The sequence below is a fragment of the Anguilla rostrata genome, chromosome 1 (genome assembly GCF_018555375.3).
Source record: "Anguilla rostrata isolate EN2019 chromosome 1, ASM1855537v3, whole genome shotgun sequence".
NCBI lineage: Eukaryota > Metazoa > Chordata > Actinopteri > Anguilliformes > Anguillidae > Anguilla > Anguilla rostrata.
The window spans coordinates 40,476,689-40,600,741 of record NC_057933.1 but is presented as its reverse complement, the minus strand read 5'-3'; the positions used below and the strand labels follow the sequence as shown (position 1 = coordinate 40,600,741).

The 124,053-nt window shown below is 40.7% G+C and overlaps 3 protein-coding genes across 3 annotated transcripts; 1 reads left to right on the top strand and 2 right to left on the bottom strand.

The window, feature by feature from the left end:
• Positions 1 to 15,702: 15,702 nt before the first annotated feature.
• Positions 15,703 to 35,940, bottom strand: ivd (isovaleryl-CoA dehydrogenase). The gene is made up of 12 exons (XM_064336987.1): positions 35,673 to 35,940; positions 32,779 to 32,868; positions 31,859 to 31,910; positions 29,203 to 29,372; positions 27,412 to 27,505; positions 25,869 to 25,999; positions 24,694 to 24,790; positions 23,143 to 23,236; positions 18,815 to 18,896; positions 17,908 to 18,012; positions 17,595 to 17,667; positions 15,703 to 16,698 (listed from the first exon to the last, which is right to left on the bottom strand). Exons 1-12 carry the CDS (start codon positions 35,799 to 35,801, stop codon positions 16,565 to 16,567), a joined length of 1,251 nt encoding a protein of 416 aa, XP_064193057.1. The 5' UTR covers positions 35,802 to 35,940; the 3' UTR covers positions 15,703 to 16,564.
• Positions 35,941 to 45,963: 10,023 nt separating this feature from the next.
• Positions 45,964 to 73,837, top strand: itpka (inositol-trisphosphate 3-kinase A). Its single transcript, XM_064336974.1, has 7 exons — positions 45,964 to 46,870; positions 65,306 to 65,402; positions 66,309 to 66,522; positions 69,016 to 69,220; positions 69,957 to 70,058; positions 70,782 to 70,853; positions 73,288 to 73,837. The coding sequence occupies exons 1-7, from the start codon at positions 46,169 to 46,171 to the stop codon at positions 73,489 to 73,491; spliced, it is 1,596 nt and encodes a 531-aa protein (XP_064193044.1). The 5' UTR covers positions 45,964 to 46,168; the 3' UTR covers positions 73,492 to 73,837.
• A 1,887-nt stretch (positions 73,838 to 75,724) lies between these two features.
• ltk (leukocyte receptor tyrosine kinase) lies at positions 75,725 to 123,387 on the bottom strand. The gene is made up of 28 exons (XM_064332111.1): positions 123,375 to 123,387; positions 122,330 to 122,476; positions 120,327 to 120,552; positions 118,881 to 119,020; positions 117,497 to 117,646; positions 115,972 to 116,072; positions 115,386 to 115,543; positions 114,521 to 114,615; positions 113,685 to 113,783; positions 112,373 to 112,547; positions 110,795 to 110,945; positions 110,048 to 110,167; positions 109,480 to 109,636; positions 107,195 to 107,377; positions 106,154 to 106,252; positions 104,686 to 104,838; positions 103,920 to 104,030; positions 95,773 to 95,959; positions 94,002 to 94,092; positions 93,369 to 93,433; positions 92,240 to 92,369; positions 91,766 to 91,863; positions 84,534 to 84,626; positions 83,074 to 83,175; positions 82,346 to 82,480; positions 81,499 to 81,589; positions 79,132 to 80,882; positions 75,725 to 79,089 (listed from the first exon to the last, which is right to left on the bottom strand). The coding sequence occupies exons 1-27, from the start codon at positions 123,385 to 123,387 to the stop codon at positions 79,938 to 79,940; spliced, it is 4,215 nt and encodes a 1,404-aa protein (XP_064188181.1). The 3' UTR covers positions 75,725 to 79,089; positions 79,132 to 79,937.
• Positions 123,388 to 124,053: the final 666 nt, after the last annotated feature.

The following is a 124,053-nucleotide window of genomic DNA, read 5'->3' as shown; positions in this document are numbered from 1 at the left end:
CTGTCTTGTGCAGGCCCCATGTCAACTAGAGTTGTTGGCATGGATGTTGATGCAGAAGAGGCAGTAGTTCTTGGCCTTTTATTCTGTCCTTGTCCATGATTTTGGGTTAGAGGGGAGGGTACCACTGGTGAAAAAGCCTGACCTTCTGTGGAAAACCTGGGTGGTAAACTCTGATGTCTGGGTTCTGGTTCTTCATTCAGTGTGTGTGTATCACTGTCACAGGAAGGGGTTAAGCAACGCTGTCCTGTGTATGCACTAGTTCACTGCAGTCTCCACTGCTGTGTTCATTGAAATTCAAGTTGCCTTCTGAACTACAAATGGGAAAAAATCATGTATTGTGTTATACATTATAACATGTTATCATCCAAGATTGAAGTTGAAAGTGTCAAACACATATTTGTATGAACAAAGTATAATAATAACCAATAGCTTATGGCTGAGTTTGTAGATGAGGCACCACAAATGCTATAATCTTTTCATATTTCCACTCCTGTCTAGTTGCGCCTGAGCCACCAGGGAGACAGCTGATTCATTTTTTCATTTTTTTTTTGGTCTTGCTGAATTGGTCCCTCAGTGATTTCCTTCTCTCTTTGCAGTCAACACCTGTTGATTGAAATATAATATAGATTAGATGTTCATTAATGTTCATACTCAAAAATACTAATGGTATCCAATCTTTGCACACAGGTTCCTTGCAACTGGCAAAAGCTTCACGAGCCTAGCTTTCAGCTACTGCCTGGGAAGGAAGACAGAGTTGTCTACATGATCTGTGATGCCATAATTCAACTAATGATAGAGACACAGATGCCTGCTCCAATCGAGGATGTTTAGAAAGACACTGCCGACCATTTTTGGAGCAAATAGCATTTTCCAAGGTGTAACTTGGCAGGGTGGCATACCTGCCATCCCAATCTGTACGCAGCAAGCCACAACTATACAAACCACCGTCAGAGAGGAGTGAAAACGAATGCAGATAGCAACTACTGTGGACTATATTTTAGCCAGCTAACTACTGCTATACTGCAGGAAATATAGCTAGGTTTGACACTATTTGGATTTCAGGTGCAATATATCTCTTTAGAGCTGACTGGTTAAACTTCACTTTTTCATATGTCTTTTTCAAATTTGCTAATTTATAATTTAATAGGCTATTTCATGACACAAGTAAATACCCTACATCAGAAATGAATCAACATGTCATTAATTATTATAATGCACTACTATGTGAGTGGACGGAGTAGATGCATGCGTTCACCATCAAGAATTGAAGCTTGTCGATTTTTTAAATGGACAACACAGCCATCAGACGCAACACAATGCTGACACGACATGGGCTGTGGAACATTTTTCATGGATTGCAAAGGCTGGTCTCCCTGGCTGATGGCAACGCTCAACGCATCTGTCATTAAACGCAACTTTAAACACAATTTTTTTTTGGGGGGGGGGGGGTAGCTTAGAAAGGGCAAAAATGACTGTGTTTTTTGATTCATGGCTGCAGTTACCTTCATTGTCATATGTGTCATGCAACCAAACACAATGAATTGTGTTTGACAACTACAGGAAATCCATTTGCATTTCCACAGTAAGTGTACACATCAAATGGTTACTGCTGCCTTTTGCCCACACACTGACAAACATGAAATAATTTCATTAATTATCAATTTTTCTCAGTATAGCTACTGCTATACTCCACTGTAGTCTGCAATTACATTGAATCTACTGTGCATGTTTGTGAAGAGGATTCAAGTAAGTTAATCTTTAAATTTAAATTCTTAAACTGGTTTTAAAATTTAAACAGAATTTAGAACAACTTTAAACTTGAAGGATGGGCAGAGACAGGTTAATGTATCATGGCTTGATGTCCAATGATGCTTGAAATGTTTTCTATATACATTAAGTGAATGTGGACTCTTAATCTGCTCAGTTCTGGATAAGGAATCTGTTGAGCTATCGATCAACATTCAGGTGCCTTCTTCACTGCACTGGCTGCACTGGCTGCACTGGCACAAGAGATGGAGACTCGGCTTCAGGTGTTCAGAATGTCACTTGGCACCACTAGAGGCTAGGGCTGACTGGTAGATGGGAAGTCACATCATATCAGTACTCAGATGATCAGTCTTTTTTTCCCCCGCTGTGAAGCATGGTCCTCCAGGAAAATGTTTCTCCATTAGACATGACATCACTCTGATTTTTCAAAATGGTTATTATACTGCCCAGTGCCCATTACAGGATTATTTTGGATAGCAAAGGTTTTTCCCCCACTGATCAGTGGGCTGGCTAACTGTACTCTGAAATATTTATACTGGACTCATATAAACTCTATTAGAACATTTTAATGTATAGAATATTACATTAGCTATCTGATTTTATAATACAGTATTATTATTGAATTACAAATCAGTAACATTTTACTGAATATTATAGAGAACAATTGTCCTCTTGCCCCGCATGTTTTCATATTTACTTTGTTTTTAAATTCAGACTTGTCCTAAATACTGTCCAGAATACTAAATCATTTTATTTTGTGTATTGTATTTACAATAAATTAAAAAATTATATAATAATTATTTTGTTTTTTCTTTCAAATTATGTACAATACAATAGGATGTAGTATAAATAAAGTCTGTTTATTGTAATTTTGTGAACACTATTTTTATATGACAGCATGTATATTATCTTGTAACAGAGAAGATGCTGTAACAGAGAAGATACTGTGGTGCATGAAAGTGAGTGATAGTGGAAGGTCAGAATATTCTGCACCACCATCTATGCTCCTTCCGAACTGAAAGTGCAACTTTTTAATTGAACTCGTGTGATGATTATTATCACTTATCAGAGGAAAGTAAAATAATGGCACAGAAATGCAGGAAGTGTGGGAGTAGGTATTGCCTCAGTGTTTAGTTGTGTGGTTATAAAAAATTTGGCTTTAATTACGGCTGGCTGCCAAAGTCAAAGCCAACCAATCATCTGCGTGTGTACTTCTTCTTGTCTTTGACCATTGCCTGCCTCTGTAGTATCCATTTGTTTAGACCATACTGTTTGTTGCTTGTAAGCTTCTAATCTGCCTGCATAATAGTTGGGGAGTGCCTTCAGGTTAGTTAGGTTCAGTTGGCTAGCCAGGCTTTCTAGTTTTTTCTTTTGTTTAGATTGGTTTCTTGCTTTGCAATTTTGCATATCACTATTTTCAAAATAAAAGTCCAGTGCCTACACCATTGAAACCAGGATTCCTGTTTACTACTTTTATTTTAGTGTTAGAACATTTTTTAAAAATGGAATCCTTGCTGCAATAGCAGAAGAAAATATCTCAAAAACAGCTGCACATGAAGTAGGCCCTTTTTCATCAGCAATACTTAAGAACTGAACAATGCCCTTACTTCAAAACAGGTTGATAATTATACCAAGGTGAGAAAAGAGCTCCTGGACAGACATGGCTGTAACCATCAAGCTAGAGCCCAAAAGTTCCAGAACTGGAGTTTCAAGCCCCAAGAATCTTCTTGAACCCAAAGGATTGAGCTTCTGCACATCATCAAGGCAGAGCTACTGCTGGAAGAACTAGAGCCAACAATCCTAGAGAGGGTTGTCTTGGAAGTGGAATGGCATGAAATGAACACCACAGTCATGACAAAAAAGGCTGTTCTGGAGGCAAAAGAGGGTCCTACCCGGTACTAGATAGATGTGCCTAAAATAAAATGGCCATTGAGCATATAACAGGTTATCACACCAATAAGTTTTTTACTGTCATATGCTTATCATTCAAAATAGTGGCTTGTCAGCATTCACCAAAGACTGTGCAAGATGGCATATTATTTCTATTCATCCCATTCACAAGACCACGAAGATGACTATGTGGTGTAGCAGGACTGTATTAGAGGAGAAGAACATTTTGACCAGTAAGAGGCATAATTATGACCAATGTGAGAAGCTCAGGCCCACCTCCATAAAAGGGGACATTTAATATTTTCTGATTAGTATGTCCTGACATCCACAAATGTCAACAAACCCCCAACATTGGTAGTAGCAAGTCCCAAGTGGGCTGGTCTTTTTAGAATTCACAGCAACAGTAACAGCACAGTAAAAATGGGGCACAATAATTGTACCTACTGTATAAAAGTGGGAGTGGGAGTCCCCAATGGAACTGGGGAAATGGGACCACAGAACAAATGAATTATCCAAAAAAAAAGCACTAGTGACTGGGAGAATGGACACCTGGAATGGAAGCTATTGTGCGTGCCTGTCCATACAGTACCTACCAACTAATTAGGAGGGCACTTGCTCCCTAGCCTATGTAATGCCAGCAGGTTGCACCCTGAGCAATCTCCCAACTGCTTAACACTTAAGATTTAGGCATGCCCTAAATGAAGGTGAACATTGTGCTACAGTCTTGTTCCCTGTGTATGCCGTAGGCCGAACTATAAAGGAAATCTGCCGGTTGTGCTCAGTCATAGAGAAAATAGAGAGTAATATTGCCAATGCAGCCTGCTGAGCCTGGTGAACGCTGAAATTGCAGCCATTAGGAAGGTGGTCATACAAAACCGCAATGTCTTAGACTTCCCGTTAGCAGCTCAGGGAGGCACATGGACAATACTTGGTAAGGAATGTTTCACCCTTATACCTGATCATTCCTTTGGCATAAATGACCTGCAGATAAAATCCTTGAGAAAGTAGGAAAGGCTTGGCAGCCCCCTCCAAGTGAGGTTGCATTTGGCCCGTTTGGGTGGACCAAGAATTATGTTCAGAAAAGGACTTGGCTCCTTTGTAGCACAAGGCATATTCATGATAATGTTACTGCATGCATCCTTATGTGCTTGCCTGTATGGAAGAATTGTGTATGAAAACAGTTCAGACTTTGTGTGACGGTACGGGTGCTGGGACCCAGGCGCAGAGTGGGGGAAAAAAAACACGAAACTCAAAAAGGGAAAATTAACAAAGATTTTACTCACACAAAAAAAAAAGGCAAACACAACCAGGGAACAGGCAAGGCCACAAAGGGCAAAACAACAAACTCAAAACATTAAGAACAAAACACAGAACAGAACACAGGCAGGCAGGCAGGGTACAGGCAGGTGGAACACACAGGCAAACACATAAAAGAAACACCAGAAAATACATACGGGTCAGGAACAAACACAAGTCAGAAGCAAACACAGGTAGGAAACAAACAAGTCAGGAACAAAACACAAACGGGTAAAAAAACGCAGGCAGGTACAATGGGTCTGAAAATTCATAGGCAACAAACACAAGGAAGAACAAACGCAAGGAACCAGCACCCGAGTCAAGGGAACAGAGAACTTAAATAGACAAGGGGTAACAAGACACAGGTGAACTCAAAAAACAATCAAACCAGAAGGAGGGGATAACAAGACACAGGTGGGAACAATGATGGGATAACGGGACATACAATAATACAATTAACAGGGGGGGAGCAGGACACAAAACAGAAGTGCCGCCATCTGGCGGCCCAACAGGGGAAACACAGACAGGAAAACAGGACCATGACAGTACCCCCCCCCCCAAGGGACGGCTCCTGACGTCCCAGGAGGCCGACCCGGGGAGGGAGTCAACAGAGGGTGGGGGCTAGAGACAGGACAAGACTCAGGGCTGGACTGGACAGGACAGGAACAAGACGAGAACAAGACTCGGGGCTGGACTGGGCAGGACAGGAACAAAACAAGAACAAGACTCGGGGCTGGAGGGGAACTCGGGGCTGGACGGGAACTCGGGGCTGGAAACAGGACTGGACAGGAACAGGACTGGACAGGAACAGGACTGGACACAGGACTCAGGGCAGAACCAGGACTGGACAGGAACAGGACGGGACTAGGGACTGGACTAGGACGGGGGAACAGGAGGACGGGGGAAAACAGAACAGGAAAACTTGGGACAAAACTCAGGAACTAGGAAACAGGAGACACAGGGCTGGGCAGCACCCGGGCGACGAAGACACAGGGCTGGACAGGACCTGGGCGACACGGGGAGACTCAGGGCTGGGCAGGACCCGGGCGACACGGGGAGACTCAGGGCTGGGCAGGACCCGGGCGAAACTCAGGGCCCGCACTCGGGCGACACGGGGGAAACTCAGGGCCCGCACTCGGGCGACTCGGGGGAAACTCAGGGCCCGCACATCGGGCGACTCGGGGGAAACTCAGGGCCCGCACATCGGGCGACTCGGGGAAACTCAGGAAACCAGGGGGACTCAGGAAACCAGGGGGGACTAGGACAGGGGCAAGGCAGACATACAGGACTGGACTGGGGCGAGGTGGACAACACTGGACTGGGTAGGGCAAGACTGAGAGGGAAAGACTGACAGACACTGGCACAATAGGGAGACCTACAAAGACAGACACAGGGACAAGCAGGCGGGGAGGCACACGGCGACACCGATGGACACACAAAGGGACAGGCAGACAGGGAAGGCGAGGGGGGAACCCAACAACTGACATAGGGACTGACACACAGGCAAACAAGACAAAACACACGCGGACTGGCACACAGACAGACAGGCAGACAGGCGGGCAAACACGTTGGCCGATGGGCTGACGGCCTGGGGGCAGACAAACAGGCCAACAAACTGGCTGACACACATACGGGTAGACTAACAGACAAACAGGCGGGCAGACAATTAGACAGGGGGGCCGGGGAACACACGGACACACGGTTGGGAGGACAGACACCAAAGGGAGAATGGACACCAGGGGGAGCGACGAGACCGGGGGAGGGACGACCACTGGGGGAGCGACGAGACCGGGGGAGGGACGACCACTGGGGGAAGGACGGACACCGGGGGAGGGACGACCACTGGGGGAGCGACGAAACCAGGGGAAGCACGAACGCCAGGGGAAGCACGAACGCCAGGGGAAGCACGAACGCCAGGGGCAAGGTGTGGACACTAGGGGAGCGAGAACACTAGGGAAAGAACGGACACTGGGGGGCGCGAGAACACTAGGGGAGCATGAACGCCAGGGGGAGCACGAACGCCAGGGGGCAAGGTGTGGACACTAGGGGGAGCGAGAACACTAGGGAAAGAACGGACACTGGGGGGCGCGAGAACACTAGGGGAGCACGAACGCCAGGGGGAGCACGAACGCCAGGGGCAAGGTGTGGACACTAGGGAGAGCAAGAACACTAGGGGAAGAACGGACACTGGGGGGCGCGAGAACACTAGGGAAAGAACGGACACTGGGGGCGTGAGAACACTAGGGGAGCACGAACGCCAGGGGGAGCACGAACGCCAGGGGGCAAGGTGTGGACACTAGGGAGAGCAAGAACACTAGGGGAAGAACGGACACTGGGGGGCGCGAGAACACTAGGGGGAGCACGAACGCTAGGGGGAGAACGAATGCCAGGGGGAGCACAAACGCCAGGGGGAGCACGAACGCCAGGGGGAGCACGAACGCTAGGGGGCAAGGCAGGTGGCTTAGCCTGCGGGGCGGCCAGAGCAGTCTGCGGCGGCCCCTGCGGGACAACAGAAGGGACCGTTGTCCTCTCCGGGGCTCTGGACGGCTCCGGAAGCCTCTCCGGAGCTCTGGACGGCTCCGGAAGCCTCTCCGGAGCTCTGGACGGCTCCGGAAGCCTCTCCGGAGCTCTGGACGGCTCTGGAGGCCCCCCCGGGACTCGAGGCAGCTGCGGAGGCCCCCCTGGGGCTTGAGGCGGCTCCGGAGGCCCCCCGGGGCTCGAGGCACAAGTAAAGCCCGAAACTTGGGTGTAGCAGGCGGCCTCCGCGGAAGGGTCAGAGCAGGCGGGACCTCCGGGGCTGGAGGCGGCTCTGGGGGCCTCTCCGGGGCTGGAGGCGGCTCTGGGGGCCTCTCCGGGGCTGGAGGCGGCTCTGGGGGCCTCTCCGGGGCTGGAGGCGGCTCTGGGGGCCTCTCCGGGGCTGGAGGCGGCTCTGGGGGCCTCTCCGGAGCTCGAGGCGGCTCTGGGGGCCTCTCCGGAGCTCGAGGCGGCTCTGGGGGCCTCTCCGGAGCTCGAGGCGGATCTGGGAGCCTCTCCGGGGCTCGAGGCGGATCTGGGAGCCTCTCCGGGGCTCGAGGCGGATCTGGGAGCCTCTCCGGGGCTCGAGGCGGATCTGGGAGCCTCTCCGGGGCTCGAGGCGGATCTGGGAGCCTCTCCGGGGCTCGAGGCGGATCTGGGAGCCTCTCCGGGGCTCGAGGCGGATCTGGGAGCCTCTCCGGGGCTCGAGGCGGATCTGGGAGCCTCTCCGGGGCTCCAGTGGCTCTGGGGCCGCTCCGGGACTTGAGGCAGAGCAGGCCGCGAAGGCCGCTCCGGGACTTGAGGCAGAGCAGGCCGTGAAGGCCGCTCCGGGACTTGAGGCAGAGCAGGCCGTGAAGGCCGCTCCGGGACTTGAGGCAGAGCAGGCCGTGAAGGCCGCTCCGGGACTTGAGGCAGAGCAGGCCGTGAAGGCCCTTCCTGGACTTGGGGTGGAGCAGGGCGAGGGCCCTGCCGTCTGGGCTGGGCAGGGGACAGGAACACAGACCACAGCTGTAGGGAACCCGGCTGGGCAGCCGGACGGGACCGGCGGGACCCCCGCGGGCCGGACCCTGGGAAGATCGCCAGTCGAGACCCTTCAAATGATGCAGGGCCGGGAACCGCTGGCTGGGCAGCTGGAGGTCTGGCCAACCGGGAGGCAGCCCGCCCACGGCGCCTCCGTGACCGTCCGCCCCGGGCGCTGGGAAGCTCAAGGGCGAGGGACTCCCAATCGCTGGGTGGCGAGTCCTCCGGGTCACTCCACCACCCCGGTGGCATGATAAACAAAAAAAAAAAAAAAAAAAATTAAAAATTAAAAAAAAAAACTCTGCTGGGTCCCAAACTGGCTGGTTCCTTCTGTGACGGTACGGGTGCTGGGACCCAGGCGCAGAGTGGGGGAAAAAAAACACGAAACTCAAAAAGGGAAAATTAACAAAGATTTTACTCACACAAAAAAAAAGGCAAACACAACCAGGGAACAGGCAAGGCCACAAAGGGCAAAACAACAAACTCAAAACATTAAGAACAAAACACAGAACAGAACACAGGCAGGCAGGCAGGGTACAGGCAGGTGGAACACACAGGCAAACACTTAAAAGAAACACCAGAAAATACATACGGGTCAGGAACAAACACAAGTCAGAAGCAAACACAGGTAGGAAACAAACAAGTCAGGAACAAAACACAAACGGGTAAAAAAACGCAGGCAGGTACAATGGGTCTGAAAATTCATAGGCAACAAACACAAGGAAGAACAAACGCAAGGAACCAGCACCCGAGTCAAGGGAACAGAGAACTTAAATAGACAAGGGGTAACAAGACACAGGTGAACTCAAAAAACAATCAAACCAGAAGGAGGGGATAACAAGACACAGGTGGGAACAATGATGGGATAACGGGACATACAATAATACAATTAACAGGGGGGGAGCAGGACACAAAACAGAAGTGCCGCCATCTGGCGGCCCAACAGGGGAAACACAGACAGGAAAACAGGACCATGACACTTTGACTCAAATGGCAATGATTATCCAAGGACAATGCCAAGGCCCCACATATCCTCTGGCCCCATAGTATGAGTGTGAACTCCTCTCATGCAATGGGCAGAAAGTATGAGTAGAAAAGGAGTTCTACAGGTAGGTTGGAATAGATATTTAAAACCACTTTCCTCCAGGTGAAGGTTCAGAGTTCAGGGGTGAAATGGTTAGTACAATTGAATAGCAAATAAGGGAGATGGGTTGTATTTTGAAGCACTTTACATGAACAAAAGCCTTCTTGAGATTTCATCCTGCATTAGTGCACATTTTAATATCAATTTATGTCTCATTGGCAGCTCATAACATCATTTTGCACTGGAGACAGGCTATGTAATAATTTCACATGTTCCCCTTTCACAAGATGTACATAATGGTTGTGGAAATTTTCATCAAAACCAGAGGAATATAATTGTTTACATGAACAAACTAACATGAATATATTTTTAAATCCCCCTTTATTCCGAATCATATTCATGATCAGTGTTCTTTGCCGCAACCTCCGCTATGAATTTTCCATTATAAAGCATGTAATGTCAGCTGCTGCTTCGTACCGTATCATAATGTAGTCAACAAGTTGGGCTTGCACAGACAGGAGTCAGAGGAAGACAATTCATGTGCAGCTTGACAGGTGGACTGCAGACATGATCAAGCAGCAGGGGTCATTGGCACACAATGACACTCTGACCTAGGCTAACCCCTTCCTTTTCTGAGTAAGGTTCCTGCCGGTAATGCAGGGCTCTGCAGGGCTGCCCGCCAGTTGGCCCATTGATTCACCAGAACAGTGCCTTAGCAGGACGAGCAAGCTAGCAGTCCACCTGCATGCATATTGACTGAAACTGGGGGGTTGTGCTAAGATAGGGTTATTATACAGTTATGCACTTATTATACACTTATTATACACTTAGGATCGCCAGGATCCGATTCAAAGCCCTGACCCTTGCCTACACTGCCGCCAACAGGACAGCCCCTATCTACTTGCAGGACATGACTCAATTCTATGTGCCTGCTCGACCACTCCGCTCTGCGGCAGCAGGGCGTCTTGCAACCCCTCCCACCCGCCCAAAGGGATCACAGAGCTTCTCCACCCTAGCTCCCCAGTGGTGGAACGAACTCCCCGTCCCTCTCCGAACCTCCCCCTCACTATCCATCTTCCGCCGTGGCCTGAAGACTCATCTCTTCAGACTATACCTAGAATAACCACCACCACGCTGTGTATATATATATATATATATATATATATTAAAAAAAAAAAAAAAAAAAAAAAAACCCTTTTTCCTGTCACTTGTTACATGTTGCCCCATCCCTGCACTTCTTGGTAAATTGTATTTGTCCTAATACTCTAGCTTATTCTTCTGCCTAGTTTGGCTTTGCAGATGTTAGACCAGGATAGTGTTCTTTGTTCTCGGCTAGAAATAGCTTTACAAAATAAGTAATTGTACCTTACTGAACCCGTGCTCAGCAGTTGTCTACGATCATGAAAATGCACTTTTGTACGTCGCTTTGGATAAAAGCGTCTGCTAAATGAATGTAATGTAATGTAATGTAACTTATGTCTCTCAGAACACTCAGGAACTGGAATCCAATTTTGTTTTAAAGAAAATACACACATGGAACATGCAGCAAAACATTTTTTTAAAATCAGATATTATATGAATGACCATCATGCAAAATGATCATATAAAATTATGTATACAGTTACCCCATTTAGATTTTATACATGTGGTTAAGAATCTTTTGCCAAGTTAAATTTATGCATGTTATCCAAGCAGGTATTCAGACGTCCCTTTGCAATCTATGATATTAGTAGGCACTTACTTTCGCAGAGATTAAACAAACACTCACAGGTGGACAAAATATTGGTACTGGATTTCTACTTATACAACAATGAAGACAGCTATTTCTTCACTGTAAATCTAACTGGCAACCAGCCGCGCATTTTATTTATGAGAAAAAGATGGATGAGCTCCTGGCTCAGGAGCATTGTTGGAGGTGGTAACCCCAGTATCTCATGTCTCTAACAGACATAAACACAACATGGCTGAGGAACTGTAAAATATATTTGGAATGACATTCAGTAAATTAATTTTTTTGAGGAAAAAGCTACTTTAAAAAGTAAACTACTTTTACTCTGCATCTTCCTGCGCACTCTGTGGATTTTATTTAATTTATTATTTGTCTATATCTAACATTTAAAATGTTAGATATAGCACCTTTAATAAATAAATATTTTTTATTATTGTGAAAAAATAGAAACCCAAACCTTGCCTCCTGTCCTGCGTGACACTGGTCAGTTACATCCCAGACTGCAGGACTGTCATTAGCAGTGGGCACTTGCACGGTCATGATTTGATTCCAGACCATTGAGGTACACTATTATGCTGGAATACAGTGTCTTTGCAGAATAAACCCAGCTGCCCCAATCAGCATTAGGAAAGTATTAGAAATTGTACATGTATCTATACACATGTGCTGCCATCTATCTGCAGTTTCTATTCTTATCAAAAACATGTTCTCAATGTAAAAATGATTCTCATACAAAAAGCATATTCTATATATCAGTAAAACCACAATTGTTAAAATCTGATGCAAAGTGAAAACGAAACTCATCTGTGTTTCAGAAAAAATGAAACTAGCCATATTCCAAAGCAGCATGACCCATGTTTTCCTATATTGATTGACAGACCTTGGCCCTGTTGTTATAGACTGGGATGGTTGTTCTGAAGTGTATTGATGTCAGTGCTGACAAACCCTCAGCCAAGCAGCTGGCTCTACCTTGCTGATGGCTGGTCTGTATAATGAACTAAATGCAGATTTCAGACAGCATGTTACCTTCTTCCCTCCCTGCAGCAACCTTCGCCGATTGGCAGGGCAACCGGTTGGATCAACCTTTAAATGTACTATCAAATGTACTACTCAAAGCCAGATTAAAATGAAGAAATGTATTAAGTTACAACAAATATTTATGCCTGATCAAAAGACGAGGTTCAACTACCTTAAAAAATAAATAATATTACATACAAGTTGCAATCACAAATAAAAAAAGAAAAAAGAAAGAAAATACCAAACCACAACTTGTTTCTTCCCAAATATAATCCCAGAAAACCAAAATCAAAGTCAAAAAACCAAAAGACAGTTGAATATTCCAAAAGCCAGGGATCAAAATGTAAAAATGCCAGGTGAGCTGTGAGACAAAAATGTTAGATCTGGCACAACAGCAGGCTCAGGTGCAAAGTTCAGAATTCTCTGAATGGCACCCAGAGATTTTCCACCCCAGAATGTGCACTGAGACAGAAGCACCCAAGAGCTACTTTCTTCCTCTTGACTCCTACTCTAACTCCAATTCCCACTCTAACTCTAACTCAAACTAACTCTTGCTTTAACTCCAACTTCAAAACAAACTGTATAGATAAAGAAAGGTCTCAATTTTTAACCAGATGTACAACGGAGGGGGGGGTCAACCTGGCTGTGCTGATTCAGTGAGGAGTGTAGAGGTATGGTTGCAGACAGGAACTAAATGAGCAAGTTTACAAAGTTGAAAGTGGCCTTATGTTTTGGAAGCAGGGCTATGCACCATATTATTATCAAAAGATTCTTGGTTTTAACCGCTTTATGAAAAGATCAAGAACGACTACGGTTGGAGGTCGTCCAGCTCAGCTACCAAAGAAGCATGGACATTTTTCCAACTACTCCTGACAAGAGATGTATTTTCGTAGTCAAATAATTGTTAAACTTCGCCAGCTGCAATCTCCACCTGCAGATAAAATATTTTCCATGTAACAAAACCAAATCGTACCACATTGGTTTCCACTTTTAATGTAAACTAAGTCAAAAAAATCATAAGTCAACAACCATAATCTATACAGTCATTAAGATTTCCAAACAATGATTTAGCTCTTCTGGAGGGTAGTAAACTCACAAAACTTTCAAAGGAGAGGAAACTCTGCAGGACACTGCAGGTTTATTTACATTTAAACAACCTCCAGCGTGGCCCTAATTGCCCCTTTGGCATTTGTAACGGGGTGGGGGAGGACAGATGGACAGCGAGGAAACAGATAACATTACTGTAGTCACACAGAGAAAGGTTGCCAGATCAATTTACAACGTCACGACAGTAATCTAAAAACTAGATATCCAACATCATGTTTCATATTTTGTTGCATAGCCTTTATGCAATGACTGCTTGAAGTCTGTGACGCATAGACCAGGTGCTGAGTATCTTATCTGGTGATGCTCTGCCAGGCCTGTACTGTAGCCATCTTCAGCTCCTACTTCTCTTTAGCTATATCCCAAAGTTTTCTCTTTAGCATATGAAACGCATATTCATTTGCATTCACATCAGGAGAATGACTTGGCCAGTCAAGAATTTTCCTGTTTTTGGGTTTGAAAAACTACTTTGTTGCTTTACCAGTATGTCTTGTGGTAAAATGAAGCACTATCCAATGAGTTTCCATAAACTATAGAGTTCATTCTGATGCTGCTATCAGCAGTCACATAACCAATGAAGACAACTGAGCCAGGACCTTTGGCAGTCTTCCATGCCCAAACCAGAACACCTCCACCACGTTTCAGAGAGGTGGTATGCTTTGGATCTTGGACAGCTCATTTTGCCCTCCACACTTTGCTCTTGCCATCACACTGACACAAGTGAATCTTGGTCTCATTTGTCCACAAGACCTTTTTCCAGAACTCTGCAGGCTCTTTTAGAAAACTCTCTTATACCTTGCACTAAAGAAGCAACTGAACACATTGGACTAATCAGAAACAGCTGCAAAGCCATTTGTCCCAAACATTATGGTATCCTGAAATGGTGCGATATATAAAAAAGTCTAATTTCTACATGGTGAAACTAAAATGTATAAACATACCCTTTAATAAATGTTGCAAATAAGTACTTTTTAAAAATATATTTTTTGGGCTTTTTCAGCTTTATTTGATAGAACAGTGTAGAGAGACAGGAAGAACTAGGAGAGACATGCAACAAAGGTTGGCGGTTGGATTTGAACCGCCGACATCGCTGCTCGCATTGAGCATATGGACAGCACTCTATGGGCTGCGCCATTAGAATCAGTACTTTAACCAAATGTCAATTGTTTGATTACAAACCTGAAATTGTAGCATACAGGGCTGAATCAAGAAAAAAAGGTATTTGTCCCAAACATTATGGAGGGTACTGTATTTAGCTTTGTACTGTGTTACTATGTGGCCTACCTGCCTATGTATCATGCTAAAATAGGAGATGACCTGTCAAGAGTTTTTTGTAATATTTTGCCATTGGAAAATTGCATGGTACTGCATAATGAGAAGCTTCAGCTGGTTTTGTTGACTGATTTTAGACAAAATTCTCAACGATGTAGGTTTGTGTGATTTTTTTTACACTGCCTAGCTGTGATCATTGCTGTAAGGTAGAGAACGTTGCTGCATTCACTTTTAAAGTCACAAGCTCATGAGTACAACAGTTGGCCTGTCTCTTTTTAAACTCACAAGCCAGTCTTAGCTGTTCCCTGTAAGCCTGGTGAAAGCAGAATCTTCAATATAATCAGAGTAAAGTACTGTCGACATTTTGAGGATGTAACCCAGATTTTTTAACAAAGACCCTCATCTCAGAGGGGGTTGTCATTCCAACCAGAAAGGTAAGGTGGTTGTGTAAACAGGGTTGCATTGCTTTAATTTAGCTTTCAGGGAAAGCACCATCAAATCCAGTCCCATATGTAAGTGTGTGGAATTATTAAAAAGAGAGAAAAACAACTGGCTACAAGATAAACATTTATCTGTAAAACCAAAATTTATAAATTTAGCTAGAGCTGTTACAAGAGGACACAAGCCAAGGGTTTTTTGTAATGTGCATCACAATCTTCTCAAACAGTATCCCTGATCCAAAAGAATGTTGCTCAGGTAACAAACTCAGCCAAAGGGAAATGGTTGAATAGAAAGAGAAGCTGCAGGTTTAACATTGCTGCAAACTGCCCCCTGCGAATCTGACCAATCAACTCCAATCAAGTGCTCAAATAAGAACATAGCTGTAAAAAAAATCTATGGATTTATTTATTTCTAGCTTATCCATATTAAATGTTGGCCTTTCACAGATTCAATTTTTCTTTATAATGAAAAATGCACCAAAGCTGCTTGTACACTTGGTGCAGTTGTTTATGGTCTTAAAACAATGTCAACTTTGTCCGAATGTCAATGAAGAAGTTGGTCCAGAGGCTTTATTTTTGTTATTTATTCTATTCAAACTTGGATGCAGAAATTACAACAGAAACTTTCAATTGTGTGATTAAAAGCAACCCCTCCACATGGGTTTATAACACTAATTTTCACAGCATAGCAGAATCATGTTCTATCGAAGTACCAACTTACAAATAACCGCACCAACAATAAAAGATCTTTTAAAATTTTTACACAACACAGTATTCTTTTTCCAAACATTCATTTGAGTATGCGTTTTCAAGGGCTGGTCAATAAAACTGAGTTTGACAATACATAACAGACACACAAGTATCCCCCAGGGCAGGATGTTTTACAAGAGCTAATATTCAAATAGGCTTTTGAAAAATGATATTAATTCAACCAAAATTATCTTTTGCAAGCTAGTAGTCTCTAGGTATGTGAATACAGACAGAAAGGATATATGCTCAAAGACTTCACATCATGAACATACTTGTTTTATGATTGGAGGAGTGCCCTTAATGGAAGATATTTCTCTAAAAATATTCTTCAACAAGTAGTGTTGGTTCAACACACTTATATAGATACGATTCCCTCTACCAATGCGATTTCCTGCCTTTGGGTATTGGTATAATCATAATAATCCACCCATCCTGTGAACTGCTTCAGTACTAGTTCTGTCCTGGCCTTGCGTATGATCATTATGAGGTCAGTTACAGTTTGAGACCTTGGACAGGGTAGTTATAGATCTACAGAAACTAACCAATCATTTTCTTCACGTTAGCTAGTTATTTTCCTGTTTGTGAAATGTGTTTCACAAGCAGTTGATTTTGAAAGGCCTCTTGGCTGGGAGCCTCGGCACGTTGGCGTTGGAAGCTTGGCCGAAGCCCATCTGTGCTGCTTTACTTGTACATGGCATTGAAGCCACGGCCGATGATCATCCTCCGCACCTCGCTGGTGCCTGCCCCAATCTCATAAAGCTTGGCATCCCGCAAGTATCGACCCATGGGGTAGTCGTTGATGTATCCATTGCCCCCTGCAGGCAGAGAGAGACGAGGTAAAGAAGTGGCCCACTTCACTGCCAAAATGCTCCCTGCCTCAGGGTCCTTCCCCTTAAGACAGAAGGACAGCCAAACTGCCGACACACAGCCAGATTAAATCCACATACTGCGAGTAAAGCTAGCCAAAACTTACGAAGAACCACGACTACTGTACTTCAACTTTCAACTCTGTGAATTATGATTTTGCTAAATCTGGACATGAATAAGCTCTGGGGGAAAAATAATACATTTCAATTACAATAATACATATATTACAAAATATTACTAGGACTACCTTTTTGTTCTGCCTTATGGTTTTACCATAAATCAGAAATGTGCAGTATGCACAGTCTATTTCAATGAACACCATTTTTGAATATACATTTTTCACAGAGAGTGTGTGCTAGCCCATTACCTATATTCATAAAGATTTTCCCAAAACTATTCAATTTAAAGAGCGGGTGATGCTTATTTTCACAACTTATTTTCTGAAATAAGCACATAAGAACAGTTTAAACTTTTTTAAACAATCCAGCAATATACCAGAATCAAAGTATTTGCTAAGGTTAATTGCCAAAGTTTAAGATTAAATTTTTAAAAATCTCAAAAAAAAAGCATGTTCTCTGCTACAAAACACGACATTAGCCACAGCTGCTTTTCATTCCACACTCCACCCATCAAGCGCACACAGAGATTGGAGCTGGAGGAAAAGTCATGTGCAGCTTGTACAGGTAGGCTGTGAGAACCCCCCAACTGATCTGGTGCTTTGATGAGGGACAGAAGCACCGTCAACTGAGACTGTCCAAGCCTATATAGAATAGCGTTTTGAGGAACAGTCAATATGGGGTCTTTGGAATTTTGAATATGCAGTGCACAGAAGTTAGGCACTCACCAAGACATTGAATTCCATCCAGTGCAACCTGAGTGGCATTTTCTGCGCAATATAGGATGACTCCAGCACAGTCCTACAATAAGACGACAAATCAATTCTGAACAGCCTAATAACATTAACATTTCATTGCTGCAAACAACCTCCTAACAGGGGTTCAAATCACAGCAAAAATAGTTATGTTGTGTTCCCACTCAAAGCTGCATCATCTTAGTAAAAGAATTTCCTAGGCTTGGGGACAAAGTGTAGTCATACTGGAAAATTATATATACTGGCATATAATTTCACAAAAGTTAGTGTTGTCGCAGGGTCTCACCATGGCGTTGAAGTGGCCCTTATCGCAGGCGCGAGCTACATTGTACACATACTGCCGGCATGAACTCAACCGTGTGTACATATCCGCCATCTTGCCTTGTAGAAGCTGGATAGGAAGGAGGTACATTCAAACAAGTTCACAAGTGATCAGAGAAACAGGTGTCCGAAGGCGACACAGCATACTAGGGTACTTGCATTAAGGCACTCTAGTTAGCATTCTAGCAATTTTCACAGCTGAGAGTCACCCATTTTCCAGGTCCACTTAGGCAGCACAGTTTCTTCCATCTGCTGCTGTTAGAGTTGCATAATCAAGACTGGTAGTGGTCATTATTGTTCAGTAAGTAGTAATTGCAGGAAATGTAGGAAAAAGGTGATGTAATTATTGTAGTCCACTGCTCTTCCACCCTACTTCCCCACTTCACACTCAGTGCTCAGATGCAGACATCAAATTGCAGCCACTGTATTAGCCAACGGCAGTTCAATAGTAGTGGCTCCACATCACTTGACCTCTTTATTTGTTCCTTGGCTAGGATATAGCTGGGCTTTAACTGTAACTGCAAGCCTTTTGTTATCTGCAGGGCTATAAGCCTGCAGAGACAACTCCTTAGGGATGAGCATGTGGTACTGTGTGCTAAATACTCACCCAAATGCACATTGGGATGAGAGTGTGGGGTCAAATGAGTTTTAATAATCTTTTCATAATTTCTTATAATTATAATATGTAAAATGAACTGTTTAAAACAGAATAAACAATACACGGTTGTGTCACTTGTTAAAAAATACTCTAAAAATGAATATTACTAGCAATTCTATCAACTTGGCATACAAATTTGAATGAATACTAAATGCGAATTATCCAAATGACATTTATCATCTGAGCTTTGCCCGGTTCTGGCTGCTTGTCCAACCTGGAAGTGGCCAATCTTCTGTCCAAATGCTTCTCGGATGTGCATGTAAGGGATTGCATGATCCAATACAGACTGCATGATGCTGGAGGACATAAAAAAGGGAAAAAAGATTGACCATTGGCCTTGAGGTTCTCTTAACAGCCACAGAACCAAACTGATTTAACAATACCATATACTATATAACATGTTGAAGCAGCAATTGCACCTCCTTGAAAGGGGTTGTTCCATCTCAGATCAGACAAATGAGCACTGTGTTTGTGAGAATTATACTTCGGTGTCAGTTTCTCCAACATTTTTCACATAGTCATATAGTCAAATCGTGTAAACAAATAAAACGTTTTTTGCAGTATTCTTGGCAGATTTTTATATATAGGAGCCCAGTAAGATCCAAAATGGCCACAGTTGGGATCCCAAAAGAACAAGAGCTTTTATAATGTCCTTCATGCAAGCTTTGGCAAGGCAATTTACATGAGTTTAACATCAATGTCTACACTAATATCATTAAATACACAGGAACTGCCTTGACTCTTAAAGGGGTGATAAACACTAACCCCGCGTTCACACAGCAAGCAACGCGATAGACCTGTTGCCGGAAGTCAATTCATTCTCTTTAGCTGAGTGACGGCCAACAACCCGAGTTGGATCAGTTGGATCATTTGTCTTCTCCGTAACCGTATAAGAACACTCAAGTCCTATTCAGTTTATTTTGCTAAAAATGCCTTTGCTGGTCTTAGCAAAATTACAAATCAAAGTAATTTGCTGACATAAAACAGCAATTAATGCCAGCTTGATCGGAGGTGGGTCCCTGTTCAGAACAGTGACAAACACTGGATTTTTTGACAGGCTTGATTATTTTCCCCCTCACTGGCTCCGCCTACGTGCCTATGATGCATTGCCAACAGGTTATATTACCCCTCCCTCCTCCCCCCTTCCCTTTGTGCTCTCATTCTCAACCCCAAATCACATCTTTTAACTTTGTGAAGTGGGCAGACAGGCCAAAAACTGGTGTTGCTGTACACTTTAAAACCCCTGTTCCAGACACGCTGTGAGCGAGCGAATGCCTGACGATATCGCTTTGGAAAGTATCCTGCCAGGATACTAGTGTCGTAGAGTCACAAAATGGGAAGCACTCATCTTACAGAGTGGACGTTCACTTTATTTTGCGCTCTTTCCCCTGCCCTTTCCCATTCTTTTCAGGATAAAATTGAGTGAGTAGTACCTAAATCGTATTACAGAAAATAATTAGCCTAATTTTTAAAAATACTGTCGTAGTCAGATCAGTTCTGATAACAGTACCCACTTACTTGGTGACATAGACCAAACAATCCCGAGCCATGCAGTTTCTAATTAGTTTGGGTCCTTGTATAAATTATCTGGTGAAAACGTGGTCATTCAAACTTTGTATCACAACAAAGTGTCAAATAACAAAATTTGAATTAATGGCATATAGACAGTGCTTAGTATATGTGAGTAACTTGGGATGAGAGTGTGGGGTCAAATGAGTTTTAATAGTCGTTTTATAATTCTGTTTTTTTATAAAATGTGTTTTTCATTAGATCTCATTTCTTTTTGTACTGTGTTTGTTAGGAGTAAGTGATAATAGTAATTCATATATAAATGGGTTTTGACATACATGCATATACATAAATTCATGCAAACACACATAGCCTACATTCTTAAAGAAATACATGGATTCAATTATTTTTCCTTTACCATGAATGACAAATAAATGAAAGTGTATGTCATATTTTTAAATGGAAGTGTTTTAAATGGGTTATTGTACACGACAGAACTACTAATTGTTTGTATGTCGGTAGAGGATCTATAGGCCTTGGTTAAAAATGTGGTGTTGCAGGGTAGCTACAGTAACCTAGATAAAAAGTAGTTACCAGTACAGGTGCAGCGGTGAATGTGAACCCTTTTGACTTAAAGAAAGTCGATATACCTGGCCTGAAGAAGTCATTATATTGTGCCAGTTTCTATACAACCGGCAAAGATACCTACCAAACCAAATCGCAACAGAGATTTTGGAGCTTAATTTCGGAGGCGTCTGCATTAACATTATACACTCTGACCGTCGTCTCTTTAACAAGGTAGCTAAATTTAAACTCAATTAAAATGCCGAAAGTGGAACTATTTGGATTTCAGAAATATGAGTTTCTCGCAATGATTTTTCAGATACAAAAACAGTCGTTTAAATGTTTTATTTTTAGTCAGCCAGCAAACCCGTGCAATGAGTTAGAGGTTTGCTTCAGTCTGAGGGGGGATTTAAACCCGGGTCTGTCACTCATCCAAAAAGTTCCTTAGGCAAACACGCTACCCAGTGAGCTATGAGGGGAGTGAATGTTGGGGCTGCAAAGTTTTGTTCGTTTAAATGTGTGACTTGTAGATATGTCCATTTTGTGTGTGTATCCAATGTTTTTATTGGCTGATGTCCAATGGGGCAATGCATTCTTTGTTGGCCTGGAACATTTGTGATAATGTAATTGGGTAGGAGGAGGAGGAGTAGCCATTACATTACAGGCATTTAGCAGACACTCTGATCCAGAGTGCCTTGCATAACTTTTACATAGCATTTACATTGCATCCATTTATACAGCTGGATATATACTGAAGCAATGCAGGTTAAGTACCTTGCTCAAAAGTACGTGTTCTACCTGCGAATCAAACCCTTGACCTTCAGGTTGCAAGACCACTTCCTTACCAATTATAATACACTGTCGCCCACATAATGTCACTTGAGCATAGCAACACTTTTGAGACGGAGTACACCCGCAAAATGTTGCTGAAATAGAGACAAAGCGAGCGATGAAACCAAACTGAACCACATCGCACTGTATGTTAGTTGTCCCAATTCAAAATAAAATGCATAGCACTGCACACAATTACAGTCTTGATTTTAATGATTTCATTAACTGAATACACAGAGAGTTTGCAATATTTTATTATCGAAGAAACATTTTATTCATAATGTTTTATCGCAGTTAAAAATGTATGGTCATAACACACATTCAAAAAGTGCAAGCCACAGCACAGAATCACAGAGCCACACACTGAGAGAGACAGAGTGCTTGGGAACGTTGGCTCTTTTCGAGTGTTATCACAGCGAGACCCGAGGCACTCTGCCTGGACCTGAACCAAACATGAATGGAGAGTTCAAACGGACTGAAACCTGGTCGGGTCTTGGGATTTGGGTTTCTGCAGAACTCACAAAGGCCTCTGCTTTCGAGCACAAAAGTTGTTCCCAACCTCTAATGAATATTTACAAAGCAGACCTGCAAAGTCCCCCCCACTACCATGTCACTGATTTCTGTTTCTGAATTTTAAAAAAGCGATTTTAAAAAAAGAGTCGAAATTTGAATATCTTTATTTGAAAGTTCTGATATTTCAATACATATGACTTTTCCTTGTAAAAAGGAAAAAACCCAGTTCTGCTCATCCCTATCCTCTATCATGTAAAATATGTCCTATGCATATACTTAGTTTGACTATGCAGCTATTTGTATCATCACTATTCCCTTAAATAATTATACCTGAATTTACTGGCCCAAAGGACCCCAGCCAAACTACTTGGGAGTACACAAGCCAAGCTTAAGATTCATTCAGATGGATGGACAAAGAACATGTAAAAAATATATTTTGATTACAAAATGCATCTCAATGAGTGCTGTCTGATTTGAGATGGAATGACCCAAATAGAGTGAACGGCCTACACGCATTCACAGTATAAAATTGAATTTATCGATTTGGCAAATTCTCTCCTCCAGATTGAATTACAAGCCTATTATTACGGAATAAAGACAACAGACATTAAATGCATAATCAAATTAAATAAAATATACAGGACCATACTACGGATATGAACAATTTATCGATTCATCGACAGTCAGTCGCAAGCATGCATGTCAAATGTTAAATTAAATCATCGAAAACATTACATCTTAAAAGAAATGTATTCTCAAACTGTTCAAACTAAAAGATCACCACATCAAATACAATCATTCCGCAAAAAATATATCAATGCCCATTTCTTCATTTTAAAAATGTTTTGATCTCGTGATCTGCACTGATTCAAGTGGCATGATATTAGCGGTATCCTACATCTAACAGTTAAAAAAGTGTTTGACGGTAATTGCCCATTTCAGACAGCAACTAGTCAAAGGTCAGAAATGTGTGTTATTCACATTCCTAGACCACACAACAACAGCAAACGAGCATCAAGCTGAATAATGGTATAGAACAAAGGGTACACCAACCACAGTGCCCAAAAATGATCAAGAGGAATTTGCCTCATACTAACATCACTCATTTTATCTTCATATACTCACCCCAAAGGGCCAGCTGAAAGCACCAGTCTTTCCAGATCCAGGCCACTCATCAGGACATACACGCCTTTGTTGAGTGGGCCCAGGACGTTCTCCCCTGAGAAACACAGTTTTGTTTCAATAAGTACCTGCCTACAACCTAAGAAAGCCAAGGGAGTGGGGACCCAGCTGGTTAAACAGCAACACGGGTGGCAACACTACATCATAGGGGGCGAGTGTCTCAGTATTCCCATTAAGGGAAGAAATTCCAGCAAAATGAATGGACATTTGTTGGCGGGGTGTAGTTGCATGAAATATGCATAATATGGTACTGCAGATGGGCACAAGAACAATGAAAGCAATTTTTGCTGCGAGACAAAAAATGCTATGAAGAGCGAGGTCAAACCTGAAGACAAAATCCCCAATCGGAAGACAAACAAGACAGAGAGGGGAAGTATAAAGCCTGACAATCAGAGAGGAGAAATGCTTCTGTCCTGAACCTGCTCTGAAGCCTGCATATCATCCCCATACCTATCAGTGTAATTCTAGGGACAATCGTCTCTTTGTTTATTGGGATGAAGTGTGAGAGATGGAGGGGAAGTGGAAACAGAATGCAAATGAAGCCAGTGTTAAAAGAGAATAAATATCAGAAGCAATAAAATCGTCTTTATCTGCACATCCTCGCAATTACAAGGGAAACAGTTTTGGTTAGCATCTGAACACGCCAACGTTAAAGCTGGTCTCCACAGTGCGCCAGCCAGGAGCCTTGATAATGACAGGGGGGAAGCAAGTGGCAACAACAGCTTTCTGGGTCAAGAGGTGCCGGCTTGGCTGGAGGCCAGGCGTGGCCCAAAAAGATGTGGAAGACTGAGGAAGGATGGCTCCACTGCTACACTCTGCCAGCACCGGAGTTTTAATGAGATATCTTTCGTCTGCGCTGGCAAGTCCTTTTTAGACGAAGGGCTGCTCTACAACAGAGCGCAGTTGTTCAGCAGATTAAAAATGTATGGCATGAGGGATGATGCAGCTGTCGGCATGGTAACATGATCAGCGCGCCTGCCTTTCAGTTTGCCTGTTCAGTGGATACCATCATCTAACAAGAATCAAAAATGAAAATACATTTTTTTAAAGAATAAGCCTGACCTCCCAGTGAACATGATTTGTGACTCCAGAGAAAAGGAGGAAAAAAAGGCTTCTCTAAAGGTGAAAACCCCTCCACATTTCACTTCATATAAGCACTCATGATGCACAAAAGAACATACAACCCACTTCTTACCAACTAGAAATAGTTGGTTAGGTACGCTAGCTTTCAGCTAGTTGGTGCTATCATTGCAAATAAGTTTCTAGCAGGCTTCCAATAGTAAGATGATCTCTAAAATCTCTTTTTTGTGGCGTCAAAAGGCCAATAGCTGTATCACAGCACATATAAAAATATAACTAAAATGAAGTGTTCAAAACAACCCCAACCAAATTAGTTTACACAATCCCAAACAACCCCAGGTGTGTGCAAAAGAGAACTGAAACTGGTCTAGTGTGAATTCCCATGAGGATTGAGTAATTTACACAGGAACACACCTGGAACTATGCAGTCCTCGAAGATGAGCTCACAGGTGTTGGATCCTCGCATCCCAAGCTTGTCTAGCTTCTGGGCAGTGCTGAACCCAGGCATGCCCTGGAAAAAGGGAGGGAGAGAATAGTGGGAATGGAGACAGGGGAGCAAGTGCCAAAGGCACTGAGGTTGCAACAACAGGCTGCATATTTATTATGTCCAATTTTGGCCCTGTCATCACTTTATTTGTTTTCCAACCGAAATACCCTCATTGGTGTTGTTTTCTTTGTCAGCAGGGGAAGAGCAATGGAGAATGTTCATTCTCAGCCATATCTAAAGTTTGACATTTTAAAAAAATGTTATTAACGGTATCATCATAGAGAATTTAAGAGAGTAGCCATCCTGGATTATGCCACACTTGATTTTGCGGTGTGATTTTTGCCAGATTTGGCACTGATTGTTGCTAAACTGGCCTCATGGTGGCACTCTAAATACTTTTCTTGCCCAGCTTTTAAATGTTCATAACAAATGACATTGCAACACAGAGGTCTGGGTTCCTTGTCCAAGTCTAAATTAATTGCAACGTCAAATCAAATTTCTTTGGCAAGCACTTTTTACAGAGAACTGCCAGAGTAACTATTGAGAATTGGGCAAAACCCAGTCCTGAATCCCTAAAAGGTAAACAGTGAGGTAAATAAAAACTCCCCAGTCAGAAGAAATCTCGGAAGGAACCCAGTTATACAGGCTACAGCTACTGTGGAGGTAGAATGGATGAACAGGAAAAGGAAAGGAAAGGTTGCTATATCAATAGATGGCTGAAAGAGCCTGAATAGGATATGATAAAGTGAATCGGGCACCCCATTTGGAAGACTATACTTATTAAGGGCTAAAACCAGTATGCCTGTTTTGAGAGTCAGTCATGGTAATAATAAATAATCTATATAACCAAATTAATGCATAACCATTAATGAAAGTAAAATAAAATTTTATTCTCCAGCAAAAAAGAGGTGCTTATTGTGCATACTTGTAAGTATATGAACAGACATACATGCACTGTACATGCAAAGTGACATATTTATATAATTGGAGAATTACATGTCAGTGCATGTGTATATGGAACAGGGGTTATGCTGATTTCAGGTCAGGGATTCAGCGAGCTACATGGGTAGGGGTTAGAGTCAGTAGGTAGGTAATTTCTCACCTTCTCCACGATGAAGGCAGTGATGCCACGAGCCACAGCTTCAGGTTCAGTCTTTGCATATACAACTAACACATCAGCGTCTGGCCCATTGGTGATCCAGAACTTATTTCCGTTGAGAACATAGTGGTCGCCTAGGGAACAAAAAAAAAAAAAAAAACCCCAGAGCTGAGCATTTCCTGTGACTGAAACCAGAAATGTACAGAGACCTTGTGTTGGTTTGTAATATTCAGCCATTTGACAATGCTACATTAATCCAGTGTTTACTGTGGATTACTGTGGTGGATGGATTTGGGGGAAGATACAACACGCTTATTTCCTCTGCAGGCCACTCTATTTACTGCATATGCATATTTTAATACTGAATGACTTGTGGTTTCAAGGAGTCTACACATATTAGTAAATATATAAAGATCCTAATCCAGTGATTAGCACCTTTGCCATTCAGAATGCCTTACAATTACATATTTTGGGTCCGATACCATTTCTAATGTCTGTGACCGCAACCTCACATCTCTTATGCTGGAAATTATTTGTGATGACTGTAAATAAGAGTAGAAAATGCAAAAAAAAAAAAAAATTTGAAAATAGAAATTTTTTATTTATTGAAAAAGGAGAGCAGACTTCCTTTTTTTATTTTTTTTTTGCCTTACTTAGACATAAGCAGATAGAGGAGAGATCACGGCTCAGAAGATGCCACATAGCAGGGGAGAAAAACGCCCACCCGCGAGCGGCACTTGCATAAGGCTCAAAATTCTGCTGCCCGACGGACTGCGCCACACATCTCGCCGAATAAACTTTAACAAGCAGAATGAAAACGCTTGCAGAGAAGAACTTTCATTAACCCCTTTGTTCAAGCCCTCTAAAGGCCGGGATGTCGGCATCCTGAGATTGCTCAACTCAGACATTCATTGCTCCTGTATCCATTCTATGATTGGAAACAACATGTTCTAGTTTTATTAGTAAATGATACACTACAACACCAAATACAGAGTTTCTAAGTGCAACCATTGTTGCGTAGTTTGTCCATTTAACAAACACCCCCTGCTGGAATCATCTGCAACTATACTGACAAACCGGACAAAAGTGTATATCAAGGAATTCATACAAATATTCTTTCAAGACCAAAAAATTGTATTCCATCATAGCAATACAATAAAGCCAACAATAGAATTGAACAATCTTATAATGCTGGCATCATGGCCAGTAGGTGTTTGCACGAACAAGTTAATGACTCACCTGTGTAGCTGATGTTGTAATTGTGATTTTGTTGCTACAAAGTTAGACTTTTTACATGTGTAATGTACACTTTACCCCCTGCATGCATTTTTGTGTTTGTGGGTGCATGTGTCTACATCCAAACTCACAAAGTTCAATACTGGCCCAGCTGACAGGCCAGGCCAATGTCAACCTCTACTTAATACACTGACATTTTTTGAAAAGCATATTCAATGATAATTTTGAGTCAAATTACTCATGACCAAAATGGGTTATAGCTTGAGGCTAAAAAATATGGTTGCTTGATTGAGGGTAGACTGTGGCTCACCTTCCTTCCTGGCCTTCAACTTCATGGAAACCACATCAGAGCCAGCATTGGGCTCACTCATAGCCAGGGCCCCAATATGCTCCCCTGTCATCAGCTGTAAGAGAAATGCATCAGTCGGTGCAGCTCCAATAAAAGAAATAACTTGACTTTGATGAATGTTATGCTTAATGTACTAATGGGAATTCTGCATCATGTAATAAATTATCCAAAATGGACATTGCCTGAAACAGGACGTATATCACATGAGTCATAAGCAGTAAAATATTATAGCTATACTTTTATATCCAGATTTGTCTACATGTGTGTACACCCATTTGTCAGCCTGCCTAACTGCACATTAGATCATTCGTGCTTCCATCTGTCTGCAAGTCTACATGTACACTACATTTCCAAAAATAAGCGGACACCTGAACATCACATCCATCTGTACTCGTTGAACATCTCATTCCAAAACCACATTAATATGCAGTTAGACCCCCCATTGCTGCTGTAATAGCCTCCACTCTTCTGGGAAGGCTTTCCAGTAGATTCTGGAATATGGCTGTGGGGATTTGCTTCCATTCAGCCACAAGAGCATTAGTGAGGTTGGGCGTAAGGCCTAGCTCACAGTCGGCAATCAAATTCATTGCAAAGGTGTTTGATGGGGTAGAGGGGTCAGGACTCTGTGCAGGCCAGGCAAGTTCTTCACCAAACTCAGCAAACCATTTCCTTATTGACCTTGCTTTGCGCATGGGGGCATTGTCATGCTGAAACAGGAAAACTGTTGCCACAAAGTTGGAAGCACACAATTCAGTAGAATATCTGTGTGTGCTGTAGTGACACTCTCTTCACTGAAACTAAAAGGCCTAGCCCAAACCATAAAAGCCCCAGCCCCCGTCCATTATTCCTCCTCCACCAAACTTTACAGTTGGCACTATCTAGGCCAGTCGTTGGCACTATGCATTCTGCCAAACCCCAATTCGTCTGCCAGATAGTGAAGCGTGATTATTCACTCCAGAGAACGCATTTCCACTGAGTCCAATGGCTGGGTGCTTTACACCACCCCAACCAATGCTTGGCAATGCGCATGGTGATCTTGTGTTTGGCTGCTCGGCCATGTAAACACATTTTATGAAGCTCTTGATGAACAATTCTTGTGCTGAAGTTGTTTCGAGAGGTAGTCTGGAATTCTGTTGTGAGTGTTGCATCCAAGGAACGATTTTTATGAGCTACAAGTTTCAGCGTTCAGAGGTCACATTCTGTGGTCTTGTGCAGCCTAACGCTTATCGCCTGAGCTGTTGTTGCATCCTATACTTTTCCACTTCACAATAACAACACTTACAGTTGACTGGGGCTGCTCTAGCAGGGTATAAATTTGACAAACTGACTTGTTGGAAAGGTGACATCCTATAACATAGCCAAAGTCACTGAGCTCTTCAGTACGACCCATTCTACTGCCAATGTTTGTCAATGGAGATTGCATGGCTGTATGCTTGATTTTATGCACCAATTAGCAATGAGTGTGGCTGAAATAGCCAAAACCACTAATTAGAAAGGGTGTCCACATACTTTTGGAAATGTAGTGTATTTGTGTGTACATCTACTTTCTTGTACAATAATACATATCAACATACATGTCTGTGTGCACCTGCCAGTGTTCTCGTATGCACCTCCACACATATGTGGGATTGTGTCATGGTCTTATCCTAGTGTGCACAGATTTGTCAAATCTGAGCCTTTATATGGGTTTGTGTGATGGGCTGGTTGAACTTTGGGCGTGTACGTTGATTTGCAATGGCGGGCTAGTCGAACCTTGGGCAAATATTTTTCTTTTTGTGCTTCATTGCCATGGCGCACCAACTGGTTGACGCAGAGATTGGAGTGCGCCCCATAGCTAAGTGCGACAGCAGCTGATACTCTCGTCATCTCCTCCATCACAATCACGTGATCCAGATAGCCCAAACCCGAGCCACCCAGCTCCACTGCCAACAGAGGACAAGAAAATAGACCTCCATCCAGTGAAAGACCATCATTATGCATGCATGTCGTCAGAAGGCCCAGGTTCTCAATTTATTCCACTCATTGAACTTTTGTCATGATCTAATGAGCTGTTCATGAAAATGCAATTACAGCCTTGTGTGGGCAGACCAAAGTTGTACACAGGCAATGACTGAACATCACTCCATAACCTCTGCTTCCACCATACCGCACAGAATGCTTCACATTTGAGAATTTCTAGTTACAAAGACAAATAATAAAGGATGAGATGAAAGGATACCATGAGAGAACTACAAAGATGACTACAAGAAATTAACTGGAGGCAAAAAAGAGGCTCATCTGTGTTTAAAGTGTTTGAGTCCAAAGCCAAATGAGAGGGTGTAGAGTGCCCTGAAGCTGGGGTGGATCGAGTTTCCCACTGCTCTTTCTTTTTGAACTTCCTTTTAAGATAAGGTTACAGGTAATGGCGGTGTAAAACCAGGTTCTGTATAATAGGATTTACTTTTGTATTCAATTCCAATTGTTTATTTGTTTGGTTAACTTTACCACACATATTGATTATTATTATACATAAATTCAGTGGGCTCCTGGAGACATCATGTTTTTGTGTTCCAAAGACTAACATAGATGTTCTCAACTTTGTTGCACACTCTTTATCACTTGCTGATTGCAATGTAATGAATGTAATGACATACCTGATAGATACATGCAATACAAATATCATGGACTTCAAATCATGGGGATCATGACTTCAAAAAAATATTGTTATTTTTGACAATGACACCATTTTTGTTGTTTTGGCTCTGCACTCCATAATATTGGATTTGAAATTAAACAATGAATATGAGGTTAAAGTGCAGATTGTCAAATTTTAATACCCCCCCCCCCCGCAGCGAAGCAAAAGCAATGGGACAAATTAACAATCTGAAATTGTTGAAGTAATTGTATTTAGTACTGGATTGCAAATCTGTTGTATTTAATGACTGCCTGAAGTCTGCAGTCCAAAGATATCACCAGATGCTAGATATATTCCCTCGGGATGCTCTGTTAGGCCTGTAACTGCAGCCATCTTCAGTTCCAGTTTCTTTCTGGGGCATTCTGCCTTCAGTCTTGTCTTCAGCAAGTGAAGTGCATATTCAGTTGGATTCAGGATGTGTGCTTGATTTGGCCAGTCAATAACATTTTACTTTTTGGTCCTGAAAAACTCCTTGGTTGTTTTAGCCGTATGTTTGCAGTCATTGTCCTACAGCAAGGTGAAGCACTGTTCAATGTGTTTTGAGGCATTAGGTTTCATCTGAGCAGGTTAAATGTTTCTGTAAACTTAAGAATTCATCTTTCTGCCGCCATCAGCAATCACATCATCAGTGAAGACAAGTGATCTAGTTCCAGTGATAGCCATACAAGCCCTAGCCATGTTTCACAGATGAGGGGATGCTTTGGATTATGAGCAGTTCATTTCTTTCTCCACACTTTCCTCTTTCAATCACTTTGGTAGAGTTTAATACTCATCACATCTGCCCAGAAGACTTTGTTCTAGAACTCAAGAAAAAAAAAACTGTACTTTTTAGCAAATTCTAACCTGGCTGCTCTGTTCTTGAGGCTTACCAGTGGTTTGCATCTTGTGGTGAAGCATCCAAGTTTATGCTGGTGTAGTCATCTCTCTTGATGGTAGCCTTTGACACATCTATGCCTACATCCTCGGGAGTATCCGACAGTTGAAAATGGGTGTTTCTTCACAATTTATGGAATTCTTTGGTCATCCACTCCAAATGCAAACTGCACATCTATAATCAACTCTAGACCTTTTGTTCGCTTCTTGTGCATGAACTTATTAATGATGCAAAGACACACCACTGGCCAAGAAACACCTGAGCATCCAACTGTCCCATTACTTTAGCTCCCCTAAAATGAAGGGGCTATGCACATAAAGGGCTGTAATTCCTGCACGGATCACCAGATATTGTTGTAAATACATTGAAATTAAAGCCGACATGCACTTTAACCTCATCTTCATAATTTTATTTAAAATCCAATGTGCTGGAGTACAGAACCAGAACAACCAAAATTGTGATGCTGTCCCAATGCATTTGCATTTGACTATACACACACACACACTAGTACACATCATCAGTGGATATTAGCTTAGACAAAATGCTGCCTAGAGAAATGCATGGTTACTCAGATAAAATCATCATGGTCACATTTGTGCTACCAGCATATAGCCTATCTTTCGGTTATACAGCAAAACTAGCTGATAGCATGTGTGATAAACTAATGGAGCCAAGAGGGCAACAGGACAGGGTGCAATTGGCCAAAGCCGCCTTGTCACGGGAGGGATTATTTCTGTCAGTTTCCCTTCAAATTTATGTTGTTTAATTATCTGATACGTACCAGTACAAACAGCCAATATAGTGACACCTAAATGATATTGATCTTATCACTGCCCTGGATGAACAGATCTAGTTCTCACCTGGAGCAGTGATCCCAAGGACTCCAAGATCACCCAACTGTCTCCAGAAATCCTACATCAAGACAAGAACAATAGATTGACTGTGCCTCCTTCCTTAATATAAAATATTGCTTATGTGTTGGTTAGTTATGCAAAATAGTTCCACACCAAAATAGCATAATTCATGTCGTTGCCCATCTCATTCTACAGGATTCCAGCAGTATTCTTCCGGAAAAATCAAACGTGTTTGAAATCATCGGATCCTCCTTGACGTTTCAACAACCACATCCGGAGGCACCCGACTGAGTTGTTGACTTGCTCACACTATAAGATTATCTGTTCCAACCAAACGACCCATTCACTTTCGACAAGCAATTTTCTGCCCAATCGTAAAAAAAAAAGATTGGCAATGGCTAAATCAGGCTTAAAATTGTGTAGTGTGAGCCCGGCTTTAAAAGCATACTATGCAGGATTTTTACCTTGAAAATATTATACAATTACAGTGCTAAGGCATATCTATGCTGCACTGGCAATCTCTGTCTTTAAGCAGTACTGACACATTTTTGCACCTATAAATGTAATTGTTATTCTAAAATAACAATTACATGTATGTTTGTTTGTTTGCTAGATACAGCCCAGATGCAGGCTGTACTTATTTAAAGTATAAAGTACAAGTTTCCATTCAAACAAATTGATTTCTCTCAAGCACCACACAGGCATTCAAGACAAAGCAAGCAGATAAATCAAGTGAATTATATTAGCAAGCTGTTCCTGTCTGCAATCGCTTTTTACAACCAGGCATATTTCTTGAGGTTGAAAAATCACATAAAAGCACACAAGTCAGGTATTAGCACAAAAAATTATAATTTAAAACCAGAACGGTTTAAAAGGTCATTTTCTTTTCTTGTTTTCATGTGATACCACTGGTTCTTTCAGCTTACCCGCATCCCTTTGAACTCATTGCTCTTGTCGATCTCATCTGCGCTAGGGGCCAATTGCTCCTGAAAGAACCTGCGAACTGTTTGCCTGAGCTGCAGAGAGGACACAGTGGAAAAACAGACAGTCTTTTAATACCAAAAATGTGCTCTTCCATTAAGCAAAACAATACTGCCCCCTCTCCCAATAACTGCAAAAATTCCAGGATTTTATCTTATGAACAGCACTTAGGCTGTTAACGTGATGACACCTTAATCTTCTATTATTCTTCACGGCATTGTCTCCAAATCGGAGGACATGGTAAACCAGTTCAAATATTACATTATATTGGTTAGCAAATATTACAGAGCAGCATGTTACACATATACTTTCAAAATCTATGCACTTGTGTCATGTCAGATCTTTAATTATTGTCAGCTCAAGCTAGTTAGATTCATGTGGTAAATAGTTAGCAAGCAGTTTCCCAAAAACTCACAAGGTAGTTATACTAATGCTAATGAACCGTTATAAAGTCCACTAGGGTGCTAGCAGCTATTGCTATTGTTATCACTGTGAATAACAAAATGGAATAAAATGCATAAGATGCATTCACGTCTATAATGTTTTTGGGGAGAGACAACACAACTCCAGCCTGTGCAATCTATACCTCTGGCAGTTTGATAACTTGGCTATCTAGCTAAATTAGCCTGAGCCATTATCAGCAAATCAAGGACTAGATAAGCAAGGTAGTTAATTTGCATTAGCGTATCTAGGCAGCTACCTTGATTCTGCAGTGAAAGCAACTCAACCAAATTAGGCAATAACTCAAAACACTTTCCCTTATTTGAAAAAGCAAGTTCCTTTCCAGTTCTTATGCATTTCTGTGGGTACAACTACCACAGGACTAAATAAGAGTTATAAAGTAAAGGTTAACGAGATGTAATATGTAATTACCATATAATTACATAGGAAGTGTGGTTTAGTGTTTTCTACTGTAGCTTATGAAATTACCTTAATGTAAAATGTTCTGAAACATGAAAAAGCACCTCCTGCCCATTCGCACCATACATTTACTATATTGAAGTTTCAATACAATTAGTTTCATAATACATTCATTGGACACAGCGATACTGTTCCATTGCATTTGAGCACAAATTATCTTCGTAAATATTATATTCAATGTCTACTCTGAAACCAAAATTATTATTTTCTATTCTGCAATTGTATTCATAATTCTTTGTAAAATTATAATTCAAAAGTATTTTAACACTGAATGACATTACAGGTGTAAAAAGTGACCATAATTTACATGTGCACCCAGTGTCTCCAGATGCGTCTGTGTGTACGGCCCTGTAGAGATCTTTAGAGAGTCTGGAGCTCAAAGTGAGAAAATGGCACACCAACCAAGAAAAACTGTTGTACAAATCCCAGTTACAGTACAGAATTGATATTACCCAAATGAATGAATGAATGAAAATAAATGACAGCAACAATAATAATACAAATATTTTGTAAAATGTAATCAAAACAAAAGGGTACATAAGGCAATTGGGGCAAAGGGGCCAGGTGCTATTAGCTATTCAAGATTTAAATTAAGTCGTGAGTATGATTCATCTCGCGCGCACGAATTAAAAAAAATAAATAAATAAAATAAATAAATAAAAATCCATATCAGCCACCGGCCTCCGTAAGAACAGTTACGTGGGGAGAAACACTCTGAAATATGTGACGTAATAGACGCTTTCAACCAATCCTGGAGAGGCGTGGATAGCCACCCCAACATCTTGTTACGGCATCTTGCTTACTGCTTTGTAGTATTTTACTTTGCAGTACTATTGAATAACAATTCAATATACATCTACAATTATGTTGTGATACACTATTTAAAACCATTTTAATACCTTACCATACCTTAGCTTGAAGGTTAGCCAACTAACGTTAGTAGAACTTTCTGAAATATAGTATATCATATACTATGGAGAAGAAATTATCTAGCTTTCCAGAAATGTTGTATTTTTCTTCAACAAAGTTATTGCTGTAACCTCATCTTTCTTGTTAACGTTAGTTCTTGAGGCCTTATAGCCAACTGGCTAATTATAGTTATGGCTAGCAAATGCATCTGCTGATAAACCCACCACCTATTAAAAACCAGGCTAAAGTTCATCTGAACTTTGATCGGAGCTGCTGACGTCCCTAATTGAACTATACAGTTTCAACATAGCTATAGTCTAAGCAGATACGGTTAGCCGTGGACCACAGGAAGACTAGCAGTCGTTCCGGCGACAGCTAATGGGGATCCAAAATAAACAATACCAACACAATCACGAGAACAAACGTACTTTGTGTACAAGGCCCCTGGATCAGATGGAAGTTGTTTATAGATGAAACGCTCTTTGCATATTCAAATCAGGGAAGGCTACGAGGACTCTCTCAAGCAAGCAGCGATTGCAGTTTTGGGCGAGAAAAAGGCTCATGTTATAAAGTGCTGGTTATCAAGTTAGTAAGTAAACATCGATGAGCTTGAACGCACTCTTAGCTTGAAGGTTAGCCAACTAACGTAGAACTTTCCAAAATATATATAACAGTATATGGAGAGGAAAACATCTAGCTTTCCATAAATGTTGTATTTTTCTTCAACAAAGTTATTGCTGTAACCTCATCTTTCTTGTTAACGTTAGTTCTTGAGGCCTTATAGCCAACTGGCTAATTATAGTTATGGCTAGCAAATACATCTGCTGATAAAGGCATGATCTAATGCATGCCATCTAGTAAAAACCTGAAGTTCATCTGAACTTTGATTGGAGCTGCTGACGTCCCTAGTTCACCTATAACGTTGCAACATAGCTATAGTATAACTAAGCAGATACGGTTAGCCAGTTTCATTGGCTAGGTAACTTTGCTTGCATGCATTTCAAGCTACCTGGATCTGCTCGTCCGTCAACCCGTTCACAACATCATCAATCGGGACAGCAGAACCAGCGCAGCCACGTCTTGACACAGCCGAAGATATCCTCAGACCGAACTGCAGCGCTCTCTTCACCGCCAACATCGTGAATCTTAAAAAACTGAAGCACCGACACCAGGGGTCAATGGATACTCTGGAAGGTCGGAAAATAACTAAATCGCAGAATATGGGTTAGCTAGTGCGCCATATTGAGAAGGGAAATTCTGTGACCTGGGGTCGGTCGGTTGGAAGATTTTCATAGGTCGTGTAATCTGCGTCAGATGACGAGCAGCGTGCATTGCAGCGAGCCTTGCCAAAGATAGTGAACGAATGAACAAGATGCGCATGTTATAACGGAAGTATGGAGGACGAACCTCAATTAGACCGGAGGACAGGGAACAAGAAAGTCCGGATTAACTAGTAAACAAAGCACGGCAGCTGACTAAATCTTTAAACGTGAATATGCAAAATAAATTAATTCAACTAACGGCTTTGAAAAAGCTTCGCCAATTTATGACAACGATATTTGACAACGATTGATTTAAATGGTTACAAGATTAAATATTGTTTTTATTTATGAAAATTGCAATAACATGACTGTTGGGGGACAATAAATAAACAAATTTGTGGCCAGTTGGTGCCAAGAGTCACCAAGAGTGCTAATGTGGACAGTCTGTTTTATGTAACTTGAAGGAAAACAATGCAGGGTTTTTTACTTTAAAGTATTATAAAATAACCATGCTAAGGCATCTATGATGAACTGGCAATCTCTGTCTTTATGCACTTTTGCCAAATTTATGCACCTTTAGCTGTATTTGTTATTCTAAAATGTATTCCGGACATTTCTGGGCATGGCGCTCTTTTCTGTATGGGTAATGGTGGGTGTGGTTTACAGAGCCAGTGGTTTGGGATCAGATGTGTTTGTTGCTATAGCTAGCTAGCAACTGTAATGGCCCAGATACAGCAAAGCAAAAACACAATCTGACGGGGCTCATTCAAGAATTGGAGTTACTTTGACCTTGGAATTGCTTTTCCTCTGTGGCATCAGCTGAGGTTTGCCAAGGGGATGAAAAGCGACACAGTGCTCGCTTGTTTTCTGTTGGACCTGTGGGTTACGTTTCCCCTAGTTATGCAGCTAGGGCATCGAGATATATAAGAACTGGAGACAGCTTCCTCTTACCAGTTTCATGAGAGCTGGTTGGTGCATGAAGCCAATTCATGGAGGCTGCCATGTTTGCCTATGGGGCTTTTTGGCACCAAAGCATGTGCACTGGGTACCTAAACGTGAAGGATCCCGGTAAACCGATAAACACGGAGCAATGACAGGGGGACGCACTCCGAGAGAGTTGTATGACAAACTATGACATTGCATCTAATAGCTGGCTAGCTACAGGATTTCATGGAAGGAAACTAATGACTAATTGAGATAAGAACATATCTAATGTGGTACCTAACATTTCTGCAAGTTGTGGTCTGCTAGCCAGCTAAATAACTACTGTGTTCGACAAGCAAGTTATTGAGCTTTCTAACTGGCTAGCTGCACCTAGCCAGCTAACTGACAGTAGAACAGTTGTCGCACTGTTGCCTCACAGCAAGAAGGTCTTGGGTTCAAATCCCGGCCTGGGCCTTTCTGTGTGGAGTCTGCATGTTCTCCCCATGTTGGCATGGGTTTACCCCAAATACTCTGGTTTCCTCACACAGTCCAAAGACATGCAGGTTGACTAACTGGAGACTCTAAATTGCCCATAAGTATGTGTGTCCTGTGATAGATTGGTGACCTGTCCAGGGTGTATTCCTGACTCTTATCCAATGCACGCTGGGATAGGTATTGATAATGGATGAATGGAATAACAGTAGGATATTAGTAGCAATATCAAAAATACTAATGTAGTCAAAAAAGTATGAAGTTAATTTTGGAGCAAAAACATACCGAACTGCAAATAAAGAGACAAAGTTCACTTTCTGATGCTTTTTGATAGAATTTTAGTTTCAGAGTATGATTTCAAGGGGCTCATACAGATCTTGTGTGCAATTAAGTATATTTTAAATATGTACAGAATTTGTCTTTACATGGCTGGCATTGGGGCATTTGGGAGTTTATGGTCTAGGCTAGAGCAAGAAAGTACACTGCTTATACTCCAAAGCAGCTTGTACACTCATGTTATGGTTCCAGAGGTTGTATGTGTATATACCACCTGATTATTCTTCCAAGAAAATACACTTGATCCAAAAAATATCTGGTTGGGAATATTTCCAATGACCAAGCAACCATTAGTCAAGATGACACTTGTGGCATGGCTTTCTATATAACATTAATTAAATTCAATTTTATTTGTATAATGCTTTTTATAGAGAACTGCCACACAGACGCTTTACAGAGTAGCAAGGCAGGAAACATAGAAAAAAGCAAACAGAGCAAACACCAGACCTGAACCCCCAAATAGCAAGTACATAAGGTAAAAACTCCTAGTGAGGAAAACCCTATAATGGTGGCGAGAAAAAACTCCCCAATGGGAAGAAATCTCGAGAGGAACCCGGCTATTGGAGCCCATCCTCCACTGGCCAGCCTGGTGTAAAGTAGCAGTAGAATGGAATATGGCAGAAATTCTACAAGGGATCTATCACAGCAAATAGAATGGGTTAAGCAGGTTACAGCTGAGGTGAAAACTAACAGGAATAATAGAGAAGATCAAATGGTATAGTTCAGTATAGTGTATTTTTGAGGACCTGGGTGACAGATCTGAAACTCCAGGCTGTGTCAAGGGATGGGCAGGGAGAATTTATTGATTGGACATATGTCATTAAAGTAGAAAGAAATCTAATTCACTGAAGACACTTAAATATCAATCAGGTAACATAAAATTCAAGATACATATAAATGAATTAATTATGTAATTAATTATGCAGTGACAGCAGAAAACTTGAATAGTCAAGATTGGAATTATCATCACCAAAATACTGCCCTTCTCTCCTGGTCCCCCTACCCCTGTCCCCTCGCCCCTGCTCTCTTCTATCCTACTCCTTGTTCCCTTCCCCTCTCCTCTCCTGCTCCCTCTACCCCTATTTCCTCCCCCTCCCCTCCCTATTATTTTTTCTCTTACTTTCCCTACCCCTGTCCCCACCCCTCTCCTCTTGTCTTCTCTCCCTAACACACTCTCTAGCCTGCCCACTGTCATTTAGGCTTAATGAAACATCATCCTATTCAAGCTGGTTAGTTTGGCACGGGCAGTGGACTCTGGCTCTGAAATTCCCACAATGCTTTGCCAAGAGTAGATGTGGCCTGGCTTTTCTGGCCACTGGAAGTAATTCTTTTACCTATTTGTACCATGGGTTTTACCGCAATCTCATCTCCAATAATGTTGATAATGTGGCCCATGTATGGGTGTAACAAGTGTTGCAGTCCTTCTCCCCACAAACCACACAATCCCCTATTCTCAAACGCACGCAAGTTTTATTGCACTTGGTTTCAGGCCGTACATACACAAACAAAACTAAAACAAACCAAACCAAAACACACACAATAAGGAAATTACTCGGTGTCGCTCTTGCGTGTGTCTCATTCCAGCACCCCGGTCTCAGTGCAGGCAGAGCATATAAACAATTAGCAATTAATTGAGATTGCACACACCTGGGGTTGTAGCGCCAGCAAAACCGCTCTCTCTCAGCCCGCAGATGGCGCCCTAACCACACCACCCCTCCACAATGATATTAATAACTTTATTTGTATAGCACTTTTATAGCACTTTAGCACAATGGGTTATCATTACATTTCATTATTACAAATCTTCCCATTTTGCAATGATCCTGTTCATCATGTGAATCTTTTGAGTCAATAGAGGTGGAAAATCCAGGTTCAGAAAGTAAAAGTCCTCCCCAGTATTTTGTTCCAATCACTTGGATTTGCTAATTAGCACCGTTCGTCAGCCAGGAGGTAAAACTAATTTGGGAAATCAACTGGCTAAGTTCATGTAAGAAACACACTGCAGGACTTTTATTTGGACATTGCATGACCCCTGGACATTGCACCTCAGGGAGTTTAAAATGATTGGGATTTGAGGTCATTGGTATCTCATCATCTCCAAAGACATCTTTTCTTACTTTGAAGCAGCCGCAGATTCTTGGACATTGACAATAGTAACTGACCTCTGTGGAGGATTACTCTTGCTTGTAAAAACCTGCCACATACTCAGCATTCTACTGACTGCACGGATGGAGGGAGAAATTAAGAAAATTTTCCCATGTCTGACTCTAATCCGATTGATTTTAATGTTCGGCAGATCACAGAAAGTCATACAGATCTTTTGGAGACTGCAAATCTTTGCCACTTTGGTCAGATTTGCTACAAACTGATCTGCCATCCACTTTATGCAGCCACCACCAACCCTATTTGGTGCACCTTTTCCACATCCTAGTAGTACCAAGTGATATTTTGAAATTCTTATGTAAATTGGACTGTATGATGTATCATGAGTTAATGATTGGTTTTTAGTGACTGGGTCATCACTGATTACATGAAATATATTGCATTGTGTGCCATGTCTCTGTTTCATATCCCCTCCCCCAGTTTGATATGAGGCCACACTGCAAGCTCATCATGCCTTGAGTTGGAAATGGCAGCATAGCGATGAGAGCCATTTTACTTGTCAATACTTGTCTGCTGCCTGTTTCTTTGAACTGATTTTTCAGGCATAGGTCTCAGAAAAATCTATATGTTGGATTCTCTTGCAGTTTACCCTTTATCTTCCTATCTCTCTTCCTTGAGGAAGCCACTTACATTGATGGCATGCTATTATTTCCAGTTAATGGTGAAATATTTTTGCCAGTTGTCCCACACTTCTGTTCATCACCCTCTTCTCCCACTTTTTATAGACCTTGTCTCATACATTCATCTCCTCCTTCTGCCACAGTTCCCACTTTACAGACTCACCTGGATAACGTGCATGAAGCCACACTTTATCAAAGCAATATGTCGTACATCATGCAGATTTAGTCAAGCTTCTGTGCTGTATATTATATCTCATAAAAACACATTTTCAACATACAAAAATGCCAAATTACTCACACATACAAGACATACACTGTCAATAACTCATTCATTCAAACTGGCAAAATCTACGCCTGCCATTAAAAGCACTGACATCAAAATGACGCTAAGTTACTGTACTACAAACAATACAGGCTATCTTGCCTCACCGAAATTAAATAAGCTGTATTCCAAAGCATTGCTACCCAATGTTTCCTCAATTGTTTCAAGTCACACTATCGGCAGATCTTTTGCAGTCTCCTTCTATGTATAACTGTTAGAACAGAGGAAAGGTTAGAACATTATTTTGGTGTCAGATACTCAAGATATCATTAAATGAATCCAGTTCCATACCACCAGGTGAGACTACATGCATTCCTTAGCCTCTCAGATACTTCTGCTGTTTGGGGTATCTTAGGGCTGTAAATGGTTACTGTAGGCTTAATTCGAATCAGCAAAAAATAAAATATGATTCCTACAGCAACTTCATGAAATTCTAAAAGAAATTTAGTGTAAAATTCAAAATATTTTACCCCACAAAAAACATTTGTGCTCAGTTTGAATTTGGGCCAATTGTCTGTGCCTACTATTCAGCAGGGGCTATTTATTTCACAGCATATATGACTTATGAATACATGATTAATGGAGTACATTGATGTTCCATAATGGGATGATTGTGGTTTTGAAACAGACTATAGTGACCTCATAGCACTGCGAGGCAGAAACTAGTTTTTGTAATTTAAGTAATTCAGGAATTTATTCTGACTCTACTCTTCAATTTTATAGTTTTGTGGCTACCACCTGACTTTCAAACGAATACATAAATAACTAAATAAATGAATAGATAAATAAATACGTACCAATCATGATTGCGTCTGCTAAATAAATGTAACGTGATGTAATGTAATGGAGATAATTTATGTTGGCCACTAGAGAGCACTATGATCATTAACTAGAGCAAAGATAATGCTTTCAGCTCTACATAGTCCATGATAGAGAGAAATTTTACTTAAATATGGGAAATTTGGTTTAGTTAAACAGAAGATCATATGATGCGTGAAATATGAATAGAACCCCAACATGCTTTGTACTTAGCATCAAACAAAAGACCTTGGAATACAACAAGTAAAGCAGTCTGTTCAGTGGGCAGACTGTCTCAGCAAACTGGCCTTACCAGTAGCTTCAGCTAATCAGTTGTCTGATTGAGGATGTCCTTTTCAGGCCCAAAGAAGAGGTGTAAATCAGACCCCCCCTTTTATTAAAAGTAAGGGGATATTCATAAACTTTACATTTCAGTTTTCCACTTTACTTTAGCTTGTTCACACAGTTGTGTCTTTTTCATATTTTCATGTAACTTTAACCACCAGAGCCCTTGACAGCCTCCAAACAAAATGTTCCACTAGAAACAAGAGAACAGCCACATACATTTTTTTTTTCAGCTAAGTGTAAATAGATTAAATAAATAAATAGATAAAATGAATGAAAATAATTTATTTTGGCATTGAAAAACTGATATCAAATAACGGTATGTAAATAGGACCTGCCCATAGGAATGCCAGGAAGGTGTTTTTTTTGTTATTTTTTAACAAAATGGGCTTGTGACTCAGGGGAGATTGAAACTGTGATATGGCAATTATAGGCCTGGAGAAAATGTTTCATAAGTAAGTAACACTGCCATAATTTGGGCTCATAATTCTTTCAAGCCTTATCTGCAACTGACTCATTCTACATGAGGTATTATATAAGAATGTATATATGATTTTAGGGAGCAGCAGGAAAAACAAACGTGAGCAGGATGGAGGAAATTGATTACTCACTGAAGCCTTACGGCAAACTTCTGAAGCCTTTAAAATATTTCCCCTATGTTGCATACATGAATGGGCTGTGCCCTGTATAGAAATGGCTGTAATTCCAACATGGATCACTGGATATTGATGGAAATTCCCTTAATCTAAAGCTGTCAGTCTGCACTTTAACCTCATATTATTTGTTTCATTTCAAATCCAGTGTGCAGGAGTACAGTACTAGCCAAATACTTACAGACTGCACTACATATGTGCAATGACCAACCCTATTCATGAATGGGCCCATACAATTCCAAGTTAACAGTGTATAAATGTGGTAACAAGTTTTTCTTTCTGCTTTTAAAATAGTCTGACACACTGTGACATACTGTGTAGCCACAAATAAGCACTGAAGAGTCTGAAAGTATGAAAGTATTTTGGCATAGTTTGACTGGCTGCACATCCAACTAGTTTAAAGGATTCAACAGTGGAGAGTACTCAACATTATTCAGTATAACCGCTGAATTTCTTAATTTCTGAGCTCACATTGTGTGCCATATCAACACTCTTTTATGTAAATATAGCTTGTACTTTGAAGAGCTAACTCTTGTTTTGTGAGTGAAAAATACAGCCTGTATGCCATTACTGAGGCCAAATGAAAAGGGGGTTGTGCTATGGTGAATTAGACCACTCATCTGACATTTAAAGTATTTTTTAAAAAATGTATAAGTACATAACGTTGAGTTATCCCATTGTTTAATTTAAAAAAATCTGTCACATTTCTTGTCTTATTTGATCAATCAATGTCCAGGGACTGTTATAAATTAGCTTTACCACTGGGGAATTGTTGATAAAGTATGTGTTTGAGTATGGTTGTGGATTCCATAGTGTAACCTGGTATCCAACCTATTCATTACAGGTCAACATGGGGGCATGAACACAGCTAAAATGCAAACAGATATTTGTTAAAATGCCTTAATGGTTAAGAGACACAGGCAGTCAGTGTGTACGTCACAGGCATATTAGACTTGAACATGCTTGCAGGCATACATGCAGACCACTGGTCATGGCAGGCAATACTATGCGTAGTGAAGACAAAGACCTGTTTGATTAAATTGTATGTGTACATTTCCTTGAACCTAGGGGAGAGTGTCTGTCTATAAAGCAAAACCTGCAAGTCATTATCATCACTTCTTCCAGATTAGGTCAGCAAGTCCATGTTGTATTAAAGGTCCTGATAAAATACTGTATGCACTATTGTTTTAATTATCACTTTGCTCAGAACTGATGTTTTAATAGGTCACATAAACATATATATGTTCCACATATTAACTGCCACAAAGAAATGCTGATGTCTTATAATATGTAGAACTCAATTGATTATACCAGTCCACAGTTATAGATGGTGTGCACTATATATAATGTATTTAACAAAGGCAACTGGATATATAATGGATTTTCACAGCGGATGCTTTAGGAGAATATGCTGGCCAAGCAATATCTCTGCCAAACATACAAGGTGACTGGAAACCAGAGCAGCATCACAGAAATTAAACACCAAAGACCGCAATGACTTTGGCATTTACTCAGAATGGAGCAGGATCACATCCCAAAATTTCTCTCAGATAGACATCACCGGACAAAGGGAGGCTAGCTGCCATGTACAGAACCATCACTTATGAGCCAGTCATAATGAATCTCTCTTTGGGGAAACACATTTCACTCGGAACATTGGAAAAAACTTATTGCAGCCTCGGGGCTTAAATGATACATTAAATAAGCTACTGGTAATTGGGTGTTTGCTGCACATCTCATTAAATACAGTATCCAATGTTTTGTTTGATTGTTTTATGGTTTAGATAAATTTGGCTTTAGTCCCACAGCAATTAATTTGTGGAAAAAATTGTTCTAAAGAATACTTTAAATGGTCTACTGTGTAAGCGCAGCTGATGGGTCAGGGTTTAGGAGTGTGCTGAAGCCACCCACCCAAGTTAAATGTCAGAGACATGGTAACCTCGCATATCATCCACACACCTGCACGATAGCAAACCCAGGCCTGCTTCACTTCCTGTCAATGATTGAACATGAATTCAGATGCACTCTGGGATTTTCAGGGGCAGCTGGTGCTCACGCCCTTGTGTTCCAGCCCTCCCTATGTCATTAACACCATGTTGACAAAGCTCCAGGGCTGTATCTGAGGGTTAAGCTGCAATGGAAAATACGTCTTTCCCCACACAATGCAAACACTCCAGGCTTATCTTGTTACCCAGCCCTCTGAAACGTGGCTAAGCTCACAACATTTTCATTTCAGTCTTAGTGACAAGAGGAATATGTTTTCATATAGCCTTCAATGTAATGTTCTTTGTAAAGCTAAGCATATTACTTTCACACATTATTTGGATCAGGCTACAGTAACATTTCCAAAATGATCATGTGGAAAGATACATTTGCATTAACAAGAACAACCAGTACAACCTCATTAAAAAGATAGCTGTGCAACAAACCATTAACTTTAAATGAAATCTGTTTAATGGTATGTTATTGCTCTGGACTTCCAATCATTGCCATGCCCCAAACAGGAGAAAGGAGTATGGATTCACAAGCTTTCACATATAAAAAGAAGGGGATGTAACAAACAACAACAGAAAGATACTTGCTGTATTAAGCTGAACAAGAGATGAGATCTAATCAAAAATAATCATTCACAGAGTATATATAAAACAGTGATTATGTATTTGTGCCTACAGTAGCTTCTGTGTGGAACTGCACCCCTTAATGGAACCACTCAATATGAATTACTACATATGTTTGTATAAAATGTAGTGGGAGTTAACATTGCAGAAACACACCAAACAAATAGTGTGCTATACTATGAATAGAATAGGTACTAATGATGGCATCATTATGAAATCAACAAGTTAGCCTACATTAACAGTTGTATCAGGCAAATGATGCCCTTTTTGAAATAAGTTCATGTGTATTTTCAGAATAGAAAATGCAGTATTACTGGCTACATGGAAGAGCAATTTTCCCCAATAATTCACTCTAATCTAATGTTATAATAATAATAAGATAAATTAAGTCATTAGCAGTCATGTTTAATGGCAATCATTTCACAATAGCTCACTTGGCGAGTGCCATTTTGTGGTGAAGGTTTTTAAAAAAAAAAAATTTAATTACAGATAAGAAATTGTATCAATATGTTTGTTCTTTTTAAAAATGGGAAATCTGTATCATGTCTTGAAAGGGTAGAACAGAGTACAAGTTTATTTGCTGTAACCTGTTTTTGGAAAGGAAATTAAAGTAATAACATCTACAATAATAAACAACTGCCAGTGAACGTTCTGGTGTCCTTTACATACTTGTACAGCATTTAAATGTCAGCCAAAGTAGGTGTTACTGCCCTCTTGCAAATTCTGAGTAGAACTGAGTCAGAGACGATTTAACATGCTGTTTACACAATCCTGGTGATTACTTCGAGATGGGTATCAGCGCCGGTCAGTCCAAAAGAGCAGTGTTAGATTGGAGAAGGGAGCAGACGAAAACAAAGCACCTCTTAGCTGACGTTCTCGGAGTAACAACTCAAATCGAAAGAAACTTGGTAAGATAGAAAAAAGGAAAGCGTAAAACACGGAAGATACCTCGTGCGCAGTAAAACCGTCACTATGCAGCAGTCATTCGAATCTGCTGAGGGAGTTCCCAGGGCGCAGCTAGACAGCGAGTCTGTTGTCTTGGGGGCTACCGCGGGCGCTTTCCACGGCAGTGAGGAGCACGAAAGAATAAGGATTTTCGGGGATACGATAGATGAACTTGGATCGGAAATTGGAAGTGGCACAGAATTTGACGGCTCTAAAGCTAGCGGAGTAAGTGTGGTGCAGCTCAAGTCGTTGTTTGAACCCAACAAAAGCGAGAGCTGCCACAGACGTTCCCATCAAATTTCACTTGGCAAGCAGATGCCTAAAGAAAGGCGGAGGGCAAGGGACGTCGGCCAGTCAGGTCTTGCAAAAGACAGGAGATCGAACCGCAAATCATCTGAAATTTGCAATGGGATCGCCCTTATGACAGACCAAGTAATTTCCGCTGGCTCGGAATCTACACTGAACTCTAAGGAGGAACCGGGTGATACGAGATTACGTCGTGTCCCGCAGGTGACAATAACCCCCGAAGGGGGTGGGTGTCCCCGGGAGATGCAAGAGGAGGACTGGAACGACGTGACTGGTCCTCTTCGCCGAAAGTTGTCAAACTCCTCGCTTTCTTCAACAGGTTCCTCCACAGTGTTGGAGGAATCCGAAGACGACGTTCTTAGTGACAACGAGAACAAAAGTAAAGGGATAATTACTCTAGAACATGCGGAGGACACAGGCACAGTAAGTTCTGTCGGCTACTACTATCCGTTAAGACGTCTGATGTGTTGCTCGAATCTGTAACACCTCCCAGTGCTTATGGAGTGGTTGTAATTAATGGTTTCAAAATAAGCCATATTCAGTTAAAAGAGAGCGGTCGCAGCCTGTGGAAAAAGAAGGCCACTTTGTCATGCTCAAATAATTAAACAGCAGACTGCTTATTCCCCATCAAATGATAGCCTACCTATAACAAGACGGCACTGGGTTCCACTTTTATTGTGTTTATTTGAAACTTTGACTCTGATGATCTTTTTGAATTACGTAGCTGGTATAGTAGCTTATAAAGATTCAATTAATACATGCAATATTAAATGAATGTACTATATGTATATACACAGTTGATAAAGTAAAGGAAAATCCTGAATTAATGATAGGAGAAACATAACAAATTCTGATGCTTTGCATGATTCAATTAAGTAATTAACAACCTATCAGGCTCTGTGGCATGTATACAAATACTGATCAGGCCCAGTTCACCTTGATTTTGGATCAAGATGGGAAGAAGAAAATATCTAAGTGACTTTGAAAGAGGGTTCATTATTGGGGCATGGATGGCAGAGGCTTCACTCTCAAAGACTGCTCAACTGGCTAGTGTTTCAACAGTGACTGAAGTGACATCTGCCTTTAGATCCATGGAAGGACATCAATAAATAGGATCGGAAATTGTGGTCAAAAGCACACATTCAATGACTGTGATGCTTGTGCATTAGTGCTATATGTACAGTAAGGAAAAAAACAGAAGAGCAACTTCAGGTGACTGAGAATGTCAATGCAGGACGTGATCAGACTGTCAGCAAGAACAGGCCATCGACAACTACACTGTAGGGTTGCATAAACACTTCATTACAAAGACAAATACACATTTGAGAGTTCAGTGGTGCAAGAATCATAGGTAATGGTTTACAGAGATGTGGAAAAGTGATATAGTCAGATGAGTCATCCTTCACCATAGTCTCGAGAGGTGGGTGAGTGCATGTGTGGTGTACGCTAAGAGAATGGTTCAGGCCTGAATGTTTGGCATGATTTGGGTCCACTTGTCCCCTTTGAGGGAAGGGTTACTAAAAATGAATATGAATTTATTCTGATTGATCACCTTTATCCTATGATGAAACATTTCTACATTACATTACATTACATTACAGGCATTTAGCAGACGCTCTTATCCAGAGCGACTTACACAACTTTTTACATAGCATTTTACATTGTATCCATTTATACAGCTGGATATATACTGAAGCAATTCCGGTTAAGTACCTTGCTCAAGGGTACAACGGCAGTGTCCTTACCTGGGAATCGAACCTGCGACCTTTCGGTTACAAGCCCAGTTCCCTACCCACTGTGCTACACTCCGTCCTTTCTATACTGATGGGAGTGGTGTCTTCCAGGATGATAATGCCCCCATCCACACATAGGGCAAGAGCGGTCACGAATGGTTGGATGAGTATGAAAATAATGTTAATCAAATGCTATGGCCTTCGCAGTCACCAGATCTTAACCCAGTTTAACACCTATGGGAGATTTTGGACTGACATGTTAGACAGTGCAAAGACACCAATCATTAATCTTTATGGCCGATTCTGGTTGCGGAGTTTTTAAGCCAAATCAGTCAACTCCAATAGCCAAAGTTAAAAAAAAAAAAAAAAAGAATTAAAACTTTTTTTTAAAGCAAGGGGTAACAAAGAAAACATAAGATTGTTTATTTGCTCTGTTGGTTACCAATACATTCAGATAGTTTTGTTATTATTATGAACAGCATTATTGTTTTATTGTTGTTGTAACTGTGAAGGAGCTCTGATTCAGTGTGGCTGAATCTTTTCTCAACTGCTTCCAGAAGAATGCATTCTGACGGCTTCACACCATGATCTGCGCCAGTGCTTTATCTTAGGACATGTTTCAGTGCAATGATGGACAGAATGACATCTGCCGCAGTTGCTGCAGAATAATTGTTTTCTCTAATAAGCTCCTCAAAAGGTGCAAGCAGAGTCAATGTGTTTTATTTACATTTAACATGGATTATTTTTAGAAGATGATGTTTAAAATTCAAATCCTGAACATGTTGCACTAGCTAATTGTTCATTAGAGTATTACAAGTAGGTTGTAGAGCCTCTACACTTTCACAGTGGAATATATTTATTTGAACCGGAATAAACAGATGAAGAGCTAAATTAAATTGGTGTGCACACAGAATAGTGTAGCTTACGGTCAATTCTGCAAGTTCAGATGGAATAATTATTAATTGTGGTAAATAAATTTCAATTCACATTCATTTTCACTTCCCAATAAACAGATTTAGATAAACTGGACTTGCTTGAAGGCACATTGAACCTGTAGTCTATCTTTATATGGCCCACAAAGATAAAAGGCACAGGCTTACTGAACCTTCTGTATACCAAATATAGGATGTTTTGAATTAGCATTAAAAGCCTTTGGCTGGAATACAGGTTATGAATAATGGAGGCCTTTTCAGGTATGACAGAGCTGTCACTCAACTGTCCTCCTCAGCCAGTGCAGCCATTGCACTGATTTAATGCAGCAGGCTGGTCATGCTGCCACAGGATTTGCCAAATGCAGATGTGTATCTGTAAGTGAGAGCTGTTCACAAATCAATGTGTGCTCTTTGCATAACAGAGTAATATCATTTGTGCAATAATTTGTGAGGTAACTTCCTTCAACAAAAGAAAAGAAAGTTGCTCACTCCTCTAGTCTAACCATGTATTTTATTTTACCAATATTTCTTCCTCAGGAATTTGTTACTCTTAACTAGTTTACCGCTGTACTGTATGTCCAATTTCACTAGTTCCGGTACTCAAAAGATTCTGTCTTCTGTTCCTGTCTACCTAACCAGACTAGTGAGTTTACCTCATATCCTTTTGTAGTCAGTCACCAGTACACATATGGCTTCCAGAGCCCTGGATATATGTAGGATATATGTCATAGTGAACAAGAGTACCAAGCTCAGAGTTCAAGGGGTCAAAAGTAATCTGGATTACAAAAACAAATTTCAAATGTGAAGTAACTGTAATCAGCTGAGGATACTATGTAAAATAAGCATAGTCTGATTTCCGTTACTTTCCTAAAGATACACAATTATATTTTGAATTTCTTTAAGACACACACAAACATGCATGCACACACCAAGTATACACACCCAAGTACACACACATGCAATCACACTCACACAAGCACACCAAATGCTAAGACTACACATGCAATACGTTTCAGATTACATCTTCCAAGTAATCTGCCCAAAACTGGTTTGCAATGCATGGTGTGAAAATCAGGTAAGGCTTTTGATTTGAATACTGATACCACACTATCAGAGAATACAACAAAGCTTTTGAGAATATAAAAAGCAGGTTACACTGTGGTTAATGAAAAGCCTATTTGCATAGGGCTTTATCTGTGATATTGCACTGTTCAATGGCCACAGAGTGTTTTGGCATTATGTCTGAGAGGATTCTCATAAGATTCTGTCTTAGTTTGTTTTGTGATGTTGGCTGGTCGTATCTCAACTGCCATAACGTAAAAGGTCATAGTTTGGAAGGTTTGGTTGATTGAAGAGGGGGAATAGGAAAAATGTGGGAGGGAATAACAAATCAAAGTTTGGAAATTTATACTACTTTTGGCTCTTAAATCCCATGAAGACAGACAGAGAAGGTGTAAGGGGTTTAGATTACATGCATTGGCCTATATGTTCAATGAATAAATGATCAATGAAGCATAAAATATCATATTAATGATAACACCATAAAATATACATCTAAAAGGTTATTCTGGCATTTAAGGACAAACAGTTTTATGTTGCGATTGAACTGCCATTATGTTAAATAGGAAGAATGCGTGATTGTTTTTTTTTTTTACCTTGATGTAGTGTTTATCTTCCTTATCTGGAGTATGTGCTATGCACTGGGACATTTTAAACCCCCTGTTTGTGGCAATATTTATCTGCCTTGACATGCAAAGAAAATTGTTTTCAACTTGGATTTGTGAACGCCAGAGACAGAGGGTGTGCAAGCAGGACGAAAGTGTACGAGAGAAAGAGGAAAGGGAAGTGAAACCATGTCAACACTTGCAGTATGGTAGTACTGCGTTATGGCTGCGTAGCTGGAGAGGAGAAGTGGAGCATCAGAGGATTTCCATTACGGTACTGCTGATGCTGATGGCCTTATATAAACAACTTCCTCTTTGTCACCTGAGATGGATCCCCTGCTCTGGTTATAAGTGTTTTAGTTTTCACATTCCGCAAGCAAAACACCACTGATGTAAATACGTCATCACTGGCACATGGGCTCTCCGAAACTAGAGGTTCAATGGGGTAGTTCACTTTATATTGATATACAATGTATGAACAAATTAATTTTACTGCATTTTCATATGACTGTATCTTTGGCAAAGTAGTTTGTGCTTTAAGTTAGAGGTGGGAAAATTTAGGAGGCTACAAGTAAGTGTCTGCTTCATGCAATGCTCCATCTCTATCAGGATTATGGGGACACTATTGGCACGAAGATATGCACTGTAGTGTACCACTGAAACCAGGATTATGAACTAACTTATCTGAGCAATGCATTACATTGCAATCACATAGCAGGTGTTCTTATCCTGAGTGACTTAGAACAGTGGAGAATAGCGATAGTAGTCTCAGGAACATAGAAGTATAATATCTTCAAGAAGGCACAGAAGGCTGATTTATAGTAAATAAGCTTAAACATAGCCGAACAGATCAACAATTTCATTGTAAACAAAAGTTAATGCCTTAACAGGACTATACCTATACAGGGTTTCCCCCAGGTAAACAGTAGAGGGGGAAGTGCCTCAGGGTAAGCAACAACAGCATGATACAAACTGTGATATTCACACAGTATAGCCTACACCTGACCTAGTGAAAACATTACTACACAATGCCAATTTTGTTAAATAACACACATTTACTGAATGGTTCAACATAACATTATAGAGATCTGAGCAGGGCAGTTAAATAACATTTTTTTGCCAGTTGCACTGGTGCTAGTAAGGTCAAAGATTTTTCAGCACTGGGGAAACAAATGTAGCACAAATCTTAAGGATAACTTCTATAATAACAGAAACTTTAAAACGTAACAAATTACATGGAAGGTTTTTTATAGAACAAAAATTTGTAAGTGAAGGCATATATATCAAACCATTCATTTAAAAATAACTGCCTGAACATTGTTTTATTGTTTTTTATTGTTAAAAAACATTTTACCCACAGTGTATACTTTATCATTGCATCTAGTTATGTCTGGGGCGTAAGTATCCAAGCGTATAGAAACTAGGCTATATATGTGGCCCTCTGGTATAACATAAACATCTACAAACACCATCTGTTCCTTTCAGGAATAAAAAAACACCGAAATACAGTTAGCTTAACTGATGTTAAACTACTGATTAGCTTAATGTAACAACAATGAAAAACTCCATAGACATGCTAATGAAAACTGGCTTGTTTGTGCGATCTGCTCTGCACTCTAAAAATTGCAATATGTAGCAAATAAATGTCGTGTTTAAGAAATAACTACTTCTGGCTCTCAGTACCTCACCGACATTTCAGAGGCAAAGAAACATGTTGATGTTTATTTCACTAGCTAGAGAGATGAGGAGTCAACTGCCAGACCAATTGAGCCCAATTTCATTTTTTCTCACCTGTCCGATGCTGGGTAGTCATTATATATACTAAAAAAAGGATATATTTTATTGTTCTTATTTTATTTTATTTATATAGAGATTTTTTGTTGTGTATCAGAGCACTTATGTAGGTCTGGATAGACATATTCCCCTTTGTTTTCCCCTAAAAGGGGGCTTGAACTGTCAAGTACTCGGATGTGCCACGGTGGTCTATAGTATCGTATTGTGACACAAGTATCGGGCTAATATTGTATTGTGAGGTCCCTGGTGATTCACACCCCTACTACCTAACTAAGCATGTGAGACAGTTGCCAACTTGGATAATTAGCCAGCGTATTCATGTAATAATATTACTATTATTTTTCATGACTTGACTACCACTGATTTTTTATTGTGTTTTTCACAAAATCACAAGAATATGTTTTGAACATGTACTTGGGTTATTACATTGGAGGGAAATCCAAATGCCCCCACCCTACACACTTGCAGTTAAATGAGTATGTGAGTACTCAAGCTGCAGAGGTCTGATGGTCAAGGTAGGGAGACCAGCCAAGACAGAGTTGCAGTAGACCAGATGGGAGATGACCTGGATTGAATAGGTTTCAGGAAGGGGTGGAGTATTTGCATGTTGTACAAAAAGAAACTTCACATCCCACATTCCTCTGTTATGTTCTTAGTGAGGGACAGTTTGCTGTCCAGTACCAGTACCAGATGTTGGGAGAGATGGACTGGAGGAGAGCTGTAAAAATGGAATCCAGGGAATTGATTTCCCATCGAAGAAGCCGTCCCATTTCTGCCTCATCTGTTGTCTTGAGAAATGATTCACTAAAGCTGTCACCTTGTCACTGAAACACGATATCTATGAGGCAGCTCAGTGTATTTGGTGTGTTTGTCTTTTATGTATTTTAACTACTATTTCTCCTTATTTTCTTTTTCTTATAATTTGGAATGCCAAAATATGAATTGTTTTGGCTCTTCTTGTCACGACTCCTCTTTAATTAAATTCAGAGAGCATAGGCAAGCTCTTCTTCAATGGGTCTGCTACCAGATGCTGCTACTATCCACTCCACAGTCCAGCTGCAGAGCTGCAGTCACTGTGTCAGAGGAGTGCATTTGATGTGCAGTTGGTGCAGGCAGATTGTAAGTAGAGAAGCTGCTTGTAGTCAACCTGAGAATGTGCTGGTGTGTGAGATTGAAGATATTAGTTTCTTGGGTGATGCTAATACCAATCATATTCTACCCTGTAGGGTTGCACGTCTTAGGCACTGGCCTGGTCAGGATTCAGCACCATGAGACATGTCCACACATGGCTATCCAGTGTCTGAGCAGGACTAGTCACACTGCAGACACCGAGCCAAGTCTGTTACAGTATATCTGAACAGGACAGAACACATTTGTGCATTAGCTAAATTCTACTTCTTTTTAACTTGTTCTGCTCTGCACTCTGATTCAGTTTTTTGCTATAAGGGAAATAGAGGCGTAGGAGGAGGAGGCATAGGAGGAGGAGGGGGTTGCACCGATAATTCCATTTGATTGGACGAAGAACACCTGCTGCTGACATAGCCTGTGCTTTCTGTGCCCCACTGACCCCTCCCCAGCACTTCCTTACGCCCACAGACTCCCACTCACCTAATTCTCATTTATGGGTCTCCGTGGAAACCTCACGCCTGAAAAGCAAAAACAGCTTCCAAACAGTGAGACAAAAATTTCTGAAATGGCTCAGCATGCTGCAGATAAAGGAAACAGGGCTTCACTTCTCTCTCAGATCTCCTTTCACATGCATGTCGTTGATATAATAAGGGATGTGATGCAAGATATGCATCCACTGTGTTTGCTTGCCACAATGGGTTGTGTATTTACAGTTAAAAAAATATAAAGTATACCAGTTGTTCGACAAAGAACACATTTCTCTTAGCTATATATTAAAGTATAGCTAAGAGTAAGTATTGTAAGTAAGTAAGTATAAATCCCATAACGTTTATGTGCTGGCCATCATCAGCATGATGATGGCTGCAGCAAAGGGGTCACATAGTACTTGACATGTAGGGCATGACATAAATCATTCACTTCAACCCTGAAATTGTCCAATGAATTACACAGCTGTATCCAGATAGACCCATGATGTTATTCAGCAGCATGAGAAATAAAGTCTGAGTTCAAATTTATGTTGGAGAATTGTTTATGCTAATTAAAAAAGTTATTTGTCCATTTTTTTTTCTTGTTTTTAGATTTAGGTGGTTACAAAAAAAATATTTTAACATGGTAAATTTGTATCCAGTAGATTACAGTACACTAATTTAGCAGATGCTCTTATCCAGAACTGGAAAACATCAGTGTATTGTAAACAAAAAACATTGTCTATACCCGCTTATTCTGGGCAGGGTCATGGGGGTGCTGGAGCCTATCCCAGCATGCATTGGGCGAGAACATACAAACTCCACACAGAAAGGCCTGGGCCAGATTCAAACCTAAGACCTTCTTGCTGTGAAGTGACAGTGCTACCCACTGCTACACCGTGCTATAATATTATCCCGAAAGGAAATCCAAAGAAATAAAGAAAGAATATCTATATAAAATGTCACTGAATCTGAAGAGTTGTCTGTCTGAGTTGGAAGATGGGCAGGGTTTCTCCTGTCCTGACTGTAGCGGGAGTCTTCTTCCTCCACCATGGGGGCCAGTACAGGCAGATATGCAGGCACACCAGGGTGGGGGGGGGGTGTCTTGTTGGTGCCTAGGATCTCTGAATCTGATGTAAACAGATATAGTTAGGGGGAGGGAGATGAAAAGAGGAGTGACCTGGCTGAGCCTGGAGATGCTGTAGATCAGGCGGACAGCTGCATTCTGGGTGGGCTGCAGAAGTCTGATAGAGGAGTTGGGGGGAGGGGGGTGGCAGGCAGCTAGTCCAGATGGGAAATTTGCATTTGAGTAGGTTGTGAAGTTGTGAGGAAAGGACAGATTCTCCAGATTTTGTACAGGAAAAATCTGCACGCCTGACACACTACCATGATGTTTTTGGAGAGGGACAGTTTGTTGTTCAGTACGACTCAGAGATTCCTAGCATTTGAAGAGGGTGACACTCTGATTCATCTGTGGTGAGTGTAGGCTTATAGGCTAACTGAAATTACTGTATTGGATGGGGGGCTGGTGACAGAGTTGTGTTCCATCAGCATAGCAATGATAGACCATGCAAGTTGATGACATACTGTACCTAGAGACTTGGTATAGAGAGACAAGAATAGAGGGCTAAGGACCAAACCCTGAGGTACGCCTTTTGAGCGATTATGAGATCCTGAAAACTGTACCCCCCACCCCATACAACCTGGAACCGGTGAATCAAGCTGTTCTGCAGTAGTTAGTGAAGACAGCAGGAGCTGATGGTCAACTGGGTCAAAAGCTGCAGAGAGATCAAGGAGGATTAGTACAGATGAGAGAAGTTGCCTTTCCGTAGTGAGTTATAAATCCCTGTTCATAATTCCAATAATTTACAAGCAGCGTCCCAGGTATTAATAACAAGGAGTAGTACTATTGTTTTTCTTATTTTATATCTGTGCCTTAAAATAATATCTGAATGGTTCCTGTGATACAATTACAATTTGGCTTTTATCTTTAGAATTATTTGTAGTGGTCCTAAATGTGCCTACTCAAAGTGTAATGAAGAAGCGTGTGATGCCTGGTATCCTTTTACGTAATGGAGTTACACAAACAGCTGCTAAAATTGGATTTGCATCATTATTGCCTCAGTTTTACTTCAGCAGTTCTGCTCCACTTTGCAGTGTGGTGCTTGGGTAATATTTTCCAACAGGCTGACTGGCCTGCGGCCATGGTTGAATGGGGTAATCACACTGGTATTGACCTGTTTGAAAGAAGAAAGAGCAAATATATCTAGAAGTGGATATTCAATGCAGATGTCTAAAATCTTAACCGAAACGGGCTGGTGTAATTGAGCCAAAGTAACAAGGAAACTAATTAAGTTTACAGTGAAATTGATATCCTATATAGAAGAGGCATTTAATCTGTAGCGTCACATCACAACATGTAAAATACCATTAGTGGGTATAACCAGAGATAGGCAAAGATATATCAAAATGTATCTTGTTACAAAATACAAAATACCCCTCAACTAAATGTATCAAAATAAAATACAAAATACTGGAGCCAGAAAATGTATCAAGATAAAATACATGTTTTTTGTATTTTCAAAATACATGAAAATACATTTGTAACATTGGGTATTTTGAATTTGTTAAAAATGGCAGAACATTCAGGTTTTTATAATGTACACAAGGCCCTGGTAAGAGTTTGAACCATACAGGAAGGAAGAACAGGAAGTAGAATGCTACTGTATATGCATATGCCTTTGCTGTGTATGTACATATTTTTTATACATATCCACGCTTGCACACAAGCACACGAGCACCATTTTCACACAGTATATCCCCAAAATGCCAGACAGATTTCACTTTACTGTTCAACCTTTCTTCTTGGACTTGAAATGAAGAAATCACTAGAAATATCAAGAAGCTGTGTTCAAATACTTGGATTAAATGCTTCAACAGAGCTTTTTTACCAACTGCCTGCTTCATTTTTTAATTAATCTTCTGTCATTTAGCATTCAAACGTGCACAGTATAAAACCTGTGGGTAATCAGTGATGAGCACTTTCCTCCACCTTTTCACTTGTTTTCAAAACATCCTTCTTTTGAAACCAATGCATAGCAAAGTAACAACACTGTTTAACTGAACCTGCGAACAGCAGGAGAGGCTTGGTCTATCTGTGTCTTTGTGTATGTTTGTCCATTTGTGTATGTCTTGTCTCTGTGTGTGTCTACACAACATTGAGTGTGTCCCAACACCACTTCAATTAGTAGCCTATTTAGTTGCCTTTAAGAACAACTAACTTTTCAAATATTTCTGGTGTTAACCGCCTCCTGTGCGAATGGAATATCATTCCTGAAAATTCTCTCAACCGGAGCTGAAGATGGGAGGGTTGTGTTAAATCGAGCAAAAAGGAGAAAGTATTTTGAGTATTTTGAAAATACAAAATTGCTCCACTCTAAAGTATCTTGTTACAAATTACATTTAATTTTTTTCAGCCCTGTCAAATACAAATTACAAAATATTCAAAAGTAATTGAAATATGTATTTCAAATACAAGTAACAGAAATACTGCCCATCTCTGGGTATAACTAGGTAGCTAGGTTAACCACCTTTATGTCTGTCGAACAAAATTCATCCAAAGCTTTGCAAGCTAAGGTTGCCTACCTAACTGGTTTGGAACGCGCAAACCTTCGGTAATGTTAGCTTGAAGAACAAAATTTTTCAAGTAACCTAAAACAAGAGGACATTTGCTATCGATTACATCAGGTGGCTGTTAGCGCAGTTGCTCGCCTCTGGATTCAAAGGTAACTTATTTTCAAACTTGGTATAACAGTTTGCAAATGCTATCGTTTACTTACTTGGACACTACAGAAGTGCAATCTCTATTTCTTCTTCAGTTCTTCGTAAGTACATTGCTGCAATCAAAAGTAACAACATGTCATTTGACAGTTATAACTGACAGACCAGTCACACTGGGGAAACTCACCCAATCAACACAGTGAGCTAAATGAATATGCAGATTTTTTCATGAGACGTAGAGCAGTCATTGGAATCAAGTGGTTTTTAAGAAATATATGTAAGATCATTAATATTTGAAATGGGTTGTAAACAAATCCAGCTAATTAGGAATCGATCTCAATCGGAATGATTTATTGTGTATGGGAAACAAATACAACAGCAACAATTGCACTTCTCCCGCATTGGCATCAGTGGGCAGACTGAGTTTTTCGTAGTCTTCGCAGTCAATCCAGGCTGCCCCTTCCTCTTGTGGCTCTCTCCCATTACGTTGCCTGATGTCAGATTCCTTCCGCTTGCGTATTTCTCAAAGAGTTGATTGAGCGCAATGTTTCCTCCAAATTCATCAAGTTACAGTATCCTAAGTTTTACATTTCTGTGCAAGTTGCAGTTGTTGAAACAAATATTATGAAGTTGTATTGCTCAGTACATTCACTCAACATAATTAAACTATTAGACTAAAACTAAAAAATAAATTCTACAGTGTTGCAATAAATAAATAAATAAATTTTGATCTTCTTGGAAAACAAATATTTTTACAAAGGTTGAATACGTTTAGGCTGTCACTCTGAAATGTGGTAAAGTTTCAGGCTTTTTAAGTGGCTCCACAATCTTAGGCAAAAATTATTGTATTCTCTTTGTGATTATTAGGGCTACTTTGCAAAACTAATCAAAGATTATATTTAACTGAGAGCTGCAAGCTACAAGACAATGAGACAATAGGTTAATCTCCTGAAAGGAAAGAGAACAAGAACTACCATACCAGGCCTCAGCAAAGATGTCTATCTGCCACATTGACTTGTGCAATTTAATAGGCTGTTCTCAGCATTTCCTCTTTGTTTTTTTTATATCTCTTTTTGTTGTTGTTTTTACCAGTGTGCTTGTGGGACTGTTAAAGGTCATTGTGTTCAGCGTGAAGTTTTCACTTCCTCCTGTATGGTCTGTAGGGCTGATCTTGCCATTGTGTATTTCTTGCTAGACAACATGTATAAATGCCAAATTGTGACATTAATAGTTGTGCTGTCAAAGATAAGGCGTAAAGGATCTTGTGTTTTGACATGTGACTCATTAGAATAGAAGATGTCAGTATGTTGTAGAAGTGAAGCATGTGATTCAAAGTCCTTCTGCTTGTGATATGTTATGTTGATCAGAAAAACGTCAACCTGGAGACCAAAGAGGCGAATGCACTTAAACCGTATGCAGACTATTACTTGTATTTCAAGATACTAATTAAACATAAAATGTCTATATATTTTGTTTGAGGAGTTATTCTCAGTTATTCTCAGGGGAGAACAGCTTTTATAAAAATACAGACGACCGGCTCAGACTTAAAGGTAGAAATATAAAATCTGCTGCTGAAAAAGCATTGTCTTTCTAAAGGGCTGTGAGCTGGGAAAAGAAAAGAAATATCGATCTATGCCTGACTCCACTAAAGCTTCTTTAACTCTGAGAGATGGACCTGCTCTGTTAATCATCGTCTTGGCCTGTGTGTCTGTAGTGTATGATTTCCTCCCCCACCCTTCCCCCATCCCTCCTCTGAGCTGCCCCAGCCACATCCGTAAAAGCCTGAGAGCTACCAGTTTTCTTTTGACGTGAAAGAAACCCTGGATGAAGGACCTGATTTCACAGGCAGGGCTCTGAATGAAGCTGTCCAGTCAACCCAGAATTCTTAAACTTCTAATGCTGAGTGAACCCTCTGTTTATCTCCTAATTCGGAAAGTGGGCTACATGTGAAAGCCACACAAACTATGAAGTGCTTAATGGGTCAGACCTGTATCTCTCACTGTATATTTTGAAAATATAATATTGCTCTTTGTATTTAAAAAAAATTATTTCTTTTTACTCTGACAATATAGTACTTCATACCAGGAGGTTGAAACACTGCTGTTTGGCAGGGCCCATCCACAGCTACTCACATCAGCATGTTAAGACACCAAAACAGAGACAACAACCACTCCTGCATAAAGTGCACTAGGGGTGCGCAATGTGGCCTAAAAATAATATCAGATAATACATTTGATTTTGTAACACTAAATGCAAAATACCGGGATTCAATGTTGAATAAAGCAGGGATTCAGTGTTGGTTTATTGTTCGCTGTCTCTTTTGCTTTGTTTTTGGTCTCAATTGAACAAAAATGCAATGTTTACCAATCACATCTGTGTACCAAGTCTATCAAGTCTATAACTGCACTATGAAATTTCACCCTGATAAGGAAACCGGACATCAGCAATAAATCATTGGAAAACAGTTTGCTTGCTAAAAACAGCCTGCTAGTATTGTCAGCAATAACTAATTTCATTCCATCTAGACTGTACATAGATTTCCTGTCTCAACAATATCAGAAAAAGATAAGGCTAATGATTTTGCTGTACTTATAAAACAGTAGTTAACTTGCTAAAGTCAGCTAAGTTGTTCAAGTAACAGTGCAAATGACAAAACATATAAGAAAAGAAACATTACATTTATTGATATTAATCATATAGCATCAGACTGAAAATAAGTTAACATGTATACAAAGAGAAATGTTGACACTTGACAAATGTTGCAGGTTGAGTACACTTCATCTAGCTAGCTGGCTAAATGGCCAAATTAAAAACATATAATTAATGCACAAAGTACTCCACCTCCACCGGCTGTCATAGATAACATATTCCCACATAGACCTACGTGGTATTTTTCTACATGCCCACATATATGCTGCATTATCCTAATACCATCTGAACAGGCTTAGAATAGCTAATCACCAGTTTATCCCGTTGGCACAGGCTAAAACTAGCTAATCTCTAGTAAATGATTTTTTCACTGGTTAAGGACAGCTAAAAGCATGTGTACTTATTAAGACCAGCCAGTCACCAATTACTACCATCTGTATTGGCTAAGATCAGCTAATGCCATCTGTACTGGTTAAGACCAGTATGCATCACCAGCTAATTTCCTTCAATCTTGCTAAGAGTCAATCACCAGCTAATGCAACTAGCACCGGCTAAGACCAGCTAATCATCAGCTAACATCATTTGCACTTTATAAGACTTGCAGGGTATCACTAGCACTTTCCTTTGAAGGCAGCACAGAGGGGCAATGTAGGTCCATGTCCACATAGAAATTGGCAGCTTTCCATTTATTTTTTAAATATGCATGGATCCAGTAAATTCTATATTGAGGCACTTACAATTTTTTCTTGTGTAGTGATGTAACAGAAAATCCATGAATCAACACACTTACTCATGGATTTTCTGTTTCATTGGTATACAAGAAACAATTTTGTCTGTACCTTAATACAGCATTTCAAAGTTAAGCGAAGAGTTAACTATGAGGACAAGGACAGAATTTAGACAAACTGTGTGGGAAAGTGTGATAATGCACTTATGTGGGTGGATGGGACTGGGCTTCTTATCTGCATGCGTGTGTGTGCGTGCGTGCGAGCATGTGTGTGTGTGTGTGTATGTACGTGCGAGCGTGTGTGTGTGTGTGTGTGTGTGTCTGTGTGCATGTGCATGTGCATGCGTGCATGCACACAGACACTTTATAGGCCATACTGAGGGGTAAGTTTTCTAGATTACTGAGAAAGGTTATGCAAGTGATATTTGACCACTAGCAAGGAATATTTCTAATCTAAAAAATACAATGCTATGTTGGCCATGTCGTTAAGATGCATCTTTTTTATGTAGTATTTACCAAATACTGTATTAGTATAGCATATATTTTTGCCTGTTATTTTCATACATGTAATGCAATCATTAGGAATATCAGGGGTGAAATGTAATGGAATGAGTCAGTGTGTACAGTATGTGCAGTTTGAAAGTGTGCAGTCCTCACTGCATCCTGTTTGACTGGTGCTTCATTTTTGTCACTAAAAAGCCTGCAAATTCTCCTTCCGGGCAATAGTACTGTAGCTGTTTAATTTTGGAAGTCTTAAGGCTTTAAAAGTCTTGAGTAGTACTCAATTAATTGTCTAAAATATTAATGATAGAGCCCCCTGTTGTTATGCCAACAACGGTGTCCGGTGTAGACTATCAGTGCTGCTAGTTTGAATTGTATATGGAAGGCCTGGTTATCTGTTGGTGTTCAGTAGTTAATAACTTTGACATATTATATATACTTTTCATGAACTAAATAACAACTGGAGTTTCAGAATGTGATTGCCTCAAAATCAACCATAAATGACACAATACATATTTTCCCAATTAATATAATATGTCAAACAAGGTTTAATAAACTGTTAAAATTATAATCTGTGTCAGTATTTGACTGAACCAGCTGACTCAAATACATACCACGGTTGTGTTTGACAGTAAACACAACTGTCTGAGGTGTCAGCATTTGAGTAAACCCCCCGATGTGAATGTTACTTTTTTTTGTGTGAAAGTAAACCTGTTAAAATGTGTTTGTTTTAGAGGTTCCTGGTACTTAAGTAAGATTGCTTCCACATAGTATTTGCAGAATGATGTACATTTCCCATCATTCCATATTATGGCAATGTTGGATTTAGATAATCAAATATGCAGTACAGTGGGATTGCCAATATTGGCTTTGTACCAAGAATTCACCTAGAAATCTTCCAATACTTTTTAGTACCTTATGCATGCTTATTTTAGTTAGTACCCTGTCCATGCTAGTTTTAGTTGCTGTTATAAGAAATGTGTTTATGTCTTTATTTATACCCAGCTACACAAAAAAGGCTACATGCTTCAGTCAGGACCTTTGAGAACTGCTGTGTCTGCATGGGAGAAGTTCTTCTGTTATTCTGCCAAATGTGCATTTCCCCAAATCCAAATGCTGTTTTTTTAAAAGAGGAAGCGATTAGTGATCATAATGCAGTCACACCCTCAACTCACTTTCAGGTAATATGACATGATAAACCAGCCCTGTTTACAATAGAGTTACCATGTCTCAGCATGTACATGGCTACTTGGAATTTCAACACACCTTCCATTCCATCCAGCTTGTCTCCCTATAGAATTATGCTTAACCAACCATAGCGTTAGCATTGTCAAAATAGAATTGAATGCAATAAAATACAATACAGGTTGATTTCAACATTTGCTTTAGTTTTCCAGTTTCCATTGGCAACAGTGTGTTGCCAGGATTTCCAGCAGTGTCTCATCTGTCTATTAATTTAACACGTTTCCTGAGAACTCAAACATTAATTTTGTAAGAGCTGTTTTGAATGCTTAAAAACTGAGTCCTGGATTTTTATTTATTGTCATACGCATTTCTGGCAAAATTGCTGTACCTTTGGGGGCAAATCATTGTAATGGCTAATTCAGGCTGCAGAACAATTAAGAGCTAATTACACTTGAGGAATCATCACCTGTAATGATTTTTTTCTCCCATCTCTCCAATCTCCACCCCCTAACACTTGCTATTTAATTAATTCAGTGATCATTATGGCCATAGTAGGACCACATTACAGGATGTTATTGTAGGTACTGTATTTACAAGTGTGCCATAGTTCTGAGTTGGGGTCGTTAGCTTCCATTAGCGATTTAATGATGCTGCAAGCACTCTGTCTCTGGTCTATGAGCGTTGCCTGGCATTGCTGTTGCTTATGTAACTAATGTGGAAACACTTATTTAGTAAACTGTTCGCTCTGTGTAAGAGTGTCTCCCTAATGAATGTAACATAATGTAATGATGACGAGCATCTCTCTTTTTTAGCTGGGGTGAAGAAATGGAATTTTGTCACTTGAGAGTAAACAGTCCATTATTGACATAACGATGTAGATTAAGCTGGGAGTTTCCAGACATTTTGATTCATCTGAGAGCAAGCCCTCAGGGAATAAGTCATTAAAAAGTATCTCACTGTGGATGAGTAAGCAATACTGCCTCTTGTCGAAGCAGTTAAAAAGGCTCCCTGGGTTGCTTTGAAAACGCTTATTGGAAATTGCTGTGGAACTATCTAAAAGGCCATTTACTCAGCGCTAAGTCATTATGCACACATAGTAATGGGGATGCAATACAGAAATCCCTGTGTAGAAATGATTATTAATCCATTATGCGGGTTCAGAAACTGAATGCAGTGAGAGGCTGGCGTGTCTCACTCAACCAATGGCTAACATGGATTTCATACATATATACAAATAGTTTAAATTTGAAATATCTCGAACTTTTTTACATTTGGAGTTGGCAGATATTGATGTTTGTTTAAGGGGCACTTGGATAATGTATCAAACTAAGCAATGGTAGTTAGTGTAGTCATGTGACCTGTCATTCAGAACTGAATACTGACACTGCCAGTGCCAAATGAACTGGGAGTTTTATAGTTTACTAGTATGTCCCAGGGAAGGCCACATTTCACTCACTGGTGTATGCCCCGTTTCAGCGCACAATAGAAGACACTCATTCTGAATTGGCCAAGGTCATTGCACCTATGGAACCTATGGACCTATGGACTTCATGTTGCAAATGAAAATAAATGAATACAAATAACAGGATTTTAACTTACTCTATGGGACTTTAAAGCCATTATAGCTGACCGTGAGACCAAAGTTTAATTTCAGGGCAACTTACTGTCCTGTTATAAGCATTATCAAGCCTGCTTGGGTATTTTAGGTGCAATCATTTCTGTTAAACCAGCCTGTGTTTCCTGTGTACTCTAAATGTACTCTAAATCTGTCTTCTCTCTGTCACCACATTTTCAGCTACGCAATGTTCATCCACTCATATTGTCATCCATCAGACCTGTATTTGGATCAGTCAGTCATGGTTTTGTGGGTGTGTGTGGGTACTGTGGATATTAGTGCTATTGCAAAGTTTAAACAGAGGTCTTTATGGATTTGCTATAGTGAGTGTCCATTTCTCGCACCACAGTGTCTGACTTTATTCTCAGTTTCCGTGTGGTGCTTTCACACATACCACAGAGATCATGCATTCATGCGCAGAAAGTGTTAAGCAGACTGAGGCTTCACCCGCGCAGGTGCAGCTGGCAACGCCTCCACAGCACCGCAGCACAGGGGGGCCACCCAATGTGGCAATGTACCCAAGTGCTGAGGGCAGCTAATAAAGTGCTCATGTGTGACTGCACAGTGTGCGCTGAGCTGTTTTTCCGCACTCAAAGGAAACAGGTGTGAGGCTTGGAGGATTCGCTCAAGAACACACTCCTGCTGCTCAGACATAATGGCCGCGTTTGCGCTTCCCCCTACAGGTGCGGCCCTGGTGGAAGCTCAAGACCTTCGTCAACTGGCCCTTTGTCCCCTCACAGCGCAGGCGCCTCTCCTGGGTCCAGCTCGCTGGACACAAAGGTAAAGTTTTGAAAAGACCTGATCCCCGAATCAGAACCTCCCAATTAGCCTGGAGATACAGTCTTACCTGAGGAAGCTGACATAAAGGACCTAGGTCCTCTGCATCAATCTGACCCTGTACAGCTGTTCCTAAACCAGTTAGCAACATGAGCTGCATGTCACCACACCCACTCACACTCTTCCCACTCACCTATACAAATGTTTTGCTGCTTTTGTAGTACTGGAGCTGATCTCTCCTGCCTTATGTTGCAAAACCACACAAACTACAAATGAACCTTTCCCCAATAGGTGTAAACCCACATGCTCTACTGTAGGGTTTCCCAACAGTAGTACTGGAGCCTCACTGTCTGCTTGCGCATAGGCACTAGTTCACACATGTACAATGCAGATTGACGGATCTCTATGTAATCTGAACTGGCTAATAGTGAACACTCATGTCCCAATAATGCTTTGTGTTAGAATGTTAATGCCTATAATGCCTTTGGAAAAGTTCAGACTTTTTTAACTGAGCTTGCAGGTGTTCTTGCATTTAAGTTTTTTCTGAATGTACATTTTTTTTACAAGTGAGATTGAGCTGAGCCAAACTATGAATACTGGTTATGTTATGAATTATGTTGGACCATGAACAATATTGAATTGTTTCTTCAGACAGGTGACCCTAAATGATTTCAAGGGACAGAAATCAAATATTTAGAATGAACACAGATGTCACATACTGTATTTTGAATGAACAACGCTCTATTTCTTTCTATTAGTAAATGCCTGGCTCCAGCAGCACAGTTTCCTTCTCTGGAGAAACATTGCTCACCACACACACAGCCAGTCTGTCTTTCCCTGGGTGTGGGCAGGAGCTTCATGGCTAGCCTTGGTTGCTGCTGCGCCTGAATGTGCAGGTTTGTGTTACAGGGAGCTTCAAGGCCGGTGAAGAGGGCACGATCCTGAAAAAGCTGTCAGAGAACGAGAAGCTCTGCTTTGAGCGTTTGAGGGGCGATGCACTGCAGCCCTTTGTTCCGGGGTACCTCGGGGTGGTGGAGAGAGACGGAGAGCGCTTCCTGCAGCTGACAGATCTGCTGGGGAGCTTTGACGGGCCCAGCGTGATGGACTGCAAGATGGGCGTGAGGTACGCAACAGGGTGGAGAGCATGCTGGGACTGAACGGCCTGAACGGTGTTCCAAATACAACCCACCATTTCAACCCGAGTAATTCTGTGGAAACACTAGGAGGGAAGGGCTGCTATTTAGTTTACTATTTAGAAGCAGAATGGTTTTGGGAGAGTATTTTCAGTCGAGTATTTTGTTTTAGAGAACTTGTCATACCATAATGAATCTTTGTCAACTGATAGCCTGTCATTCACAGTCCTTGATCAAAGCGATTTGGAAACAACAGAGGACAGCGTATGACAGCCGCGGAGGAAATGAGAACAAGAGATAAGAGTGTAGAAAAGGCTGAGTGACGATCTGTCTGAGAGCCACAGGATCTCCTGTTTTTTTATCATGGTCTGACACCTGCTCTTTCACAAGCCTCATGATCACCCTCAGTGGGTGTTTGACACACCTCCAGAGGGAGGGACTTTATATTACTGATAGCTGGCACACAATTGGACATACACACACACATACACACACACAGACACACACATTGTATCTGACAGAGTGCCTCCTTCTTCGACACATAGTGACTCAGAATGAAAGTGAAAACACATATGTAGTTGCTTGGCCTTTTTTTTGTGAAGCAGGGCAGATAAAATGATTGGCGAGCAGCCTGTTTCTCTCACCAGCTTAATGCACTCGCTTTGAGAAATACAGACATGAATGGAAACCCAAGTCTTAAATGATACATACATCTTGAAACAAGCTCCAGGTTGCAGCCTTAATGGTATGCAGTCCAGAAAAATTTTCCAGAACCAGAAAAGTTATACAGATCGAGCAGGAACAATCATAGCTGTCTGCTTTAATCATGTACATTGCAATTGTTAATTTGGCAATGTTTCTGTCCAAAGCAAATTAGAAGACCATCATGGGAAATGACTCCAAGGAATTGCGTTTTATGCACTCAAACGACAAAGCGCTTCAAGTCAAATTAATACCGCTAATTAAATCAATAGGCAGTAAACTGCATCGGAAAAATGAGATGTTTCAACTCAACACAACATGTCGCAACACAAAACACTGCACAAAAAATTTATTGCCAGTCATTTCGGTGTCACCCCACTCTGATGGTGTCGTCCGGTGCAGCCCGCACCCCCTGCACCCCCCTAGTGACACCTCTGATCCCAAGGCTCCTATGAATTGTAGTGGTCTAAGAACTGTAGAGGTGTATTTCCAGGCTATGTTTGAATGGGCATTCACTTACATGGGGTCAGGATGGATATAGAGTTACTCTTGGGAATACCAACAAGATGCAAAAACTTGGACATAGGACTTCTGAGTGATGGACAGATTTATCAGAAGGTAAATGGTGTTATGAAGAGTTCAAATGCAGACTTTATGTCTAGTACATGACTGCTAGCATATCTGGTGGGGCCTGGAACCATTTTGATGACATTAGCAGCACTAAGTCTACCCTGTCTTTCAACTGGGGATCCGGACCATAGTAGCTTTCCATTTTTGGAAGTGAACATATCAGTTATTGGTGGTTGAGAGATGACAGGGTGGTTTCTTGGTGGTTGAGAGACGACATGAGGGTTTATTGGTGGTTGAGAGGTGACAGGAAGGTTTCTTGGTGGTTGAGAGATGACAGGAGGGTTTCTTGGTGGTTGAGAGATGACAGGACGGTTTATTGGTGGTTGAGAAACAACAGGAGGGTCAGAATGTGGTATCTCAAAGGCTTCATTCTCATCATCAGAGGAGGATGCCACATGACCAGGGTCCTCCTCAACATTATCCTCAGTCTCAGACATATCCTCATCTAAATCACTTTCACCCTCCAAGATCTGTGACAGAACCTCAGTCGCAGAAATTATACGCCTCTCTCTGGTGGTCATTTTCAAAATCTTTAGTTGAGGCACACTTGCAAAGAGAAATGGTTTAGAGGGCTGTGTGTGCAGCTCTTATTATAAGTTTTCCCCCACCCCCATGTTGCGAGAATGATCAGAGATCTCGTGGGAACTATGTTTTCTCCTCACACACACACACACACACAGACACGCATGCTCTGTCTCTCTCCCTCTCTCTCTCTTTCTCTCTCACACACACACACACACAAATTAATGTGAAAGTGCCCTCAGCCAACACAACAAAAACAAGATCAAAATGATGGTTTTATATAACAATAGAGCTTGGGGTCAAAATGACCCCAACAAAACTGATGCGTACAACATGTGTACCGGACATTGAAAATAATTTTTTCAGTTAATTTCATGGTTACCATGTTTTCCCCATAAAGTTAGGAAAAGTCATGAAATATCTAGCTGAAAAAAGTATTGTAACCATATTTTTAGAGACAGTAAACATTGAATGGGGTCAAATTGACTCCAAACATAATAGGAGGGTTAAGACTACAGATTGAACAGAATCAGGTCTATTTGTCTCTGCAGTCTGATATTATGTCCCCATAATCTTCTTTTAATGCTCTGGTCCTCATCTTCATCTTTTGCCCACACTGCCCCCTGCAGGACATACCTCGAGGAGGAGCTGGTTCGTGCCAGGGAGAGGCCAAAGCTGCGGAAGGACATGTACGACAAGATGCTGGAGGTGGACAGCCAAGCCCCCACCCCGGAGGAACACCAGCTGCGTGCTGTCACTAAGCCACGCTACATGCAGTGGAGGGAAACCCTGAGCTCCACCCACACTCTGGGGTTCCGCATTGAGGGCGTAAAGGTAAGATCTGGGTAGGCCCAGGCCTTTAGATCAGTGGGAGGCAGGCTCAGTGACTGGGTTAGGAACTGGATCCTTATGACAATATTTAAGACAAACAGGGGACTTGCCTTCAACAAACAAAGTAATCTTTAAGACAAACAAGGTAATCTATTTTTAATAGAACTGACAGTCCATTCATCTTACTCACTTTTTATGTTAATACGAGAGGGCTATAGCGAGAGATGGGAACTACAGTACAGAAAGTGCTGTGATGGGGAATTGAACCGCTGAGCAAGTGGGGGAATTTTAATGGGGATCCAGACTTGGCCACCCAAAGGATAGCGCCACACAGTTGCCCCTCATCTTTCTCTACCGTTGAACCTAAAACATTCCAATTTTATGCATCTGACAATTGGAAATTTACCATGGATGTGACCTATATGGTGTCTATAGATACTCTGTACAGTAATATAGCACCACAATTTTTGTTACCAACTGGAACATCCTGTAGGTAAAATGCTTAGATCGTGTAAGGAATGCAGGAGCTGAGAATCTGGTGGATCTATAGAATCTTATGTTGTACGTGTCCTGACAGCTGTTCCTCACAGAGCTCAGTGGTACTGTGAAAGCAGGAGGACATGGTCATGGTCATTATTGATACAAACCCAGGGTGTGGCGTTTACAGTAACTGCACAGCAACTGAAAATGGATGGTGCAATAGTTGACTAAATTGTCCAAAAATGTGGTGTTTTCCTAGAGACCAGATGGGACATGCAGCACAGACTTCAAGAAAACCCGCTCGAAGGAGGAGGTCATCCAGGTTTTCACTGACTTTGTGGCGGGGAACAGAAACATTATTGTAAGTGACTGGTTGTGCTGAGCCTGTCTTACCTTGTAAGCCAGAGTTCTTATCAGTTTGCCTGTCCCCAAATGACAGGGGCCATCCATAGTCTCCTGGTGCCCATATGGCTGGCCCCTCCCTTTAAGGGAGATGTTCTTTACAGACATATATCCAGAATGAATTGATGAGCACTGTAACAGATCAAATAATGTAACTGACAAACATTTATTTCCACTAATATTGGTGATGGTATTTTTCTCATTTGATCTTATGTTTTTTTAGTAATATGTTTCATTGAAGATGTGAAGTATTCAAATTTTAATGGCATCAAAAGAGTTGAAGTATATTTGACCTTAGCCTTGGTTTGACATAGAAACTTTTAATATTCTGGGGAGCTTTCAAGTAGTGAGTGTGCTGTTAAACATGTACAGCAAAATGTTCAATGTAAGATTAACTTTAATAGAGTACACTTATATAAAATATGAATATTTCATATTTTTTGCTTTATTCAGACAGTGAGAATGCAAAGGGTAACAGATAAGGATCACAGCTCAGATGATGCAATGGCAGGAGACAGGGCTTGCGCTCATACAGGGCCTCACATATGACTTGAAAATCAGCCTCACTACAAACCACATTATTCTCTGAATTTATCCCTTTTGGACTCACACAAACTCTGTTCTTGTTGATCACATTTAACATGTTACCATGTGATAAAGCTGCTCTCTCTGTTGCACGCAGAAAATCTATCTTAAGAAGCTGGAGGAGATACGCAAGACGCTGGAGGCTTCAGAATTCTTCAAGAAACATGAGGTAAGGAGGAGGATCCTGGTTAAAACCTGTGTCGAAGTGACTGTTTACATACAGTACAGATGCCACCTGTGGTTTAAAAAAAAAAACTTTAGGTACAAAATTATTCAGTTAATTTATGCACAGTTATTGAATGACAAACCAAAGTACAAACATTATTTTTTAATAACCTGCAATACCACAAAAAGACGAGTTTTAGTTAAAAATAATCTTAGACATGACTTTCTTTAAGATAACTGCCTTTGGCTTTAATTACAATTTTAAAAAATATTGGAAGTATGAGGTGGAGGGGTGGGAGGGAGGTGGAGGGGTAGTTAAAGGCGTACTGTGCAGGATTTTTTAGTTTGTGTTTACAATTAAAGAAGTCTCCTCCTCCGTCTTCAATTTCACACACCCCTGAGTACTCCACAGAGTCACAGTCACAAAAATGCATCAGAAACTACTGGTAAATTTGTCCCATCAATTACTTGGACCGGACATTTAGCTACATTGTTTGGTCAGGCCCACAAACTGTACAAAACCTAGATGTCTGGCAACTCTAGCTGCATAGATAGAGGTAATGTTACTTGCTATCTAGAAAACAAGCCAGCTCTGCATCGCTTTTCATCCCCTTGGTGAAATTCAGCTGATGCCACTGAGGAAAAGAAATTCCAACATTACAGTAACACTAGTTCTTGAACAAGCCCTGTCTGCTCGTCTTTTTGCTTTGCTGTATCTATGCCATTACGGTGGCTAGTTAGCTATATCAACAAACACTCTATTGAAATCTTATCCCAAACCACCGGCTCTGTAGCTACACCCACCCCACCCCACACAGAAAGGTGCACTACGCCCAGAAACGTCTCTAACACATTTTAGAATAATAAATACAGATAAAGGCATTTGAATTTGGTGAATGCACAAAAGAGAGAGATTGCCAGTGCATCGTAGATATGCCTTAGTACATGTTATAATATTTCCGAGGTCAAAATCCTGCATAGTATGCTGTTAAATAGACTGAATGTGTATCGTTCTGTCTATCTAGTGCCTTACAGGGAAACCTCGCACTGTTTCCATGTCTCTCAGCGTGTGTTGTGCCTATCTGGTAGAAACTCTCAGTCTGACTTCTGAGCAATTGTGTAGACATGGAGACATGATATGACTCTGCAAATAATATTGGCCAAATTTGGGAGGAGAAAATATTTGGGCAGAATGCATTATTCGAGTGTTGCCAAATATGTTATTTGTATTCGGCACCACCCCTAATGTAGGGGTAACTTTCTTCCAGTAGATTAGTTCTGCTTAGTTCTTCATAGAAAATGGAACTCGCTGCTCCTTCTCAAGAGGGAACAACCCTATTTTTCCTTTAATTCATTCCTTGAGGATGAACACAATTGAAAGTGTCAATGGTTTACAATGCTAATAAGCTGTTTGTGACATAAGAAATACAATGGCAAATGGTGCATATTTGGCATGACAGAGCAATAACACTTACTGTAAATGAATTAAATTAAAGACATGGGCTGTGAAAACCTAATTTCTGCAATTGAACGGGCCCAGCCAAAATTACTTTGGCCGATCCAAAATTGAAATCCTGGCACCACTACTGGTCGACTCCTTATTGGATACAACACTGTCACATGATTGTGTACTTATTCTCATATTTTATTGCCCTTACTAGTCTGCTGGCTAAATTCATTATAGCACTGCTAAAGCTGAACAGATGCTGAACTAGCCAAGTAGGAACTTTAGCTAGATGGCAAGGTAACTAATAACTTATTCCAGCTTCTAGCTTGCTTTTGAGGTTTAATGCAAAATCGCTAGGTTTATGTGTACCCACTCACTCACGTCCGCTGTCGGTGTAATTCACAACTGCTAACTAGGTAGTTTGGTAGCCATCTTAGCCACTAGCTCACATGCTAGTGGGGCTACTGCAAGTGGAAAACTTTCAAAGTACGCAATCATGTGACAGCATTGTATCCAATGAGTAGTAGATATATTGCAATTGCAAAAGAACCGGAAATGGTGGGTCACTGACGGTGCGGGGAACGCAGACGGTGCACTTACACCCGGCCATGTTCTCCTTCTCCAATGAACTGTATACTGTACTGAACTGTGGCCTTCTCCCACTGTGGAAGCAAGAGCATGAAGTTGAATTGGATGGCTAATGGGATGAGCACATGGTGCGCACCCAGTGCTCTTGGGAGTTGTAGCTCATGTAGTGTCACCACAAATTGACTTAACTATTTCAAACTATTTCACTATTTTTTTCATAGAAAATGCTGCCAGAAGGTCGCCCACCAAAGTGGCTTGTAAGAGTGAATGAGCTTTACTCCTCTGCCAAATTCTACCTGCATTTGGCAGGTGGCGGGTATTAATTTCAAGCCCTGATAATAAAAAGTTTTCAGTATGCGGTTTGCATAATGCACAATGGTCTTCTGTTCCTGATATAACTTAGGTTATTGGGAGTTCACTCCTCTTCATCCATGACCAAACTGAGAAGGCTGAGATGTGGCTGATCGACTTTGGCAAGACCACCGCCCTTCCTGAGGGACAGACCCTGAACCACCTGGTGCCCTGGCAGGAGGGAAACCGTGAGGATGGCTACCTCTGGGGGCTGGACAACCTGCTTCAGCTGCTGAGTTCTTTGGCTAAGGAGTGAACATTAACCCAGTCTCCTGGGTAACTCTTTATTGATAGTCTTTATTAAAGACAGTCCTAGTTTCCTTAGCTGACTGAGTTAGCAGGGGCATTCAAGGACAAACAAAGCCTTTACCTGAGTAACAGCCCACACAGGCAAGGTCTTTGTGGGTGCTGACTGTTACGGTGACAATAGTGCAACTGCCGCATAAAAAAACCTGCTTTCAATATTCCTCTCTCAAAGTTGGTCTGCTGCAACCTAAAGATACATATGTTATGACACATACATGGTCATCTGCCACTGGCATTCAAGGATTCAAAAAATCAAAGGGCTAGATTTGTACATTATAGGTTTGGAGATTGTAGCAAGATTTCACATCATCGTTAAGGGCAGTAGAGATGCCCTTTACAGGATACACTCATACAATCAAACGTAACAGTTTTCAATTTCACACTAAATGCTGTCATTAACAGCACCATCCATGTGTTTATCACCAATGGATCCTGCCTTGTGCACATGTCCTTCCACATGCCCACCAGTACTTACATAACCATGACATAATGTTTAAAGGACTGCAAGCTAGATTTACCCACCAATTTATAGGGAATAAAAACAAAATGCTAATTCCTTACAATAGTTGCCTGTGTACCAACCCGATGATCTTCAGAACACAGAATGAATGCTTTAAATTGCTGCTTCCAGTTATGCTACAACTGGATGTGAAAGTACTCCAAGCCACATAAAGTAACGCTGACCTGCCCCCACATAAATAAGTGGGGAAATGGGGGGCAGATGGGACAGAATAGGACAGGCCAGAGATTTCCACATCCCTTCAGGCACCAGGGCTGTTTGACAGGTTTGGAGTGGCAGAGACTGTGTTTTTTCTTTGCTGTGAAGTCACAACAAAATGTCTGCCACAGTTCTTGCCAGTAAGGCTTATTCACAAGTCCTGCTGTGAGAGTCATGAATGTGAGAAAGTTATGACATGAACTGCAGATGATCAGCGACCACTTTTCAGAATAGTCCAAATGTATCCCTTTGCTTTGCTTTACCTTATAGGCCAGTTAAATAGCACTCAATATCTTTGAAGAAATTTCCTAATGTTTACAATGTTTAACACTAAGGGCTCAATTTCACTTCAGGGCCAAGAAAACTGCATATGCAACCATAGACTTGATTATGATTTTCCTATTTTGTCTAATTATACAGAGATGTGCGTCTAAACTGATGTATGCTCAAAGCTTATAACAGATGCAGGTTATAAATATTTTTGAAAATGACAGACTACCTATATTCTGGGGCAAGGGTAAGGTGACTCGGCCAGGCATCTCTTAATGGCATTCCAGATCCCACAGACTATTGGTTGTTGTCAGTGAGAGATGCGTGTCTTCTCCCTTCAGTGCAAGCCCTGATTGGCTGGCAGGGGATTGGATCAGTGGTGGCACATGCATAAAGTGCTGTGGTCCTTGCGTGGGTATGGGTGGCACAGCAGTGACTTGAGAGGGACAATTTGTGCTTCCATATTAGGAAGCAGAATAAGGCAGAGGAAGGCGTCCATTCACTTGCAAATGGACAAAATATCAGCGGTCACCCATTTGCCTTTCCTTTGGAAAATATGTGTGTATTTCCTTACAATGTGTCTCAATAAAACACAACAATGTCCTGTATTTTAAAGTAATGAAAATACAATGCCCCAAAATGAAATATAAAGTTGACATGTTTTGTAAAACACTATGGAAACATAGGTTTTAACTGTGCCCATGTAAACACATACTGTACAGTGTATCTTATTGCCTATATACTTACTCATGTACTTCAATTATTAAACAATGCATTGCCTTCATTTTTGCAAAATCATTTTAAGATTTATCACTGCTTCAAAAAAGTAACCTGGCTTTGTGGGGGTTGTCATAAAAGGGATGACAGCATGTAGCAGTCTACAAACAAGCAAATACAACAATATTGTATAGACTCAAACAGCAGTGTATTGACACAGCAATCTAAAACTAAATAATCATAAAAATCATTAAAATAAAATATTCACAGGAAGAAATTTTGGCTCTACATATAATTTTTTTTAAAGATCATATTTACTTATACTGTGAAAAATATGGAATGAGAAACCATTCTATATCATGAATATTGGCTTGGAATTGTTATGCATGGTTCAAAACAATATTCATTTGTATCAACAAATCCTTCCACAGATATCCTTATTGAAAAATAAAGAAAAGTAAGACAAGACCAATTTAAATACGCTTATAATTAATGTTTTTTTAATTATTTATTTTTAATTATGACATTTCTGAACACAGTACCCTACATTTGTTAGGTTCCTGGTAGAAACAATCAAAGTTCTGGTTTTACTAATTTTTCAGTACAGGGAATTTGGCAAAAAAAGAGAAAAAAAATTAGATTGTACATTAAGGCAAAAAGTTCACACAAATCATCAATCCCATGTTGGACACATTAAAATAATGAACCATCCTCACGTGCAAAGGAAGTGTGGAAAGCCTTTGGAAGCACCTGTCCTGGTGGCTGTCTTACAAGTGTTTTATCACTCAAAGATCAATTAATTGCAAATCTGCTTAGAAAGATAAACAACCACACAAAAGAGAAGGACATCATTTATTTTTGCTGCAAATATGAGTACAGTTGTATTTAAAATTGCATGGAGTATAGACCATTTCTATTTTACACAGGTACAAAACATTCCTTCTCATTGAGTTTGATTCAAATTCACTATCAACTTTTAAGAATATTATAAAAATAGTTACAAAAAGGGAAAAAAGCCATTTGAGTCTAATCAAGTACACAAACCATTATATATAATAAAATATAATTGCATGGATTTAAAGAGGAGCACACAAGCCAGGCAAGGGGGGAAAAATACATTCAGTGAAAATTCTTTCACCGCACAGACACTGCATTCACTGCTGGTCTGAGGATTTTGGGCTCTAAGCAATCTTGTCGACCGGGGGGAGGGGGTTTTGCATTGTAAAATCCGTCTCACATTATATTGTTATGAAATACTCCGTTGTCGTTCCATTTTTAAATTACTACCGATAGTTTTGCGATAGGGCATGAATTCCGCATGGAGGCCCCCTGGTGGCCACGGAGGCCCTAAGCAGCCGCTTAGTTCGCTTATGCCTCGGGCCGGCCCTGACTGCATTTGACTAAACAAACAATAAAACAGCTCCTCAGTAAACTAGACAAAGGGGCTTGGTCTCAATAGCTTGCCACAGGAACAATTTTACAAACACCTGCTCTCATTCCATTTGTGGGTGGCACAGACGGTTGAAGGGGTCACACAGAAACTAAAGGAATTATGCTTTCTAAAAAACACAATCCTACAGCTTCTGACTATGTTGACAATTTTTTATGTTATTTTCCATTATTTACATGTTGTTTCTATGCTATGCATGCTATATTGCATGTGTCAGGTGTCAATACCATGTCACACTAACCGCCATAAGCAAATTTCCACGACAGTGGTCATCTATCATAGGGGAACCCTAGAGACTGGAGAGAGTCTCAGGGGGTCTTCAGGTAAATGTCAACCATATTTCCCATTTGAAGAATCTGAAATATTTCAATATTTTATAAATCACACATTTTACAAATTAAGATAAACAATCTCAACTCATCCTTAGTAACATTGCTAGAAAACAATGACCAATTTAAATTGTATTAAATAGATACGTCTTATATAACTCCATTGTACACATTGACATTACTATTTTCAAATGTGTTAAACAGCTGGGGTCTAGTGGATTACAATTTATTGAGACCCTCAGCTAAAGAGTGGTAATTTCAGGGAGATTTAAGATGGAAAATTTAGGGACCCACTGGTTGATGGAAGCTGTAACACAGACCCTACAGTAAATGGAATCTTAAATACAGTAAAATTAAAAAATTTACATTTCTATTTTAATAAGGTACAAATTATCACTCCATTATACTGTTAAAAAACATCAAAACATAAAGCATAATACATGACAAATTTCTTTAAAAAAAAAAAAAGAATAAGAAAGCAAATAAACTCTTTGTTTATCTGAAAATAAAATAGTCAGGTAATCAACTGAAACAGTGCATTACTACAGTGTATTTTAAATGTGCGTGCTGCCCTCTCCTGATTTCTTATAGGCACTGCAGAATCATACTCTTCATTCCTGTAGTAGTGGTATCACAGAACAAATGGCAGTGATCATCTACATAAACCGTTTGGAAAACACAAATATAAAATATAAATACTATTATAAAACTATAGAACCGCTACATATATTGACAGTCCCATCTGAAGAATTCTAGAAAATGAGGTCCAGTTACTGATTTGAACTTTTGTTAAATTAACTTGGAGAATTTGTATGAATTATATCCTGAAGAGAGTGAAAAACTAATTTTTCACAAAACAAAATTCATATTCTCTAGTAATGTAGGACCAAAGTGCCGAAATACAAGGGACCAAGTTTTAAGAGCAATGCAACACATTCTAGAAGAGATTCACAGGTCCACAAAGTACTGAGTTAATGTGAATCACATGACTGGACAAATATGTATTCTCAGTGTATGCATAGACATATTATCATTTCAGAGTGCCGAGTCTGGGCATTCAGTCTAATAGGGCTGAAAGACTCTTGTTAAAGTATCTGGACCTATTACAGCTGGGTTCAGAAATGAATAGTGGTTGTATCAGAAAGCATCTTATTTCAAAATGGAGTTTTTGAATGTACCCTTGCATCTGCTACATTACATGGATACATTTCATTATCATTAGTTTTACCCAATACAAGTTAATGGTTTTTAATGCCTTTTTAGATGTATCCACAGAAATACACCACTTAATGGGCATTGACTGCACCAGGGACTGCTTCTTAATGGGGCAGAGCTGGCACCATCTGGCTATATTATCATTCACATATTGAGGCCTTATACAACAGGATGAAAAAGAAAACATGAGAAAAATATAAAATGAAAATTAATATTTCTATACGTAAATATTTTCTAAACTTTCCTAAGGCTATTAACTATTTCAACAAATTATGACATATTTCATTGAAACTTCCTTCTAGGAACATGTGATCGCATTAACAGCAGTGTCCATTTTGCATGAGCACAAATTGACACAAGAACTGCAAATGTCACTAACTGCTTGCGGCCTTCGTGACTGTGGAAGCATATTTGCTTATGGAGGCGTCTAATTAAAATAATATTTAATGAAGTACTGTTTGCCATGCAGTAAAATGGATATATATATATATTCAGTGGATAGGGTGGAGTGCCATGCCCATTCCCAGGCCACTTTGGGCCCTCAAACTGGGAGAACTTTTGAAGATTGGGAATGTCAGTACCTTCCCAATCTTCAACAGTTAAGTAATCAGTTTAGTGTATACACAGGGGAAACAAACTTGCAACTTATTTGAGACATTTTTATAGTTTTCAGCTACCATGGCACTTATAACTGCTGAATTAGAGTTGGCAAAAAGAACTGTAGGTATTCTGTAACTCTTAACGGCGTAAAAGCAATACAATAAAGTTCAAATATAATATACAGTATAAGCAATGTTTTTCTTAATAATTACCAATTTGACAATTCAGTGTTTCCTTGTGTTAAAATTACTACTATGATACATAAATATATTTCCTAGTAGATGTAAATACATTATGCAATAGATTTTCCTAAACAAAATATATCATTTGCCTCAGGTCTGTCATCCCTGAGTAAATCCTGACCATATCCTGCCCACTATTTACAAAGTGTAAACATGGTCATCTTTACCCAAAAGCAACTCAAACAATCCAAATTAAAGAACCAAAATCAAACAAAACCAAATAAAGAGCCCCATTTTGAGCCAGGCAACTGCAGTGAACAAAGTACATCAGACTTTTATTTCTGACTTAGTGTTTCTCACAGCAATGAGAATGAATGTGCTGACTGGATGGAGCTCTCATACAGCTGATACAAGAGTTTCTATCAAAGCCAGGCAGCTCTGATAGCCCTGAGCTGATGAAAGCATTTCTGGGTGTGCAGGGTCGTGTGTCAATTGTGTTGCATTTCTTGGGTCGCAGTTCAGTGCTGGTAGCCAGAACTTGGCATGGCTGTACTTATTGTAACCTGGCAGCAGTCTGACCACTATCTTGGCATAGAAACAAATAAAGAACATAGCATAAACTACAAAAGTATGCATTACTGGCTGACTGAACTCTGAATTCTCTTGTGGTCTGTCACTCTTCTGATGCTGAAGTGGCTGGAGATGAAGGTCCAGTCTCAGCTTTCTTAAAAAGTACTACAAAAAGTAAACAATGAAGGGATTATGCTATGAGAACAAAAGAAACAAGTAAGGACAGATAAAATACAGAAACATTTGTTAGGTAGAAATGTCTGCTTTCCCCTGTTCAAGCGTTTCTGAGGTGTGGAGTGGTTCCAGTGGTGCTCTCCCTGCGTTCTTCAGTGCGTTTTCACTGTGCTAGATGGGTGTGACGCTCAGGTCCTCAGAGAGAGAGAAGCCCGAATCCCGATCGCGGCAAGGTTTCTCCAGCCGGCAGTGCCGCTTGACGTCCTCGTGACCGTAGCTGGCGTGCCGTTTCACCAGCGGCTTGGAGAAGCCGGTGGCCCTGGCACCCAGGCCAGCCCCCGAGGTGGACGGGACAGAACTAGCGCTGGGCTCCGGGACCTTGGCCGGCAGGGGCAGGCTCTCGGCCTCATAGCTGTGCTCGTCGTAGGCGTAGTTGACGTTACCGCAGGGGAAGCTGTGAAGCTTTGCCAGGTCTAACCCAGCATTGGGTCCCCCCAAGACCTCTGGGGGCCCCTTGCGAGTCAACAGGCTGGGTGGACCCTGAGGACCGCAGGGGAGGGGGGCAGAAAGCACACCCGGGCAGGCCGGGGAGCTGAGGGGTGGGGAGCTGCTGCTACCATCCGATCCAAAGCCTTCGTGATCCGGGACGGCTGAGGCTGACGGGGTACCGGACAGGGGCATGGACTGCGTGTGGGACAGCGGTTTCTTGGCCCGCCCAAAACTCTCCAGCATCCATGATCCGTAGGTGGGGTTCCACAGGTTTTTGGTCTTGTTCTTCAGCTTCTGGCTGCTGGAGGTGGGTGGGGCCGTGGGGCAGGGCGGGGGATCCGGGCTGAGCCGCGGCCCAGGACACGGCACTGGGGGCGGGGCGGCTTCTGCCCAGGCGGTCTCCGGAGCCTCCCTGTGAGTGGCACACTCCTGGGGGGGCTGCAGGTGGGGTCTGTGCACTTCAGGGACAGCAACAGGGCTGGCAGGCTGAGGGGGCATCTCCGGGGACAGAGACGGGGCCATGAGCAGCGGGGTCCCTGACCCCTCAGGCCGGGTCACTGTGAGCCCCTCCTCCTCCACCACTGGGCCATATTCCACAGGCAGGGGTGTGGTGATGACATCAGGGTCCTAGAACAGAGAGACAGACAGGGGTAGCATGAGAGCATCAATAATTCATACATAATCTGAACAGCTACAGAAATTTACAGAAATCTTCAGAAAAATCATTTTCATGGAAAATGTAATTAAATGCAAATATAAGGTGGGAAAACATATCAGATTGGCCATATGGTCAAATATTTAATTATTTAAAAGAAGAATAGGAGGTAAGTAATCCAAATTGTGCATTTGCAAGCCTATTTTGTCACATTTTTCATTGATTAATGCTGTTTTCAGTGGAGTCTTATATAATTCTTTTCTGACATTTTTAGTTTGTAATTGTAATTGCACATGAAAGACTTTACAAAGCTGTTGTATGGTTGGAAAATTGGCAGATATTTTGGTTCCAGGCACTTATGGAGTACAATATTTTTCGATCGAAAACTTGTAACACTTAAGTAAGTAATGTCAGCCTTGCACTCAGGAGTAGCCATCAGCAGCACAGACTTCAAGAAGGCTGAAATGCCTTTACGTTCTTTTGGCCACTAGTTCTGTGTTTGCTTATACAACTATAGCTAATATTTTTTTTGGAAATAAGGCCGATTCCAAGCGAAGCACAGAGAGGCACTGTTCCTCCAGACTGTACCTGAGTGCAGTAGTTAATTCTTTCCAGGATAGTGGAGAAGTTGGGTCGATGCTCTGGACAATGCTGCCAGCACTGGGTCATGATGCGATACCTACCATGGAAACAGAGAAGCAAACGGTGGTTTGGACTGGGAAGAAGGGAAATCCCACAAAGCTGAAGGCTGCTGCCAAACACAGGTCTGAAAGTACTTAACATGGGGGGCAGTGAGGCATATCTAATAAAATGGCAGGATCATCTGAGAACTAACCATAATTAGTTTTCTAGTTAAAAGCATCTCTTGTAGTTTGACAAGCAAATTAAATATCTCCTAAAATAAACTTTATAGCAGTTGTTTTGACTTTTAAGTCTCACTTCGCCACCGTGATGACACAATTTCATGAAATTACTGAAATGTTGGCATTCAACCCTAAGGACCAGGGCCAGCAGCAAACTGGGGGTGTGGCTCCGTGAGCAGGTCAACGTGAGCAGGCTTCACTGTGAGGCTGGGCAGTGTGTGATGCCACAGTGAAAAAGACCACAAAGGCTTCCGAACAAGTGTCCAGGCAGGAATGATTTTTAATTTTGGTGCCTGAAAAAATGCCAGCAATATTTTATAATTCCAAGCAGCTATTGCTATTGTTGCTATGGCAACAGTGGTTTAGTCAGGGTATCTTGCACAGGCCTTGAGCAGCTCTTGCTAGTGTTACTATAGTAGCAGTGTCCCATTCAGGGCAACTTGCACAGGCCCAGAGCAGCTCTTGCTGTTGTTACTATAGTAACAGTGTTCCATTCAGGGTAACTCATATAGGCCCAGAACAGCTCCTGCTATTGTTACTATAGTAACAGTGTTCCAGTCAAGGTAACTCACACAGGCCCTGGGCAGCTCTTTGGTGGGTCCATTCTGCCTCCACTAGTCACAAACTCCAGCACTTCCTGGTTGGTCTTGCATGGGTATGGCATGTAGCCCAATGAAAATATCTCCCAAAGTAGTACCCCAAATGACCTACAGAGGGAAGCAAAATACAATCAACAACTGCACACCAGACAATCCACGGAAGACAGAAAACAGTCTGGAGTTGCAAAGCATTGAATAACCTGCAGTGGCAGGCAAAGCAAAGGCAGCTTCGGCGAAGTGATTCCTCATTATTTTTCATTGGGAGCTCAGATTGTCAGAGTGGAAATGTGCAACTGGGTAATACAAAAACTACACTCGTGTTTATCGGTCACAAAAAAGTAATCACTACACCATCTGAAATTCTTGGGTTTAAAATGCTGTCACCATGGTGTATTCAAATTATCAGATCAATTGCAGGAGAGAAGCAAAATTCCTTGCTTGCTAAATATGAGGAAATCCAATGTCAATGTCTTGTATAGTTTTACAAATAAATATCATTATGTCATTAGATTAAATGAAGGATGAAGGAGCACAGCTTGTCAATTCACTCTGGAACTTTTCCAGTTAATGTCCAGTAAAAGCACATGACAGAAGCACCGTACAGGTGTGAGTATGTTATGAGAACAGGCGCGAGTACGTTCTGACTATAGGTGTGTGCATGTTCTGAATTTGTACTAAGTGAAAAGTGAAGTGGACATTACCAGGTGTCAGTCTTGCAGGTGAAAATACCCTCCAAGAAGGCCTCTGGTGGCATCCACTTGACTGGCAGCATGGCACGCCCTCCCTTCCGGTAATAACTTGCCCTGCGGAGATGGGTAGGCAGGGGAAAGAGATATACAACTCACTGTGGAAAAACACAGTTTCGCTTCTGATTCTACTTGCCCCACAAGCATCGCAATCTCTGCTATCCAGCTGCTTGAGATGACTATGACTGGCACTCCAATGTTGCTAGACAAAACTGGACTGGTCCTATGAAGACAGGGCTGGTCAGTCAAGATTCCTCAGTTTACTGCTTCATTATTTCCTCCCAGTCATATAGCAGGTGCTTGCAGCTGGCCTCAGTGAAAGATACTCCGCTCGTCGAATAGGTGGTAGTTCTCTCCTGTGTTACCTTTAGGGTCAAAACTAGTCACTGGCTCACAGGCTAGTGTATCTGAGCAATGCAATGCCTTCAGATGTACAGCAGTAACTCAAGAAGCACAACTGGTGATTACAAATTATAGAGAAAAAAGTATATTCTAAGATATAAACACATTGAGAATTGATGTTTGGAACTATAAAATGTTCATAACTAAAAGATGTGTGAAAATACCAAAATTTGAGGAATTTGAATCCTTTGTTGATTGGAATTATTACTAATCGTTAAATAATTACAAACTTTACTTAATTACTGTTTTGACTTATTTTAGTAAATAGAGAGTGTGCTGTTGTTTTGTAGCTATACATCTTTTTGAGTTTAATTAAAGTTTAAATGAACCAATAATCAAATCAGTGATTATTACATCCTAATTAGAACATTCATATTCTCTGTGCTGGCAATCCTTTTCAGTGACCTGCCATCCTTGGCTTCTTTTGTGAACTATTTGAATTTGATGTGGCCATTTGTTTTATGCTGTATGTAGCAATAGTTACAAGTCATTCCCATTTGTGTAATATTGATAGTCTTTTGAACTTTTCATCATTTCTTAAATGCTTGCTTTAGTGGATTGGCAATAAGAAAGAAAAGAGATTAATGTTCATAAGGCATAATTGTTTACAGGTAGTACACTACATTTTATACCATTATTGTAATGCCTCAGCTTCCAAGCCATTTTGGCACAAAGGCCTTAGACTAGTTAAGCAGATATGTGTACACAACACATAGCACTTTTTCACAACAGAATAGTGGTTTTCTGAACTAAACTAAAGCCATATCTCAGGTGTGGACAGAGTATGTTGCTATGGAAATGGGCCAGATCAGAAACAGTGAAACGGAGAACCCTTCTGTCTGAACTTTTTGCCTGACACAAGGCCTGCTATGCCAAAAGACCCATGTCCCACACAGATGAATGAGCTCTAACCAGCTGACCCCAGAAGGCAATGGTGTCATTGGAAACCGGCGTGTTACACTGTTAAGACAAGCACAGTGCAGCAGACCATTCTATAGGGTGGTATGATGTACCTGTATATATCACGAGCCATCCCAAAGTCTCCGATCTTTGCCACTCTTCCAGGCCCAGGGCAGGTGAGGAGGCAGTTGCGAGCAGCAATGTCCCTACAGCGGACAAACAGCTGCTATTACTGACTCCCTCCTGATTTGCTCCCTCTTCTTCCTCTAGGCTTGTTGTACTGTATAACTTCCTGGGCTCTCCACACATATTACACACACTTGTGAAATGGAAGGGGATCATGTCGCTTTGTCTGGCACTTATTCCAGAATTAGGGACACAAAACTGAATAGTTACATGTCACTGATATGTAATATGAAATGCCATGGTTTCTCAGGTAATACTGTTTGACATATAAGAGGACTGTTATACTGACAAGGATCTAGTGAACAAGATGCAAGGAGTTATAATTACCATTTAAAAAATGTAAATAGCACATTGGGCACAATTACTGATTATATATATATTGGTCAGTAATTATCACAGTTGTATGTATCAACACACTTGGGTAAGGAGGAAATTGTCCATATAATTATGTACATAATGTAGGATGATAAATTAGACTTTTTTTAATCTTAATAACAAGCTTGAACACATGCTTTGAAATATACATTACACTTACACAGTCCTTGTAAGAGCATTTATTAATTGCTCCCACAAGAGCACCCACACAAAATCAACTTGACAAAAAACAGCATCAGCATCAAGTAGGGTAGGGTGGAAAGAATTACTAAAAATATATCCTTTTCAGATTTCTAAGAAGACTGTGAGCTAGATCATCAAAGAGAGACAACTCTCAAACTTCTTCAACCCATAAAAATACAATTCTGTATTGGAAATAAAAATTATTCAGTTACATGCACATCATTTAAAAAAGGTGCATAGCCTATTTGTACTTGTTTATATGTGATGTAGACCACATGCTGTGATACAACAGTATTTTCCAAAAGTTAGTTGGGTATCATGCCCTGCTAAAACTTTGGCTTGGCAACAATTCATTGCTATGGTGAATACATTGTACCGCTGAAATGGGGGGAAGTGTAGAAGTGATTGCAACACACAAAATGCTGTCTTGTTCAAACTTTTATGAAAAACAAAAGCACATCCCCCACAGCTTACTGTTTCTATGTATTCTCAAACACCTGCTGGACTGGAATAATCCAAATTATATCATGCACATAAAAATAAATGCAATGTAATAGTAGATAACAGTAGACTCCTAAATATGTACATTATAATGCGACCAAGAACAGTATGTTTCACAGAACAAAAGAACAGTCAATAAATTAATATTTATATATGTCACAAACCATCTTCATACTCAAACAATTCATTCAGTGTTGTGGTGGTCTGACCTATAAGTGAATGATTTAAAAACTGGATTTTCACATGGAAAATTCACATACTTTCTGTAAAATGTATTCGTATACACTTTATGATCATATTTCATTGCATGATCATTACATGATAAATGAGGCCTGTTTTTCCTAGCAATGCAGTGTCAAATCCACCATTGTGAGTGGAATATACATTAGCCTGTCAGGGACCAGATCCTATGAGGTCTGCTATTAAAGGGGAATTGCACTTTATAACACTGCTGCTTCTCACGACTGATATTGTCCTTCTAATGAATGTGTCATCCTTCATTTTTCGATTATTTATTTCATTTTAAATGTCTAACATTAGAAAGAAAGACCTATTTTTTTTAGCGCAAGTCCACATAGTAGTACGGGTTTTTTCTTCTTCAATTTCGTTTTGCGGCAAAATCGAGAAGAAGCGAAGCAAAACATTCCGTTAACTTGGCGTTGAAACTGAACAAACTAACATTCTTTTGTTTGATGCGATATTGGTGTAATAATGAGGTGCGTTGTACCAGGTTGTTATAATGCCCCCGTTAACCTTGCCTTGAAAGCACATTTTCAGTTTTCCACGCGATGCAACTTTGTGCCAGACATGGCTGGATGTAATCAGACACCCCAACATAACAGCCGAAGAAGTTCGCAAACGAGGACTAATGCAGCGACCACTTGAAGCCACCGACTACCAAGGCGACCGTCTGAAGCCTGGAGCTGTACCCACCGTTTTCCCATCGTTGGTCGAACCACTCGAGGTAGGTACTAAGCGGGCTGGCAAATGCTATCGCGTCTGTCTGTGATACATAGGATGTCTGTCATGGTTCTGTGTTTCTGTCTCTGTTTTTCCTTGTTGGGCCGCCAGATGGCGGCACTTCTGTTTTGTGTCCTGCTCGTTCCCCTGTTAATTGTATCTCATAAAAAACACGTTTTCAACGTACAAAAATGCCAAGTTACTAAAAAGTATTGATATCAAAATGACGCCAAGTTACGATACTACAAACAATATAGGCTATCTTGCCTCACCGAAATGACATAAGATGTATCTCAAAGCAATGCTACCCAATATTTCCTCAGTTCTTTCAAGTCACTTGGCCCTGTGTATAAGCATGCACTACATGAACAGGCCAAATATATGTGTGGATGGCTCTCTCACAGTCAAGATTGATTGAATAGGTGTGTGTATGTCCAATTTGTATTGGTATGTAGGCCTATGTATTTCGCTGCCCAGGCTTTCTGTTGCGTGAATGATAGTATGTTTCTTGGTACAAGTGTGTTCGTGAATGTGAATGTAAGATGCTGCCAGGGAAATGTCCCCATGCGGATAAAGAAGTTCTCTATGTATGTATGTACAATATGTGTTTTACATGCAGTATTTATTGTACGTAGCAAATATACAATAACTTGCACATGTACTCAAATTCAGACTTGAAAGAACTGAGGAAATATTGGGTAGCATTGCTTTGAGATACATCTTATGTCATTTCGGTGAGGCAAGATAGCCTATATTGTTTGTAGTATCGTAACTTGGCGTCATTTTGATATCAATACTTTTTAGTAACTTGGCATTTTTGTACGTTGAAAACGTGTTTTTTATGAGATATCAGTTCTTTTTGCAAAGCGTTTTATTATGAGAGTGAGAAATGCGACCCTGCAAGAAACGGTTGTGGATGGCTATCGTTGTGTGAATCTGTACAGTCTGATGAGCGTGTACCGTTCAGCAGTTTCGGTTTGCTATATATGTAAAACAGTGTCTGTGAGAAAGGATGCAATGGCGTAAGCGTAAACGCATCAGAAACGCAGATGGAATATGGTATGTACTCACGGATTTGACGTCCATCCAACGAGCCTTGACTGACAAAATAATCAACACGCCCGTAGAATTATAACTCCCTAGGTCGCAACTTGTGTAGCCTTCTGTCCTGCTCCGTTGTCTGTTATTTCGTGGAGATGCACTATTAGTGTTTGTAAGGTTTATCCTTCTGTCCTGCTCCATTGTCTGTTATTTCGTGGAGATGCACTTTTAGTGTTTGTAAGGTTTATAAGGCATTTTGATAGGCTAATCTGCAGGTAGGAATCCTCTTCGCCGTTTTGCTAAACTAGAACCGGAAAACATGATAGTGGAGAATAGGAGCAGACGCATATGTCCCAGCAGGCTTTGCATATGAGAGAATAACAACAGTGTGGGAGAAATTAAAATGAAATTACGAAATTCCGTAGTTGAAACAATATGTTTTTAGCAGAATGGGCATGTAGGTGAAGGTTGACATGATCACGGAGTATAGTGCGAAGTAAATGGAGTGACCATGAGCGAGCTTATATTCCTTATCAAATGGTATATATAACAGTCGGTATTGAACATTGGTTGTTGAAGTGGAGGGTCAAATAACATTGCACACATTATTTACCTGTAATGTAATCTATTGCACGAATGTGTTTTTCTCATGTTCAGTGCTAGTAGTTATACTTATGAGTGAATCATGATTTTAAATGTAATGTTTTAATGCGGAGTTGCAGAACGTACATACGTAGTAATTGTGTGTAGCCTATGTGGCTAGATAGAGAACAGGGCGAGATAACATGGATGTAGAAACGTGGCGTTTGCTGATATTAAGGTTTTGTACAGTAGCCAAGTGAAGAAATATAGTTAGTAGAAATGGCACAGTGGTGAACCGGTGTAACTTTTAAATAAAAGGAATACATTTGCGTCATGAAATGCATATGGGTGGCCGTGAGTGAGTGAGGTTTACCAGTCTGTGACTTCGTTAGCTAATGCCATAGCTATGCAATGCGTGAAATATCATTAGCGAACCTGCCGGTAGTTTTAAAGAAGAACACAAGCCAGTAAGCACAGAAGAGCTTCAGTTGAATCCATATGGCTTAGCAATATTGTAGCCGGTCAATAACTGAACGTACAGACGGTAAGTCATAATGCATATATCTTAGCAATATTGTAGCCGGTTAATAACTGAACGGTGAACGGCGGGTAGATATGGTGCAAAAGCAATAATTAAGAAGTAGTAGACAATTATTAGTGAGGGTCGAAGCAAGTTAAAGAAACGGGTTCCAAGCTGGGCTTGAACATACGACCCAGTGTTCCCAAGCCTGTAACCTTACCCACTAGGCCACAGACGGATTAGCTGTTCAACCTGCGGAGTTGCGGAATGTACATAAGTACTAATTGTTTGTAGCGTATGTGGGTAGATAGAGAACAGGGCGAGGTAACAGGAATGTAGAAACGTGGCGTTTGCTGATATTAAGGTTTTGTACGGTAGCCAAGTGAAGAAATATAGTTAGTAGAAATGGCACAGTGGTGAACTGGTGTAACTTTTAAATAAAAGTAATACATTTGCGTCATGAAATGCATATGGGTGGCCGTGAGTGAGTGAGGTTTACCAGTGTGTGACTTCGTTAGCTAATGCCATAGCTATGCAATGCGTGAAATATCATTAGCAAACCTGCCGGTGGTTTTAAAGAACACAGAACAGTAAGCACAGAAGAGCTCCCGTTGAATCCATGTGGCTTAGCAATATTGTAGCCGGTCAATAACCCAACGTACAGACGGTAAGTCATAATGCATATATCTTAGCAATATTGTAGCCGGTTAATAACTGAACGGTCAACGGCGGGTAGAAATGGTGCAAAAGCAATAATTAAGAAGTAGTAGACAATTATTAGTGAGGATCGAAGCAGGTTAAAGAAACGTGTTTCAAGCTGGGCTTGAACATACGACCCAGTGTTATCAAGCCTGTAACCTTACCCACTAGGCCACGGATGGATTAGCTGTTCAAATTGCGGAGTTGCAGAATGTACACAAGTAGTAATTGTTTGTAGCGTATGTGGCTATAGATAGAGAACAGAGCGAGGTAACATGAATGTAGAAATAGAAGCGTGGCGTTTGCTTATATGAAAGTTTTGTACGGTAGCCAAGTGAAGAAATATAGTTAATAGAAATGGCACAGTGGTGAACTGGTGTAACTTTTTAATGAAAGGAATACATTTGCCGTGACTTCGTTAGCTAATGCCATAGCTATGCAATGCGTGAAATATCATTAGCAAACCTGCCGGTGGTTTTAAAGAACACAGGCCAGTAAGCACAGAAGAGCTCCGTTGAATCCATGTGGCTTAGCAATATTGTAGCCGGTTAATAACTGAACGGTGAACGGCGGGTAAATATGGTGCAAAAGCAATAATTGATAAGTAGGCTAGTAGACAATTATTAGTGAGGGTTGAAGCAGGTTAAAGAAATGTGTTCTAAGCTGGGCTTGAACCTCCGACCCCATGTTCCCAAGACTGTAACCTTACCCACTAGGCCACAGGTGGACTAGCTGTTTAAACGGGAAATGTTTCAGAATACAAATGTATGGGTATTTTGCGTGTGTATGCGCGTTTTTGATTGGGTCGTGTAGGGCAGATTTGGCTGGTGTTAGTGAAATGTCCAATGGGGAGACATGTTGTTAGTGGGATAGGCGGCAGGAAAAATAAGAATGAGAAGAAGAAGAAGAAGAAGAAGAAGAAGAAGAAGAAGAAGAAGGAGAAAACGCAAAATCCCCTTAGTTTGGGGCTTTATTGTGTGGACATGTGAAGTTGTTTATGAATTCTGTCTGTTGAAATGGGGTCAGAATGTACAGAATTTAATGTTTTTAAGGGCTGAGTGTCTGTGGCTGTTGTGGTTATTTCTGTGGGGAACCCTGAAAAGTGCCAAACTCTCGGTGCTGTATAGGTATGGGGGCATGCCCCCGCCAAGGCGTAACTTGGCGGGATGGCATACCTGCCATCCCAATTATTGCTTTCAGTTAGTTTATTATTGTTTCTGATTGTGTCTCGTTGTTCCCACCCTGTCCTGGTTTGATTATTAATTGTGCCCTCCTGTGTCTTGTTGGTTTTCAGTCTATTTAAGTTCTTTGTCCCCTTGACTTGGATGTTGGTTCCTTGTTTCTTTGCGTATGTACCTGCCTGTTGTTTTCCTGCCTGAGTTTCTTGACGTCTTTCTGCCTTTGTGTTTCTGCCTGTGCTTTTCTGCCTGTCTGTGTCTGTGTCTGCCCTGCCTGTTCTGTTTTTTTATTTTATTTTATTTTTTAGAATTTTTGGATTTTCTTCTGTTTTTTTTTTTTAATATAGAGTTGCCCTGTGTGGCCTTTTGTTTGTTGTGCATTTTTTGTGTGGTAAATGTCTTTGTTTAAACTTTCCTTTTGAGTTCCTGTATTTTTTTCTACTCCGCATCTGGGTCCTACAGATGACATGACAGAAGGAACAACCTCAAGGGGACAAAGAACTTAAATAGACTGAAAACCAACAAGACACAGGAGGACACAATTAACAATCAAACCAGGACAGGGTGGGAACAACGAGACACAATCAGAAACAATAATAAACGAATTGAAAGCAATAATACAATTAACAGGGGAACGAGCAGGACACAAAACAGAAGTGCTGCCATCTGGCGGCCCAACAAGGAAAAAGAGACAGAAACACAGAACCATGACAATGTCTATGGTAACAGTTAGACAGCTTGCTGGCTGTTGTTATAAGGTTGCCACCATCCATTTATTTCGTCCTCAGACATTTTCGGTTTTGCTAGCTAGTAGTACTACAACACTATTTCTACGACCAACTTAATGTTATTGTCTGCAGGTACGCCCCCATCAGAAGTCGCGCAATGCTATGCATCCTTGAGTTCGACACTAAACTGCTTGGGTCTACTTCCTGCATTTGTAAAGGAAAACAACAAAACAGCGTAAAATATTAACATAATGAAATAACTAATCAAAAAATAAAGGGCGACATTCATTAGAAGGACAATATCAGTCATGAGAAGCAGAAGTGTTATAAAGTGCAATTCTCCTTTAAGTCATATCAGCTGCTGCTCTGGTGCACACTAGCAACAGACTGACCTGTGGATGAAGTGGTTCTCCTCCAGGTAACGGCAGCCAAGAGCGATGTCCCGAGCCATGTGCAGAAGGTCCAGCATAGAGAGGGAGGAGCTCTGGCCCTGGAACAGCACACAACTGAGAATGTGCAGAACAGTGATGTCTCTTCATGTACACCCACACACCAGCGTGCATACACACATACACATTAGAGCATAGCAATATATAATGACAGGAAGAGGCCATTCAGCCCATCTTGGCTTGCCAGTTACCTACGGTCTATAGAGTATCCAGTACTGCATCAAGCACAGGCTACCCAAGGGTCTCTGCATAATAATCTGCAAACTGTGCCATGCAGTGTTGTAGTCCTGAAAAATTGGTTGCAGTTCATTGTGTTAATCCCTTTTATGATTTTAAACCCACAATCAACTCTCCCCATTAGTATGACATGCACATAAGTGTACGCAGACACACAAACTTACACGCACACGCACTTACGATTCTGGGGCGGTTCTGTCTGAGGAAGCTCTTCAGGTCACCTCCAGTCATGAGCTCCAGCAGGATGAATCGGGGGAGGATCTGCAGGCTCACCCCAATGCACCGCACTATGTTCTGGTGGCTGAACTTACTGTGGAGACAAACGCATGTTACTGAATACAGGAGACTGTGACCACACCTACCATGACTCCACTCTGCCTGGCTCTATTCACCTGGGCTTGCACTATCTTGGCAGCTCACTGAAGATCCAGAGGATCATAACCAAAGATGGAAAATCCAGGTTCAGACCTACCCAGTATTTTGTTCCAATCACATGGTTTTGCTAATTAGCACAATTCTTCAGCCAGGAGGTAGTGAAATCAGCTGCTGAGTTCATGAGTGGAAGAAACACATGGCCGGACTTCTACTTTCTGGACTTTTCACCTCTTATCATGACTTCAATGCCTTGCCAGGAAATGACTACCATTTTTTTGAACGTGATACATTATCATATGGTGCCAATGAAACGATAGCACAACTGTAGAAACCAGTTATACTAATGTGTGAAGTTAAAGAACGGATAATGACCAGAAAACTAGTTTTAGGGTTTTTTTTCCCTGTCTTAGATGCTGCATGGCACCATTGTGCTGCCATGCTACTGTTGAAATGGTGCTTTGTTAAGGAGTTTGGGTTGCATGCTACTGTTAAAATGGTGCTTTGTTAAGGAGTTTGGGTTGCATGCTACTGTTAAAATGGTGCTTTGTTAAGGAGTTTGGGTTGCATGCTACTGTTAAAATGGTGCTTTGTTAAGGAGTTTGGGTTGCATGCTACTGTTAAAATGGTGCTTTGTTAAGGAGTTTGGGTTGCATGCTGCTGTTAAAATTATGCTTTGTTAAGGAGTTTGGGTGGCATGCTACTGTTAAAATGGTGCTTTGTTAAGGAGTTTGGGTTACATGCTGCTGTTACAATGGTGCTTTGTTAAGGAGTTTGGGTTGCATGCTACTGTTAAAATGGTGCTTTGTTAAGGAGTTTGGGTTGCATGCTACTGTTAAAATGGTGCTTTGTTAAGGAGTTTGGGTGGCATGCTACTGTTAAAATTATGCTTTGTTAAGGAGTTTGGTTGCAGCATGTGTGCTCCAGTTAACTGTACCTCATAATTAGGGCCTCCATCAGGAAGTCCATCTCATCCTGCTCTGAGCAGATTTCAGGGAGAGTCTGTCAAACAGAAAGGGTTTTAAATCAAGAGCTGAGATGCAGAGATCATGTATAGAAATCTGAGCACAGATGAACACATCAGAAAAACATTATCCAGGGAAAAAACTCTGATGCACTTATATACAATAAAGAAAAATACCCTGTGGAGTCATGAAAGTCCCCAGGAATGTCTGTGCTTTCTTGCTTAGATTATTTTGGTGCCCAATTAGAGGTTGTTTTGACAGCCTGGAGCTGATTTAAATGAGACATCCTATTGTTATATTACAAGTCTAATACTAGTATTCAACTTCTGTGGCAGTCAGGAAATCAAAAAGGGGCACACGCAAACATTATTTTGTGATTTTAGCAAAGCTCTTTTTGGCAACAAACATTCTATTCCATTACTTATTGGAAGACTTATTGAAAGGTTTAAGTTAAGTTTGTAGAGTGGTCCCTTCCATGCTCCTGACTTGTCATACCATACAATTTGTGTGAATGTATTGTATTGAATGTACTGACCTTTACCCCAGGGAATGTAGTATGAGCATGCTGAACTTTAACCCTACAGATGCAATGTGAATGTACTTACCTTGATAGCAACCTGCAGAGCTGAATTGTCTCCAGCAATGCCAAGGACTTGGCCTTCATACACTTCCCCAAATGCGCCATGACCAAGGGCCCTGCAACCAGTACCAGAGTAGGGAAGATTACTATGAACAAGCAATCATGTGACATTTGCACTCCCACAAAGCTGTCAAATGAAGAATTTGACATCAAACCTTTCTTATAATTCTTTTTCTACCATAGTGTATTCTTGTGATCTGTACTATGTACCATATACCTGCATGTTTCCTTGTTATTTTTAAATTACACTTGTATTTCTGGACATGTGAGTTCAGTAAGGTGAGTACTGCTGCATAGGGCTCTGTAAAGTGATATTATTTGATGTGCAATCTACTCTGCACACACCTATCAATTACATACTTTTTGATAAAAATTTATATAGGATGAATGAATATTCATCTGTGTAGTATGTACTTATGTATTATGGTTGCAGAGGGTGTTCCTATTGCAGTATTATGAATATTATGATTTCTAATTAGAATGTCAACGTCACTTTTTAATGGTTCAGCTGACATTTATTCTCTTTTGACTATGGCCCTATTATGGACCTGCCCACATCCTGGTCTATATATATCTCCACCCAGTCACATGCTCTGGTCAATGTACCTGACGAAGACCTTTGAGGTCGAAACGTTGTACCAATAAATCACATTGGGAGCAGAAAAAAACAGTGTGTGGATATACTCTCTCTTCTATACCTGAGTAATGTGACATTACTGTGAGATACCTGAGTAGTGTGACATTACAGTGACATACCTGAGTAGTGTGACATTACTGTGACATACCTGAGTAGTGTGACATTACAGTGACATACCTGAGTAGTGTGACATTACTGTGACATACCAGAGTAGTGTGACATTACTGTGACATACCTGAGTAGTGTGACATTACAGTGACATACCTGAGTAGTGTGACATTACAGTGACATACCTGAGTAGTGTGACATTACTGTGACATACCTGAGTAGTGTGACATTACAGTGAGATACCTGAGTAGTGTGACATTACTGTGACATACCTGAGTAGTGTGACATTACTGTGACATACCTGAGTAGTGTGACATTACAGTGACATACCTGAGTAGTGTGACATTACTGTGACATACCTGAGTAGTGTGACATTACAGTGACATACCTGAGTAGTGTGACATTACTGTGACATACCTGAGTAGTGTGACATTACAGTGAGATACCTGAGTAGTGTGACATTACTGTGACATACCTGAGTAGTGTGACATTACAGTGACATACCTGAGTAGTGTGACATTACTGTGACATACCTGAGTAGTGTGACATTACAGTGAATACCTGAGTAGTGTGACATTACTGTGACATACCTGAGTAGTGTGACATTACTGTGAGACCTCTTACCGTGAGTAGGTGACATCATGTGTGAACTCTGTCAGTAGTGGACATTACTAGTTGGATACCTGAGAGTGTGCATTACTGTGACATCCTTGAGTAGTGACTTACGTGAGACATACGAGCAGTGGTGCATACAGACATACCTGAGTAGTGTGATCATTACTGTGAATACCTAGTATGTGACATTACAGTGAGATACCTGAGTAGTGTGACATTACTGTGACATACCTGAGTAGTGTGACATTACTGTGAGATACCTGAGTAGTGTGACATTACAGTGACATACCTGAGTAGTGTGACATTACTGTGACATACCTGAGTAGTGTGACATTACAGTGAGATACCTGAGTAGTGTGACATTACTGTGAGATACCTGAGTAGTGTGATGTTCCTGCGGGGGACCTCCTTCAGCTCGCTCAGTGAGGCCACCTTGCCAGCGAAGCAGTAGTTGGGGTTGTAATCAGTCATGATGGCGGAGGTCCGAATCTTGCTCAGCTTGTACTCTGGACTCTGCAGACGTGCTCTTGCTGCATGCAGCTGGTTCTTCTTCCGGTAGTAGACTGTAGGGAGACAGAGAGCCAGGAGGTGCAAAGAAAATGACCTGTTAGGTCTCAGGTACTGTGTCTACTACGGTGACAAAATTGTATGCTGTAATCACCTATATACCAACTGCAAAATAGGTGACGCTGAACCCCGAAAGGAATTAAGAACATACTTAGCCGTCTGAAAGTGCAACTTAAACCATTTCACCCTCTTTAGACTCAAATTATAACCTTATCAGCCGTTCAACCAGAACATTTAACACTGTCCTGCTGTGAAAGAAATGCTGTCCAACCTGGTTAAGACACCAACCCCTGAGGGGCAGTGGGCTGTGGGGAGTTAGGAACACACACTGTCAGACATCTTAAACAGGTGCTTTCTGAACATGCGCAAGCAAACAGTCCTTCCATCCCCCTCCACAAGCTCTGTGTCTATAGAGACTCACCCTCTCCTCACGGGGGAGGCAGCCACGTCACCGATGCAGGTTGGTAGTCTGCCTTTGGAGGGCGCTGCATGGAGGTGAAAGGTCCCCTTTGTGGCCGGGCCTCGTGCACAGGCTGGGGGTGTGGGGGGGGAAGTGCCCCTGGAACAGACTACCAACCTGCATGGGGAGAGCTCAGGTGAAGATAAACTGTTAACTGCCTGAGTGCTCCTCCTGATCTGTAACATTCTGCCCTTGCAGACTCTCCTGAAGAACATGCAGTGTTCTGGTCCAGAGGTAACAGTGGACTGACACACAATCCACACTGTTCAGAGGCAGGCCATATTAACTGTTACAGGTCACTCTCTCCATAGGAGCACCCCAACAGGCCTTCAAACATGCATCCAGCTGCAAGGCCAGGGGCTTCCAGTAAGAGATAAGGTGAGGTGGTGTCCCAAGGCCTCTCATTTGAGGAGAGCTCAACATACAGTGAAGGTATTCTGCTTCTGGGGCACTGGATGTACAGTGTGTACTTTGAGGTTTATCATGAACTTCCAGCTAGATACTGAGCCTTAAGCCCTAAATCGGCCAGGAGCAGATAAAGGGACAGATCTGATGGTACGGGCTAATCTAAATGGGTATAGAAACCATTGAGTGCTAGGAGGTTGGGAGAACTCCTCAAACTAAAGACATGAAGGAGGGTCACACTCTGGACCTAGTCTGTAACTGTTAAACATTGGTGGATGTTGCAGGTGTCTGATAGAACCCATAAATTAGTACATTGCTTAATCATGCATGCAAAGAATAATTATTTGTTTGGGAATATAATTTATCAATAAATCTGTTCAAAAACCGGGTTAGTTTCATTTCCACCCGCTATGATGTATATGATTTGTTTAATCTCAGTACTCCTCAGATTCACAAATCACATTGGCCTGTTTGAATTGCGACTCATGTTTGAGGTTGCCCATTCTATTTCAAAATTTCCTTTAGGCCTATCGCTGATTTAACCATGTTAAGCGGCAGCACATTTAATCAGCCTGTTTGGCTTATTGTCGAGAAACAGCGTACACTCATTTTCCTATTTCTCATTATGCACAGAAACCTGTCTTTATTTCTGTTTTGTACAATGTGTATATTTTAATCAAGATTCATCTCCCTTTAAGTTAAATTTCTATTTTCATTTTATTATCACCTATGTATTTATTTGTGGGATGGGAACACACAAAATATTAACAGAAAACAGTGTGGTGTGGGCATGGTCACAATCTCTGTGGGAGCAGGCAGGCATGGTCAGAAATGCTGTGGATGCAGGCAGGAGTGGAATTCAATTCAAAAACAGTCCTGCGCAGGGCTCTAGCAGGATGTGTATTACCATTAATCTCAACCTAAGTCCCAACACAGTGAGGGCTTAGGAAATATGAGAAAATAGGAGTGTAGTGGTGTCATGTGATTTCTCCTGCTCATCTGAGTTGGGGTCTATACTCAAAGTGGGTTATGTCACAAATTTTATCAGCTTGACATTGACTATGAGTCTGAAGTCACACTGGAGGAGACATTATCTTCATTACTTTGAGCCCAAATGAAATCACAGCACTCTGACACAAGAATATTTCACATAAGACTCAGAGAACAAAATGTGATGAGATCCAGCAAAATGAGGCACATGGCCAAAAAAAAGAGTTCAAGCTTTGAAATGATGGGCCATTTATTCAACCCAATTTGCAAGATATGGAACAGTTTAAGAAAACAGCCTCAACATTCTGACAGGGATTTTCACCAGTTGGTCATTAAAATTCCTTTCAAACCATGTATTTAAATGAAGAGTAGTAATACCAAATAAATGTTTACAGTATGCCAACAGTGCGAGACCAATTACATATGTACCAAACTGAAAAAACAAAACATGTCCCCTAAAACTAAATCTTCAACAACCAAATCTTTAACTTGGCAAGTGCCAATATGTGAAGCATATACTTGTGCTTTCTGAGACATTTTCATGGAATTTAATGGAGATTTATTTGTGAAACATTCCAAAAAGAGATAAATAATTATATCTCACAGATATTATCTTTCATATCACATTTTTCACGAAACAAGCCCCTGTCTAGCTCAGTAAAAATAACCTTTTTGGAATTTCTAAGAAAAGTACACATTCGAAATTTGATTATCAGTAACTGTAACAAAAATTAAATGTGTGAACCATGTGCCTCTTTTACTGGAGCAGGTCACAAATGTGATCCTCTCCCAGTGAAGTTCAGATATTTTGATATGAACAGTAACTTCACTGCTTTTACATTTGAATAGCCAAAATTTCCCCATCTTGTTCATCTTAACAACAGGAATTGGTGGGCCCTCAACCTCACCCCCACCCCACACCCCCCACATCACTTCCCCAAAATACTGTTGGAACAATGACTGACAGAACTGCTTCCAGTCAGGAAGATGTGGTTGTGTTACAGACAGGCTTTATTCAGCACATAACACAGTAATACAATATATGGCTGAAGCCAAGTCACAACATGATTTACATTTAGTGTAAGGTGTTTTATATCATCACAGATCAACCTCTTATCACCTGTTTACCCATTACTGCCACCACAGGAGAACAAGGATGGACCTTTTTACCACTATGAAATTACCTGACAGGCAAGTTACATGTTTAGTGTAATTGCTTCCTGCTGGAAATTTGTTTGATAAGATTAGAACACCGTATCCTGAAATAATACAAACTTTTATACATATTGTTTGAAACCAATATAACAAAAGATAATGGAGACCACATTTACTGTGGTTTAGGGTGGATATCAGGATTTGCCAAGTTACAGTGAACTCCATAATGTTTGAGACAAAGACATATTTTATCTTAATTTGGCTCTGTGTGTAATCAAGCAATTCCCATGTGGTTAAAGTACAGATTCTCAGCGTTTATTAAAGGGCATTTTTATACATTTTAGTTTCACCATGTAGAATTTGCAAAACTTTTTTTTACATAGCCTGCCCATTCAGGCCTCCATAATGTTTGTGACAAATGGCTTCATGGGTGTCCCTGATTAGTCAAGTCTGTTCAATTGCTTCCTTAGCGCAGGCATAAGAGAGCTTCAGTTATCTAGTCTTGATTCTGGGCTTTTGATTGTCTTTGGAGTGTTAGTGGCATTTGTCAACATGAGGACCAGAGTTGTGCCACTGAAAATCAAGGAAGCCATTTTGAGGCTGAAAAATGAGAAAAAAGACATTTCCCAAACCTTAGGCTTATCAAAATCCACTGTTTGGCACATCTTTAAGAAGAAAAGAGCACTGGTGAGCTCAATAATTGCAAAGGTCCTGGTAGGTTGATGACAAGAATTCTCACCATAATGAAGAAAACTCCCTAAACATCTGTTTGACGGAGAAGAAACACTCTTCAGGAGGCAGGTGTTGATGTGTCAGTGACTACTGTCAGCAGAAGATTCACAGAGGCTATATAGCAAGATGCAAACCACTAGTTAGCCACAAAAACAGGATGGCCAGGTTACAGTTTGCTAAGAAGTACATAAAGGAGCTTGCAGAGTGGAAAAGGGTCTCGTGGAAAGATGAGACCAATATTCACTTGTATCAGAGTGATGGCAAGAGCCAAAAGGGAAAAAAGTGCAGAGGCCAAGAGGAACTGCCCAAGATCCAAAGCACTCCCTCTCATCTGTGGTGGTATGGGTGCTATGGTTTGGGCATATATGGTTGCTACAGGTACTGGCCTACTTATCTTCAGTGCTGATGTATCTGCTGATAGAAGCAGCCAAATTAATTCTGAAGTATACAGAAGCACCTATCTCATGTTCAAGTAAATGCGTGCATCCTATAGCAAGACAATGATCCCAAATACACTGCTGCAAAAGCAACAAAAGATTATTTACTGGCTAGGTCATTCACCCCATCTGAATCCAACTGAACATGCATTTTATATGCTAAATAAAAAACTTGAGGCAACTAGTCCCCAAAACAAGCAGGAGCTGAAGATGACTGCAGTACAGGCCTGGCAGAGCATCACTAAAGCAGATACTCAGCATCTGGTGATGCCTATGAGTCAAAGACTTCAAGCAGTCATTGCTTGCAAAGTACTCAACATTACTACTTTATAACAATAATATGTCCCAAACATTATGGTGTCCTGAAATGGAGGGGGGGTGTATATCTAAGAAGTGCTATAATTTCTACATGGTGCAACCAAAGTGTATAAAAAATACCCCTAAATAAAAGTGGAGAATGTGCACTTTAACCACATATGAATTGTTTGCTTACAAATTGAAAATTGTGGAGTAAAGTGCCAAATCAAGAAAAAATATGTCTTTATCCCAAACAGTATGGAGCCCACTGTATGTCTACCATGAAAGACACACATAGTTCTATCTTTATGGAGACTATCTTGATGAGACAGTTTGGCACTAAAATTGCCACTACAATTACCACAAATAAATGTATAGTCAAAAAATCCAATAATGCCTCCCACCTTGTTGGCCATACCGGGTTAGCACTGATGGAAAAGGGAGTGGTGCTAAGAGGTGACAGAATAACACCAAGGTGGACTTTTACATTACTGTCTGCACTGGACTCATAGTCAGAAGTCTTGTATATTCCCTCTCTCTCCTACTTTTACCAGAAAAAAACACAAAAATATTAACCTGACGAGCTCTACTTCAGAAACAACATAGCAGCAGTCTTTAAAATGTTGGTCAGTGGAGCCTGTACAATTGCAAGAATAAAATACACATTATTATAATTATTCCTTTGTTGTTAAAGCATTACTATCAAATGTCTATACAAATAATACAAGGTTAATAGCAGTATTTTTTCAATTCCCTAGTGATTCCTGAAAGCAGTTCTGTGCAGAGTAACATAGTTAGGTAATCAAACAAGCATTACTGTAGGCACTTCATCAACAATGCATCCTCAGTTACTAAAAATACATATAGTAATATTATAAAAAGCAGAGTGAGGTTTAGTGTACAGTGTGAAGAATAATGTTTTCTATTATTTATTTTATTATGAACATATTGGGTACACACAGTCTACACATATTGGGTACTCTTGCACCGCCCTTTAACAAAAGGCCAACAACAAACTTATTGGACTCCATCACTGTGTCAGAAAGGTCTTTGACTTTGCCTCTGCAATAAAGTGCTGAAGTGAAGTTACATCTGTTAGGACCCTTTAAAAAACTGTCCCTATTTCAATTGAGCTGTCTGCCTGGATATCTTGAGAAAATGAATGCCCAAGTGCTTACAAGACTTTTGCCCCAGTGGATTTTCCACAGGGATATCAGCTAAACGATATATCATGGCTGCCTTCCTCACTCTGTACACATCCAGTCCTGTAAGTTACAGTACATAGTAAACCAGACCTTGCCACTATTTTGGAGAATCCTTCTTTAAATATTTTAAATGAGTTGGACGCTACCCTTCTATTAAAGACTAATTTTACCCATATTAATTTTGTAGCATGTAGTTCTTTGTCTTAATTGTAGAAGGAATTCAATAGTCAAGACATTCTCAGCAATCTCCTGTTCTGTCTACTGTACTTACAACCTCCCACAATGCATTTCTTTCTTGTGTGCCAACAGCAATGTAATGTCTTGTTTCTCTTTCAAAGCCTTAGTTCACTTACAGAGTTAAAAAAAAAAAATAATAATAATTCAGTTTTGTTGTATGTTTTTGATTTGCCAAGACAGTTTATATGGGAGTCTAGGGGTTCCCTCAGAATGAATCTGACTAAGTTTTGTCTTAGCGTGCTAGGACAATGTAGCTAGCTGCCTACAGACTCAACTGATTTAACAGTTACATATAGGAACTAGTTTTTGTCTTTAGTCTGTAATGTATCAGTTAGGATATCTGGATATAACAAGTTTGCTGGTTGAAGAGTCGGTGATGATGGCGTCTTAGCAGGACACAAATGTAAAATTTTCTAAAGAAAAAATCTGCAAAAATCAAGACCGACATGTTGGGCGAGAAGTGTAGTTCAGTCCATATGCTGGCTGACTCTCAAGCCATATATGGGAGGGTTACCTGTTTCCCTGCCATGGCACATTTTGAAGTATTCTGTCTGCTATTCTCTCTGCTTTATTACTGTATAAAAAAAGAACAAATACGAAAGGAGGGCAGCCTGTCTGCTCTCCTTTTAAAAAAAGGGGGGGGGGGACTCAGTAATGAACATAATGATTGCATCCCTTTTGCTGTGGAAATAAGCAGAAGAAGATGTAGATAGACCTTGTTCATTTATGTACTTCATTTCTGTAACACCGTGCTCTAGATGCATCTTGAGATGAAAGCATGAATTAACTGGAAGTTCCAGATGTCATTACAAGAAAATCATTGCCCTGTCACTTTATTTGTGGTAATGATAATTTGCTGCTATTGTAAGAGAAAGTACTTATAAACTATATCATACCTAAATAGTAAAAGCCTAAATTTACATGTTACAAAATCTCAGCAAAGCTGTTTAACTTTGTCTTTATGTTCATTTTGGTTTTAATACACTGTTCACTTTGTATATTGGTGTGCATATAAAACACAAACACACACACACACACACACACACACACATACACACACATATTTGTATTGCTATACTTGTGAGGACTTCCCATTGACTTACATTCATTCCGTAACCTCTAAACCTAACCCTAACTCTAACCCTAACATGCAAACACACACACAAATAGTTTGAAGGATCAAACTTGTGATCATAAAAAATATAGAAAATGCCTTGTTTTCAATTTCAGCTCATCAGATAATGCTGTCTTTTAGTGGCCCTTTCATAGGGGTTCAATGTGAAAGTAGCACAAAAAAAGTACATTTTACTGCCTGAAAGCAAAGACAAATATGCTGTTAGTTATAAATTCTGAGTGGCTAGTGAATTACTTAATCCACAACCCACACTGACTGCTTTTAAAAATGTCAAGCCCTGAAACACAATTCATGCCAACTCTCATTCCTAAACACTCCAAACTAAACAATCTCAGGCTATGCTCCTTCAGAGAAATGACTTCCTTAGCTAAACTGCATCAGTGCTTCGCTGTGAAACTAACTTGGGATGAAACAAATCTTCTCTACAGTGTGGGAAAGTAACATTCATGCCTTCAGCTAAAAAGGTCAGGGATGGCGAAGTCACCCAACGCCCCAATCTCACATGGGTGGATTGGATTGGTAAACAGTAGTGATTGACACAGACAATCACACTCACTGAATTTTCATGGTCACAAATACACTATGACCATGATCTGGACAGGCCTACAAGCCACACATCCTGTCTGTGGAATAGTTCAGATCTCAGAGCTGATCTACAGTATGCAAGCCATGACATTGGCCCATTCCCCTTCCACTGCATGTTTGCTTGCATGCTGAGTGTTCCCCAAAAGGACACATCATATGAGATAGGTCATGTGTTGTGTGACCAGGTGCCAAAGACAGGGTTGGAATGAGTGAATGCAGGCCGTGATCAGAGAGATGGAGCAGGGCAGGGCGGGGAACCTCAGAGCCGGTGGAAGGTGGAGGGGACAGAGTTCACACAGAACTGGAAGAATCTCTTACTCAGCATAAGGCTGATGCAGGTCAGGACCACACCCGTCACCAGTGTCGTTGCCACCACAGCCAGGATAAGTGGCAGGGAGAGCTGACCCTCAGGGGCGAGGCCTCTGGGATCTGGGGGGAGAGGGGGCAGATCAAAACATATGCTTGATTAAAACGTACAGTTTATACGTCAAGGGAGAACTGCTCAAGCACAATTAGAGAATGATTTTCAGTAATTCTACATGATACTTTGCTGGGCTAGTAATTTCCTTTCTATGAAAAATATCATAATAACTGCTTTTTGTTGTGAAATGTTTTTGAAAGTAAGTATAGTAAAAAAAAAAAAAACATTTATGCCACAGGTTTCTAGCAAATTTTAGGGTGTCACCAGAGTTGGCTTTCAATCATGGCCATGTAGCTGCATACTTTCAATTCTGACGGTGCCAGCAGCAGCTTTTTTTTGGCATTTTCAAAAACCATCAGAAATCATTCTAACCTAAGCAATGACATCTACACCAACCAGGTACCAATGCCTATGGTACAGTACAGTATTCAAAATACATTACATGCGCTGAATCCATATCACAACAAGATGAATGTAAGAATAAAACCATTAAATATTTTGGTCATATTTAAGTAAACAGTTAAGTCGTAAACTATATTAACCACAAATTGTACATCATTTCATTGCCACATGAATATACTTTATTGCTATTGACAGGGCTGTGCATATGTGATAGGTTTCCTACTTCTGATGAAACACAGGTGCGTGCGACAGTGGACTCACCTGTGCAGGTGACATTGTCCCCTGCTAGCACCTTCCCATCGTGGCAGAGGCAGAGGATGAGCTTGGTGTCCTCATCCCGCTTGCAGCTCTGAGACTGACAGTGAGTACAGTTTAGCTGCACCTTGATCTCTGCCTCCCCATGACTTTCCATAACTGGAAAAGGACAGACAGAGACATGCTCCTTATTTTAGGATTTGCATATGCCTCCCTCAGTTCAAAGAAATGACTGAGGAAGAAAAATGATGTGTTACTGGGAGAACAACCACAGCACCACTGGCCCCATGGCATATGGCAACATGCCACTGATTGAGGAACAGTGAGTAGGCAACTGTGGAATCACTTCAACCCTAGGATATGCACGTTCATATTATTGGATTTATGGCGACTAGTTTTCATGCAAATTCATGCATTCATTTAATCTCTCTCAGGACCTTTCTGAATATTACTGTTATCTTTATTCACAATAAGTAAAGCAGATCTAATTGTGTAATTTTTGTACTACCCATAAAAACATAGACTATAGACTTATAATTGTACAGTACTTTAGGCTATTCAAAATTAGTTGTGTACTATCCCTTATAACTGTTTGACTTGCATTTTCATTTAAAAGCAGTAAAGGAATTCAACCAAATGGATTCCTGATATTTCCATGTAAGTTACCTATAAGGATGTGTAAATGCTTCTCCTTGTTCATAGAGAGCACATCAGCTCCTTTGTCCTCATTATTATAAGCATTTCCCCTCTAAAAAAATTCAGCAAGCAACCTTCTATTGGACTGTCATAGGTGTACTGCCAGCAGTTGATCCACCAGTTCTCTCCCAATCAGAACTACAGTGGTGTGTTAGCAGCAGAACTATTCCTCACCTACTTTCTTTTAAAGACCGTCCTTCGACTAGCAGGATGCTATAGTGTTGAGTTGCAAAATAGCATCAATAGCATCTGTCTAAATTCAAATGACCATTATAGTCATTGCTTTGAATAAGCAAGAGTTTCAGTGATTGGTGCATAATGTTATATTCTTAAGGGTTTTGTCAAATTATTTTTTGTGACAAGTATTACCACTCTTCAGCACTTCTGTATTTCATCCAGAAGTCACCTCTGACTTGGGAATGAAGAGAGCAATACAAGAGACAAGACTAATTAAAAAACAAAATCAAACTTTTCAAAGGATTTATTCACATGCTGCATGTTACATATACTGTATATTTGCTTAAAAAAACCTTTCATATGAATGAAAAAGTGTTAACACAATTGATACAAGCTTCTTTCTAGTTCTTGTGTACATGCCCTTATATATGCATGGAGGAGGGAGGAGTTAAATTTGAGAAGAACAACAACAACAACTAAGAGAACAACAAAAGTGGGTCAATTTGGATATACTACATATCCAAAAAAAGTTGCTGTTGACATATACCTGTTCCTATCTGTGTCTGTTTAGATCTTTGTCTACAGGGGCCTGAAGACTCACCAGCCAATGGCTGCAGGAATATTTCTCCCATGGGGTGCACAAAGGAAATCCCAGCCTGTCCGTCTGCTGTGATGTCATCCGTCTCTGCAGCATCCCCGCCTGAGTCCAGAAAATGTGTGAAACAAGAAACCACTCTGGAGTAGAGATTATAAGCTACACTACTTACCTCTAGGAAATGACACAAAATCACACCATTTCACAAACTCATACCATTGGCCCACATATCATCATCATGACCGAGCATTATTTGCCATATAGCCTATCCTGTTTACATTTAGGGTGTGGGGCTCCCCTCTGACATCAGGCTACACATTGCTTCACACTTACTGTATCAAGAGTTGCTCTTTCACCATCAAATTCCCGTTGGAGGAAAAACATTCACCAGAGAGCAGTGCCTGAATGTGTGTATGGCCTAAATCTGTTCATATTACCTAATAGCCTAATTACCTGATTGCCTCAGTACACCAAAACATTATGCATTACACACCAAAAGGCCACTAAAGGTACCATCCTGTTAACCACTCTTTCTCATGACGGACAGAAATCTCCTGGGCCCAGGAAAAGCCTGTTTATAAGTGTTGAGAGTTATGACAATAACCAGTGTTCTCAGATAGACAGACAAATGCATGCATGTTTCTGCGCAATCAAGCTTGTCTGTATGTGTGGGTATGCATGTATGTACAGTATGTACATACAGAATGTATGTATGTATGTTTATACGTATGTCAGTATGTATGTATGTGCATTGTGTGTGTGCTTCTGTCTGAATACATGTGCCTGTATGCACACATGGCTGTGTAAAAATACCAATATAATATACTGTATACTTAAATTACTGGGTAATAACCACTCCGCATACTACTTACTATGTGCTGTTTAGCGTGACCATGTGCAGTATGCTAAAAATGTGCATGCACTTTCTTATTGCTACCAGAATCAAAAATGTCTACTATACAGTATTCAGACATGGCCTGTATGTGTGTTATTCTATCATTCTATGGTTTGTAAGAATGCGAACTTTGTGTGTGTGCTCGTGCATACCTCTGTATCCACCTCCACCTCCTCCAGCAGTGCAAGCTCCACCACCCCCTCCGAACCCACCGGAGGTGGACCAGCCTAGATGGGACAATGCCTGGGGGCAGGAGGACCCTCCTTCTGCCCCCTCCAGAAGAGACTTTCCAGCCCAAGGAGTACTGGACCTGTCACTCCAACCCCCACCCCCACCTGAAGAAGACAGACACATTCCACATTTGTATGAGATTAGTCTACACACATCAGTCCAAATCTGATATATTCTTATGAAGTTTTTCTCTTTTGCTGAGGGACTAATTTCTAATTTAATTCATTTATTTGGTAGGCTCATCTGTGTTGCCTTTTGCCACTGCTATAATTGTAGATTCAAACATGACTGCCAGTCTCAGCTGTGGAGATGCCCGAAGTGCAGAATGTCACAGAAATCTTAAAATCACAGTGCAATGCCTCATGTGTATTCTAGTTATGGGTTAAAAAGGTCAAGAGGGAGAACCAATCACTAGTCAATAATGATGTGGGGCCAGCTGCATAACATAGCCAAAGGTCTATGATTTAATCTGATCTAACTTCAGCAAGTCATCTACATTTTGTGGTTGCATAAAGCTTTCATACTGTGGAATAAGTCTTACATACATGGCCAAATTAGCCAAAAACAAAACAAGCATTTTCATTTTCTGCAGACGATAATACAAACACCTACTATGATATGTGTAGTGCTCTGATTTATGAGAGCACAGAAACATTTAGGAAAATTATTCCTGGTGACCTGGCTGTGAAAAACTCTGCTCCAGTTATGAAGAAAAACATGTACAATGACATTCATATTCTTGTCATCTTCAAAATCAATCATACACATCTGCTGTCAATCGAGCCAGTGGACTTTATAGGCTGTCTATGAGATCTTGGTAAAACACTTATTGATGTATTAAAAAATGTATTAAAAAGCCAAATTTGTCATTACTGAGCATGTCAGAAGTGTAAAAAAATATTTCAATTAAAATTGAGTGCTAACTATTTGGTATACATTTATACCAAAATAATGACAATCATGTATTTTCAAGTGGAACTCTTTCATATTATAAAAAATCTTTTATATTTTATAACATTAGCTGACATAAATAGTTTACTGGTTTACTGGAGGAAAAACAGAGTGAATGAAGCTTTCACGGTGAAGATGAAAGGAGGAGAGTGAAACTTACATTTAGACAAATGTTTAACTAGAAGAATGGAAAATAAAATTGTATAACATTTCATAGGCACCGCACATCATTGCAACTCTGAGATCCTGTGTGAAATGTCTTGGTGGTTAATGCTATCCAGTTGCAGAATTTAAGTGTCAAATGATCAAAGTTAGGCCAGGGGCCTCATTTATAAAAAAGTTCTTAAATTTATACTTGGACTTTGTCTTAAGATCATTTCCAAACGTGTGCTTATGTTCGATTCATAAAAGATACTGAGCATAAAAAACCTTGCTAAAGCAGGTTCTAAGAAGCCCATTTGTAACTTACGCACCTGTGATCTATAAATCTCAAATTAACACCTGAATGTGCCTTACAATCAGCGATTTCCCCTTATATAATGCTAGCACAAATGAGGTTTTAGTCAGGAATAACCATGAACTAAAAGAGAAAAGCAAACTTTTTGGAAGATGAGATCACGGCGATGGTAGAGGAGATTGAAGACAAGCAACACGTACTATTCGGTGGACTAAATAGTGGGTTGACAAATAAAGCCAAACAGGTAGCTTGGGAGTGTGTCGCCGCTGCAGTGAACGAGGTCGGGCAGCAAAAAGCTAATGCTTTTTCACCACTGGCTTGGACGCATATGCGTCCCAAACTGCAATATTCCTACATAACCAGCAGGAAAATCACTTACGTCAAGTCCAGACTTTGCGTAGAGATAAGACCATTTCCACATCACAGTAAGGTTTTATAAATAACTACTTATACGTGGTTTTCTGTGTAAGTCATACTTAAGATCAAAATTGATCGTCAGTCCATTTTATAAATGAGGCCCCTCGGGTGAGAAGGCGTATTTTTTTGGTCTCATATTTAGGCAATTGTATGCACCCCACTGATTAGTAATACTCAAATCTTACAAGCAAAATAAAACTGGTGTAATGCTTTAAACCAGCTTTAAATAGTTTTAGGCAACTTGCCCAAGGAAACAAGTATGCCTGGCAAATGATAATGTTTTTGCTCATGCGATCTTCTCATATGAGCTGTTTGTTCTGGGGGAAATATCTGAGGGAATGTTTGAGAAGCGGAAGCATTTGGACAGGAGCTGGGCCAAACCTGCGATGGCGGTCTTGCCGTTGGTGCCAGCTGCGTCTGTGTCATTCTCATACAGCTCCAGAGGAATGTGGTCCTGGCTGGTCTCCGGGTCTTCTAAATAGGCCTTTCCTCCCCCACCTGCAGCGATCAGGAGGGGCACCATGACCCCGTCCTGAAGCTGCGAAGGCAAACTGTTGTGAACACTGCTTGGGTTTCACTAATTGCAGTGGTTAAATGTAGTCCTACTGTTAGTAATAAACAGGTTATTAATTATTCATAATGGGGCAACCAACAAAGTCATACTGTATGTTAAGCAGAAGATTCCTTTTTGGTAGTGGGAAAAAATGGGCCAGAGATGATTTAATATAATAAAATTAATTAGCTGGTTAATGAGCTATCACAGTTGGCGGTCTTGCTTCAATAAACACAGACTCATCAACCCAACACTGATAATGTAATGAACATAACAAATCATGTATTATGGAGCATCTTGTACAAGATGACAAGATTTTAAATACGTTTCTTCGCATATTTTTTCTTTCTCCATTTGTGACATAGTCACAGGGGATTGTGTGGCAGAGACTCTTACCCGGTAGATATATGTAGCTCCACCCCCACCCCCTCCACCCCCAGCCCACTCTGACATTCCACGTCCATCCTCAATCACTGAAGACTCCCCCAGGCAAATCTGCTGTGTCACGGCATTCCTCTGGGTGGGCATGGCGGGGGGGGAGGAACATAAGGCATAAGGAAGTGAATACATTTGCCCAGAAATCTTTTTCAATTTACCCAGAATAAGAGCAGGAGTTGCCATTCTGGACAAGTTTCTCTTGTAATATTCCAGCTCAAGACCAATCAACATTAACGGAAATGTTCGATATTAGTGTTTCGATATTACTGAGAACAAAGCGATGACATTAATGGATCAAGTGTGCAAATTTTCTAAAATTCCCATATGTGTGCATGCACATTAAAAAGGTTGTAGGACATTGCCTGTTATTTTTTTTTCTTCATTCGCAAGCTACATAATTTTACTTGGCACACTGGCTAGAAAGCCAAAGACCAAACAATCTGGGAATCTATTGATCTTGGTTATGCTCTAGATCTACTTCCGTCCCATCATTTGGTCTTTTTGAGTGTTTGATAGCTACTTGTTCAAACAACAATTATTGGCACTGTCACTTTTCCATAGCTACTAGAGTTGGCGTAGAAAGTTAGTATGGCGATGTTACATGTTCTATGTGTGAAAGCAGATTCTAAAAAGTATACAGGTTGCGTTTTGGAAAGAACCACAGGCCAGCTGGAATCAGACCCTTCAGGGTCTTCGCATGCTCACCCCTGGACAGGCATCCTCGCCATGGTGCCCAACCAAAATGTAGAGGATATCCCCCTTCTCCAGGGGAAAGATGGCTGAGATGAAGACCCCATGGGAGCGTTTGTTGTGGTTCTTGGCTCCTTTTCCCCCTGCTGCCCCATAAGCAGAGATCCTAAGTGGGGTACAGAAGCAAAAAGCTAAAGGTGGACAGAGAGCAAGTACGTACTGCAGACTGAGTGCACTGCGGAGAGACATACCAAGAGTACTCACTGCAGAATGAGTACACTGGAGAGAGACACACCAAGAGTACTCACTGCAGAATGAGTACACAGGAGAGAGACACACCTAGAGTACTCCCTGCAGAATGAGTACACTGGAGAGAGACATACCAAGAGTACTCCCTGCAGAATGAGTACACTGGAGAGAGACACACCAAGAGTACTTGCTGCAAAATGAGTACACTGGGGAGAGACACACAAAAAAAGGTAAATTCTTACATGATCAACATGTTACGTTTTCATTCCTTGCTTCTATCATGTTAGCATAATAGCATTAGTGTTTACTATATTTTGTTCACAAGGTGTTATTCTGTATTTAACAAGTCATGTGTGTTTTCTTGTATGATTATGGCCACTTTCTTACTAAAAAGTATACATTAATTTTATGAGGGATATCGGGGCATATCTGAACAACATTTAGTCTTGTATAAACATATTTACTATATATAGTACCGCATATGGAATTAAAACCCAATCTTGCCTTGCCTGTCTGCAACAGTACAGCTGACAACGAAAAAAAACTTTAGCTACACGTTACAAAGCTTCTATAGGTGGTTAAATGCTGCGGTTGGGGAACCTGCAAAACAAATTGGTTGTTATTTTTATTGCATTCCCCAAGCTGAAGACAAATTTGGTGTGTGTCTGCTGTGGATAAAACTTTTTGACATTTGCAGTCAATGCCATAGACAGACACTGCTACAGTACTTTTGTTCCAAAGCAAGCTGCTTACTGCCTATTAATAACATTATATAACATATCTAGTCTATTTACTGGAGTTAGCTGAGTGATTAAATTAAATCAAAAAAGTTTATTCGTCAAGTGCACGGTTAACAATACTTCAGATAGGCAGTTGTTAGCTGGCAATTAAATGCTTAAAGTTAGCCAGCTTCATGTAGCTATGTGAAGGGAAAACATAGCGCTGAAACAATAAGACAAATAATGTAAGTATAAATAGAGCTGCTGGTGAACCATCTGGTCAGTCAATAGTAATATCTATGCTGCCACCCACATGTAAAGGTTGGCTCAGTTACCCACATGTAAAGGTTAGCTCAGTTACCCACATGTAAAGGTTAGCTCAGTTACCCACATGTAAAGGTTAGCTCAGTTACCCACATGTAAAGGTTAGCTCAGTTACCCACATGTAAAGGTTGGCTCAGTTACCCACATGTAAAGGTTGGCTCAGTTACCCACATGTAAAGGTTGGCTCAGTTACCCACATGTAAAGGTTAGCTCAGTTACCCACATGTAATGGTTGGCTTAGTTACCCACATGTAATGGTTGGCTCAGTTACCCACATGTAATGGTTGGCTCAGTTACCCACATGTAATGGTTGGTTGCGGGCACCCTCCACATCTGTACCCCCTTGAATGGCCCATCTTTGCCCACAGTGACACTGACATTGGTGTTTCGGTAGGCGTTGTCACACTGGGCCTGTGTGGGCCCCCGAGGACCACTGGCACCACAGGAGGTGAACCACCAGGTCATGAAGGACACCTCTGAAAGAGAAGTGAGAGAAGAACAGAGAGCAAAGTGGGATTAGAGCTCATATCAGATTCTCTTTATAAAGCGACACACAAACACAGGACAGGTGCAGAAAGGACCAACTGAAATTACACCACCTCATTGGACAGTTGAACTGAATTAATGTATGTCAAGGCCACTTTTCAAGAAGTTAATTTCGTCAGTGTCTCGGACAGGTGCAGATGTGTGTAGAGTTTAGCGTACTGGCATTGTAGCTTTGAAGTTCAGTGAACAGTGAACATGTATCAGTGTGGGGGGTGTTGAACCTGGATCACTCCTGTAAAATTCAAAGATGTTTGACTTCACAGAATGTGTGAAAAATGTTTAAATAATAAGTACCATTTAAGAACATCTCTCAAACAAATAACTGTAATAAGAAAATGCACAAATCTATGCATATTGAAAATGAGGCCATATTAGATCTAGATGCAACTCCCCCTTTTAGCAAAAGCAAAATTTATGGACCAGCATGAAGATCTGCTAAGACACACATTTTATGTCCCAAAGACATAAACAGGTACATTTACTCATATTTAAATTGTGAATATTGTGTCACAATATTTCTCCAGTTATAATTACATTTATATAGTGTTTTTCCCGAAACTCAAAGTGTTTTTTCACAGTGATGAAGGGGAAACACACATTAGCCATAACCAATGTGTAGTACCCACCTGGGTGATGCACGACAGCCATTTTGCGCCAGATTGCTCACCACATAAGCTGAGGTGGAGAGGGAGAGAACACTTTTTTGCCAAATAAACTGGGAGATGATTAGGTGGCAAGCTGTGAAAGTGTCATGGGATCTTTATTGACCACAGTGAGTCAGGGCCTTGTTTCATCTGAAAGATGGCATCTCCTACAGCACAATAACCCCATCACTGCACTGGGGCATTGGGGTTTATTTAATTAGAGGGACGATTTCCCCCTACAGGCCCACCAAGACCACTCCCAGCAACAACTCTTTTTCCTAGGAGATCACCCATCCAAGTACTAAGAAAGCCCACTTGCTTAGCTTCAGCCTTTAGGCAGGAGCAGGATAAATGATGCTATGGCTGAGTTATACCTGCAGCCATCGAGTCCAGTATGGCCATTCTAGAAGAGAGGCGTGGTACCTGATGCAGAGGGTTCTGGGAGAGGGCTGAAGAAGTCCAAGTCATCACTGTCGTCCATGTCATGGAAGAATCTGTGTCTCAGGAACACTGGGTCTTGATCTTGAATAGGAAAGGGGGCAACCAAGAATAAATTGCACAGAAGTCAACAAAATAACCAAAAGTCTCAAGCAGCTAAAAAATATGTGACTAGATATGATAATGATGGAAATAGCTTAGAAAAGACTTCAGAGAGAAATTATCAAGACTAAGAGCCCTATAAACCTTGGCAGGACTGTAGGACATCCTGAAATAGACAGGCAAATATGAAATATTATATACAAGCTTATGATGGAGGCAGTTATTTAAAAGCCCAGATCTGCAAAGGCCAAATTACAGTGATGAAAAATCAGGCCTTTGACTATCAGCTGCCTGCTGTCTGCTGCTGTCTGCCTGCCATGTCTAAATATGCATATACACTGCTACAGAGATCCCGCCTGCCCTGCTACCATATACCATGGCCACCCGTGGCACCATGTGGGGCCGTGATTACCTTTATACTGCGGGGCGCTGTGCCTGAAATGGGAAACTACTGTAAAAGACTCTTAGGCTCACTTCCGCAGGCCCAGCAGGGCTGTAGACATGCTGAGCTTTTACATATCACTGAGGATGTTTGTGATCATGGGTTGAGCTCTGTTCAGCGCTAGTTTCTGGAATGAAGCTCATTTCTGAGAGGCCAAAGAAAACCACTGGCCTGAATGAGCTATCAATGCACCAGTCACACTCAGCACACTGGCCAGTGATAAACCCTCATAGAGCCCCTTGGGTACAAGAGGTTGGAATCCTGTGGAGGTGCTTACCTGTGTCATAGCAAGACGTTGAGAGGGCAATCTGATCAACAGCGATGTCTGCATTTGAGTTGCTCTCCCACAGGACACTCAGGCTCATGTGGAAGCTGTAGGAAAGGAAGGAAAGGAAGTGTATAACCCTCCTGTATACTACAGTATGTCACTGGGCATCCAGCAAGCAACAACAAACAAGGTTTATACAAGGGCAAAATTTTTTATATGAAAAAAATAATTTAAAAAACTATTTTACGTTCAACTTATGCATTCATATTTGTTTGATTCAATGATGTTTACCCCACAAAATGTAATTTGAGGAAACAACATTACTTTCAGTGCATTACCCATAAGCAACAAAGGCTCAAAGATTCATATTTAGACAGACTGAAGTGTATACCATTTTCGAAATTTATTATACCATGAATAATGCACTTTCCTGCTGTCAGGCCCAGGCTGAAGTCTGACTTTAAACCAGGGCCAAATAGAAGTAACTGTTTGCAGGAATGGTTTGAGAGAGGAGGACAGCACAGAGCAACAAAGGCAACTACAATATGATGTCAACAGGAAGGCCACAAATTCAGACAGCGGAATACAAGAAAGCCTCTATGTTGTTCCTGTCCTCACAATGCAGAAAAAAATAATCAGGAGAGTTTGTGAAATACTCCAAGATGTATGCAATGCTTGCCCCAATGTTACTGCATTTGGCATATGCATTTGTTCATCTGTCTGTCCTCATAAACGAAGTGGAGTGGCAGTGTGTTTCACCATTAAAAGCTGCCTATAAACAAAGTGAGGCTCTGTGCAACCTGGCTGTATGGTGTTCCTCTTCATTCAAAAACCAGTGATACACCAGTTTCCACCAACAGAGCAGGCAGTGTACCTGTTCAGAAAGTCTGACAGAAGGGTTACATCCAGCCAGCTGTCCTTAAAGCTTCCCGTCCTTTCCCACACCAGAGGGGCCGCGGTCGTCCCATTCTCCTCCACTGACAGCGACACTGTGCCGTTAAACTCCCCAAACAGGTACAGGAAGAACTGCACCTGCACCGGTACCAGCACACAGACAGAGGAGAAACACAGGTCACAGATGAGACCCAGACACAGGAGAAAGACAGGTGTCAGATGAGACCCAGACACAGGAGAAACACAGGTGTCAGATGAGACCCAGACACAAGACAAAGACAGGTGACAGGTGAGACCCAGACACAAGACAAAGACAGGTGACTGGTGAGACCCAGACACTAGACAGGTGGAAAAACAGAACAAAGTCGTAGCTGTGAAACTATAAAACTATGCCCCTGGATGACGAGGTGTGGGTATGTACACACAGCATAATTCAATTTGGGGTGTACATGTGGATTATATCCTTGTGTCTCAATCTCCCCTGGTGGCATTCAGCTATTAACCAGGCTATTTATGTCTGCTGCTTGCTGTGAATGTTTCTCTTTCTGTCCACAAACGCATCTTACCTGACAGTCCCCACTACCAACTGTTGCTGGGAGAGGGGGGCTCTGAGCCAGGGCCACACCTCCTGTTTCACTGGACCTCACTCTCAGGAACAGGAAGTGACCTCAGGTGTGACAAGGTAAAAATCATCTTTATGATGGCATAATACATTTGAAAAGCCTTGCCCTCACAGAAGCTGAGACATGCATTAACATATTCATTCCAAAGCCTTATATTCTAAAGAATTTTTCCTTGAAAATTTAAGGGATACAGCTTGTTTCATATCTGTTGGCAGACTACCAGTCTGTGTTATTAAATGGAGTTCTTTTGCAACCACTAAAATATGCCCAAGTTATGTGGAGGAAGAAACCATTCAGAATTTAAAATGCATGAAATCGATTATGCATGATGTTTTTAAAGAAAACGTGTCACCTAAAACAAAACCATTTTTTAATGTGAATTTGTGTAGTTAAGCCAAAAATATAGAAAACAATGTGCAAAGTAATAACTAATCAGACCATTATTAGCAATCTAGTAACTAGACTAATAATAATGGACAAATAATAAGGATAATAGAATAAGAATAATAAAGATGCTGAACTCTGGACTTCAGATTGAACAAAAAACCTGTTGACTCTTTTGACTTATTTTTTAAATATCTTTTTCAATGATGTTACTATAATGTTTTATATTATTTTATTTGTCTTTGTGGCATAAACACCATGTGAATTTAAACAAAGTTTTCCACTACTATATAAATGGCCTCTTCTGCCTGACATTTAATAACTAGAGTACTGAACAACAAGTTGAACAACAACACAAAAGGCCGAGAAATAAACTACACAACGAATTTGTGTGGTTAAAAAAATCACAGATCTCTACATTAGTTATTTTAAAGTGTGTGATACTAAAGTATATTTAACCTACAGTAAATCATATAAATACTACCTTGAGAGGTTCAATGTTTAATTGAGAAGTTATTTCAGTCACTGCTTTGAGATTCTGAATCTGGGAATGAAATCCCACTGAAGCACTCCAAACCACAGGTTTTCATGAAATCTGAGTACTGTGGAAAGAAATGTGGGGAACTGTCTCTGCATCCACACTTATACTCAAATATTCCCTACACTCCATATCCAAGCAAAAACAGAAACTGTAGCTTCTCAAAATGTTAACTTACAGGGAGAAAGCCTTTACTATGTCCCTGTTAACAGTCAATATAGCCATAAAGCTGGACAAATAAATCATGCTGTCTCAAATTATTATTACAGCAGCAGTGAGTATTCTCATTTTTTAAATTATAACCTTTATTTTACCAGGAGAGTCCCATTGAGACAGAATCTCTATTACAAGGGAGACCTGGTGAAAAATAAGACTAAATAATTATATATTGATCAATGGAGGTGGCACATCCTCAATATGGACATTGTGACAAATAGCATGCTATGTTCAGGATGTAGTGATTATAACTTGTGTAGCCAGAGGTTAAAACAGCATCCCATCTGGAATTTGAACCCGTGACCTCCCTGGTTGCCACTTGAGTTTTACCTTCAGTGTTCTGCAGAGTTGTGCCCAGGAGGTCCTCACTGGTGGCCAACTCTTTGCCACTGACCAGTGTCCAAGGGTAGGGGTCACCAGACAATGACCATCCGCACAGGCCTGACTCAAATGAACAGTGGGACCCCAGAGGCATGGAATCTGGAAGACAACAAATAAAGAAACTGTTTACGCAGGACATTATCACAAAATCTCTGAAGGCCTTATTTCCCATAGACACATGGAAATCCACTTGTGAGACTTTGATACAGCTGTCAACACTTCTAACAACTTTGCTTAATGGGTAGGCTAATTTGACGGAAACAGAAATAAAAGCCAAAAAAATTCTGCAAAACTTATGGAACTTGGCAGGTACGTAAAGTCAATATCTCACCATAGCTATTGTCAGTGTAGTAACACAGTTGAAATTTCAATGTTTAAAAATGACCTGAAAGGTTTTTTAAATTACAAAACCTGCACGTGCCAAGAACACACTAATATCATTAATAACAAATATTTGTAAGTTCTACACTAAGTTACGCAGAATTCAAAACTACCACGTATTGCCTACACTATTAAAGTGCACCTACAATGTTTTTTGTGAAAATATGCTGTACTACTGTTTTAACACTGACTGAGTAAACAATGTGTCCCTGTGTTCAAATGTAAAAATATTGCTGTTCTGCAGTGTTAAAGCACACGCACATGAAAAAACAATAATACAGTAATGGTGACATTTATTATGATATGTTTCAACAGCAAAGGGATCGTAGCATACCTATGCCTGAAAAGTGGTTACAATTAATTCCAGGGAATGCCAGTATTACTGTATGTAGGCCAGGAGTTCCCAGACTCGGTCCTGGGCCCACCTGTGTATGTCATTGTTCTTACCACAATTGCAATATGAACATGTAAAGCTTATGCTTCATGGCATGCAAAGCCATTTCTGATATAATGTGGCTTAAGAGGGTAAGTGGGTAGTACCTAATTAAGAAAAATGAACAGCTTGTTAAATGTTTGGTATTGCAATTGTAGTCACAAGGACAGCCAGCATACACAGGGGGCCCAGGATTTTGTTTGAAATCCGCTGTTGTAGGCTGATTGATGTTCTCTTTCTGGTTTCGTGCCCCAGGGGCCAGTCTCTGTGTGCCTCATATTTGCCTACATCAAAGTGGAAAGACTCATCATCCACACACTCCACCCTCAGCCCACAGTCACCTGTCTCAAAGCAGCCAGTGAGAGTCAACAATGACTGGCAGTAAGAATGGCAACCAATGACAGCTTTGGAAAGCCATCTGAACATACAGAATGACTGGGTAAACCTTGCCATTTCTACATTGCAGAATCATTTGTTTTGAAGCTATGACCACCATTTGTCCCCAGCTCTGAGGCTTACCCATGTTGCAGTTCTTCAGCTGTAGAGAATCAATGGCCAAAGTGACCCCGCTCTCCTCCCCGCAAAAGGAGTAGAGCAATGTCACCTGAAACGGCTCCTCAAGCTGGCCAATGTGTGCTTCAAGCACCTCCCATTGTTCCCTGTACCCATCAGAGAAAGGCAGAGTCAGGACACACCCAAAGAAACAGAATCCTTAGACCATAGAACCTACGTATTAGGTTTTAGTGAGAGATTTTTTTTTGGTGGATACAGAGTAATCTTAGTTGGAGCCAATGTTTTCAGAAATATGGAATTTAGCCATGAACAATTCATTGCATATGCTCTGAAAATAAGCATAGTCCAAACACTCCTGGTAGCCTCTGTGCCTGTGTGTGTGCATGTTCAATAACACAGACGCAGTTTTTCCAGCTCCAAATCTCCAGCTGGCTTTCACAACCTTGCTTATCTGCACAAATGTTAGGCAGTGGACAAATGCAATCTGCAAAAGAAGAGCTGCTCTGAGATCAAAGAAGTGTGTCAACCAGGTACACACACTGGTCAGTGCCAGTCCTGTCAAGGGGGGGCAATTCCCCCAGGCACCAATGTATAGGGGTGTAACAATAGTGGGTAATGATATTAATTTGGTCCATCATCACTACAGTTATTACTGGACCAGTTTACTACTTTTTGCTTGAGCAATTTCTTCTTTTTGAAGCTTGGTCCGTGGGTGCCATTATAGCTAGGGCCAATTCTGATGCTGGTTGCTCTTATTGTATGCTCCTTCTTTAGTGAAGACTAATTGGGCCGGTGCAATTTTTCTGCCATTTTGAACTGAGAAGGAAATAAGTAACAGCACCAAATTCACAGATTTTTATGTTTATAATTCCAAATAAAAACTATAAAATGCATGTGTTCATATGTACAACCTTTGGGAAAGTCACTGTACAAGCTGGTTGGAGTTACTTAAGTGAATTGAAATCCCACAAACTCATTGATGGCCCTATACTAGCCTTTGTGAAGCCAGCAGATGAGGAAGCATCTGTAATTATCTGAAATATCTTTTACTGCATACAAAAACTGGGCCAGTTGAAAACAGAAAAACTTAAATAATACCAAAAACTGTTGAAATTCAACCATCCTCTTTAAGCCTTTCACAGGCCAATGGCACTGCTCTATTCCACAGAGAAGCTTCACAAAAGCTCTCAACTGTCTCCATACCAGACAGGACTCAGTCCAAAAAAGTTTTTTCATCAAACACAATGATCTGTATTTAAGCTATTTTATATGTTATTTAAAAAACTATCAAATTGCATTAACTTAATAAGTGTGTAAGATTTCCATCAAGATAAGTATGTGGAATTACCGAGACCTATGAAATACTAAAGAGCTTGAAGATGATGCAATACAACAATTGTTGTTATTGTTAGAATGTTGTGGCTACTGAGTAAATGATAAGAACTAGCCAACCTGGCAACATCCCGCTCTAGATGGCTGAGCGCTGGAGAACTGATGACTGAGGCGGAGTCCAGCAGTTTGATCCGAACAGACAAGTTCCCGTGGCTGTACTCTGGCTGAAACCGTGCCAGCTGCAGGTGGCACAGTGGCCCACTATCGGAGAGCACCGGGCTGGAGAGGGAGAACTCACAGCTCCCCGAAGCCTCTGCTGCTGTGGCCATTAACAGCAAGAAGTGACCTAATATGGAAGAGAAGAGAGGATCGAGGACACAGGTTGGGGTTAACAAATGAACTACTAAAGCTTTATCAGGTTGAGTTCTGTCAAGGGAAAAAAGTTGAGCATTATTCAATAAAGGTACATTCTGCACTGATGCCAGGAAGATTGATGTTATACTTTTGCAATACTTGGAATATCTTGCCAGGTCATGTAATAGAGCCTTACAGAGTTCAAGTGCAGTGCAGGTCTGACACTGTGCTGGATATTCTCTCAGCTTTTGGTAAATCTAAATCCTAGGTTGACTGAATGACCCACTTTGTCATAATGTATTCTTATGTGCTTATGATCTTAGGTTAAAAATGACTGTTGATAATGTATCTGTTGTACAAATATTTTTGCATGAAAACCTTATTTAAAGTTTTCTATTCCTTCTCCCAAAAGTACAGTCTGCCTTGACATCTGCATTTGGCAGCACGAGGAACAGCATGAAAATGTCAAGGCAGTGCTAGCTTTGTTGGGCTTGTTGCTCATTTCTTGTGTGGGCTTTTTTGTTGTGAGCATAGCTCCAGCACCATCACATGAAAATGCTAGCTCTACATTTAAAAAGTCAGCAGACTTCTTCAAACTTGGTCCTCTGTGTTCATGTATTGTATATGCTGTTGCAATAATAATTTCTTAAGCCTAATGTTTGGCCTATGTCTCTGACTGTTTTTTTTCTTCATATTTCTCAGCCTCATAATGGCTTCCTTTCATTGGCACAACTCTGGTCCTTATGCTGACAAATGCCAAGAATTGACTCCAAAGGCAATCAAAAGCCTAAAATCAGAACTAGATACTGAAAGCTCTCTTATACACTAAAAAAGCAATTGAACACATCTGACTAACCCAGAATCACCTCTGAAGCCATTACATCCAGAATTTGTTTCTACATGGTGAAAACAAAATGTATTAAAACCCCTTAATACAAGCTGAGAATCTGCACTTTAACCCCATGTGAACCATTTGATTACAAATTACAAATAATTACAAATTATGGAGTTACAGAGACAATTCAAACACATTTGGTGGCAATTGGCCACTTGGGGGCAATATAATAGTAATTTAAAAGTGCAGTTATTAAACAATCATAACTCTGCACTACTTGATCTAAAGACTTGATGCCGTAGATGTCCCTCTTCACAAAGAACAAATCTGCCCCAAAGAACCATAAAACCAACATATTGGATTTTCCACCATTTCAAATTTTCTGAAACAAAAATTGGCCAAATTGCATGAAATTTGGTATTCTGCTTCATCTCAGACACCGTTATATAGGTATTACTTTTCTTGTGGTTATGCCAAAATATGGCAATCGAATGAATTTTCAGCAGGCGTGACTTTTCACAAAAATGCTAAAAATTCCATAACCGTTTCACACAAAGTTATGAAACTTGGTATAAGCACTGACAATAGGATTAAGAAGACTGCAGCCCTAATGGCTAAGCCCAAGCCAACCCCATGGTGGTGCTGTAGAGATCCAAATATGAAGAAATATTTAAAAATTCACAGTTTTTGTATGCATTGCAAGGTTAGACACTGGCGGCATTTTTCAGTAGAATGCAATTTGAACTGTAGTAATTATAATTAATATAAATAAATTTTCTTTAAAACTACTTCCTTTTCAAAGAAATTGCTTAGTTTCAGGTGCTACTTATCACAAATAGCACTGAGAAATTAAAAATATGCACAAAAACATGGTCTCTGATAATCGATCGAAAAAAAAAGTTTCATGGCCAGCTTTGTAGTTTGTCACTCTTACCATCGGTGTCTCCAATAGAGTGATCAGTGGCTGGCCACACAGTCTCCATGCTTGCCCTCTGTTGCTCTGGCGATGTGACATGCCAGTCCCCTCCACTGTGATTGGACAGGGTCCATGAACAAGGTGATTCAAAATCACAGGATGCAGCTGCAGAAGGATGAACCAGGGAGTGAAATAAGAGCCTCAAAATAAACTATATTCTCATTTCTCTCAGTGACCTTTTTCACCTTTGCGTAAAAGGTTGCGAGGTTGCGTAATTATGACCATCAGTCCGTCAGTTTGTCCATGACAAACATATGGAAAAGTATTGGTCAGATTGCCATGGAAATCGCATATTCATGTTCCCAAGATGAATTTTAGTGACCTATGACCTTTCCTCTAGCACCATAATCAGGACAAACTATCAATTTGTGATAGATATATCTTGAAAAGTAATGGCTGGCATGATGTATATGTAAGGGATAATGACCAAGGGACTGTGCATTATGCAGTTTGAATGCCCATTGCGGAGGTTAAAAAAAACAAACGTAGATTAAAAATGCATAATGCACAGCCCCTTGGTAATTATTCTGCTTATACAAAGGCTGACCGACAAAAAGCATAAATTACAGTATAATCAAAAGATTTGTTTCAAAATATGTGATTCTACTGCAATGGAAACGTTAGACCTACTAACTTCCAGCAAATTTCCCAAACCCTATAACACTTAGCAATGAGCGTGTCTTTCTGGTCACTCTCAACTGGGTTAGATAGAAAGCTAGCTTTATGCTAAGTTCGCTATTACTCACATTACCTTGCTAATATTAAAATTGGGTTTTAAAATATTTTAAATGGATTTTTATGGTCAAAATGGTCTCACTTTTTATCATCAAATATTGAATTATATTCAAAACAGAGGCTAAACTATAAATGTAATCATTCTCAAAGCTATGGAACAAGATGTGTCCTGTGTGAGTTCAATTCATTTACTTTCAACTTACGGAACAATTCTGTATTTCATGGGATGGTTGGCAACCCTAAATCAAGCTATAACTAGACTAGCTACTCTCTACAGTCATTCGTGGACGACAAGCTGTCTATGCTTGAGTTGGCAGTGGATGTTAACACTGTTGCAAGTATGATATATTAACAGGTGTCTAGCAATTTATGACAAAAAATGTTCATTGTCATGTTCATTTTATCTGGTCAGACTGTTGATGTGAATTTGTTTATAACCATGATTAAGCTTTTGCGTGTGTTACTTCATAGCCGGATGTCTATGGAGAAATAATGCACACCTCCCAGCCAATCAGAATTGTGTATTCAGCCAAGCCGTTGTATAAGCTGTGAATATTCATGTTTCTGTTTTCCGTCTCCTCTTCAGCAAGTGAAGTGCATGCTCAATTGGATTTAGATCAGGTGATCGATTTAAAGCTTTGGTTTAAATAAATATATAAATAATTAAATTTAATCCTTATATGCTTTGATGGAGTCATTTGTATGACTGGTTTCCACTGAAAATAAACAAGGCCAAGCTGTGAGCAATTAGGTCTTGCTGCAGACCTTTGTGGCCAATGAGACATGGAAGTGCCATAGACCCCAGGGGCCTCACTGACAAAACGAAACTGGGATGCTCTAAAAAATAAAAAAAAACTGCTTATCGTGGCTATGTACCTAAACAATAAGCTTAAAGTCCTAAAATATGTAGAGATGAAGCTATGACTAACTACTAACAGTGTGCAAAA

Bases quoted from the DNA above. Each gene is read 5' to 3' on its own strand.
- ivd (XM_064336987.1), bottom strand. From the start codon at position 35,801: ATGTTGGCGGTGAAGAGAGCGCTGCAGTTCGGTCTGAGGATATCTTCG. The intron at 29,373-31,858 runs GTGAGAACTAGA...CTCTGTTGGCAG, and splicing joins CCTTGGGATCACTGCTCCAG to TGGAGCTGGGTGGCTCGGGT. The intron at 18,013-18,814 runs GTTGGACAAGCA...CTTCCTATCCAG, and splicing joins AGAAGATTGGCCACTTCCAG to CTTCTACAAGGCAAGATGGC.
- itpka (XM_064336974.1), top strand. From the start codon at position 46,169: ATGCAGCAGTCATTCGAATCTGCTGAGGGAGTTCCCAGGGCGCAGCTA. The intron at 65,403-66,308 runs GTAAAGTTTTGA...TTTGTGTTACAG, and splicing joins CCAGCTCGCTGGACACAAAG to GGAGCTTCAAGGCCGGTGAA. The intron at 69,221-69,956 runs GTAAGATCTGGG...GTGTTTTCCTAG, and splicing joins TCCGCATTGAGGGCGTAAAG to AGACCAGATGGGACATGCAG.
- ltk (XM_064332111.1), bottom strand. The intron at 112,548-113,684 runs GTACCACGCCTC...CTTCTCTTTCAG, and splicing joins CCCAGAACCCTCTGCATCAG to AGGTGTCCTTCATGACCTGG. The intron at 95,960-103,919 runs GTAAGAGATTCT...GTCTCCCTACAG, and splicing joins CTGCATCAGCCTTATGCTGA to TCTACTACCGGAAGAAGAAC.